Consider the following 140,365-nt stretch of genomic DNA (forward strand, 5'->3'; position numbering starts at 1 on the left):
GCTTTTCCAGCAACACATTTTCAACTCTGATCTCCAGCATCTGCAGTCCTCACTTTCTCCTCAAGGAGTCAAATGGCCTATTCCTATTCCAGTTACTGATGATGTTATTTACTTACTTCACCACTTATTTACTTCACTAGACATTTTCTGAACATTTTGCTTTCACAGAACAAATATTAGATTTAGATGAAGAGATTTAAAATTTGAAACAGGCAAGGCATATAATTGATATTTAAATATCAAGATATATGTTTGTGCACTGCATACACCATGAGTTACGGATGGTTAAGTATTCCCAAAATTATCGGCAAAGATATTGTTGAGAAAATAATCATCCATTAGGACCCCATTTTTAACCACTTCTCCCTTGCACACACCCTGCCCCCTCCCACACAGACATATACTGAAGTACTCAACCTCAATACAGAAATAAATCCAAGTGTCTCCATGACAACCAGAACACTGAGCAGTGACTGCTAATCTCTCAACTGTTATCCAAATCTCACTAATAAGAACGAAGGCTAAGGAGGACATTAAAGCTCTTTGATCGGAAGAAGAAATCTATACATTCAGTTGAAAGGTAAAAAGATCTTATGATGTATAAACAATTGGCTGATGGATTACTAACAATGTTAACAGTGGTGTATTTAGGTCAAAGCTTCAGGGGGCACCAGATCATTGCCTCACAAAGCAATCTATTTTTCTCTGTCTCTATCCTTTTGTTTCCTCAGATTTTTCTTCCTATGTATTCATTTGAATTCCTTTCACTTTGTTTTGTTTCTTTTTGACTTGTTCCTCTTTAGTCACGCTTTCTCTTTCTAACCTGGGTTTATTGAGTTTCTCTACTTCTTGCTTGTTTTCCTAACACTTTTGCAGTCCCTCTACAGACTAGATTCAGTGCACTACCTGAAATAAGAGTAAATGCAAATCAACAATAAACTCGCGAATGCTACTTGCTTGTTCTTTAAAAGAAATGACAGTTGCTCCCTGACTTCGAATTTGGAGCAGCCCTCACGGCAAATTGTGCATGGCTGTGCCGAGACATCCACAACTGCAACGCACAAGAACAAAAAAGATTATGCCACAAGAAAAGGGGACAGATGAGCCAGGAAATGAGCAAAAATGTGCAAAGTAAAAAGACTCCTTTGCATTGTCCCTCCTCAGGAGTTTGACCAAAAGTTCCACGCAGTACCCCACATCAAGCAATAAATATGAACATTTTATCAACTGCTGGGAAAGTTTGCCCTCAATACAAAAGTAAATACACCAGCAATAAAAAAACTTTCCAACTGTATTATTTAGTGTTTGTTGACAATCAGATATGACCTGAGTTACACACAGAGATTGTAATCTGATTTGTTCCAATTTGAATACTTAGACTGTAATGTCTACTAATATGTAGTGCTAATAAATACATGAAAAAGTTTTCATCCAGCCAATGAAACAAAAATTAAATCAATAACTTTACGTAATATGATTCAACATAAGCCAATTTAATTTAAGAATATGAAACATCACTACTATTTCTTCAATATTTGCTAAATGTAACCTTTATACTGGAGAATGAGATATCAGATGTTATCAGTTAAAATCAAAAAGCATGGCACTGGAAAAGCACAGGAAATCAGGCAGCGTCTAAGGAGCAGGAGAGTCGATGTTTCAGGCATAAGCTCTTCAATCAGAAATGTGAAGGAGCAAGGGGGTTGAGAGATAAATAGCAGGGTGGAGGTGGGGCTGGGAGGAAAGTTGGGTGGCATGGTGATAGGTGGATGCAGGTAGGAGGTGATTGTGAGAGGTCGGAGGGGAGGGCGAAGCTGATAGGTGGGAAGAAAGATGGACAGGTGTGACAGGTCAAGAGAGTGGTGCCGAGTTGGAGAACTGGATCTGGGATGAGGTGGGGGGAGATTTGGATACTGGTGAAATCAATGATGATGCCATGTGGTTGGAGGGTCCTGAGGCTGAAGATGAGGCATTCTTCCTCCAGTTGTTGGGTGGTTTTGATTGGGCAGTGGAGGAGGCCCAGGACTTGTATGTCCATGGGGGAGTGGGAGGGGGAGTTGAAGTGATTGGTCACAGGACGGTGAAGTTGTTTGTTGCATGTGTGCCAAAGATGTTCCCTGAACCATTCCGTGAGTTGGCATCCTGTCTCCCCGCTGTAGAGAAGACCACATCGAGAGCAACGTACACAGTAAATGAGGTGGGTGGATGTGCAGGAGAATCTCCGCTGGATATGAAATGATCCTTTAGGGCCTTGGACAGAGATGGTGGGGGAGGTGTGGGAGCAGGTTTCAGAACTCCTGCAATGGCAAGGAAAGGTAATGGATGTGGAGGGTGGGTTGGTGGGGAATCTAACAAAGGAGTCATAGAGGGAATGGCCTCTGCGGAAAGCAGAAAGGATTGGTAAGGGAAATGTATTTCTGGTGGTGGGGTCTGATTGTAGGTGGCAGAGGATAATGTGGTGTATCTGGAGATTAGTGAGGTGGAAGGTGAGAACAGTGGGGGGGGGTTCTGTGTTTGTTGTGGTTGGAGAGGTGGGTTCAAGGGCGAAGGTGCGAGATGTTGGAGGACGTTGTTGATCATGTGGGCGGGAAAATTACGATCATAAAAGTAACAGGCTACCTGGGATGTCCTGGAGCGGACTTGATGCTCCTGGATGAGGTACAGTGAAGGGCGAAGGAATTGGGAGTAAGGAATCATATTTTTACAGGGGTGGGGGGGGGGTGTAGTCAAGGTAGTGTAGGAGTTGGTGGGTTTGAAGGAGATGTCTGTGTTGAGTTGGTCACCGGAGAGATCCAGGAAAGGGAGGGAGGTAGGTGTCCGTGATGGTCCAGGTGAACATAAAGTCAGGGTGGACGGTGTTGGTGAAGTTGATGAACTATTCAACCTCCTCATGGGAGCACAAGGTAGTGCCAATACAGACATCAATGTAGTGGATGAAAAGATTGGGGATGGTGCCAGTGTAGCTGCAGAAGATGGACTGTTCTATATACCTGACGAATTGGCAGGCATGGCTGGAGCCTTGTGGGTGCCCATGACCTCTCTTTTGGTCCAAAGGAAGTGGGAGGATTTGAAGGAGAAATTGTTGAAGGTGAGGATCAGTTCCACCAATTGAACGAGAGTGTCGGTGGAAGGGAAATGGATGGGACAGGAAGAAATCGAGGATTTTTAGGCTTTTGTCAGAATGGAATCAAGATCCCATCTACAGCCTCCAATCTCTTAGTTCCACAACCCCACACCGTTCGGTTCTAGCTCTTACCCAAATTCCACAAACCTGACTGCTCCGTTCAACCTATTATCTCCACATGCTCCTGCCCCACTGAACTCATTTCCTGTATCTCGACTCTGTCCTGTCCTTCTTGGTCCAGGAGCTCCCCACATACATTTCGGAGACCACCCATGCCCTCTATGACTTTCGTTTTACCGGCCTCAAACTCCTCATCTTCACCATGCATGTCTAGTCCCTGTACATGTCCATCCACCATGACAAAGGCCTAAAATTCCTCCATTTCTTCCTCTCACACTGACCCAACAAGTGCCCCTCCAATGACACTCTCATTCGATTGGTGGAACTGGTCCTCATGCTCAAAAATTTCTCCTTCAAATTCTCCCACTTCCATCAGACAAAAGTACCAATCGATGAGCACCTGCATGGGCCCCAGCTATGCCTGTCTCTTTGTAGGGAATATGGAACAGTCCATCTTTTTTTTCCTTAGTCACACTGGCACCATTCCCCATCTTTTCCTCCATTACAATGATGACTGTTTTGGCACTACCTTGTGCTCCCACAAGGTGGTTGAACAGTTCATCTACTTCACCAACACCTTCCACCCTGACCTTATGTTCACCTGGACCATCTCAGACACCTCCCTCCCCTTCCTGGACCTGTCCATCTCTGTCTCTGGCAACCAACTCAACACAGGCATCTACTTCAAACCCACCAACTCCCACAGCTACCTTGACTACACCTCCTCCCACCTCCAACCCCCCCCCCCACCCCGTAAAAATGAGATTCTTCACTCCCAATTCCTCTACCCTTCACTGTATCTGCTCCCAGGAGCAGTAATTCCACTCCTATTTCGAGGACTGCAATTTTCCCTTCCACAAGATCAATAATGCCCTCCATCGTATCTCCTCTACTTCCATCACTTCCACCCTCAAACCCCATCCCCACAACCATTAAAAAGATAGAACCCCTGGTCCTCACATTCCACGCCATCAAATCACCCAAATCCAGCACATTATCCACTGCTATTTCCATCATCTAAAGTCAGACCCACCACCAAGGATTCCTCAGAGACCATTCCCTCTGTGACGCTCTTATTAGGTCCATGCCCCCCCACCAACCCACCCTTCACCTTCCCCTGCCACTACAGGTGTAAAACCCGCTCCCACATCTACCCCCTCACCTCCATCCAAGGCCCCAAGGGATCTTTTCACATCTGGCAGAGATTTTCCTGCACATCCACCCACCTCATCAACTGTGTCCATTGTTTTCGATGTGGTCTCCTCTACATTGGGGAGACAGGATGCCAATTATGGAGTGTTTCAGAGAAGATCTCTGGTGTGCACGCACCAACCAATCCCACCATTCTGTGGCCAACCACTTCAACTGCCACTCTCACTCACCAAGGACGTTCAAGTCCTGGGCCTCCTCCACTTCCAAATTAAATTATCCCAGAAACTGGAGGAAAAAGCTTCATTGTCCACCTTGGAACTCTACAATGACACAGCATCAACATTGACTTCACCAGTATCCAAGCGTCCCCTCCCCCACCTCACCCCAGATCCAACCCTCCAATCGGGACCACCCTTTTGAACTGTCATACCTGTCCATCTGCCTTCCCACCTATCCGCTCCACCCTCCACACCAACCTATCACAATCACCGCCTACCTGCATCTACCTATCGCAATCCCACCTACCTTTCCCCCAGCCCCAACCCTATCCAACTTATTTATCTCTCAGCTCCCATGCTGCGACACCCCCCCCCCTCCAAAAAAAACCCACCATTCCTGATGAAGGCCTTATGCCCAAAACGTCAACTCTCCTGCTCCTCGGATGCTGCCTGACCTACTGCACTTTCCAGTGCCACACGTTTTGACTCTGACTCTCCAGCGTCTGCAGTCTTCCCTTTCTCCTGTATCAGTTAAAAATCTTGCATAAAGAGTAAACACCCTTAAAACATGTATAGATTGAAAAGTATGGAGCAAGTGAAACATGTTCTGTTGAGGAATACGAATGTATAAAACAGCAGTGGATCAAATTGGTGAGCAGCAGTTTGGCCATTAAACTTGTTACACTTCATTTCAGCTCTTGTTTAGCTGGCTTAAAATGAAAGTCTTTTCTTCCTCTAGGTTTGAGAACTGCATGAGGAGAAGGATAAATTGGGAAGAGAAGTAAGAAGAGAGAAAGGAAAAATATGTTGTTTTGGAATTTACCTTTCAGTGTTTGGATGGTCTATGCTAGTATAGTGAGCATTTACATCATCACAGGACAGACCAAGGAGTACAATCAGACTGACGGTCATGCGAATGAATACCTGAGTGAATTGCTGCATCATTTGTCTCCAAATGATCAAGTTACATTTTCCAATAATCAGACAAGCTTTCTGATTCAAACAGTATGGGATCGAGTCCAGTGCTCAGAAAGAATAGCGAGCACAAAAGAGCAATGTGATAAGGTACGTTTATATCTTAAGCTTTAATGGCTTTCTCAAGAAGAATTAGTCCCTGCAAATTATTGTGTGATTTCACAGAACCAGCTGAAAGGTGTCTCAGCTGAGCTGAATGGCAGCCCTTCTCCTGCTAAATTCACAAACTGGTGTTTGTTGACCCCATTGAGATAATCTGGGATTGTTGCTGAGCCCCGCAATGCGTGCACAAGGAAATCTTTCTTTTAACTTTATCTGTTGTCTTGCTGACTGCTGCTCCAAGGTAGGAGCATGAAGTGTTAAAGGGGAAAGGTAGGGAGGGAGTTATCCACTGATATATTGTAGAGTCTGGGAGTGCTTCTGCTCCTCATTCCACAGGAATGCTTCTTTTAGAACAAAAGGTACTCAGTAATTTTTGCTGTGTATATTTACACCAATGAATCCACAGGGGAGCAGTCCCTAGCTCCTAATTTCCCACTAGTACATAAGACACATACATTTCCTGCCCTGGGTGCAAACCACATATCACCCAAAACTTTCACTTCAGCACAATATTGAGGAAGACTGTCATTGCTTGGGCCATAAATCCTTTTTTTTCAAAAAGAGATTTAATGAATTTAGGGTATCCTGTTGAAGAACAGCAGATTGTTTTCCTGATGCTCCAACCAACTCTGATCAAATTGCATAGAATATTCCAGAAATGTGTTGGCTAAAAGCAAAGTTTCTCACATTCACATTTGTGAACCAGTTATGCAAGAACAAGATGTCAGTATTTCCCCACAGAACCAGCAGGAGAGAACATTGCTATAGATATTTCAAACATGCAATGAGTTCAGTAGTAGCCAGTAGCCAGCACATGAATGAATACAGCCAGTGAACTGACATGGGAAGGTCTTGTTGCACAAAATCTCTAATGATACTGAAATGAGTTCAAATGAATTAAAGCTTATCACACATATTGACAGTAATGGAACTGTTCAGTGCTTTTCCTGTTTTGATTTGGAGATGTGTCCTCCACAACCACCTGATGAAGGAACAGCGCTCTGAAAGCTAGTGCTTCCAATTAAACCTGTTGGTCTATAACCTGGTGTTGTGTGATTTTTAACTTTTCTGTTTTGATGTACCTTACAACTGCCTCGGGTCAGTTTGCTTTAGTTTAGAACAAACAAAACTTCTTTTCAGCACAGATAAAGAATGACAGTCATAACTTTATTGACTGAATGACTGGATATTACGTTGAGAGCACATTATGTTCCCAAACATATGTCCATTGCATGTGAGACTGTAGTGTTGCACCTTATTGAGTTCAGCCACTATTAGAACTCAGTATTTATAGTGTTTGAGAACAAGATTCAGTACACTGCGGTCCAATAGGTGAGATTTTAGTATAGATGGGTTACTCTCTATCAGATGTTCCAGTGTGCATCCATCCAGTACTCATGGTGTTCAAGTGTAAGCAGTGTCTCTGTACTTGAGATGCCAGACACAAAAATTTTGGTTCCATGTAAGGTGATCTTTTGGTTAAAGTGGCGATCAGTGTTTGGGATGTTTTGGTGCCTGTGGTGTTCCATTGTTTATAGTGTTCCAGAGTTTGAATCTCCAATATTCTTTTTCAAAGGCATGTTTTTATTTCTAACTTACACTCTACCCAGCACACAATGTGGTAGTTTTCTATCTGCTTGCTTATCATGTACCTGTTTCCGTTCCCTCTGTCTTTGAAGATAAATGTCATGTGTCTCAGAAGGGGGAGATAAGTGGTTGCTGGGTAAGGTCTTCTGAGCATTAGTTGTGCTGGGGATGATCCTCCCTTCTCTATTGGTGTTGCACAACAATGTAGCACTGCAATGCAAAAACATTGCTTTGTTGCTTGATAATTATCAATGATTAGATAATGCATACCATAATTCCTGCTGAACCATTTCATAGTTGGGTGGTGATATGATAAGGGTCTGCACAAAGTTTGTGAGTCTTGAAAATACTTTGCCAATGTGTCGATGTCTGTCAAGAATAAATTTTTGCCACCCTCCATAAATTCCATCTTTTAACAAATTCCAACCTTCAACAATTTACCTACAACCAAAGTTAGACTCACAAGTGTATAGTTCCCTGACTACTCCTTCCAACCTTTCTTAAACAAAGGCACCCTAGTCATCAGGCAACTCACCCATGGTTATAGATGATGCAAGTATTTCTGCAAGGGGTCTCATAATTTCCTCCATTACTTCCCACAACATTCTGGGATAGAAGTGCCAGGAAAATCATGTCTCACAAACCTGATTGAGTTTTTTTGAGGAAGTTAACAAAAAGATTGATGATTGGATTTAAGTAAAGCCTTTGACAAAGTTTCACATGGTTAACTAATTAGGAAAGCTAGGTCAGAGCAAGCTTGCCAGTTGGATATATAATTGCTTAAGGGCAGGAGACAGAGTAATGATGGAGGGTTGCTTTTCAGAATGGAGGCATATGACGAGCACTGTTCCACAGGGATCAGTTTTGGGTCCACTGTTGTTGTTATTTATATAAATGATTTGGATGAGAATGCAGAAGGGCGTGGTTAGTAAGTTTGCAGAAGACACCAAAATAAGTTATGTTGCAGTTATACAAGACGTTGGTGAGGCCACGCTTGAAATATTGTGTCCAGTTTTGGTCACCCTGTTATAGGAAGAATGTTATTAAACTGGAAAAAGTGCAGAAGAAGTTTACAAGGATGTTGCCAGGACTCAAGAGACTGAGTTATAGGGAGAAGTTGGACAAGCTGGGGCTTTTTGTTTACAACGTAGAAGACTGAGGGAGAACTGTATAGATGTGTATAAGATCATGAGAGGCATGGATAGGGTGAATGCACTCAGTCTTTTTCCCAGAGTTGGGGAATTGGGGACGAGAGGACATCAGTTTAAGGTTAGAGGGGAAAGTATAAAAGGGAACCTGAGGAGCAATTTTTTTACCCAGAGGGTGGTACGCATTTGGAATGAGCTGCTAATAGAATTGGTTGAGGCAGGTACATTAACAAAGTTTAAAAGGCATTTGGACATATACACGGATAGGAAAGGTTTAGAAGGATATGGGCCATGTGCAGGGAAATGGCAGTAGTGTGGATGGACATTTTGGTTGGCGTGGACCAGTTGGGCCAAAGGGCCTGTCTCCATGCTGTGGGAATGTATGACACGACGTCTATGACTGTATGGTGACATAGTAGATGGTGAAGAAGGTTTTCTAAGATTACAAAGGTATCTTGATCAAATGGGTCAATGGGCTGAAAAATGGCAGGTGGATTTCAATCTGGATAAATGAGAGGTATTGCATTTTGTTAAAACACAGGATAGGTCTTATAAATTAATGGTAGGGCCTTGGGTAGTGTTGTAGAACAGAGGGATTTTAAAGTTTGCATCACATAGAGACAGGGTGGTTAAAATGACATTTAGCATGCTTTCCTTCATAGCTCAGTCCTTTGAGTATAGGAGTTGGGATGTTGTGTTGAGATTGTACAGGACGTTGGTGAGGTCTCTTTGGGATTACTGTGTCCAGTTCTGGTCACCCAGTTATAGGAAGGATATTATTAAGCTGGAGCAGGTTCAGAAGAGATTTACCAGGACTTTGCTAGGTATGGAAGATTTGAGTTAGAAAGAAATGCTGGATAGGCTGGGACTCTTTTCACTGGAGCGTAGGAGGTTGAGAAATGACCTGAAAGAAGTTTATAAAATAATGAGAGGTATAAATAGAGTTGGCTTTCCTAAGATGGGGAATTTCAAGACTAGGGGGAACATTTTTAAGGTGAGAGGAGAGAGATTTTAAAAAGACATAGGGGTCAGTGTTGGGGCCACTGTTGTTTGTAATATACATAAATGATCTGGAAGAGGGCACTGTTGGTATGATCAGCAAGTTTGCAGATGACATGAAGATTGGTGGAGTAGCAGAAAGCATAAGGGACTGTCAGAGAATACAGGAGGATATACATAGACTGGAGAGTTGGGCGGAAAAGTGGCAGATGGATTTCAAGTCTGACAAATGTGAGGTGATGCATTTAGGCAAGACTAATTCTAGAGTGAATTAGTCAATTCTAGTCAATGAACAGAAGAGCCTTGGGAAAAGTTGATGAGCAGAGAGATCTGGGAGTGCAGGTCCATTGTACCCTGAATGTTGCTGCACAGGTGGATAGAGTGGTCAAGAAGGCTTTTAGTATGCTTGCCTTCATTGGATGGGGTATTGAGTATAAGAGCTGGCAAGTCATGTTAACATTGTACAAGACATTGGTTCGGCCACATTTTGAATATGGTGTACAATTCTAGGCACCATATTACCAAAAGGATGTGTACGCTTTGGAGAGGGTGCAGAGAAGGTTTATGAGGATGTTGCCTGTTATGGAAGGTGTTAGCTATGAAGAAAGGTTGAGTAGGTTAGGTTTATTTTCATTAGAAAAAAGGAGATTGAGGGGGGACCTGATTGAGGTTTACAAAATCATGAAGGGTATAGACAGGGTGGATAGAGACAAGCTTTTTTCCAGGGTGAAGGATTCAATAACGAGAGGTCATGCTTTCAAGGTTAGAGGTGGAAAGTTTAAGGGGGATGCACGCGGCAAGTACTTCACACAGAGGATGGTGGGCGTTTGGAACGCGTTGCCCGCAGAGGTGATAGAGGCAGGCATGGTAGATTCATTTAAGATGCGTCTGGATAGATGCATGAGTAGGAGAGGAGCAGAGGGATACAGATGCTTAGGAATTGACCAACAGGTTTAGAGAGTACATTTGGATGGGCTCAGGCTTGGAGGGCCGATGGGCCTGTTCCTGAGCTATAATTTTTCTTTGTTCTTTGTTCTAAGAGGCAAATCTTTTACATAGAGGATCATTCAAGTGTGGAATGAACTTCCTGAGGAAGTGATGGATGCAGGCCCAGCTACAGCATTTAAAAGACATTTGGATGAATATACGAATAGGAAAGATTTGCAGGGATATGAGCTAGGATCAGGCAGATGGGATTAGTTTATTTTGGGAATATGTTTGGCATAGACTGGTCGGGCCAAAGGGTCTGTTTCCATGCTGTGATGACTATGATACACTAATCAATCTGGGACACCGAATAAACTGAAAATAGCATTGACTGTGTCAGCGGCAACTGAGCTTATTGTGTTGATAAATTGGCAAAGAAAGAGAAATTTAGAGAAGTGATCGACTACAAGAATATAATTTTCTCCATCTACTTGAATAGGTGTTGTGTTACTTTTTTCCAATGCATGGATGGTACATTGTGTAAATGTAGATGCTCCCTCCATGGTCGGGTTGATCCATTTGGCAGAGTGCAGATGTATTCATGAGCCACTGAATATCCCAATCCATGTACTAATTGTCTTTTGCATTCATAACCATTTGGACTAACATAATATGGACGAGATATCTTGGCAAAATTGTCTTGGGATTAGGCTTTGTTTGTCTTTGAAAATGACTTCCCATGATACACCAAAATGATCTCCATATGGCCAAAATGAACAGATATTCTCAGGTATTTCTTCAATAATTCTGACCATCCCTGAATGATGATCGTTTGAAATTCTTGTAGTTGCTTATCTTTGACAGTTGCCAATTTCATCTGCTCACATTGCCTCTGATCAAAGGTCAACTCTAAAAATATTTCAAATTCCATAATTTAGACCATCAACATACAGATCCAGAGGAAAGTTTGGTCAATTTATGGGTTGGATAATATGCTGTGTGCAAGACATAATCATTCTAGCACCTAGCTAGTATTTCACATCAAAGACACATCCTTGCATTTGACAATTTGATGTTGAAATGTGGCAGTGCAGCTGTTAACTGTTTGCAGCAGGAAATTTTCAATGACTTATGATCTGTTTCAATAATCTCTTGCCAAATAAGTCCATGTAAAGCAGTATGTAGCCTCATACTTGAGTTAGTACCTTGTGCTCTATATTGGGATAGCTTGCTTGCTCAGATGACAGTGTTTTGAACCAATAGCAATAAATGTTTTGCCTTGTTGCTGATATGTGGCTGGGAGTTTCCGCTCTGTATGAACAAGGAAAATCCTGATTTTACTGGGGTTGTAGTATTGAATGGTAGAAAATCGTAGAATTTTCACTGGCAGAACCTGATTGAAAGGATTGGAGAAATATTGATGGTTATCTTGCCATATATTGGAGATGTACTTCTTGAATAAGTCTCTCCTGACAGCAAAGTTGTGAATGTCTGGAGAGAAGCAATTAAAGAAATCTCATCAACCATACAGATCCTCTTTATTCTGCTAGGTCAGCATTTGTTTAACAACCTTGCTTTCCCTGGATTGGATGGACTCTAGGAATGGAGTAAATGGACTTGCTGAAATTTACCTGCCCCATGTTGACTTGGCTCTTTGTGCTGTTAAATACCAGTCCTCACCGTCATGCTACTATTGTCAATAGGTGAAGATTGTGGGCGGCACGGTGGCACAGTGGTTAGCACTGCTGCCTCACAGCGCCTGAGACCCGGGTTCAATTCCCACCTCAGGCGACTGACTGTGTGGAGTTTGCACGTTCTCCCCGTGTCTGCGTGGGTTTCCTCCGGGTGCTCCGGTTTCCTCCCACAGTCCAAAGATGTGCAGGCCAGGTGAATTGGCCATGCTAAATTGCCCATAGTGTTAGGTAAGGGGTAAATGTAGATGTAGGGGTATGGGTGGGTTACGCTTCGGCGGGGCGGTGTGGACTTGTTGGGCTGAAGGGCCTGTTTCCACACTGTAAGTAATCTAATCTAATCTAATCTAATCTAATTAAGGTTGTGTTCTACCTTTGTCTTACCAAGGACTGAGATAGCATCAGCAATGCAAATGCAACCAGGTATATTCCCAATTGGAGAAAGTGAGGACTGAGCTGAAAATGTGTTGCTGGAAAAGCGCAGCAGGTCAGGCAGCATCCAACGAGCAGTAGAATCGACGTTTCGGGCATGAGCCCTTCTTCAGGAATGAGAAAAGTGTGCCAAGCAGGGTAAGATAAAAGGTAGGGAGGAGGGACTTGGGGGAGGGGTGTTGGAAATGCGATAGGTGGTAGGAGGTTAAGGTGAAGTGATAGGCCGGAGTGGGGGTGGGGTCGGAGAGGTCAGGTAGAAGATTGCAGGTTAGGAAGGTGGTGCTGAGTTCGAGGGTTGGGACTGAGACAAGGTGGGGGGAGGGGAAATGAGAAAACTGGAGAAATCTGAGTTCATCCCTTGTGGTTACGAGGGAGTGGTAGAGTCAGATTCATTGGCGACCTTTAAGCGGCATTTGGATCGGTACATGGATGGGTGCTTAATCTAGGATAGAAGTTCGGCACAACATCGTGGGCCGAAGGGCCTGTTCTGTGCTGTATTGTTCTATGTTCTATGTTCTATGTTCCTAGGCGGAAGATGAAGCGCTCTTCCTTCAGCCGTCATGTTGCTATGGTCTGGCGATGGAGGAGTCCAAGGACCTGCATGTCCTTGGTGGAGTGGGAGGGGGAGTTGAAATGTTGAGCCACGGGGTGGTTGGGTTGGTTGGTCTGGGTGTGCCAGAGGTGTTCTCTGAAACATTCTGCAAGTAGGCGGCCTGTCTCCCCAATATAGAGGAGGCCACATCGGGTGCAGCAGATGCAGTAAATGATGTGGACAGGCCGTTTTACTTCATCTCATTCAGTTTTGCTTAACTCTTCACCTGGTTGTTACATTGGATTTCATTGGCAATCGGTAAATGGAGTTGCATTAGTCTTGCATTAAATTTTCCAAACATGTCAAATTCATTTGGGTACAGAAATCATTTGTTGATTTGACTGTCTCATGTGCTCTGCCAGTGGTAATTATTTGAATCTTGTGAATTGTAACTCCACTGAGATCTGTGCATCTTGATAGTTCTGCCCCTACTTAACTGTTGGAATCAACCAGGTAGAAGATCTCAGGAAGCCAAGATGAGCTTGAGTATTGACACTTCTCTGCGATTCTGCCAATGATTGGAATCAGTGTTTTGTTATACATAGTTTGGCAGTATCTCGTAAGTTGCAACATTTGTTCAGCTACATGTCTTTAAAGCTGCACCTAAAACAGGTTTTTATTGATCACCTGCCACTTTGGCTTCATCCATCCTCAAGGAAAGTCCTTTTTGGGATAATCTGTCAGCCAGATCATTCCCATGACACATTGATCATATCACCAAGGATCAACCAGTTTATCTTTGTATGACAAGTGAGATCGCAACTTTGTTTTCCAGTTATGGAATGTGGGTATCTCTGGCTGTGCCACCATGTATTGCCCATTCCTACGTGCCCTTGAGAAGATGCTAGTCAGCTGCTTCATTGAATTGCTCAGACCATTTGGTGTAGATGCACACACAGTGCCATGAGGAAGGGAGTTCCAGGAGCTCTACGTGCATCATACGAACCTGCATCAGTGCATGATACCAGCACAAAAGAATAAAAAATGTCAAATCAACATGAACCAAAACAAATTTCTTTGCAAGAGCAAAATGACATACAAAGATAGCTCAGGTACTTTAATGTTTTTTCCCTGTATCTTTCAAATTTTGGAACAAAGATATCTCAGTTGGCAGATGCAAGCAGCAGCAACACCAGGAAGAGTTGAATGCAGCTCCACCACAGTCCGTGGTCTCCTGGCAAGCGTGAAGCAGGTCCCAACCTGGATCCCCCAGCACGGACACACAGGCTCAGCCAAGGCACCAGGTCCACAGCTAGGCCCGGATGGTGAAAGAGAGGCACTTTCGGCCGAGTGGATGGCAGAGGACCATTGCGATCGAGGTGTGGTGGCATTGTCTGGAAGAGCATCGGTTGGGCTCCAGATGAATGAGAATTGACCCACCACTCCAGCTCAGACACAGCAGTTGTAGTAGTGGCAGCAGTGGAGGCCTATAACCAATACCCAGAGTCTGTTACACAGATCCTAGCAGATGTTAAGCAGAGGAGAAACAAGAAGGGGAGAGAAAGATAAACTCTACTTCAGTAATATTTTTTAACATATTCAATCATTCAAAATGATACTGATGTGTATTGACACTTAACACTTTTCACTGATTTTTAAAAATATATGTGACAATAAATCATTCAACTCCATTAAATTCTTTTTCCAAACCTTCCCTTTAAAAATACATAATATACATGGCAGGAAGATCACCAGCGTTTCAATCTCTTAAAAACTACTCTGTTTTCCACGAAGTGTTTACTTCAATGTTATGAAATTTGTGCATCTTAGAAAGGCCTGAGAGCAGGTCTACTAAAGGATAAACGACATTTTGTGCTTATTTCTAACAACCTTACAACAACTCAAGCTTTAGACTTCAATGTTCAAAGAGAGATTCTGGTTCTAAATTTCATGATGCAACAGTTTCATGTACCTCTATTTGGCAAGCTGTTCATTATCAGCACCAACCCCCAATTTAAAAGTACAATACCAGCCAGTTTCCCAAATGATCATTTCTAATGGTCTGAGCCAAACACCAAATCCTAAGAATGTATATATTCCTATAGTTTTAGTGAATATTAATAAATCTGAACTGGAAGATACTTTTAACAATAATCTCGTGTGTTTGGTCACAGCCAAACAGGGCAAATAAAATACTTTAGATGATGAAGAGCTGTAACAGCTCAAGAAGGTCATTATCAACAAGTAGCAGCAATGCATGTGACACATCTCTAGGACATATATTCCACTCAATCAGAGATAAAATTGGATAAATAAATAGTTACATAAATAAAGTTTTCACAAATGTAACCTTCCAAGATAAAATGTTAAAATTCCACAAGCTCAAAACTGAAGGGCAGCTGGGGAGGGGTAGTAAATGCTGGTCCAGCCCAACCTGGTGCATACTTGAAGTCTTTATCCCAGGGTAGAAAAATGAAATACTAGTGGGCAAAGGTTTAAGGTGAGAGAGGGAACTTTTAATGGAGATGTGCGAAGAAAGCTTCTTACTCAGAGGGGGTTGGTGCTTGGAATGGTAGAAGCAGATACCACAGCAACATTTATCAGGCATTTAGTGGAGTATGGAAGAGACATGTGTAGGCAGATGAGTTTAGTTTAGAATGCATCATGGTTGGCACAGACATGGTAGGCTGAAGGCCCTATTCCTATGAGGAATTATTTTATGTTCTATGTTTAGATCTCAACATGGAGGTCAGACTGAGTGTCTGCCGACTTCAACTTGTCACTGGCTGTGACCAGACTCCATGTTGTTCACCACCAAACAACATCTCAGGGCTTAAACCACAAGTGGCACCAGCCACAAGTACTCTTCACCCAGCATTTTCCAACGCCTCACAGACATCAGGGCACCTCTCTGTTCCACTTGAAGGCCACTTAGGAAGCACAGGTTTACAATGCAGGATGCACCAGCAACTGGCATTGAAAGGCTGCTGCTTGGACACTTTGCAGGCAAGCACAGGCACTCAGCTCACGGATTGGGCCAGGCTGCACCTCAGGGATTCTTGCTTGCTCTCTTAGCGCCTGCCTGTCATGTGTATCAATAGGATGTGTCTGAGACTGAAGGGGTTGGGACAGTGGATTAAGGGTTTGGGAGGGTGGGGACTGTGGGGGAAACCTAGAGTATGTGCCAGCTGCATGTGTAGTACACTCACTGCATGTTCATGCAATCAAATGGCCACGTCAGAAAATGGTGGGGTCTAGTCCTCATTTCAATCGGTGGTGGAAGGGGATCCTCTGTCAGGTCCAGGGCTCGGTACTGTCCGTCACGAGCACAGTCCGCATGCAGCACAGGGGTTTAGCCAAATTGAGTTTTTCAGCTTGGTGCATTCACTGTCAGGAGATTAGAGGATCTATCTGAATGCCGTGCAAGGAGTGGGCTACAATTTGTTTTGTACGTCCAGCACTAGCATAGAATCATAGAGTCATAGAGATGTACAGCATGGAAACAGACCCTTTGGTCCAACTGTCCATGCCGAGAGATATCCCAATCCAATCTAGTCCCACCTACCAGCACCCAGCCCATATCCCTTCAAATCCTTCCTACTCATATACCCATCCAAATGCCTTTTAAATGTTGCGATTGTACCAGCATCTACCATTTCCTCTGACAGCTCATTCCATACACGTACCACCCTCTGCATGAAAATGTTGCCCCTTAGGTCTCTTTTATAGCTTTCCCCTCTCACTTAAACCCAAGCTCTCTATTTCTGGACTCTCCAACCCCAGGGATACAATCTTGTCTATTTATGCTATTCATGCCCCTCATAATTTTGTAAACCTCTATAAGGTCGCCCCTCAGCCTCCGACGCTCCAGGCAAAACAGCCCCAGCCTGTTCAGCCCCTCCCTATAGATCAAATCCTCCAACCCTGGCAACATCCTTGTTAATCCTTTCTGAACTCTTTCAAGTTTCACAACATCTTTCCAATAGGATGGAGACCAGAATTGCATGCAAAATTCTAACAGTGGCCTAACCAATGTCCTGTACAGCTGCAACATGACCTCCCAACTCCTGTACTCAATACTCTGACCAATAAAGGAAAGCATACCAAACGCCTTCTTCACTATCCTATCTACCTGTGACTCCACTTTCAAGGAGCTATGAACCTGCACTCCAAGGTCTCTTTGTTCAGCAACACTCCCTAGGACCTTACCATTAAGTGTATAAGTCCTGCTAAGATTTACTTTCCCAAAATGCAGTACCTCGCATTTATCTGAATTAAACTCCATCTGCCACTTCTCAGCCCATTGGCCCATCTGGTCAAGAATCCCTGTTGTAATCTGAGGTAACCTTCTTCGCTGTCCACTACACCTCCAATTTTGGTGTCATCTGCAAACTTACTAACTGTACCCCTTATGCTTGCATCCAAATCATTTATATAAATTATAAAAAGTAGAGGGCCCAGCACCAATCCTAGTGGCACTCCACTGGTCACAGGCCTCCAGTCTGAAAAACAACCCTCCACCACCACCCTCTGTCTTCTTTCTTTGAACCAGTTCTGTATCCAAATGGCTAGTTCTCCCTGTATTCCGTGAGATCTAACCTTGCTCACCAGTCAAGCTGATGTTTCGAATCTAACTGACCCTTTGTCAAAGCTAAAAAAAGGGTAGAAATAGGTATTTATACGAGGCTGAGAGAAGGTGAGTCATGGCTCCAGAAGCAAAGGTAGCAATAAAGAGGTGATAATGACAGTGCATAGAAAGATTATAGGGAGATTAGGAGCTGTGAATGACCAAGGCTGATGCCAGTGCTATGTGACAAAATATGTGGGGGATGGGGGGGATGGGTGAAGCAGAGGCAAAATGGAAAACAGGGAGAAGGGTAGCAAAGGGGGAAAAGGAGAGAAAAAGGTGATGAGAGTGTGGAGAGCGAGAGAAAGAGAGCCAATCAAGAAATAAGAGGTACAGAACAGTGAAAAAAAAAATGAAATAAAATTATCTGAAGTTGTTGAATTCAATGTTGAGTTGAGAAGTGTGGTGCTGGAAAAACACAGCAGGCCAGGCAGCATCCGAGGAGCAGGAGAATCAATGTTTCGGGCACAAGCCCTTCTTCAGGACTGCATCTGCAGTCCTCACTTTCTGTGAATTTAATGTTGAGACTGGCAGGCTGTTAACGTGCCTAATCGGAAGAAAACTTGCTGTTCCTCCAGTTTACGTTGAGATTCACTGGAATGTTGCAGCCAGCCAAGGACAGACATGTGGGCATGGGAGCAGGGTTGTGTGTTGAAGTGGCAAGCCACAGGAAGGTCTGGGACCTGATTGCATACAGATCAGTGATGCTGGGTTAGGAAAAGCACTGAGAAGTCCGATGTAGGAAAACAGGGTAAGCTAGTGAATTTTGTTGGAGTAGTAATGGAAAGCACAATGGAGGCTAAAAAGCTGCACCAGAATATACAACCTGGTTGGAGGTTGGTTAAGGAAGAATTGCCAGATCTTCTTAAACCATATACCTGTGAAGGTCAAGTTTATTCGTATAGGACAGGAGCAGCAGGCAAAGAGGTTACAATACCCCATGTCAATCTTTGACATTGAGAGATGAGGAGATATGTAACTCAGAAGGATTACTGCCAGAAAAAGGGCTAGCACATTAAATTCATGAAGAGACAAGAAGTGCTCATTTAGGCTGAGTGAGGTTAGAGTGTCGGATGAAAACTGGAGAAGTGGTGGTCAGAGTACTGGAAGAACTCTCACCTTCTGGAATACAATTTGTCCTTGCTAGTAGTATAGCTGGGTCACAGGTAGGAGAGCTGCCAACTGAAATTGAAAGGCCAATGGAAAATCAGGCAGCTGAGGTATTATGGGAAGCATATCCTGGGATTTTTCTTAACTGTGTAGTAACAAGGACACAAAGTCACTAGTTGAAATTGGAGGAAAAAAATCAAAGAATACAGATAAGAAAGTTAAAGTAGAATTATCAGAGACCAAATTTGATCAAATGGTTGAGACAAAACAGGAACAGATGGAGGACAACTTGGATATCTTTAGCTCAAAGAATTGCCACAGAAAGATGAAAAACTGAAGTAATTGTATCAAAAAGCATACACGTAAGAAGAAACTGAGAGTATCCCTGAGTACTACTATCTTAAAAATGATTTTTTAATGGGGAAATGGAAACCATCACATCTCCAGGTATGTGAGAAATGGCAGAAGTTCATCAAGTTGTATAACCATTAGGTGATATAAAGCAGGTCTTGTGGGTAGCGCATGAACTCCCAGTAGGAGGTTTTTTAGGGGTAAGAAAAACTCAAGCTAAAATACAAAAGCAATCTTACTGCCCTGGACTGCATAAGGATGTAGTTGAATTTTGCCAGACATATCATACATGTCATGTAATTGGAAAACTGCAGGCAATAATAAAACTCGTATCTTTAGAACCCATTCCTGAATTTCAGAAGCCTTTTACAAGAGTTTTAATTGATTGCATAGGACCCCTACCTAAAACAAAAAGTGGGATCCGTATTTGTTAACAATAATGGATGTGCCCATTAGAATTCCAGGGGCCATTCCATTACGCAATATCACAGCTAAAAGGATTGTAGAAGAGTTACTCAAATTTTTCACCAGATATGGACTACCCAAAGAGATACCATGAGATCAAGGGTCAAACCTTACATCAAAATTATTCAAAGTAATTATGGACAGCTTAGGAATAAAACAATTCATATCCATTGCGTCCCATCCAGATTCGCAAGGAGCACTAGTGAGGTGGCATCAGACATTAAATACCTTATTGAGGGCTTATAGTCAAGACTATCCAGGTGATTAGGACAAAGGAATTTGGTTTGTACTTTTTGCAATCAGAGATGTACCAAATGAATCAATTAAATTCAGTCCATTCGAAGTAGTTTATGGACATGAAGCGAGAAAACAATTAAAATTAATTAAGGAGGAAGTAGTGAGTGAGAATTCAGAAACCACATATTTGGACTATGTGTAAAATTTTAGGGAACAGTTAAATAGGGTGGGGGAGTGAGTGAGTGAACTATTTGATAAGGACTTACTGGATTAGTGGTGCTGGAAGAGCACAGCAGTTCAGGCAGCATCCAACGAGCAGCGAACTGCTGTGCTCTTCCAGCACCACTAATCCAGTATTTGCTTTCCAGCATCTGCAGTCATTGTTTTTACCTATTTGATAAGGACTCCAGGCAGAGAGAAAGCTCACAGAGTGTATCATGTGAATCTGCTCAAAAGGTATTTTGATAGGGAAGGAAAGCAAAAGGAGAATGCGTTACTGGTTACAACACAGCGGGAAGAACCAAGTTAGAGGCTTCTGAATTGGACATTCCTCAAATTAATTTGGACAATGAGGAAGTTGTCAAAAATTGGGATAAATTATTAAGTTACCTTTCAGAGGAAAGTCAAAATGATGTGAGAGTTATTGCCACCACATGGGAAGATATGCCTGAAACGTCGATTCTTCTGCTCCTTGGATGCTGCCTGACCTGCTGCACTTTTCCAGCAACACATTTTCAGCCATAAGCTGGGATATACTCATCTAATTATGTGTGATGTAGAATTAGGAAATGCTGTTCCAATTAAACAGCATCCTTATAGACTTACCTCTCTAAGGTTGGCACAGGTTCGAAAAGAGATTGAACGCATGTTCCAAGACAATATAACCAAGGTGAATTACAGTGACTGGAGTTTACCCATTTTGGTGCCAAAACCAAATGCACCCAACGGTCATATGTAGATTATCACAAAGTCAATGTACTTTTAAAGTCTGATTCATATCAGATTGTATTGAAAACTGTATTGAAAAGATTGGACAAGCAAGTTATATTTCTAAGTTGGACTTAAGCAGAGGATACTGGCAGGTACCTTTATCCAAAATAACAAAGAAAATTTTGGCTTTTGTAACACTAAATGGACTGTATCAATTTAAAGTCATACCATTTGGTCTGAAAAATGCACCTGCCACATTTAAAAGACTAACCAATAAAGTCATTTCTGGATTATCCAATTGCGTGGTATGTATAAACAACCTGATGATTTTTAGACATACATAGAACATAGAACATAGAACATAGAACAATACAGCACAGAACAGGCCCTTCGGCCCACGATGTTGTGCCGAACTTCTATCCTAGATTAAGCACCCATCCATGTACCTATCCAAATGCCGCTTAAAGGTCACCAATGAATCTGACTCTACCACTCCCTCGGGCAGCGCATTCCATGCCCCCACCACTCTCTGGGTAAAGAACCCACCCCTGACATCTCCCCTATACCTTCCACCCTTCACCTTAAATTTATGTCCCCTTGTAACACTCTGTTGTACCCGGGGAAAAAGTTTCTGACTGTCTACTCTATCTATTCCTCTGATCATCTTATAAACCTCTATCAAATCACCCCTCATCCTTCGCCGTTCCAACGAGAAAAGGCCGAGAACTCTCAACCTATCCTCGTACGACCTACTCTCCATTCCAGGCAACATCCTGGTAAGTCTTCTCTGCACCCTCTCCAAAGCTTCCACATCTTTCCTAAAGTGAGGCGACCAGAACTGCACACAGTACTCCAAATGTGGCCTAACCAAAGTCCTGTACAGCTGCAACATCACCTCACGACTCTTGAATTCGATCCCTCTGCTAATGAACGATAATACTCCATAGGCCTTCTTACAATCTCTATCCACCTGAGTGGCAACCTTCAAAGATCTATGTACATAGACCCCAAGATCCCTCTGTTCCTCCACCTGACCAAGAACCCTACCATTAACCCTGTATTCCGCATTCTTATTTGTTCTTCCAAAATGGACAACCTCACACTTGGCAGGGTTGAACTCCATCTGCCACTCCTCAGCCCAGCTCTGCATCATATCTAAGTCCCTCTGCAGCCGACAACAGCCCTCCTCACTGTCCACAACTCCACCTATCTTTGTATCATCTGCAAATTTACTGACCCACCCTTCGACTCCCTCATCTAAGTCATTAATAAAAATTACAAACAGCAGAGGACCCAGAACTGATCCCTGCGGAACTCCACTTGTAACTGGACTCCATGCTGAATATTTACCATCTACCACCACTCTCTGACTTCGACCGGTTAGCCAGTTTTCTATCCAATTGGCCAAATTTCCCTCTATCCCATGCCTCCTGACTTTCCGCATAAGCCTACCATGGGGAACCTTATCAAATGCCTTACTAAAATCCATGTACACTACATCCACTGCTCTACCCTCATCCACATGCTTGGTCACCTCCTCGAAGAATTCAATAAGACTTGTAAGGCAAGACCTACCCTTCACAAATCCGTGCTGGCTGTCCCTAATCAAGCAGTGTCTTTCCAGATACTCGTAAATCCTATCCCTCAGTACCCTTTCCATTACTTTGCCTACCACAGAAGTAAGACTAACTGGCCTGTAATTCCCGGGGTTATCCCTATTCCCTTTTTTGAACAGGGGCACAACATTCGCTACTCTCCAGTCCCCTGGTACCACCCCAGTTGCCAGTGAAGACGAGAAGATCATTGCCAACGGTACTGCAATTTCCTCTCTTGCTTCCCACATACATGGAAGAAAAATTTGCAGAATTATTCTATTGAGTTTGAGAGACAGGCTTGGTGATAAGCCTGGCTAAAAGTGAATTTGCCAAAGCCCAAATCACCTTCTTGGGGCCTGTCATTGTACATGGACAAATGGCCCCACATAAAAGTTATTGGGGAGTTTCCCATACTATCAATGAAGAGACCAGTACTATGATTACTGGGATTGAGTGGCTTTGATCAGAATTTCATATCGAATTTTAGCAGTTTGGCTGCTCCACCCACTGAATTACTAAAGAAAAACAGGAAGTTTTAATGGACAGCAAACTGTCAAAGGGCATTTGACAGCCTGAAAGCTGTGTTAACCAGTGCCCCAATATTAGCCATACCTAATTAAGCAAAGCCATCCATGATGGCTATTGATATAAGTGATGTTTATTGGTGCTATACCCTTACAAGAAGACAATGAGAAGATAGAAAGACCTACTGGGTATTTCTCCAGGAAACTGAACATTCATCAGCATAAATATTCAACTGACAAGGAGACTTTGAGATTGGCGTTGGCATTCCGACATGGCAGGGTGAGAAAATGTGATACCAATATCTATTGAGACTTGGATGATAAACAGAGGCGTTTGGTGGCAGGAGTAAACAAACTGAAATAGCATGTAGTAGTGCATATTTGCACACTTATAGTTAACGTATCTGTATTGTAATGTTCTAACAGGATAAACTAAGGGATTTCAATATGAAGCCATCTTTGCAATATTGATAGTTCATTTTTTAAGCGGGGGGAGGTGTGATGATGCTGCCCCTTTAACAAGGTTTATTTTGTCCTTGTCTTTTCAAGAGGGGATGTAAAGGCAGAGTTGTCGACAGTACAGCAGGTCAGGCAGCATTCGAGGAGTAGGAGAATCGATATTTCGGGTATAAACCCTTCATCAGGAACCCATATACAGAAACCCATCTCACCTTCAGTCACTGTCTGTATCATGGAGCCAGTCAGCCAAACATGTGATATCTATTGTAATGTCAGCAAGCACAGGACCTAAATAATGCACACAAGCCTGTGATATTGTAGCCTTATAAATAGCTAATGTTGTTAATAATCTTCAAGACATCTGTCTCAACAAGAGCTTGACACTGCATTGAATATGATAGTTGAAGAGTGTGATGCTGGAAAAGCACAGATAGTCAGGCAGCGTCCAAGGAGCAGGAGAATCATTGTTTCGGGCATAAGCCCTTCATTGGGAATGTAGAAAGTACCATGTGCCATGTACCATGACATATTTTTTAGCAGAAACTGGTGCTAGCATTTTATCTGTGTGATCTAGATAACTACCAAATGACATCTTGGCTCAGTTAGTTACATTGTCAACTCCAGACCAGGAAGTCATGTTTTCAGGAAACAAATATTGAAGATTCAATTCAATATCCACATCGTTGTTAAAACAAGCCTTACAAAAAAAAATTAGTGAAAGATTTACCAATATTTGGAGGAGCAGCTGACGAATAAATGATGTGTAATGAACGGTTTAAAAACGATTTGAAAATTACTTTGTCTCCAGAAGAAATTGCATTCAATATTTGCTTAATCATAATTTTAACCAAAAAGTTCTTTTTTATCAATTATTATTTACACAACTTTAATATTTCCTCAATCTATAATCATAATATTAAAATTCTTGTTAGAATCTTAATTATTTTGTGCCCAATGCAATTTGCCTAAAATTGGTCAATCAACGTAACAGATTAGGAATAGCAAGCACAATTTGCCTTTAATTTGATTTTATTTATTTTAGTCACATGTATCCAAGTGTAGTGAAAAGCTTGGTTTTGTGAGCGGTATAGGCAAATCATAACAAGGAAGGACTCAAAGATCAAAGGGTGCTTAGACAGAGTGAAGCATACAGGCTACACTGTAACAGGAAGTAGAACATAGAAAATAACAGGGCAGTACAGACTGTTTGGCCCTTGATGTTGCGCCAACCTGTGGAATCAGTCTGAAGCCCATCTAATCTACACTATTCCATTCTCATCCATATGCCTATACTATGACAATTTAAATGCCTTTAAAGTTGGTAAGTCTACTACTGTTGCAGGCAGTACATTCCATGCCTCTACTACACGCTGAATAAAGAAACTACCTCTGATATCTGACCTATATCTATTACCCCTCAATTTAAAGCTATATCCCTACGTGCCAACCATCGCCATCCAAGGAAAAAGGCTCTCACTGTCCAACCTATCTAACCCTCTGATTATCTTATATGCCTCAATTAAGTCACCTCCAACCTTCTTCTCTCTAATGAAAACAGCCTCAAGTCTCTCAGCCTTTCCTCATAAGACCTTCCCTCCATTCCAGGCAACATCTAGTAAAGCTCCTCTGAACCCTTTCCAAACTTTCCGCGTCCTTCCTATGATGCGGTAACCAGAACTGTAAGCAATACTCCAAGTGTGGCCGCACCAGAGTTTTGTACAGCTGCAACATGATCTCATGGATCTGAACCTCAATCCCTCTACCAAATAAAGCTGACATGCCTTATGCCTTCTTAACAACCCTATCAACCTGGGTGGCAACTTTCTAGGATCTAAGTACCTCAGCACCGAGATCTCTCTGCTCATCTACACTACCAAGAATCTTACCATTAGCCCAGTACTCTGCATTCCTTTACTCCTTCCAAAGTGAATAACCTTACACTTTTCTGCATTAAACTCCATCTGCTACCTCTCAGCCCAGCTCTGCAGCTTATCTACGACTCTCGTTAACCTAAAACATTCTTCACCACTATCCACAACTCCACCGACCTTAGTGTCATCCGCAAATTTACGAACCCATTCTTCTATGCTCTCATTCAGGTCATTTATATAAATGACAAGCAACAGTGGACCCAAAACACATCCTTGCTGTACGCCACCAGTAATTGAACTCCAGGATGAATTTTGCCCACCAACCACTAGCTTCTTTCAGCTAGCCAATTTTTGATCCAAACCATTAGATTACCCTCAATCCTATGTCTCCATGTTTTGTGCAATAGCCTTCTGTGGGGAACCTTATCAAATGCCTTACTGAAGTCCATATAAACCACATTAACCACTTTACCTTCATCCACTTGTTTGGTCACCTTCTCAAAGGACTCAATAAAGTTTGTGAGGCACGACCTGCCCTTCACAAAATCATGTTGACTATCCTTAATCAACTTATTCCTCTCTAGATGATCCTATTTCTTATAACCCTTTCCAATACTTCACCCACAACCGAAGTAAGGCTCACAGGTCAATAAGTTTCAGGGTTGTCCCTACTCCCCTTCTTGAACAAGGGAGCAACATTTGCTATTCGCCAGTCTTCTAACGCTATTCCTGTAGACAATGATGACATAAAGATCAAAGCCAAAAGCTCTGCATTCTCCTCCCTGGCTTCCCAAAGTATCCTAAGGTAAATCCCATTTGGCCTCAGGGACTTATCTATTTTTACACTTTCCAGAATTGCTAACACTTCCTCCTTATGCACCTCAATCCCATTTGATCTAGTAGCCTGCATCTCGGTAGCCTCCTTGACCACATTGTCTTTTTCTCGTGTGAATACTGATGAAAAGTATTAATTTAGCGCTTCCCCTATCTCCTCTGACTGCAGGCACAACTTCCCACTACTATCCTTGATTGGCCCTAATCTTACTCTAGTCATTCTTTTATTCCTGATATAGCAATTGAAAGCTTTAGGGTTTTCCTTGATCCTGTGTGCAAAGTAAGATCAACATTAACATGATCAACCATATTTGAAGTTAGAGAGTCATTCATCAGCTTAATAACAGCAGGGAAGAAACTGTTCTTAAACTGTTTGTGTGTGCATGGGTGTGTGTGTGTGTGCGCGTGTGCGCGTGTGCGTGTGCACGTTCAAACTTTTGTATCTTCTGCCTGATGGAAGAGGTTGTAGGAGAACATTACTAAATTTCCACAACTTCTAACGGGTCACCCCTATCTGAAAAGGGAGGGAGGCAAATATCAGGTAACTATTGGCCAATTAACTTTGCATCTATTGTTGGAAGTGTATCAGAATCAAATTATTAAGGAAGTAATAGCAGAACATTTGGAAAATCATAATGTAACCAAGACGAGTCAGCATGGATCATTAAAAAGAAATTGTGTCTGACTAATTTATTAGAGTTTTTCGGGGAGGTCTCAACCAGTGTGGATAGAGGTGAACCAGTCAGTGTGTTGTATTTGGACTTCCAGAGGGCATTCGACAAAATACCTCACAAAATATTAAATCATAGGAAAGGAGCCCATGTATTGAAGGTACTATTTTGGCAAGGTTAGAGAATTGACTCATGGCCAGCAAACAGCGAGTTGGGATAAGGGGTTCTTTTTCATGTTGATGCCCTGCAGCCAGCAGAGTACCACAGGGATCCAGGACTGCAATTGTTTACAATATATCTTAATCCATTCAAAGAAGGAATTTAATGAACTCTTGCTAAATTTGCAGACAACACAAAAACATGTGGAAAAACAGGTTATGAAAGGGATACACTTCACAGAGAGATATTGATAGGTTTAGTAAGTGGACAAAAAGTTGATAAATGGAGTATAATGTGGGGAAATGTGAAGTTGTTCATTTTGGAAGGGAAAACAAAAGAATAAGAGTCTTTCTTAAATGGAGAAAAACTGCAGAAAGCTGCAACACAATAGACTTGCGACTTCTGCAAGAAACAGAATGGTAGCACACAACTGCACCGGAAAATCAGGAAGGTTAACAGAATGTTGACTCTTACTTCAAGGAACTTGGATTTTGAGAATAGGAAAGTCTTACTGCAACTGTACAAGATCCTGGTGAGATCACATCTGGAGTACTGTGAGCAGTTTTGGTCCCTTATTTAAGAAAGTATATCATTTCATTGGATGCAGTTCAGTAAAGGTTAATTAGGATGATCCCTGGTATGGAGACACTGCCTCATGAGCAAAGGCTGATCAGGTTGGGACTCGACTTATTGGAATTTATAAGAATGAGAGGTGATCTCATTGAAATATGTAGGATTCTTAAGGGACTTGACATGGTAAATGCTGAGAGGATGTTTCCCCTCATGGGAGATTCTCAGACCATTCTTGGCCTACTCTTGTTCATGTTTCTCATGATCTTATGGCCTGCCAAAAAAAACACTAGGCACTCACCTGAACTGGTTTAACTGTGATGAGCTTTGATTCATTAAACACATTTATGGTCCCATGAGAAGATTCTTAATTTTAAACTGATTTATAACAGGCACTTTCTGAAAAGTTTTACATATTTTAAACATTTAGTTTACTAAGGAACTGACTTACACACCAATGAAACCTATAAGTAGTTCTGCAGATTTTTAAAGTCACTTATTGCATCATTCGCAGCTTATGGACTAGACACAGATTTCTTTTTTCTGATAAATCTATTTTTGGATGCACTAAGAAAAAGAAGAGACAATATAAAATAGTTGCCCAATTGCAAACGTTAATGGAAATGTTTGCATTTTATGATGTGCTAACGTGCTCCTTGGATGCTACCTGACCTGCTGTGCTTTTCCAGCACCACTCTAATCAAGACTCTGATTTCCAGCATCTGGAGTCTTCACTTTTGCATAATTGGAACCTTGTTTGCTGATTATGCCTGTACTGGAGATAGCTCGACAGATGTATATCTGTGATGAAGTAGTCTCCTTGGACATCCTGACTGAACCATGTCAGTCATCTTGTATAATTAATTATTTACCAAAATCAACTTAAGTTGACAGCCAGAGGAAAAGAAGCTGCCATATTTGAATCACCATTTGCCTTCTGCCCAAACTCTCCATCCAAACTCTATCATGACCTGACGATAGAACCCGTGAGGTCTGTCTATAAAAACTGGTTCAAAATTAGTCTTCATTTTGCAACTTGACCCACTGATCGTATGCCATGTCGCATTATTTATATCCACATGTAAAATGAGATTTTATGAATTTGCATTTGCAAATGGAAACATCTGGAGAGCTAGTTTGGGGAATTACACAAAAAATAATATTATAAAATGACCTTATATTTTATACATTTTGTTTTTTCTATCATACACAGTTCAAGAGAACATATTGGTTCATATTGTACATATTGGTTATTTGGGTCAATTTTACAGTGCTTACAATTTAAGATATATTTTTAAACTTACATTGGACCTACTTTGTTTTAAATGCAAGTATAATTGGATATTTAATAACAATTAAGTTATTTTGTCTTGCAACCATCAGGAGAATTATCAAAATAGAGGAAAAACAACATTTATCCTGCATTAGAGGAGAGTGCTGATTGGTTATCAAGTGGACTTTGATTGGTGGTGATGTCATGGAGAATGCCAATTTACTGCTAAGTTTTGTTGAAATTTTAGAAAGGGACAGGTTGACTCTAATTAATCAAGGCCTGTGACATGAACCAGTGAATGACTGTTACCTATTTCATGATGTTAAAGCAAATTACCAGATTTGTACATGTTCTTTCTGTCTGCAAAAAACAGGGCTGTGTAACTTCTAGAACAAAGAGCCATAGACAGTTAACAACATGGAAATAGACTCTTCTGCCCAGCATGTCCATGCTGCCCAGTTTTCACAAAAATTGAGTCCCATTTGTCTGCATTTTGTTCATATCCCTCAATATTTATCACATCCATGTATGTGTCCAAATGTTTCTTAAATGACAAAATTGTACTTGCCTGCACCACTAATTCTGGTAGCCCATTCCAAACACTCTACAGCCACTGTGAAAAAAATTGCCCCTCTAAACCCTTTTGTATCTCTCCCTTCTCATCTTAAACTTATGCCCTTTTGTTTTAGACTCCCCTACAAAAGATGTTGGCTATCTACATTACCTATGTCTGTCATGATTTTATAGATCTCAATAAGGTCACCCCTCAGTCTCCTATGCACCAGGGAAAAACGTCCCATCCTATTCATCCTCTCCCTATAACTGAAACCTTCCAGTTCAGGCAGCAACCTAGTAAATCTTTTCTGAACTCTTTTAGTTAATAATATCCTTTCTGTAGTAGGGCAACCAGAACCACACACAATACGTCAAATGTGGCCGTACCAATGTCTTGTACAGCTGCAAAAAGACATACCAATTCCTATACTCAATGCCCTAACCAGTGAAATCAAACATGCCAAAAGCCTTCTTCACCACCCTATCTACCTGTGCCTCCATTTTCAATTAGCTATTAAACCCGTACCCCTAGATCTCTTTGTTTTATAACACTCCCCAGAAGCCAACAGTTGACTGTGTAAGGCCTGCCCTGGTTTGACCCACCAAAATATATGTTGGTACACAACACTGTGAGCCCAATGGCAATCATATATTCCTTCTCAGCATAATTCTTCATACACTCAGGATTATGTAACAAATATTATCTAGCTATGGAATCACATCTGTTTCAATTAATATTAACATCTCTGGTTCATTTGAAACTCACCTCCTACCTCTCCAGTGCCTGTCCACAATCTACAAGACACAATATCATGCTCTCCACTTGCCTGAATGGGTGCACCTTCATCAACTCTGAAGAAGCTTGACACCATCAATATAAAGCAACCTGCTTTACTTGTTTCAACTGCTCCATCTACTGTTTTCAATATTCAGTCCCTTCACCAATGACAAATAGTGACATTTACAAAATGCTACAACGATTCTCTGACAGCATCTTCCAACCCACACCATCTTCCACCTAGAAAGACAAGGGCAGCAGATGCATGGGAAAGCCACCACCTGCAAGATTCCCTTTAAGACACACATTATCTTAAGTTGAATATATTATTGTTCCTTCACTGTTGTTGGGTCAATATGCTGGAACTTCCTTCTTCATGGCACTGTGAATGTGCATACACCCCAGGGGATGCAGTACCTCAAGATGTCAGCTTATCACCACTTTCACAAGGAGTGGAGGAATTGGCAATGAATGCTGGCTGATTTAGCAATACCCACATCCCATGACACATTTTTTTAAAAATTGCTTTAAATTCACCAAAGGCCCAATGTGAATTCTTTGGGCCCATTTGCATTATGTCTAGCAATGAATACCAGTGTGTAATTACATTAATTAATGGCATGAAGGTATAGAATTATTCAAATCCCATTATGTTTTAATTATAGTGCCTTTTGTCAAATGAAACCTTTTCAATTGTAGAGGAGGATAATGAGGAACACTATCTACATAAGAATGCCTTTCACAGACTTTCGATTCTTCTTCTGTATTATATCATTCATATGAAAGATATCTGCACTTCAAATATTCATCCAAAAGTTGAGGACTACAGATTCTATCTCACTAAGATTTTAAGTTTAAAACCACATCAAGATTTAAATCATCTTTCCCATGATGAAATTGAAAAACTTTTGGAAATCATTCAAGAGCATTACACAGTTTCCTCCTGGAGTCAGGTGAGTGAGTCATTTTTTTTTAGCGAAGTCAATATTGCTTTCATCAAGGTGTGACATGTGATGTTGGAAAATGGAATTACAGAGGAACCTTGATTATCTGGCATTCTGATTATCAGAATCTTGGATTATCCGGCAAGGTTGCAAGGTCCTGATGCTTGGCTAAACTATATTATCCAGCATTCGATTATCCCGAATTCAATTAACCGAACGAAATACTGCCCACCCGTGGCCTTCGGATAATCAAGGTACCTCTGTATCGTCACCTTGCGTATTGGGTATGAAAAATTAATCTTCAAGAGATACAAAAAACAGTCAATGGCGAATTGGTTGAGTGTCTGACTTTCTGGTCGTATTGAGGTCAATGTAAGTGTAAAATGGCTGCCAATTTGTTACTGCCATGACTAAAGCCAATTTTACTTCCCAAAGTTTCAGGATGACATCTGCCTGTGTCAGGTATGAATGCATCTCAGGACAAAGTTCTCTGTTCAATAATGAGACATTTTTCAATTCACATGAGACTTGAGTCAATTTCACATTCAATTCACATGAGCACTGAGATTTCCAATTTGTTGTCAGTTCCAGTTTGGGCCTATACCCACTAGGAAATGGATTGAAAAATTCCACATTGCATGACATAGAATCCCTACAGTGTGGAAACAGGCCCTTCAGCCCAACAAATCCACACCAACCCTCTTAAGAGTAACCCACCCAGACCCCTACTGCTCTACATTTACCCCAGACTAATACACTTAACCTACACATCCCTGAACACTATGGGCAATTTTAACATAGCCAATTCACCTAACCTGCACATCTTTGGATTGTGGAATGAACCGAGAGTACCCAGAGGAAACCCACACAGACACGGGGGTGATGTACAAACTCCACACAGACAATCACCCAAGGTGGGAATCGAACCCCGGTCCCTGGCGCTGTGAAGCAACAGTGCTAACCACTGAGCCACTGTGCCACCCCAAATGAAATTTGGTCAAAGAAATTTGGTCAAATTAGATTTTCATCATATTTTATTTGAATCTCATTCTCAGATTTCCTTACTTAACTGAATCGTTAATAGACATTCTTTTTCCAGTTTGCAAATTATTTGTTTCTGGAACTATTGCACTAGTAAGTGGAGACCTTGTGGTGCAATTGTCGAATCATGGGCGGCACGGTGGCACAGTGGTTAGCACTGCTGCCTCGCAGCGCCGGAGACCCGGGTTCAATTCCCGCCTCAGGCGACCGACTGTGTGGAGTTTGCACGTTCTCCCCGTGTCTGCGTGGGTTTCCTCCGGGTGCTCCGGTTTCCTCCCACAGTCCAAAGATGTGCAGGTCAGGTGAATTGGCCATGCTAAATTGCCCGTAGTGTTAGGTAAGGGGTAGATGTAGATGTAGATGTAGGGGCATGGGTGGGTTACGCTTCGGCGGGGCGGTGTGGACTTGTTGGGCCGGAGGGCCTGTTTCCACACTGTAAGTAATCTAATTTTCTCTGAGCCAGAAGGACCGGGTCAAGTCCAGCTCCAGGACTTGATGGCCAAGGAAGGTGTGTTAATGACATGGCCAAATAGGTTGAGCATCAACTTTAAATCATTACAATATCCGTCAATGGCAAATCGTAAGATTGGGAGAGATTCTTGGTCATGGAAAGAAATCAAAACCTCTACCATTGCCAATCTTAACTCCAAATTAGAATAACAATGTAAAAGTGTATGGTACCACAACAACTAAACATTTTGAGGGGTCAGATTGCAGGATCAGATTGGATCTAATGGCAAGTAGTTTTCTGTTCTGTCTGGGTGGATATGGGCTGGTGTTTCTGCCCCAACTGTGATGGAGATTGCAGCACGATTGGTCAGACCTGCCTTGGGTAGAGAACTCAGAAAGAATAAATACTACTAAAATGTATATTTTTAAAGTTGCAGTACATGAGTCTTTTTCAATGATGAAGGCCTAACAAAAAACATGTTTTGTTTATTTTCTAGTGTATTGATGCCAACTGGCTGAAGGAAAAAGCTGGCATAGTGGGCCCCCAGGGTGCTGATGAAAATACTGTCCCCCGATTGGCTAGTGCAATCATTACCTCCATTCTTCAAGGACTTTGTATTAGAAGCTTAAGTTTACCCAACCCAGACTTTTTCACTGAATTTATTTTCAGATCACTGAACAGTACAAGTACCATAACTATTTCAGGTATGTCAATTAAACAAAAGAACGCTGGTGATAATCTTACCTAATTAAAGGAAAATTATTGCCATGCAAATGAGAAAACTTATGGTAATGGAAGTTATGTGAATCTGTCACAATTTTTATAATAATTGCAATAATGAAGGGATTTGAAAATATACTAATTACCATCGTATTAGATGTGTTCCCCAATTATTATGTGCTTTTATTAGCCCAAAGTTCTTCCAGTAAATTTGTTTCCATGACCACTTCTCCAGCTCACAATTATAAAATTCAATTCTATAAATTGCTGTAATGAGATTGTGAAAACTTAAAATTTAAAATAATTGTACTATAGCCATTAAAATAACATATCTAAGGCACTGCCTCTGCCTTGAATAATGACAAGATAAAGGACAACAATATGGGTGCCATTTTGTCTGCCATTCCCTGATGATAAGGGACATAAAAGTGGGCCCAACAGCCTGAATGACTCATTAATAAAAACTTACAAAATAGACGGAGGAGTAGGCCATTTGGCTCCTCCAAACTGCCCTATTCAACAAGGTCATAGTTGATCGGTTCCAGGCATCAACTCATCTTTTTGCAAGTTCAGCATAGCTGTCAACTCCATGATATTTCAAAATCTATCTAACTACTCTTTAAACACTTCCAGTGATTCAATCTCTGCAATCTTGGAGAGAGAATGTCAGAATTTCACGTGACTCCTTCACATCTCAGTTTTACTGAGTGGATGTTTATTCTATAACTATGTGTTCTAGCTCCCCTCTCCCCCAAACTGGGGCCCTGTGCTGTAATTCAAACACAATTACTATTTTTGATCAGAACAAGTTGGAGCCTTTGCAGTTCAAGGCCAACTGAAATAATCTGGACCATAGACAGCCAAGAAGATTCACCATTGCTGATGGCACAACCATAGGCCACAATAAAAACTCCACGGTTTTTGTCCTGCAGCTCATCCATCAGATTTAAATTGTAGCAACCTTCCCGCCACATGATGGAGCAGCCAATTTGAATGCGACAGATGGTTGCATGTTTAAAAATTTAAAATAAATCCTATCTTTTTATAGATTTTCTCTGCTTGAAAATGTGAAACGGGCAAGTTGTAGTTGCTGCTAGGCAAACTGTGCATGGTTTGTGGCATAAATGACTTATGTACATTCTCTTCCCTCTCTTTTCATGAAGACCTGAACCGCCTACTTAATCATCTGGGGTTGGGGAGATACTTCGAACCGCAGTCACATGGACATGTAAATGATAGAAGTACTGTGAAGCCAGTCAAAGGCTCTGGCCTTTTACTGTTTGAAGTAGAGCATAGCCAAGATCATCATGAGTGCAATCATATACGTGAGGATGATAGATTCACATGGGCAAAGGTAAAAGTAATGTAATTAATGAACTTAATTGATTTTCCTTTCACTAAGTTGCATCATTCTAAGTTTTTAATTCTCATGATTTTCTGTTATTAATTATAATATTTTATTAAAATGACAGTTGACCATAGTTTGTACCAAAATGCAGTGGAGCATTGGAACTTATACAACTGGTGATGTTTATGCAGGTCAAAGTTCCAAAAATCTCAATGGGACAATCATCCACTCATTCAAATATCAGTTCAATTCTTCCTTCAAGTTTTTCTTATTGATCTTAATTTCATCAGTAGGCCATTTGTTCTCTATGTTATCATTTTCGAGTAAAGTTATTTAAACAATGGTGGCCTTTATATTGTAATCTTCAGCCTATATCGTTTGGTCCTAATAGTTTTGGCAATCTTGAACACATTAAATTAATCTATTCTCTTAAGAATACTGAATGTTTGAATAATATCTCCTGTGAGCCATCATTTCTCCAGAGTAAACAATCCCAGGCTCTTCAACCTTTTATTCATAGTTCAAATGCCATAAGCTGCACATTAGTTTGGCTGCCCTTTCTGCATTAACTTTAAAGCCTGGATTTCCTCACTCTAGCACAGTGTTGAGACTTGTACACATTCTGAATTTGTGCAACATATTTATAAATGTAAACCTTCCTTTTTTATTAGACCTAATATCATTTCCTGAAGATTATATTCACCTCTGGCTATATATCAGACAAATAATTTTGTTTTTTTTATTCCTGCTCATATTATGTGTTTTAATTAATACACCAGGCTCCTCTCTTGCATTCCATGAAGTTACTGCCTATAGTTATACAGAAGATGCTATTGTGAAGTAGTTCAGAAAGTGAAAAGGGACCTGAATATTAGCCACCAGATGTAAACAGAATAGGGTAGGGAACCTGGATGGACAGCATTGAAGGGAAAGATGAAAGTATGAGATAAATATAGAATGGACAATAGTGAAAAAGAAAAAAAAGTTTAAATGACCGAAAGAAAAACATTGCTGCTAGGCAAACTGTACATGGTTTGTGGCATAAATGACCTATTTACTTTCTCTTCCTTGCTCTTTCATTTAGACCTGAACTGCCTACTTAATCATCTGGGAATGGGGAGATACTTTGAACCGCAGTCACATGAACACGTACATGACAGAACTACTATCATTTACGTGTTAACGTGACATCAAACCCTTGCCTTTTACTGTTTGAAATAGAGCATAGCCAACGGATAGCAGTAAAATGAAGTTGGATATTATGTGAAAATGGAGGGCAGGGAAAGGGCGGGAAATGAATGACAATGAAACTATGTTGAATTTGATGGAGTAGTGTCTCTGCAATCTTGCTTCAAATGGATAAAAATGCCTTGTTGTATCTATATTAAATTATCATCAAAACCTATAGTGGAGGTGAGTTTGATGTGGCACAATGATTATTGAGTTATGTTTTTGGCTAAGTGACAGGTTATTACATCGCGAAAGTCTTAAGTATAACTTTTGTTTGTTCAGCCCTTTAAGATTAAAGTCATATTAACTCTGAAGCATGAAATGGCTAAAATTAACAAAAATGGCATTACTTTATAGTAAGAAAGTAACTTTTTTGTGTCTCTTCAACATTTGGATTCCCTCTTCATTTTTTTTTTGTTTCTCTTTTTTTTGTTTTTCATATGAAAGTGAAGAACAGTTATATATACCAAGTGCTTCACTTAGAAACCCCCTGTAACAAATCATTTTCAAGCGATGGGTGATTCGTAAATTGCCAGCTTTTCGAAAGCCTCAGGTCAACTTTTACCAGTTTTATGAGCTGGCCTGTTGCACAAGTACTTTGAATGCCATTACAATTTATGCCTCTGCTTAACACACAACAGCAAAATTGAGATCAACACCTTAGCGGAATGGTTGATCATTCCTCACTGTTTTGATTCCTGAAGAAGGGCTTATGCCCGAAACGTCGATTCTCTTGCTCCTCGGATGCTGCCTGGCCTGCTGTGTTTTTCTAGCACCACATTTTTCAACTCTGGTCTCCAGCATCTGCAGTCCTCACTTTCTCCCCATTTCTCACTGTTCCATAGCATTGTACAGTGGGGGCTGCAAACAAGCTGCAGCATGGCTTGATGGAGTAGTGTTTCTGCAGTCTTGCTTCAATCAGCACTGCTCAGTGGAAACAGTATCAATAAGATACATTTTTCCATGGAAATTATTTTTAGAGGCAATAATATTTGTTTTCTGCTAATGGTGCCACCTATATTTATTCACCTCGATAGCCAAAAGGGTATACACCTAACACTGTTAAATTTAATAGGAAAAGTAAAAAAAAAGAAATTAGTCACCAGATTGTTTTCATGAGGGTGATATCATATCTTTGCATAAAGATGGATGTATTTAGGATGATTTCTCCTCAACACTCTATCCCCAATTCCCAAGGCCTAACCTAGGTAAAAATGAGTCAAAATGCATTCAATGTGTTCTGCCTGACCTGATCAAAGATTTCACTAAAATGGTTGAAAATGGGATCGTGGATAACCACTGACATTTTAATTGCCTATACATTGCTTTTTATCAGGTTATTAAAAGTTCTCCTTTTACAGGCCAGACATTAAGGTTTAATATCTGTGGCTTATCTATGTTATCTACCTTTTCTGATTACCTCTTTGTGATTTAAGGTTATTGGTCTCTGCAGAATGGACCTGCAACAAAAACAATTTTAGACATGTTATATGTATAGGTTGTCAATTTTTCACGTACCTCATTAAAATGTGTGGCTTGTATATGTCTTTTCTAGGTTTATAAAAGCTTCAACTACAGATAAATTGACTGTCATATCCCCTCAACTAGGTTTGCTTTTCCGCTGAACAACTAATGGGAATCTTTGTAAATGGCAGTGATTTTGCAATTTCAAAAGAACACTTCAACCAGATCAGCCCAGCAATTATTCAACAGCTGCTTAGTGGAGCTTGTCAACACAGTGGACAGGAATATGCACAGTCTGTTGTCCTGCCAACTAACACTGAGAGTAAGTCATACTAAATAACATGGTTTTGTAATTGGCGTCTCTACAATGGCAAAAGCAATACTTACACACACATATCCCATTATGTGATCCGTAGGGTTGTGCATTTTGTTGCAATTAAGCTCTCTGCCAGTCTTCCACAGATTCATTGGAAATATTTTCCCACACATCTTTCATTGAAATACATAGTATGTCTTAGAGATCTGGGAATACAGGGCCCCATCCCTTATAGTGAATTTCTTGTGTTTTCTCAGCAAGGGCATCACTATGACCTGACCATTATAAACTAAATGTTCACATGATCCAAGCATGCATCAGCCTATTACATTTAGTGACGGTTGAACCTGTTCTAAGTTGCAGTCTGCTTGCTGCAATATTTGACTCAGAACCAACCTCTCAAGCGCAACTTACAATACCTTTAGTACATCTGCTAAAGTACTGTGTTTGGCAATGACTTCTTCTTTGATGATTTCAGCAATATATTTGGAAGATGGAATGTACTGCCTGGGAATTGGTGGAGGTTGGGTCTATTTGTTGAGCATGGGATGATTGTTTGGGCAGAAATTGTGTAAGGCATATGAGATAAAGGCAAGAGATTGGCACTAGATAATAGAGTCAGTGCAGGCGTGATGAGCTGAATGGCCCCTTCTTCTGCCCCGTAGTCATGATGTGATTCTGAGATTTTTCATTTGAAATAATTGTCTACAAGAGCTGGGTAAAGTCTTTTGGAAGTGACATAAAGCTCAGCTGGTGTCTGGAGAGTCAGTAAGGCACCTGAACAGCTTCTTTTCATGAGGGCCTGCTGCATTTTGTGTCACTCAGGCACCTGTCAGGCCAACAGTGAGCATTAGCCCAGGATCAAGGGCCTTGGAGGTACAAGTCCCATCACTGAGAGCTGTTAGCCAATCCTGAAGAAGGGTTATATCTGAAATGTCAACTTCTCTACCTTCTGATTCTGCCTGGCCTTCTGTGTTCTTCCAGCCTCCTGCTTGTCTAATCAGGAAGCCAACAGGTATTCTGTATTTGGTGATGTCACTGAAGAAGGCTTTGGCTGTTTTGGTTACTATTCCAACACACACCAGACTTTGGATTGAGGTAGTTCAGATGACAAGTGTACAATGGCATGAAGGTATAGAGTTTGTGGTGGGGTGAGTGAGCAGCAAGAGCAGGTGGTGGTACCTGCACTTATTCAAAGAGGTCCGTCGTTGATATTGATATAGCATCACCCCAGCCCCTCCCTTACTGGGATCGAGGGTTTGCTTGTTGTGCTTCCAACATGAAATGATTGCTCTTGGATTAATATCTTGAGTGGCCAAATGCTTTTTTTTTATTCATTCACGGGATGTGGGCATCACTGACAAGGCCACCATGTATTGCCCTCTTTGGGCAATTAGGAGTCAACCACATCGTTACAGGACTGTAAGCAAGACCTGGTAAGGATGGGAGATTTTGTTCTCTGGAACACATGAGTGAACCAGATAGATTTTACCGACAATCAACACTGGTTTCACAGTCATCATTAAACACTTAAATTCCAAATATTTAAGTGAATCTTGTGCCAGTAAGACACTGAGCATACAATGATGCATTGAAATTGGTATTGATTGCCTCATAAAGATTGCAACAGCAGTGAGGTGGGGAAGACATGGAAAGGCTTTCTCATGATGAACTTACTTAGAGTAGAGTGTCCTTATCCACAGTGCTTCTACTGCTTAAGTTCACCCCTGCCCCCAAACCCAACAAGTGGAAAAGCCCAAGATTCTGCCCAATGAATAAAAGCCATTGTGTAGCAGCCATGGAAACAAATGCAATGTTGAAAGTAAAATGGTGCTGAACAGTCAGACATTTAATAAATTGTTAGAGTTCTGATCTGTCTTCTTAATAAAGTAGGAAGTTTGAGTAGAATTGACCATTTTTCCAAATGTTTCTGCAGCCCCAATTCATGAGAAAGATCTGGCACATCCTGTACGGTCAATAACTCATTTCTGTGTAAATATGTCAATGTGCAAATGTAAAATAGGGTCCTTGAGAGGTGATTTAATGAATAGTACATTGGATTGATATAGGCATAAAACACATTAAATTCAAATCCTTAACTCTGTTTTGAGGGAACTTGGGAAAAAGAAGCAACTTGATGTAAGCACTCAATATAAATAATTACACCAAAAAAATCACATGATGGAAAGGGAGCATTTCAGAGCAAAGATGAAATCTCAGAAAATACAACTTTGTTTAATCAACTCCTACCCAGCATTGCAGACTGGTAGAGGTGGCAAATACCACAAAGTAGCAGCACAATCATCTGGGAATATACCACATAACTGCAGTGATGTAGAAGTGACCATGATCATGAGAAGAAGAAATCCAGAAGACCCAGAAGACAAAAATCTATTCAAGCAAGTCAGTTTATTGCATTAAGACCATCATCACTGTAGGAATTCAGTCAGCAGCCATGAAGCAGCAAACAGGCAATCTCAGCATTCCAAAGCACAACTTCATTCAGAAACTTGTAAGAAACACAGAGATTAAAAAAAAGATTGGCTTGGAAAAGAGAGATGAGTCAGCTATATATAGAAAACACAGAGATCTTAGCAAAGGAGAATAAAGTCCAGGAGATCAAGTGCCCTCCAGACAAGGTAACAGAATGACAAGCTCTGCAATGACTGATGTCCTCTGTGAGGATATCTGAGAGATAGAGTATCCTCCTGCTGAGAAATAGTCCACAGATTAAATCCAGGGTCAGCAGTACTGGAAGGAAAGTCTTACCATTCTTCCAAGCCTAAAGATAATGCTTTCTGAAGGAATTTGTCCTGAATGCCTACATTTGTTAGTGACTTGGGGAAAATGAAGCAATGGTAAATGTAATATAGTTACATACATGATTGTATAATTAATTAACAATGGGAAAAATGTTTTTGTGGAGATGCTGTACAAGCTCATGGTTCTGATGGGACTAATGTTGATAGTACATTGGCCCCACCCATGCTACTAGGGTCACATAAGGTGACAAGAAGCTGTACTCCACTTTTCAGAATGTGCTAGCATTTCTGTCCCAGCTCGCTAATAATTATATCTTACCAAATATAGTTGTACTTATTGTTTTCTTATACTAAGCCGTCTTGTTATCTGTGAACAAAGCCCCATTGCTGGGGTCCACATTCAGCCTTCTGGAACAAGCATGCCTCACTTCACCAGGTGTACAGCCACCATGTCCGTGATGGAGAAATCCTGCCGAGGATATTCCCGTTTTATTGACCGTTAGAAAGGAAACTTAAAAGTTGGCCCATTACATTTCACTAAATCAGTGCTGGAAATGCTGCAAATCTGTTTGCTTTATACAGAACACTAGGGTAGTCCTGAGTAATTTCAAGGCTTGTAATTTTTAATGAAGACTGAACTCAAAATTTCATGTCAGAGAAAACATTAAACCAGAATTGAGAATTATCCTATTGTTTAAAGACTGTATGTAAGTCCTTTGCAAGGCTTAAATGATAAAGTACAAGTCATTGATCACACAGCCCAATGGGATTCTGCAGCTGAAAGAAAATTATTTGTTATTAAGAAAAAAATGTGAATTTCATGAACCTTTCCAATATGCCCATTCTAAATGATGAGACACTTAACAAACTATCCAGGTCTTCTTCAATATATAATTTCAGTTACATCACACTGTGGGCTTTTGCTACAAATTCTGCATCCTGTGATCTTAACCTCCACAATCACCTGAAGGAGCAGCACTCTGAAAGCTATTGCTTCCAAATAAACCTGTTGGACTATAACCTGGTGTTGAGTGATCTTTAACTTTGTACTCCCCAGTCCAACACCGGCACCTCCAAATCATGGACCTTTCCAATTGCATAAAATAATTTTGTCAACGGGCAGTCACATACAAATAATTTGACCTGGTGACATGAAAGCCACTGACAACACAAACTGTCAGGGTGATAATAGATAGCAACTGAAAAATTCTCTATCTCTATAGTTGGTGCCACCATTATGCAATCCACTACTCACTGGGCCACCAATGGCCATTCCACTTCTAACAATTAATTATGGCACCTAATATAGTTCATTTAAATTCCAGCTAGATTTCATTATACAGTATTTGCTATGGAATTTAATATTTCACTTTAGAAAGGATTTCCCTCTCTGTTTTCTATAATTTGGTTATGGCTTTTGACTAGAACATCCTATTTCTTTTGTTTTGCATTTGGGTATTTGCATTTTCAACATATTTCTATGCACATCAGAAATGCTAATTGTGGTCTTTTTTTTCTTAGAGTATGGATATAGCACAGTGGCTGTTTTGGTAATTACTGTGAGCTCCATGTGCGGCATCACCCTATTTATTTTCAACTCATGCCAACAGACATACCAACTTATTCTGCAGCTGTTTGTGGGTCTTGCTGTTGGAACAATGTCAGGTGATGCATTGATGCATCTTTTGCCACAGGTATGTTATGCAGAAAGTGACATGATTTGGTTGGCAAGACATGCTAGGTTATAGAGAGAGCAAGTTTATAAAATTCCTGACATCAAAGATCAAGGCTTCAAGAAAAAAATACTCAGTGGCTTGATAGGCTGTGTTGTTGCAAGGTAATTTGGAATTATAGCATAGTTTTCCTGAGGATGCACAACTAGCAAACTAGTTCTTGGTAGTAACATGTACTTTGAAAATATAATCCTGTGTTAAACCTGACTGAGTGGCAGCAGCGAATATGGACAGCAGCAGTGCACATTTATAAAATACAGCAATAGCACCATCACTGCTGTTCAATGCTTACAATGGAGTCATGATTTGGAGAGCTCAGTCTGAGCTCAAAAACTGCATGAATTTATGTAAAACTCCATTATCTCACTTTTTAGATTAGAATCAATCTAAACATCATGGCATAGACAGAGAACACAGAGGGCCAACACCTTCAACGTATTGTCTAGCTATCACCATTGTTAACAGCTAACCCGAGAATGCAACTTTTAAAAAAAAGGTTTTGTGATTTACACATGAAAGAAGTGAAACTATCACTGTATTCTAACAGATGAAAGGCTTAACAGACAATCAATTTTTCAATGTATAATTTCAGTTACATCACACTGTAAATTTGTGCTATAAATTCTGTATTACGATCGAGCCCTCCACTATCACCTGATGAAGGAGCGTCGCTCCGAAAGCTAGTGTGCTTCCAATTAAACCTGTTGGACTATAACCTGGTGTTGTGTGATTTTTAACTTTGTACAATGGAGTCAATAGCCTAGCTATGGTCGACATCATGCCAGAATTGCTGGTATAGAATGCACATAAAATAACACAAATGGGGATGAGCTACATGCTTAGTCTTTCCAACATATTGTCAAAAACACAAGATCTTAAAAAGACTTGCTTTTAACCAATCTCAAGATGTCATAAATGCTTCACAACCAATTTAAGTATTTTTTAAAGTACTTTCTGTATGTGAAGTAAGGGATGTTTACCCTTTAGATTGCCCTTCCCTGATCTTGATCATCTCAGCTCCCTAGCACCATCCTCTCTCCAACTCTATCCAGGTTATACGGGAGATCCACTGCCAGCTAATTGTCAGTCAAAGTAAAATTTCTCATTCAGCTGCTTCAAAACATCCTGCATGGTTCTGTCTCATTGAAGGCCCAAGGCTTACTTATTTCATTGTAAGGATTGTCACCTGAATAGAATAGTCTTAATTCCATTTTATAAGCCTCTATTTGGATAAACGTGGCAATGTTAAAAATTATGCCCTAATGTGCATTCTAAGAGGTAATAAATGCAATGAAGCCGTGAATCCAACTAATCACCCATTTTTGTTCATCCCTCTTGTGCTAAGGTTCTTGGTCTACATACGCATGATCAAAAATATACTGAGCATTCTTCTCACGACAAAGAGTACATTTGGAAAATGCTTACTGTACTTGGTGGAATATATGCGTTTTTCCTAATTGAAAAGCTGTTCACACTCATATTGTCATTAAGAGGTCAGGTAAGTCAAAAGATAAACATCTCTGAAAAATTTTCAACAACGTGCCTCAAGAGTTCTTTTGTCAAAAGAGATTTCACTCAATATTTGTTCTTATCCAAAGTAATCCTCCGATTGCTAATTACCATCAAGTGAAAACAATTGGCATTTTGTTTGTGCAATGGCAGTCTTGAAAAAGAATCAATCTTGGATTGGGATTTGCACTGGGGTTGAGAAGCTAATGTTGCAACCATTTCCTGGTTGGGGGCTCGGAATTTCACCGTCAATGTGTAGCAGTTGGAACCAGGTTGACCTCGTTGACTACAAGGTCATTGTTTGACCCAGGTTACCAATCCCAATCAGGAAAGCCCTGACTGATATAACCAGGAGATGAGATCTCCTCAGTCAAGTGACTAACTCTGAGCTGGCTGGTCATAGTCAGTATGTTACTGTTATTCTTTTTTGATAACTGACTTTGGTCTCCAGAGAAAACAAAGTATATAAACAGGAGATAAGAATCTCCTCAATTCAGATGACTGACTCTGACCCGGCTGGCCATAGCCAGTATGTTACTATTATTCTTTTTTGATAACTGATTTCTGAGCTGGCCAGCCAGTGTACACTGTTATATTTCAGTTCTCATTAGGGAACTGTTGTTTATTTTTTATTTTACTGGTTGATTGTAGCCTGTATGTTACTCTTAAAAAGGGATAATCAGGAGATTATATCTCCTCAGTCATGTGACTGACTCCAAGCTGGCTGGCCACAGCCAGTGTACTGTGCACAAGTAAATAAAGGATGACCTGGTGATGGGATACTGGCCTCAGTGCTGATATTTCACAATGATTATTGGGAAAAGGAACAGCTAATTGGCTGTAGAGAATGGGGTTGAACGACTGAAGTGTGGAAGACATAAAGGCATTGTGGCAGATATTTTTGTGGCTGCCATTTCCAGAGAAAATGGAAGTACTGGGATTCAAGGATGAGAGACAGAGTTGGCACTCAGGACAGGACAATTCCTAGATTTTTCCAACATTGTCCTTGATGTCCTTCATGAGGCTATGAGGATGAGAAAGGAAAATCTCTTCTTGAGGGAGTGGAAAGAGGTGGTCAGTTAACCAAACAAAACTCGTATGGAGTCATGTGGGGAAAAGGTGATTGGCTGAAATGAGATCCCAAGAAATCAGGTCCAGTGCCATAAAATGTTGATGGCCTTTCTGCGTTCTGGTATGATGAATGCAACATGGGACTCTAAGGACAGGCTTTTGAATGTTCAATCTCATGCAGATGTTCCAGCTGTGGTATGTATGTGTGAAGTGTTTACTGAGCCCTCGGTAAGATTAAGAGCCACAGTGCTGCTGAGGACTTACTGATATATGCTGTTAGCGATGGTTGGAGAAGCCAATGGTAACTAACCAAATATCTCCAGATAGACTGTCATTGGGACACAGACTATGTTGAGGGTATTATCTCAGTTGCCTTCCTGTCCCTTGTTCCTCTCTTCTCATGCCTACGACTCATTTATTGCTGCTGAGGACTATTACAAACTGACTAAAACCCCTTCAAATATATCAAGGAGATAGCCTAAGCCTAACTTTTATCTTATTTAAAGGCAAGTGTAAGTGCTGTGTTCCAGATGTAATTCGACTGGCTTTATGTAAAACACACTTTATTCTTACATCAAGTTAAAATACCACCAAAATAAAAAAGAATTTGTATAACTTTAACTCAATTGGAAAACTTAACAGAATAATAGGTTATTTAACTACTAAACAGCAACTGTTCCAATCTAGTGTCATCCCATAAACACACCCTTGGCAAAGGAAAATCTAGTAAAATAGATTACCTCACATGCAATGTTTCTCTAATCCAGAAGAGAAATACACCAAGAGCAAATTCTGGCAGAGAGACAAAAAACTCCAGTCTTTTGCTGTGGCTAAGAAATGTTTAACAGCTTCCACAATCAACTTCAAAACCCCAACAACTGAAAACTAAGTTAAAACCCCAGACCTGACTCCACCTTCATGCTGCTTCGATTGTTCTAGCTTAAACCCAGAGCTGCACAAGTTCTTTACTTCATTCGCTTGGATGAGACAACTCAGCACCTCTGGCTCAAAATCTCTCTTCAAAAAAACCAAGACAAAATACAGCTCTCAAAGCTAGAGTATCATCACAGGACTTTGAATCAAGATCAGAGGATAGTGCTCCAATTGCAAGCTGTTGCCTTCCTGGCCCTCACTGGGAACACATTCATACCTAAACCCCACTAATACCCAGAGGATCATGACATCCTTTAGCATTTGGTTAGAAATCTAAATAGAGAGTGACGCTAAGTTTTTTTTATTGTAGACTCCATATAATATCATAAATATCTGTATTAGTCACATTCCCATCACTAACTTGAACAGGATAGAGGAATGGATAAATTGGTGCAAGATAAATACTGTACATCCAGTTGTTACAGTACAGCGTGTGAGTTACCAGCTTGTATGGCATTCCATATAGGCTGCATCTTGATTTGCAGCAATAACAGAAGGAAGTCAAACTGTAGCACAGCAGGCAAGACGAATGCAGGATCAATGATGTCAGATTTAGTTGTTTAAGATAGAAAAGTCCATAAATGACTATCAGAAGCATCTCCAAAAGCTCCTTCTATGTTTAAACTGATAATAGCTTGTTTAAGTTTCCTTCAATTTAACTTTCTCCACTTCTCATAGTTACTGGATGAGAGTAGTTATTGACAATATCAGATTGTAGGCTGAGTGTATCTAACTTGTCTTCACTTGTATTCATGTCTGAAATTCCCATCAGTTTCAAATGGGCAGCTTTGGCAATCAGAAGGTAAGTTCACCTGAAAATCACATGCAGTCATCAATGCATTGATCAATTAATGTTCTAATTTGCTGTTTGATTTTAGCTTAATTTCTACCCGATTTCCAAGCACCACAGAACTGTGGCATGACGTACACCTGTCCCCATCCCCCAATTGCTTTTGATTCAATGAATTAAATCAAATGCTGCTGTTAAATTGTGATAGAATTTGTATTAACTTTTTTGTACTATTTTCTTCAAAACTAGCGACTTGCAGCTGGGCACTTGGCACATTCACATGATCTTCCAATGGACTCTAACTTGAATATCCATTCAGAAGGAGGCAAGTCTATTTCCACAATGCAACTGGTAAGATACTCCTTGGATCAATGCTCAGCTAATATTGTATAGTAGGTTAATGAATCACAACAAGAAAGCTCTATAAACTGGACTTTACAAGTATTCAGTATTGCCATGGAACATTAGGCAACCAAATCATGGACCAGAGGAAATAAAACTGATAAATACTGATATGTACGCATTCCTTACTGCATCTTCTTCCTTATACATCACAATGTCTAATTATAAAACTCAGAACCATATAGGGCTTTCTCAGAAGTTTCAACCAATAGCATTTGTAGTGACCAAATTACTAACATGTTTCTTCATACCGTGCAGCATCTTTTCATTGAATGTATGTTTACTAGATTTATTTTCCCACCAAAAGGTTTGTTATATATTAAGGTAGCAACTGGAATATTTCACATCCTGCTGTTTGCTAGTTTCTTTCACTTTGGATCAAAAAGGCTGCTTAACTTCAGGGTTTCCAATGGACAGTGGTTTTGAACAATGGTTTAGTGGTTATGAGCCTAGTATGCTTTAACTGCATTATTCCCCCACACCTTTTGATTTATTGGTTGATCAGCTTAAGTCTTTGTAATATGATTCATTGCAAATGGTACTTAGCAACATAGTGTGTTAACCTCTAAGGAATCTTGCAGGTTGTATTCCATAATTTTTTTAATGAACAGGAAGTGAGGACAGACTTCATTCATGAGCTGTCAAAGGAACTGATGTTCCTCTTGTAGCTTTGCAAATATTCAGCAATGTATCCTAGCCCTTAAAATACTCAAAGGCATGCAAAAGAATCATTGATTCAGATGACCTGACAGTAAAGTAAGCTAGAACTTGTAAGATCTTTTAGAGGGAAACACATTTAGGTTACCGAATACCACTCTCATGCACCATCCTTTGCTAATTTAAAGCTGTTTGCAGGATCTGAGCTTTTCCTTGTAAAAGTCTATTTGATTTCATCAAAATATTATATTGTGTAATGTTTTAATTAGGTTTGAGTTAACTATATCAATGCTATTCATCTTTGTAATGACTCTTATTTATTCCTAAATATGTTTTTAAAGTGGCTTCCTAATAGAGAATTTAGCTCCAATAAGAATTAGCTTGTTTGAAGTTTGAAATATTTCCACATTAGTTTAAAAATATTATACAACACCTTGTCCAAACACAATATGCTCTGATATTTGCTAACAACAATGAGTTAATGTTTATTTGGCAAAGATAATGATAATGACCAGGACATCTTCTGTTACCTTATGTAAGCTTATTTCCTTTTTGAAAATAGGGAAATCCAGAAGATTCAGAAAATGTTGAAATTCCTACAAACAATGCAATAAACTCTCCTGACGAAAATGCCAAGAGTAAGTACTACTTTGTGAATAAAAGCAGAAGATACAAATATTTCCAATGTCTCACCTCGTAATGCAAGTGTTTTTCACAATTATATAATCTAAATGTTTTACATAATATGCACGTGGAATTATCTTAATGTAGGTTCTAAAGCTTACCTGATACATTTAGTTATATAACATCCTGAGGTCATTAACCTACCAAGACCAACTTTAGATTGACAAATGGATCCTATTGTCCTATTATTGACAACCAATCAAAGCTAATTGGCAGAATCCGTTCATAACAATTTCTTACTTACATTGTTATGAGCCGTGATTCATAATTAATCATTCTGATGGTATAAAACTTGAATACAGTTGGAAACGAAACATTTTGCCAAAATTTTGTGTCTTGCAGTCATCAGGACAATTCAAAAGAAATACCAATATAAAGGGAAAATATTTAATCTGTATGAAAAAGTGTTGAATAGTTGATAAGTGAACTTTTGTTAGAGCCCTTGCTGATCTTTCATTATTTTTATTTTATTCTTTTATCAATTTTGGTTTGGAGCTGTGAAGTGGAAACTGTCAGCTAAAGATGACTTTGGGCTGTGGATAACAGTTTGTGTTGAAACTAAAACAGACAAACAAGCTTTTGTTTATTCATGAGGCCAGACCTAGAAGTCTGAAAGCTTGTACTTCCAAATAGACCCATTGGACTATCTGGTGTTGTGTGATTTGTAACTTTGTCCACCCCAATCAAACACCGGCACTTCCACCTTTGAACCCCAGGAATGATTTGAGTGATTGTTTTCCAAACTGCTTTAAATGCATTGATATCATTTTTCAAATAAGTCAAAAACTGTATGCAGTACTCCCAATGTGGTCTTACCAAGGCCCTATATAGCTGCAGTAGGCATCTTCTATTTCTACATTTCAATTCTCTTCCAATAAACGTTGACTGGGAATGCATGTGACACTCTATATTGCTCTATTGAAAAATCTTACATGGACTCTGCAGCTAGTGACCAAGGGTGCTTTTTGCCCCAGGAAATCAACACTACTCAAAAATATTTCATCCAATGAATTTCATTAGAGAAAGAACATGAACTTAGCACAGCCATGCATTTCGTTTTTAAAGCGATTGCCATTAAACCAGATTCTTGACATTTAATCAATCTTCATATACTTTGCTCCATATGTTTCATGCGACTTAAAGAATGACCTTCTCAAATTTAGAGAAGTTTCAGGCTGTGAATTAGAAGTATATGTTAATAGTATCGTCCAAGTTATACTGTGTATCATTACTGAAAAATGTTTTATTAATTATAAATTCCTCAATATACAAGTTATCAATGGCATTAAAGCTTATTACAGATATTCTAAAGGATATGGGATAAAGAAATGTAAACAATACTTGATTAATTAGATTTTCATCTAATATTGTATTGAGACTTGTTTATTACTTCAAGACAATTGAAATCTTCATGAAGTGTTGATTTCAATTCTTACAGAAGGAGACATTGCAGAATTAATCAAAAAGCAGATAAAAACAGATGATGCTTGCAATACACAAACAAGTCAAGCAACTCATGTGAAGAGAGAAAAAGTGTTAGTACTTCATGTTGATGACTTTTCCTCACAACTGGGAGAAGTTAGAGGTGGGATGTGTTTTGGTCATAGGTGAATGGAACACGAACAAAACAAAATCTGTGACAGGATGGAAGACAGGAGAGACTGAATCACCCAGACCTGGTTTTGAATTCCTAGGTTGGGAGTGCAGAATCAGAATACTTCTCATCTCCACTAAACGTGACCTGGGAAAACCGCCTAGAAGTTGAGATTTTCATTCTTGATGGCAGAGTTCCCTGTGACTCGTGCCAGGTGACCCTGAATGAGATCAGAGGATGCCAAAGGTGAATTGGAGCTGAGCAAAGAGCTCTGTGCACCAGCAATGTATTCAAGTTTCAAAAGAAAAGAATGAAAGCTCTCACCTCCCATATACCTCTTGTGTCCCATCCGTGCCTGTCCATGTCACATCATGCCCCCACAAATGACATGACATCTCATAGCCATGTGCTAACATGCCCCAACACTCATCCCATTAGCCCTCATACTTTGTGCCAATCCATGATCCTCATCGACCATTGTTTTCCCTACATTTACAATTCCAACACACCTACCCGATATTTGGACCCATCCAAAAATGAAATAATGTAAGTTCTAAGTACCCATTGTAGACTTCAGTAATCTATATTGGAAAACAAACACTCATTCATAAAAGCCTATTTATTACATTTGCATTCTTTCAACCACAAGGTAAAGTCACTATAGTCTTAACAGACCATAGGGCTGCTCGCTCATTAGACAGAGGGAGAACTAGTGTGGTTTAACCTGAGAATCACCGTGCCTCAGGTGAGGGGAGAGGTTGAGGAGTTTTATCCTTCATGGTAACCTTAGCTTCCCTATTCAAATATGCAATACCTTTAAAACAAATATTTCATTCAAGTACACAGTTCCTTATACCAGCAAGTATTTGAATTCATAATCCTACACCTCTGTGAAGCTGTCAGTCAAACAGTGAAATTTCAGTCAGCCTGCTGTGATGATTCATGGCTGTGAAATCAGTAATGCAGCACTAATCCAGTAATGAAAACCCAAGGCTTGTGACAACAGACCAAATAAAATAACAAGAGTTTTTTTTAAGTACATTGGATTGTTTTCAAAGATGTAATAGGCACATCTTTAAAATACTTTGACAGCTTTACAGGACTTTTTGATGAATTCTGTTGACACCTTTGACAGGTCCCTTTGACAGTTTTAAAAAATAAAATGACACCGTATGGAAACAGGTCCTTTGGCCTACTATGTGCTAACCATGATGCCATACTAAACTAATCTCATTTGCCTACAAATGGTCTGTATGCCCCTATGTTATGCCTATTCATAAATCTGTCTAAATGCCTGTTGAACTTTTCTATTGTATCTGCTTCTACCACCTCTCATGGCAGCTCATTCCAGACACCTACCATCCTCTGTATAACAAATGTGCCTTGCATATCTCCTTTAAACTTTCACCCCTCTCACTTTAGACCTATGTCACCATGTGTTTGATATTTCCACCCTGAGAAAAAAAAAATCTTTGACTATCCACCCTATTCTTGCTCATCATAATTTTATACAGTTCTCTCAGGTTGTCTCTCAATCTTTGATGATCTAGTGAAAACAATTCAAGTTTGTCCAACCTCTTCTTATAGCTAATACACACCAATCAAGGCAACATCCTGGTAAACTTCCTTTGCACCCTCTCCAAAGCCTCCACATATTTCTTTTCATGTGGTAACCAAAACTACACAAAATACTCCAAATGTAGCCCAACTAAAATTTTATCCAGCAAGACGTCTTGCCAATTTTCATATTCAATGCCCCTCCTAATGAAGCCGAGCATGTCATATGCCTTTTTATCACCTTATCCAATTATGTTGCCACTTTCAGGGAGCTATGGACGTGGAGTCCAAGATCTTTGTGTAAATCAATGCTCCTAAGGGTCCTTTCATTTAACTTCCCAAAATGCATTACCTCACACTTCTTTATATTAAATTCCATCTGCTATTTCTCCATCCAACTTTCTAACTGATCTGTATCCTACAGTCTCCTTGGACAACATTCCTCATAATCCACAACTCCCCCCATTTTCATGATGTCTGCAAACTTACTAATCAGGCCACCTATATTTTTATATAAATCATTATCATCGACCCCATATCTTAATCTTTTAGACCAGCCTATCATAAAGGACCTTGTCAAATGCTTCATGTATGCACCATCTGCTGCTTTACCTTCTGCAATCATTTTTGTCACTTCCTCAAGATCAATCATTTTTTTTTAAGGACCTTTGCTGTTTATAGGTCTTTTTAATAGTTTTGATAGATCTGTTGTCAGTTCCAATGAGCTTGACATTTAATGAGTTCATGCACTTTTATGCACAGTTGTGCCTGACCTCTCCCAAAAGGTACCTGATCTCTGCCAAAGGGCACATGACCTTCCCCCAGAAGTGCTCCAGGACCATATTCAAAGAGAAACCTTAACTCTTCAAACAGCATCCCAGCTATCCAAGGTGAAGCAATGCTTTACAATCACTTCCTTCGAGTTAGTTGACTGTATTCACTTAGAAGGCCCTATACAGCCTTCCAGACCCAACAATTTCAGATGATAAAATCTGCCTCATATTTCGTTTCCTTCACTTTGCGTGTTTCAAATTTTCTCTTGTCTTTGGTTAAAGTCAGTCACACTTTTATTCGTGTACATCTTTTGTTTCTGTTTCTTCTCTTGCCCACCACCTTCACTGAGCCCTGCACAACTTACACTTCTGTCATTAACTTTTCTGTCATTAACCCTTCCTCAGCCATCTTCTGCTCGGATTCTGTTACATCTTTGACATTTCCCAGTTCTAATGAAATGTCATCAACCTGAAACCTTTGTTTCTTCCTCCAAAGATGCTGCCAGACCTGCTGAGTATTTCCAGTGATTTCTGTTTGAACATGTGAATTAATGACAGGTGTATTCCCATTTCTTTCTCTAACATCAAGGACAATTTATTCTTTGCAGAGGAACCATTTAACCTACTTGCTGTCATGATTGTGGTGGGTGACAGCATGCACAACTTTGCTGATGGTCTCGCCATTGGTGCAGCTTTCTCATCATCAATTGAAAGTGGTATTACCACCACCATTGCTATTTTGTTTCATGAAATACCCCATGAAATGGGTGAGTTATTGGTTAACTACTCTATCTTGAAATCAAGTCTTGCAAATGTAGTCTCACAAATTGTATTGATTAACTTTGTTGCAAATGTCGTGATGGAAATGATTGAAAGTTGAGACAATTGCATTGAAACCTCTCTAAAGCGATTAAAAAGTGAACACCCTGAAATTCTTTGCTATTTTTGTCAAGTTGCTGCCTTAAAATGAATATGCCTCCAATCTGGGATGGCAGCTGCTCTCACTGTGCTACTTGCTCCACAATGGTTGAACTGTAGTTTAAAATGTGCAGCTGGAAGTACATTGCATAATTCATAATGTGAGATGGTGTTACAGTTCCCAGATCCTAAACTTTAATGTCTTTTCCAATAGATGGCACTCATACAACTGAGTACTTACTATTGACTCATTCAACTTGCTTATGAATACCTATTGTTGATCAGATGCAAAGAATTCTTAATGAATTCCAGCTTTTTTTTAAGAACTTGCTATTGCATTCATCATTGGCAATTCAGTCCTCTGAGTTTTTCAAGCTAACTCATCAAATAAACAGTTAGCTTGTGTTTTCTGTGAATATTAACTCCTTATAACATTTGAAAGAAAAGCTGTAAACTATTTACTAATTAAAGATATGCCTTTATGCAAATATTCAATGAGATTTTCATTGGATTCTTAAGGTCCACTCTCACTGCCTAGAATGATCATTGAAAGCTTTACAATATGCCCTTCTTGATGAAAGGCTTATGCTCGAAACATCAATTCTCCTGCTCCTTGGATGCTACCTGACCTGCTGAACTTTCCAGCACCATAGTCTTGACTTTGATCTCCAGCATCTGCAGTCCTCACTTTCTCCCAATATGTCCTTGGGTATAGCACACATTTGGAGCTCAGTGTTTTGTGAAATTTGCCATCCGCAAAGGCCTGGACATAGAGATTCAGAAAGCAAATGTTGGCCTTATTAGAAGGGAAGCTGGTCCTAACCTTTTTGAGGCCAAACAGAATGGAGTAGAACATCAACATAACAGTCTGTGGTCATACTGGTAGGGATCATTTTATTAATGTAACATTCTCATTTGGTCAACACAGAACTTAAAGGATAAAATCACTCAAGATGACTAATGCAGACCTTCAACATTAACTCTGATTCCCTGCATGATCCTCATATGCTCTGTGTCCTAAAACCTAGCAATCTCAGCCTAGTCCTGGACTCACCAACCAGGGCATGTCAAACAAGTTTTATACATTTCAGAAAGATCATCTTTCATACTCCTCAACAGGGAACAATATCAGCCCATTCTACTCAATCTCTCCTTGTGGGTAGATATCTCATTCTAGAAATCTAGGGAACCTTTATTGGAACTTGTCCAAGGAAAGTAGATATATCTGTAGGTCAGGAGACCAGAATTCTGCACCTTATTTTAGAAACCACCTCACCAAAGTCCTAAATCATTTAATTGCAACTTGCTTATTTTTATATTCCCTTTTAATAAGGCTAACATTTGCTTTCTGAATTACTTGTTGTTCTTGTTTTATGTGATTTGTGTACAAAAATAATCAAATATTTCTGAAAAAAGGATTAACCCATCTGTTACCTTTAAAAAATATATTGGATTGCTATTCTTCCTGTCAAACCTCCTCATGTTATGGGCCATCTACCATCTTTGTATCCAATCACAGAGCAAATCTGTTGTTTTATGGCCAATGTTCAAGGCAGACATGCGTGCACGCATAAGACTATTACATAATGTTACACAGTGTGGCACGGTGGCTCAGTGGTTAGCACTGTTGCCTCATAGTGCCAGGGACCTAGGTTCAACTTCCACCTCGGGAGACTGTGCAAATTCCACACAGACATTCTCACTGTGTCTGCGTGGCTTTCCTCTGAGTGCTCCAGTTTCCTCCCACAATCCAAAGATGCGCAAGTCAGGTGAATTGGCCATGCTAAAATTGCCTATAGTGTTAGGTACATAAGTCAGGGGTAAACGTAAGGGTTTGGGTGGATTGCTCTTTGGAGAGTCGGTGTGGACTTGTTGGGCTGAAGGGCCTGTTCCCATACTGTAGGAAATCTAACCTAATCTAATCTAAGAAAAATGTGATTTACCAATATAAGGTTCTCACCTCATCTTCAGGTACTCTGTGAGAAATGGAGCTAGTGTAATCAGTCAGTTCTGTGTGCGTAATTTAAAGTAACATAATTAAACATGGAACCCAGACTCTCTTTGAATGAGAGTCCATGTCAAAGCTACTAGAAAGATCAATGTTTGGGTCTCAGTCTTAAACAGCCTTATATCTTTTAGATTAGATTAGAACCCCTACAGTGTGGAAACAGGTCCTTCAGCCCAACAAGTCCACGCCGACACTCCGAAGAGTAACCCACCCAGACCCATTCCCTTTGACTAATGCACCTAACACTATGGGCAATCTAGCTTGGCCAATTCACCTAACCTGCACATCTTTGGACTGTGGGAGGAAATCGGAACACCCGGAGGAAACCCACGCAGATACAGGGAGAACGTGCAAACTCCACACAGTCACCTAAGGTTATAATCAAACCTGGGACCCTGGTGCTGTGAGGTAGCAGTGCTAACCACTGAGCCATCGTGCCGCCCCATTTAACTATCCTGCTAGATACAGCATGAAGAAACTGACAGAATAGACAAATATGATTTATTATAAAACTGTTGACTCCCTCTAATCAGATCATGATTTTACAAGTATCTGGTCCCACACCATGAATAAGATAATATGTTATTTTACCTAATATCAATATTAGACTGCTTGGTTGTTCCCTGTGTTCTCTCTCTCCCTTTTGTTGAACAATGAGTTGAAGCGCCTTTCAATCCATAGCGACTGATCTAGAATTTGCAGAATCCTGAAAAATCAAAGCCAATGTATCTATAATATTACTTCTCAGTGAGGCAGAAAGCTCCACAAATATCCTTATTCTCAATGAAGGAAGAGCCTAACATATCAATGCAATATATAAGGCTGAAGTATTCACAATGATCTTCAGCAGAAGTCCAAGTAGAGGATTCATTTTGACCTCTTTAGTAGTCACTAGCATTACAAATATCAGTCCTCAGCCAATTTAATTCCCTCAAAGGTAACATCAAGAAACGGAGACACTGGATATTACAAAGGTATAGGTATGGACAATGTATCAGCAATAGTACTGAAGACCAGTACTGCAGAGCTCACTACATCCTTAGGCAAACTTTTCCAGAACATTTACAACACTGGCATCCACCTAGAAGATTGCCTTGGTATTTCCTGTATAGACAAAGCAGAACAAATCCAACCTGGTCAATTACTGTCCCATCAGCCTATCTCAATCATCACTAAAGTGATGGAAGGTGTCATCAACAGTGCTATCACACTGCACTAGCTCAGTAACAACCTGCTCAGTGATACCCAGTTTGGGTTCTACCAGGGCCACTCAGCTCTTGATCTCTTTACAGCCTTGGTTAAAACATGGAAAAAAAACGGAATTCCAGAGGTGAGGTAAGAGCAACAGCCCTTGACATCAAGGTTACATTCAACCGAGTGTGGCATCAAGAAGCCCTAGCATAATGGGTGGCACGGTGGCTCAGTGGTTAGCACTGCTGCCTCATAGCATCAAGGATCCGGGTTCAATTCCAGTGTTGGACGACTGGCTTTGTGGAGTTTGCACATTCTCCCACTCGCATGGATTTCCTCTGGGTGCTCCAGTTTCTTCCTACAATCCAAAGATGTGCAGGTTAGGTAAATTGGCTATCCTAAATTGCCCATAGTGTTCAGGGATGTGTAGATTAAGTGCATTAGTCAGGGGTAAAATGTAGGGTAGGGGAATGGGTCTAGGTGGGTTAGTATATGGAGGGTAGATGTGGGTTTGTTGGGCCAAAGGGCCTGTTTCCATACTGTAAGAATTCTATTCTATAATTGGAGTCATTGGATATCAGTGAGCAAACTCTCTGCTGGTTTGGATCATATCTGATACGTATGAAGATGTTTGTGGTTGTTGGAGGCCAGTCAACTCAGCTCCAGGACATCACTGTAGGAGTTGCTGAGTGTAGAGTCCTAGGCCCAACCATCTTCAGCTGTTTCATCAATGACCTTCCCCCATCATAAGATCAGAAATGGGGATGTTTCCCGATGATTACACAATGTTCACCACCATTCACAACTCCTCAGGCACTGAAACAGTCCATTTTAAAAGCAACAAGACCTGGACAATATCTAGACTTGAACTGGGAACTGGCAAGTAACATTCACGCCACATAAATGCCAAACAATGACTATCTCCAATAAACAACAATCTAACTGTTGCCTCTTGACATTCAAAGGTGTTGCCATCGCTGAATCCCCCACTATCAACGTCCATTATCATTGACCAGAAACAGAACTGGACTCACCACATAAACACAGTGGCTGCAGGAGCAAATCAGAGTCTAGGAATAAGTAACTAATCTCCTGACTCCCCAAAGCCTGTCTATCATCTATAAGGCACGAGTCAGGACTGTGATGGAATACTCCTCACTTGCCTGGTTGGATACAGATTCCACAGCACTCAAGAAATTTGACATCATCCAGGACAAAGCAGCCTGCCTGAATGGCATCACATCCCCAAACATCCACTCCCTCCACCACCTGATGCTCAGTACAAGCACCGTGTACCATCGTTAAGATGCATTCCAGAAATTCACCAAAGATACTAGACGGTACCTTCCAAACCCACAATCGCTATCATCTAAAAGGACAAGGGCAAAACCCATGTCCAATGAGAGAATATTTTTTAAAAATCCCTTTTTTAGAACCCTAGGATTATGATTTAAGTGTAAGGATTATATTGGCTTTAATTTCTAATAAGTTGCTAATATGAATTTGTTCATGTTTCTCATTATATTACTGGTCCTTCACAACTTCTGATTATTTGTTGTGGCAGTTTCACATCACTGCCATTTTCTTATTCCCCAGTACAATTTCTGCCGTCTCCATCTTTAAAGGACACATGTATCCTTTTGCTAATCTATTAATGCTTAAAAACTGTTCAAGAAGGGGAACTATGGACAGGCAATTGATGCTAGCCAGCCAGCAATATCTGTGTCTGAGTGAATTTTTTAAAAATTATATGTCTTTGCTATTTGTTTTGCATTTCTTGCTGGCTTGTTGTCATATCTTATTTTTTCCCTGTTTAGCAATTTCTTGCACGTCATTTATGAAATTTTAAAACTCTTCAAATCCTCTAGTCACCCATTAGTTTTGGCGATGTAATAACCTTCTTCTTTAAATTTATGCTTCTTTTAACTGCTCTAGCTAGGACATGGTTATATCATTTTTTCCAGAGAAGTCTATTCCTGATATGAATATATAATTACTGAACATTATGATTTAATTCTTTAAATGTTTGTCATTGTTTATCTATCATCATACCTTTTAATCTAATTTCACAATCCTCTTCAGCCAGCAATGTCCTCATATCACGAATCTAAATTGACTTTGTTTAAATTCAAAATGATTATTTAATACTTAACCATATTATTGTGAAATGTAATATGAAATTTGTTCATTTTTTAATCACTCTTCCCCACAGGATCCTTTATTATATGATTACTAGTTATTATTCCTGCCTTTTTACACAATATTAGGTCCAAAATAACTTGTTCCCATAGTGATTCTTCAATAAATTGGTGTCATTACAAACTTATCGTAGCTAAGTTTGTATTGTCAGCGCATTCTCTAAGGGGTATGAGAAAATGGGTCTCAGGCAAAACATCCTGAAAACAAAGGTTCCTTACAAGTCTACTCCTGATACACAACACTGTCATCCCACCTATCAACATCCAAAGTGAGCCCTGAGCAAAGTGGATCATTTCCCATACCCACGGGAGCCTTCTCTCAATGTGAGTGGACATTGACGATGAAATCCAACATCAACACCAACAGCAGGGCAGAATGAATGCTTGAAGGTCAAGACCTCAAATCCAAGGTCAATAGAGTAGGGGAATGGGTCTGGGTGGGTTACTCTTCGGAGAGTCAGTGTGGACTTGTTGGGCCAAATGGCCTGTTTCCACACTGTATGGATTCTATGATGCTATGATCATTGTCTACAGAGTAGCAGTGGTCCCCACCTTCCTCTGTGTATCAGAAACAGGAACCAATGTATAATAAACACCACAGAGCCCTGAAGAGTTAGCACTAGCACTGTGTTTGAAAAATTCTGCAAAACCACTAGCAGGACAGGTGTACTAATATAAACATCCTCTTCCAGGTCAGTAAGACCAGTATTGAGGCCCTGGTCATGCTTGACTTGAACAGCTGCAATGGATGAATCACTTTCTGGACAGGAGACTCCCTAAACAAGAGCTCTACTCTGAGCTCTGCAATGGTAGGTGGTCACTAGGAGGGCAGAGGAAATGCTATAAATGCAACATTCTACTGGTACATGGGAGTTACTTACCCTAGAATGTACAGAATTGCAAAGGTACATCTGCGTAAGCACGAAAGCACTTTGAGCATTACCAAATGGCAGTACCTGGAGGCACAGCACAAGCAACTCAGAATTCCCACCCTCCTGCAAGCAAATAAATTGCTGGAAAAACTCAATGGTTTTAGCAGCATCTGGGGAGAGAAATTAGAGTTAATATTTCAGGTCCAGTGATTCTTCTTCAGAACAGAGTCTACCAGGTCTGCAGAGATTTTCTAGCAATTTATGTTTTTGTTACTTTTGTGACTTGTTTTTAGCCCATATTGTCTTAAGAGTTTCACTCACACCTTCAAATAAATTATTTAGAACTTTCAACTAATTACTGTACTGGACATCATACCATACTTCATTAACCCTCTATGACAATGAAAGTTATTATTATTGAATACATTACCTTGGAATGAGTGGCCTTTGTAAATATAATGAGTATGAGTGATTAATGTGGATTATATAAGTGCATTACCTCCTTTAATAAAACAAATACAAATGATCGTGAACCCAACCATGTTTTCTCATAATATATTTCCTCTATTTTTGAAAATATGTCATTCTTATGGGAAAAAAATGATCACTGCTAGTACCAAAATGTGATGGTAATATCTTTAAAGTCAGTGTAATAAATAATTTTTAAAGTAAATTGAAAACAAAACAGATATGTGTTCTAAAATTGGTTTCTTATTTGTCATCAGATCATTTTGTGCAACTGAAAGTTGACACTTTCATCTTTTGTTCCTATCAAGTGGTTTTTCTAAGTGCAGTTTGTGGCCCAGTATCATGAGAGGTGGCTGATTACTACTGTAGCAATAGGTGCCCCTCAGTGTAAACTAACCACAGGAGTGAACCAGTGTGGGATTTGCCTGTAAAACTTTTGCCTAAGCAGCGAGGTATGACTTCCAAGATGGGCTCAGACTTTGATGGTGAAAAATAGTTGTTTGCAATTTGCTATTGTATTGAGAAATGGCAAGCCTTCCAGTCATTTCACCATTGAACTCTTCATTTGTATCTCTAGAAATTATCTAGCGGGTCTATTGATAGCTATAAAAGTACTGGATCATTCTGAAAGAAAACAACCTGTCTCCTAGCCAGAGTCTGAAATGTAATAAACAGTGAACATATACGCAGAGCTTCCAGATAAAAGCCTGAGGGTGCGGACCAGATCAAACTCAGTTGGAGCAGCAGCGGGAGAGGAATGGAGTGGAGTGGAGTGGAGCAAACCTTCCCTGAATCCAGAGGCTGGGCTCCTGAAGTGGCATCAGGGTTCAAAAAGTAATGTGGGGCAGCTTCAGAACCAGCTTTAAGGACTGAGTGATTAGCATCGGGAGGAAAACAATGTTAAGGCTTTATTTTTATAGTTTGTAGTTTGTTAGGAATAGGGACAGAAACATTGAGAAATTTGTTTTGTAAATAGGGGTTAAGGTTGAGTAATTTCTTCTTACTTTATTGTCTGTAGTTAGCAAGGAGCACAATAGCAGGAGAACTTGTTGCTGTAGAATGCTCGTCCTGCAATATGTGGGAAATCCATGTATGTAGGAACTATGGTGATCTGAAGTTCCTGATTGACCTCTTAAAGTAGCTGGAGTTGCAAATGGACTCAGTATGGAACATCAATGATATTGAGGACATTGTGATTAGCACATTTGGCAAGCTAGTCACACTACCAGTCAGGGCCACACAGATGGAAAAGCATTGGTGACCACCAGGAAGATGAGTAAGTGTGGCAAGGGACTGCAAGAGTCCTCTGTAAACCTCTCCCTATCAAAGAGATAATGGAAATGGAAGCAACTAGAAGCTTCAGGTTATTTCTGTGGACAGAGCAGCTTTTCTTTGTCCCTAGCTTGCTATTGCCACATTACTAAATTTATTCAATGTTATATCTCACCAACTATCAGAATTTCTGGGCCACTGATTGTGTGCAGTAAGTACCTGCATTTATATTGCCTGCATTTTCCAATCATGATGCTTTTTATTTTTATGCAGGGGACTTTGCTGTACTTCTGAATTCTGGATTATCCATTAAGCTAGCCATGCTGATGAATTTATTAAGTGCACTAACTGCTTTTGTTGGACTCTACATTGGTCTGTCTCTGTCAGCTGATCTCAATATTCAACAGTGGATTTTTACCGTGACAGCAGGCATGTTCCTTTACCTTTCGCTGGTGGAAATGGTGAGTAGAAGACATCCAATATCTATTACCAACTTCATTAAAACTTTGAGAGATGCATTGTATTTTAGCACCCTATTTAGGACCAACAATAAATTGTACTCTGGTAGATTTAACCTGAAACAAAATTCCAAGACATTTCCTAACTGGTGAAGGAGTGAATATTTGCAGCTATCAAAAGTTTGCCTCTAGAGATGAGCTTTTGGATGATTTTTACAGGAGGCAAAAGTAATTCCTTGAAGAAATATCTGTTGAGAGCCTAGAGAGGTTTCAGAATGTTTGGCCCTAGATGTTTCTAGTATTTCTTTTGTTTGTGTTCTATTTCAGTCAAAAGGAGCATGGGTGGAGTCAAACATTATCATATGTTACATAACAATGACATCAGGACCTCCTTCTTAATAGATTAAGCTGGATATACTGGGTTTTACAGTTAAAGTACAGAGGAGAAGATTTCAAGAAAGTGGGCATAAATGAGAAAAGATGAGCAAGCAAGTCATGTACAGCAAGAGATGCTGCCATGAAGATTATGCTTACTTTGTAAATATATATCAATCATATGCAGCATGATTCAGCAACACTTCAATTCAGGCCAATAAGTAGCAAGTAACATTTGTGCTACACAAGTAGGTACAAACCTTCTCCAGTGTGAAAGAATATCTCCAAGTCACTTTGACATTCAATGGCAATACCACTGATACCCCACGGAAAACATTCCAGTAGTTGCCATTGACCAGAAACTGAATTGGACCAGCTATATAAATATTGAGACTAGAATTGCTATAACTCTAGTACATCGGATGGATCAGTTTTTGTCCAATGTGTACAGTATGTCGAATGGCCGACAAGAGGGGAGACCACACTGGATCTGGTGCTTGGCAATGAACCAGGCCAGGTGTATGATTTAGTTGTAGGTGAGCACTTTGGAGAGAGTGACCATAATTCAGTTACATTTAGTTTAGTGATGGAAAGGGATAGGTACATACCACAGGTCAAGAGTTATCGATGGGGCAAGGGATAATGCGATTAGGCAAGAATTAGAATGCATAGAATGGGGTAGCAAAATGCAGGAGATGCAGACAATGGAAATGTGGAGCTGGTCTAAGGAACAGATATTGCATGTCCTTAATACGTATGTCCCTGTCAGACAGGGAAGAAGTGATAAAGGTAAGGAAACCGTGGTTTACTACAGAAATTGCATCTCTTGTTAAGCGGAAGAAGGAGGCTTGTGTGTTAATGAGACAAGATGGTTCAGATGAGGCGATGGAGAGTTACAGATCAGCTAGGAAGGATTTAAAGAGAGAGTTAAGAAGACCAAAGAGAGGACATGAGCAAACTTCAGCAAATAGAATAAAGGAGAACACTAAAGCCTTCTATAGGTATGTGAGGAATAAAAGAATGACTAGGGTAAGAATAGGGCCAGTCAAAGACAGATTTGGGAAGTTGAGCGTGGACCCTGTGGAGATTGGAGACGTGCTAAATGAACATTTCTCATTGGTTTTCACTCAGGAAAAGGAGAACATTGTAGAGGAGAAGAATGAGATATGAAATATTAGACTAGAAAGGATCGAGGTTAGTTACGAAGAGGTGTAACCAATTCTAGAAGGAGTGAAAGTAGACAAGTGCCCTGGGCTGGATGGGATTTATCCTAGGATTCTCTGGGAAGCTAGGGAGGAGATAGCAGAGCCTTTGGCTTTGATATTTGAGTCATCATTGTCTACATGTTTAGTACTAGTGAACTGGAGGATTGTAAATGTTGTGCCTTGTTCAAGAAGGGCAGTAGAGCTGAACCAGATAGTTATAGACCAGTGAGACTTAATTCTGTTTTAGGAAAGGTTTTGGAAAGGATTAAAACAGATAGGATTTATAATCATCTAGCAAGCAACAATTTGATTTCAGATAGTTAGCATGGTTTCATCAAGGGCAGGTCATGTCTCACAAACCTCATTGAGTTTTTTGAGAAGGTGACCAAGCATGTAGATGAGGGCAGGGCAGTTGACGTAGTATACATGGACTTCAGTAAAGCCTTTGATAAGGTTCCACATGCTAGGCTGATGGAGAAAATGCAGAAGCATGGGATTGAGGGTGATTTAGCAGTTTGGATTAGAAACTGGCTTTCTGAAAGAAGGCAGCGAGTGATGGTTGAGGAAAATACTCAGCCTGAAGTCCGGTTACTAGTGGTGTGCCACAAGGATTTGTTTTGGGACCACTGTTGTTTGTCATTTTTATAAACTACTTAGACGCAGGCATAAGTGGATGGATTAGTAAATTTGCAGATGACACTAAAGTCGGTGGAGTAGTGGACAGTTTGGAAGAATGGTACAGGTTGCAGAAGGACTTGGATTAGCTAAAGAATTGGACTGAGAGGTGGTAAATGGAGTTCAATGCAGCTAAATGTGAGGTGATGCACTTTGGGAAGAATAACAAGAAGGCAGAATACTGGGTCAATGGAAAGATTCTTGGTAGTGTGGATGTGCAGAGGGATCTTGGAGCCCATGTACATAGATCCCTGAAATTTTCCACCCAGGTTGATAGTGTTGTTAAGACGGTATATAGGGTATTAGGTTTCATTGGTAGAGGGATTGAGTTCCGGAGCCGCAATATCATGCTACAATTATACAAAATGCAAGTGCAGCCACACTTGGAATATTGTGTCCAGTTCTGGTTGCCATATTTTGGGAAGGATGTGGAAGCATTGGAAAAGGTGCAGTGAAGATTTACCAGGATGTTGCCTGGTGTGGAGGGAAGGTCTTATGAGGGACAGCTCAGAGATTTGGGTCTGTTCTCGTTGGAAAGAAGGAGGCTACAAGATGACATACAAGATAGAGACATACAAGATGATCAGAGGATTAGGTAGGGTATACAGTGGAAGTCTTTTTCCTAGGATGATGACGTCAGCTTGTACAAAGGGGCATAACTACAAATTGAGGGGTAATAGATTTAAGACAGATGTCCGAGGTAGGTTCTTTACACAGAGAGTGGTAAGGGCGTAGAATGCCCAACCTGCCAATGTAGTTAACTCAGCCACATTAGGGAGATTTAAACAATCCTTGGATAAGCATATGAATGATGATGGGCTAGTGGAGGGGATGAGCTGAGAATAATTCACAGGTTGGCGCAATATTGAGGGCCGAAGGGCCTGTTCTGTGCTGTATTGTTCTATGTTCTATAATGAGTCAGAGGCTGGGAATTCCATTGCAAGTAATTCACTTCCTGACTCTCCAAAGTCTATCTACTATCTAAAATGCACAAGTCAGTGTTATGATGGAATATTCCCCACTTGTATAGAAGAGAGCAACTTCAAGGAACTCAAGATGTTTGATACCACCTGGGATGAAATGGCCTGCTTGATTGGTACCACATCACCATCTTTCATTCCTTCACCATCAAGGCATAGTCGCAGCAGTGTGTAGTATTTATGCTATCTATATATACTTTATAAAAAGCCCTTTGACAGCACCTTGCAAACACACAATCTCTGCCACCGAATAGGCAGGTTCAGCAGAAACATGGATACACCACTATCTGCATGTTCCCCTCCAAACCACTCACCATCTTGACTTGAAAGTACACCAGCGGTCCTTCACTGTCACTGGATTGAAGTCCTGAAAGTCCCTTCCTAACAGCACCACTTTGACTGCGGCAGTTCAAGGAGGAAGCTCACTACCACCTTCTCAAAGGGATGTGCAATAAACACTGACCGAGCCAGCAACACCCACATCCCATGAATGAATAAACCAAACACAAAGATGATTCATATTGCAGTGACAGGATTTTGTTGTTTCATCGCACACTGCTTTTGAAAACACTGACACAGGTCACTTAACCACACTCCCTCCCACAAACGTACTTTAATTACTTGTTTTGAATGACATTTTATATATTGCAAAAATAAAAGGGGATGAATTGGATAGTGCCTGAAAACAGGCATGGGAGTTATGATGTATGATTAACTTCTGCCTATTGACTGCACTGCAGGCTTCAAGTCGCTCATTTGAATGATCTCTGAATCCAGCTGGCACTAACCATGCTATTCATTGGCTGGATGCATTAGCTGCTTGGTGCTTTTGGTTGAGGACATGGAGAGGAGGGACAACATCCTCTATTCTGAGGGGTGACAGAGATCTTTTCAGATACAAACTCTACATTGTCGGATGCAAGGGCAGCAAATAGTTATGGGTGTTCAAACCACGAATCAAGCCCCACGGACTTGGATGGAGTGCTGCAAGAAGGATCGTAACCTCATACGACTAGTCAAGATCAGTGAAGGCATCATATGGCATTCGGGGATGCAAACGGGACCATTGTGCTCATTTACTGTTCAATTCAGCACACCCTCATCAATCACTATCAACAATCACTGTCAATCAAACCTCATGCTAAACAACTTCAATCATCCAGCACTTTTAATAAACATCACATTATCATGTCACAAAATATTCCCACCAACTGCTATACATACATGGCAACTGCACAAGCCAAGCAGTTGGTACAAAGCCCACTAACACACTTCCTGTGTCTTCCAGAACAGGATGATGCACAACTGGTGACAGCTGGAGCTAACCGGAGGGGGAGATGGAGCAAATATAGAGGCATAGAGTCAGAGATGTACAGCACGGAAACAAACCCTTTGGTCCAACTCGTCAATGCCGACCAGGTATCCCAACCCAATCTAGTCCCACTTGTCAGCACTCAGTTCATATCCCTCCAAACGCTTCCTATTCATATATCCATCCAAATGCCTTTTAAATGTTGCAATTGTACCAGCCTCTACCACTTCCTCTGGCAGCTCATCCCATACACGTACCACTCTCTGTGTGAAAGAGTTGCCCCTTAGATCTCTTTTATATCTTTCCCCTCTCACCCTAAACCTATGCCCTCTAGTTCTGGACTCCCCGACCCCAGGGAAAAGACTTTGTCTATTTATCCTATCCATGCCCCTCATAATTTTGTAAACCTCTATAAGGTCACCCCTCAGCCTCCCACGCTCCAGGGAAAACAGCCCCAGCCTGTTCAGCCTCTCCGTATAGCTCAAATCCTCCAACCCTGGCAACATCCTTGTTAATCCTTTCTGAACCCTTTCAAGTTTCACAACATCCTTCCAACAGGAAGGAGACCAGACCACATAATACTCCAACAGTGGCCTAACCAATGTCCTGGACAGTCGCAACATGACTGCCCAACTCCTGTACTCAATACTCTGACCAATAAAGGAAAGCATACCAAATGCTTTCTTCACTATCCTATCTATCTGTGACTCTAATTTCAAGGAGCTATGAACCTGCACTCCAAGGTCTCTTTGTTCAGCAACATTCCCTAGGACCTTACCATTAAGTGTATAAGTCCTGCTAAGATTTGCTTTCCCAAAATTCAGCACCTCGCATTATCCGAATTAAACTTCACCTGCCACTTCTTAGCCCATTGACCCATCTGATCAAGTTCCTGTTGTAATCTGAGGTAACCTTCTTCGATGTCCACTACACCTCCAATTTTGGTGTCATCTGCAAACTTACTAACTGTACCTCTTATGCTCGCATCTAAATCATTTATGTAAATGACAAAAAGCAGAGTCCCAACAATCACTTCTCTAGCTTCCCACAGAGTTCTAAGGTGCACCTGATCAGGTCCTGGGGATGTATCCACCTTTATGCATTTCAAAACATCCAGCACTTCCTCCTGTACCAAATCTTCCTTTTCACATTTCACCACATCCATGCCAAACGTTCTTCTGCAGATCATGTACCTATTTGCATTTGAATTAAACCTGTATGTCCTCACCACAATGGAGAAGATGCTGGTCTTTATTGGCATTCCCATTGCTGTGGCTGTGGAGATGAAACCATCAAAGATGATGGCACCATTGTACCTAATCTTCCTTCTCACATTTCACCACATCCATGACAAATCTTCTGCAGATCATGCACCTATTTGCACCTTTTGTTCATTCACTCCCCAGGCTATAAATTCACCCTTGGATCTTTCTTACTTCAGATGCCCAAGAGGTGCAACCTGGTCAGGCAGAAGAACAATAAAATCAATGTGAGAATTCATGCTGGGAGCATCATTCAATTTTACACCCCTAGTAATCAGCTCAGATACTGACACTGCATCTAATGTGGACATGAGCAAAAAAATACCAAGATCTGCATATGTTAAGACAATGTGCACAAGTGGCTTGCAACCAGACCAATGCAAATGAATGGTATAGGTGCCAGTTCTATTGATGAGGTTAATGGGTTAACCTAAAAGTGAAGTAGCCCATTTGATTGGCACCACATTTACCACCTTAAACTTTCACTCCATCCACCACTGATGCACAGTGGCCGTAGTGTATACCATCTACAAGATGTATGTCAGCAACTCACCAATGTTCCTTCGACAGATCCTAAGAAATCCATGATGATACCTATTAGATAGAAGGTAAAGGGTAGCAGATACATGGGACCTTAACCAAATGTCAGTTCCAAGTCAAACACCATTCTGACTTGGAAATATGTTACTCTTCCTTTACTGTAACTGAGTGAATATCCTAGAATGCCTTTCGAACAGCACCACATAGGCTGCAACAGTTATAAGGGTGACATATCATTACCTTTCTTGTTCTGTGCTGAGGAAAGAGTGTCACAAGCTGTAATGTATCCACATCTCACTGAGGAGCTGAGAGCACATACAAGAGAAATTTTAAAAGGCTTTGGAGATATGCATCAAAGTCAATTTTCATGTTGATTATATATGGTCTAGTGTTCAACATCAGTGCCCAGTGGGAATGGGAGATTGTCAGTTACTATTTGTTAGAGCTGATAAATCTAATTGAATCCTGTGAGCTTGGATAACTGACCAGAGAAAAGATTTTCTTTGACATGAAATCCTGCCATGAGAACACATCTATCAACAAAGCAAAAACTTACTCTCAAAAACACTATCAACATGTGCAGAAACTGAGGTTGTCAATCATCAGCTAGGGTGTATTAATGAGAGACCAAATAAGGTTTTGCAATAAGCTAACATTCTGCCTTTCAGACTGAATGATAACAACCTGGAGAAAAAAAAACATTTTGCAGAAAAGCCATCAGAGAGTTAAAGCAAAGCTGGAGGACAGCATGTGAATATAGTGGAACGTACCCCACAAACGAACTTGTAGAATATTCAGCATGGTGAAAGCTATGCTCTAACTGCAAGAATTTGAATCGCTTTGATTGCAAGCATTTAACTGGAAAGAAAGCAAGCCTATAAAGGTGACAGCTGGAAAGATGTCAGCCATTGATTCATACAAGTCACTCTTTCCAGTGTCACCTTTATAGGCTTGCTTTGTTTCTTTCAAGTTAAACATATAAGGAGGTCATTTGGCCTAATGTATCTCCACCAGTTCTTAAATGAGCATTAGTCACCACTTCTACTACTTCCAAGTTTTATACCATCTACACACTTTGAAAATTCCCTCTGTGCATCAAGTTCCAGATCGTGAATATAAATCTAGAAAAGCAGGGGTTCCAATACCAATCCCTGGCACCTCCACTACAAACCTTCTTCCAGCCCAAAAGATCATCCAGCTGTTAACCAATTTGTTTCCTGTCACTCAGCCATCTTTGTCTCCATGTTGCTGCTATTCCATTTATCCATGAATGATACATTTTCTCTCCAGTTCTTTTTTTTAATTTCAGGTCAGAATCAAGTTACACGTAATTGGCAGTAGCGCCATTGCTATTCTTGTCAGACAAGACATCACAATAGAAACGAAAATGTGTTGCTGGAAAAGCGCAGCAGGTCAGGCAGCATCCAAGGAACAGGAGAATCGACGTTTCGGGCATCAGCCCTTCTTCGGATGCCCGAAATGTCGATTCTCCTATTCCTTGGATGCTGCCTGACCTGCTGCGCTTTTCCAGCAACACATTTTCAGCTCTGATCTCCAGCATCTGCAGTCCTCACTTTCTCCTCCATCACAATAGAAACTGCAATGTATCACAACGTCTGGTGACAATTGTCCCTTTGTAATAATGTAAAATGTACAATTCTGGGTCAACAGCAGCAGACTTTGTTCAACATAACCATGTACTAGGATGAAAAGAGAGGACATCTTACCTACAGCTCTACAGATCCAAGTCCCATGTGATCACTCCTCACTTAGTCCTAAAAGATCTGTTGAGCTGCATTCAACAGCATTCAAATATGTCTTAACTGTCTTCTTCACAATTCTAATTGGCTTCCCATTATGCTGATGTGAATATGTTGCTTTGCTGTTTTTACCAGCTGTTTCACTTGGCCATCAGTTTTCATCACGAGGATTCTGACTCATCTCTCCTACGCGATTGCATGGTCTCTCCCACCATGTGTCCTGTATTGAAGGCTTGTGTTAAATCTGCCCGAAGTCTGCATTCAATGGCATCCTGTACCAAGTGGGATCCTACAGTTCTAGTGAAGCAGTATACTCACTCTGCCAGCTGGTCACTGACAAGAGAGAATAAAATGAGCTTTCATTGAATATGTCTCAGTGACCTCTCCTAATATACCAGTGGATGGTAAATTTTGTGACAGTAGCTCCAGCCTGAAAATAGCGAGATGCATTAAAAAAAATCATTGCAATAGCCACCTTCACAACTACAAAGTGATTCCTGTCTCTCTCCGAGATCAATGTTTTGTCAGGAGAAGGTAGATTTCAGAGGGGACATCTTTACTGAAAAGCAAACATCTCACAGGTTGTTCCTGACTGAGGTTCACATAGTAGAATAGCTCTCTGAATACCCCGAGTGGATATGCCATTCTTCTTCCCTAATATTTACAGTTTGTCCTGTCCTCTGTGACCTCTATTCAAGCCAAAGAGAAGTGGCTATGAGAGCTGCCTCATTTGGGAACAACTGAAGTCTTGAAATCATCAACCTCCACAACACTCCCTATAGATTAGCGCAACTTGAAACAACTGTAACAAAGCACCAAAACACCTTTACAATCAAAGTTACAGACAAATGAAATCAACCAGGAACTAACCTGAATGCAGATGATGATCCTTTTGTAAAGTATATGGGTGTGTATGGCTTAGCGAAGGCGCTGGATGAACTACTTAGCTCAAAAATGTCAAAACTGGCTTCAAACTAACGTTGCATGCTGACTGATGAATGTTCTGCCTGGTCTGTGGCCATCTGCTGTACATATGCCAACCCTTACATCAGCAAAGCATCTGCCATGATATCACCCATAAGTACTCGTGCAAGGCGCCAATGGCATTTTGAAAGACTAAATGCTCATGTGAGGCCCACAAAATAGAGTGATTGAGCCAAATTTCTCAATTGCAATCTTTTACTTTTGACTATTGACTTGAAGTGGCAATAATTGCTTTTAATCAAAGTAAAAATGGAATTCAAATATAGAGTCATACAGCACAGAAACAGACTCTTCAGTCCAACTATGCCGAATATAATCCCTAACTGAGTTAGTGTCACCTACTTGCGCTTGGCCCAATTCCTTCCGAACATTTCTTATTCATGTACTTATCCAGATGTCTTTTAAACATTGCAACTGTACCTGCATCCATCACTTTCTCTGGAAGTTCAATCCACACACGAACCACTCTCTGTCTAAAAACATTGGCTCTCATGACTTAGATTTAAATCTTTCTCCTCTCACTTTAAAAAATATGGCCTAGTTTTGAAATGTAAGGAATTTCAAGGGAAAAGTCTTGCTATTCACCTTATCTATCCCATCCTGATTTTATAAGCCTCTATAAAGTCACTCCTCAACCTCCTATGCTCCAGTGAAAGAAGTCCCAGTTAATCCAACCTCTCCTCATAACTCAAATCCTCATTCCCAGTAACATCCTGGTAAATCTCTTCTGAACCCTTTCCAGCTTAATACTACCGCTCCTACAACAGGGTGACCAGAACTGGATACAGTACTTCAGAAGAGGCCTCATCAACATCCTGGCTGAAAATGTGTTGAAAGCGCAGCAGGTCAGGCAGCATCCAAGGAACAGGAGAATCGATGTTTCAGGCATCAGCCCTTCCTCAGTATCTATACATGATGCAAACTACACAACAGCACGGTGGCACAGTGGTTAGCACTGCTGCCTCACAGGGCCAGAGACTCGGGTTCAATTCCCTCCTCAGGTGACTGACTGTGTGGAGTTTGCACATTTTCCCCGTGTCTGCGTGGGTTTCCTCCTGGTGCTCCGGTTTCCTCCCACAGTCTAAAGATGTGCAGGCCAGGTGAATTGGCCATGCTAAATTGCCCGTAGTATTAGGTAAGGGGTAAATGTAGGGGTATGGGTGGGTTGCGGGTCGGTGTGGACTTGTTGGGCTGAAGGGCCTGTTTCCACACTGTAAGTAATCGCTATCTTTAATTGTATAAGTCCTGCCCTTGTTTGTTTTACCTTGCATTTATCCAAATTAAACTCCAACATGAAATAAATTCAAATGTACATTGTCACATTTTGTGACCCTCATTAAACTAATAGCCAGTTTAAATGGGAAATGGAATTTCAAGACAATAAAACAAGGTCAGTTTTATTATTCCAGGTTTAATCCAGCAACAATTCCTTGCTGCAAATCATCGCACAAAAAGTCATTTATAGTGTAGTTATATTGCTAGGCAATTGATCTGAAAGTCTTAAATCAAACTTACATCTTAAAATATTTAGATTGATATACTTATTATGTTCACAAGAAAGTACGCTTAATCTTACAAATATTGGTACATTATTTCAGTAACAGTAATTTTTATAATCTAAAATAATATTTTGATACATTATTAGCCACAAGAATCCCTATTGAATTTTATGGAATGTACCTGGGTAATTAAGATAATCTGATAATCTGTTACAAAGGCATTTTTCAGGTAAAACTGTTTATAAAATAACCATGATGAAAAGAAGTCTTTGAATAAAAATGGGAAAAAAATTGAACTGAGAATTTCCACTAACGCTTTATCACAGCTAGCTAATTTACCTGCATAATGTTCCACTGAATGGTAAAAGTGGAGAATGCAACTTCTCCACATGAACATTTTGCCTCAGCAGCACTTTCAAAGTAAAACACAAGATGGAGGTTTGTGTCTGGTATTTCAGTTTGATGTATATCCCAATAAGCATTTGGCAGCTTGCTTTCGTTAGTCAGTGCATAGAGTATAGGAGCTGGATGTCATGTTATGGCTGTACAGGGCATTGTTGAGGCCACTTTTGGAATATTGTGTTCAGTTCTGGTCTCCCTCCTATTGGAAGGATGTTCTTCAACATGAAAGAGTTCAGAAGAGATTTACAAGGATGTTGCCGGAATTGTAGGGATTGAGCTATAGGGAAAGGCTGAATAGACTGGGGCTATTTTCCCTGAAGCGTGGGAGGCTGAGGGGTGACCTTCTGGATGTTTATAAAGTCATTAGGGGGCATGGATAGGATGAATAGCCAAAGTCTTTTTTCCACAGTAGGCAAATCCAAAACTAGAGGACATAGGTTTAAGGTGAGGGTGGCAAGATTTAAAAGAGGCCTAAGGGACAACCTTTCATGCAAAGGGTAGTGTGCATATTGAATGAGCTGCCAGTGGAAGTGGTGGAGACTGGTACAATTACAACATTTAAAAGGTGTCTAGAAGGGTACATAAATAGGAAGAGTTTAGGGCAATGTGAGCCAAATATTGGCAAATGCAACTGGATCAATTTAGGAGATCTGGTTGGCATAAATGAGTTGGACTGAAGGGTCTGTTTCCATGCTGTATATCTCTATGACTTGATGTCACCTACAATAATTTAATTTGTTACATGTAAGTTCTAGTCTTGTACTCATGTCACTCAGATTGCACAATATGTCAATTAAAAATTATATACATAACTAACTGCATCATATCAGTAATATTACCCTGCAGTATGCCCTAATAAACACATTTTCCAATTACACAAATGTTGAGCAGTGCAAGTATATTGTGGAAACACTATTGCCAAATTGGATGGAGCAAAGTAAAGCTTATTTTTCATATAATGGCCAAATTCAATTTGATTAGGCTTCTAGAAAACTAAAGCCTGCAGTAACCTTGGTTGTTGGTTGAAAAATTAGATACAGCTCCCCACTAAATGTGAAGGCTGCAGGCTGTCTCACTTTGACAATATAATCTTCACTGAGAAAGAGTGAAGCTAGCATTATAAAAGCTGCGCTGATTTGCAAATTATATCCAGGATAGCAAATGGTAGAATGTGGAAGAGTTCAGAAATCACATTCTATTTTTGACAAAATGGACATATTGAAAACATATTTCACTTTGAAATATCTTGACTTCAAATTTTAAAATGACCTCCACTCTTTGGTGTATTATTTATGAAGGAGAATAAGTTTGTATTCAAAGCTTTAAAAAAGATCACAAGCAATCTGTCATTTGGTTACATTATTTCTGAATAAAAGATTAAAAACATGAATTCAGTTTATTTGAAAATAATCATCTAACGGCTCAGCCTATAGGCTACACTAATTAATCACATGGTTTCAGCTTGGTCCTCAGCTCATCAGCATATTTGTAAATACATTCACATGAGATGGGTGTTGCAGACTATTCCAGCATTTATTATTAACAGCACTTGAGAAGATGATGATTAGTTGCCTTCTTGAACAGCTACATACCCACCTCTTAGAACGTCATAGGTCTTAAGCAAAAACACTATACTCTCTTTTTGCAAGATATACTCATGGCACACAAACATAAAAGTGACTTTTGTGTTATCAAATACTAGAGGAAGTGGTAAGAGTAATTGGATTGCATTTGTGATAGACTTATGCAATTGGTTTGTCATTTTTATATGATGCATGCTCTAGGTGTTCAACACTATATGAAGCAAGGTTCCGCTGCTGTGCATATCTGAGTGATTGAACATGTGTTGATGATCCTCTTGCCTTACATATGGTATGTCTTTCCTTAACAATTCACTTAAGCTTTTTCAGAGAGGTTTGGTATGAGTGGTGCTGGGAAGTTAAAAAAGATCCAAAACATCTCTGCAAGTTGTCCTTGTCTTGGTGTATAGGCATAACATGAATAGATAGAGTTGAAAACATTGATCTGACTTACATTCACCTGGCACTTTATGTTTTTGCTGATGAGTTCTTCATGATGAACAGCAGCCATGAGTCAATGTAGACTTCAGTTGTGCTCTTCTTTAATTTTGCACATCACCACATTATCAGCAGCATATATATACATCCAAGAATATTTTCTGTATTTCTGTCAATATGATGTTGTAACAGATTCTGACTAACACATAGACCAAAACATTATCTCTGAAGTTGACACATCCCAAATGATCTGAAAGTAATGATATCTTGAGATTCCCTTGCCAAGTTCATAAGGTATAGGAGTAGATTTAGGCCATTTGGCCCATTGAGTCTGCTCCGCCATTCAATTGTGGCTGATGTGCTGCCTCACCCCCATTTTCCTGCCTTCTCCCCATAATCCTTCAACTGATAACCAATTAAAAATTTGTCTTATTCCTCCTTAAATTTACTCACTGTCCCAGCATCCACTGCACTTTGGGGTAGCAAATTCTATAGATTCACAGCCCTTTGGGAGAAGTAGTTCCTCCTCAACTCTGTTTTAAATTTGCTAGCCCTTATCCTAAGTGAACTGACTATGTTTAGCATTCAGCTTGAAGAAGAACTTTGCTCCTGTGAACTTGGTATTCATTCTCTAATGTTTTAGTTTAGTGTGGGTATGTCTTAAGAGAAAGGTTTAAAGTTTTAGAGTCCAAACATACACCGATTGTGCCACCTTTCTTGAGCTTGCATAATGTAACTACAGTGAATTTTGTCATTATGTTCTACATTGTCCCATTCACTCTTCGATTTCTCTTGTATGTGAATATTGCACTTGCTGGGACATTCGATTCATGGAATTGCATATTATCTGAAGTATAATACAGCAGCAAATTTAAAGCTTCCTCTGGCTCTGAATCTGATGATGATGATGATTTATTGTCATATGTACCAAAGTATAGCGAAAAACTTTGTTTCCAAGCGGTACGTGCAGATCATAATAAGCAAGGACATACAGATCTAAGGATGAAAAAACTTGGACTGAATGAGGCATGCAGGTTACACTGCATAGGACGTGTGCGAGGCAAGAGCAACATTAGCAAGATCAGCATTGTTTGAAGTTAGACAGTCCATCCATCAATCTAATAGCAGCAGGGAAGAAGGTGTTGTTGTACCTGATGGTGCATATGTTCAAGCTTCTGAATTTTCTGCCTGACGGGAACGGTTGTAGGAGAGCATTACTAGGATGCAATGGGTCTTTGATTTTGGCAGCCTGTCTTCAACTACGAGGGTAAATGGAGTCCATGAATGGAAGGGTGGCTTCCGTGATAGTCTGGGCCGTACATACCACCAACTGTAATTTCTCATGGTCCTGGGCAGAGCAGTTGCCATACCAAGCCATTATGCAGATAGATGGTATGCTTTCTATGGTGCATCTGTTAAATTTGGTGAGGATCCTTTTGAACATGCCGAATATTCTGAGCCACCTGAGGAAAAAGTGGCATTGTTGTGCCATCTTGGCCATCACACCTACATGGGAAGTCCAGGACAGGTTGTTGATTATCGTCACTCCCAGAAACTTGACCCTCTCAGTCCTCTTAACCTTCACTCTGTTGATGTAGATGTGTTCGTATTCTCCTCCTTTCTTTCTGAAATTAATGATCAGTTCTTTTGTTTTGCCACCATTGACAGAGAGGTTGGTATCTTTGCACCATATTACCAAGCTCTCTATCTCCTTTCTGTATTCTGACTCATCACTGTTTGATATCTGATCTACCACGGTGGTGTCATCAGCAAACTTGTAGATGACCCAGACTGGTTTATCTAATTATTCATAACTTAACTTTCAGCCAACAATAACTGTTTATGCAACTTCCTCCATCATGCCTCTGCTGCATTGCACAAGCTGCTTGGTCATATGGTGGTCCTTGGCTCATTAGTATACCAATTCTGAAGAACATAAAAACAAAAGAACTAGGAGCAGGCATAGGCAGTTCAGCCTCACAAACTTACTCAACCTTTAATACTATCATGACTGATCTCATCATAGCCTCGATTAATTCTCCTGCCCTTTCCTCATAATCTTCAACCTCTTATTAAATAAAAATCTGTCTACCTTCTCTTTAAAGTTACTCAATCCACTCCTCAATAGGGTAAAGAATTCCACAGATTCACAGCCCCTTAAGGTAAGTAATTTCTTCTCATCTCAAATTTAAATGTGCTACAGTGCCCCACAAGGGGAAACATTCTTTCTATGTCTGCCTCTTTAACATCTTATATCAATTAGATCTCTTCTTGTTCTTCTCAACTCTAGGGAGTATAGGCCTAAACTGGTCAATCTCTCTTCATAAGACACACCCCTCATCTCTGGAATCAATTTAGTGAACGTCCTCTGAACTCCTTCCAATATAATTCCATCCATCCTCAAATAATTCTGTACACTGTATGCATTACTCCAAGTGTGATTTCATTAAAGCCTTGTACAGTTGGTGCAACACTTTGCTACTTTCATTGCATTAGCAATGAACGCCAAAATTCTATTTGACTTCTTTATTACTTGATGTACCTGCATACCAACTTTCTGACATTCATGCATAAGGACATCCAAATCCCTCTGCACCGAGACACTCTGATGTTTCCCTCCATTAAAGTAATAAGTCTGCCTTCTATTCTTCTGACCAAAATGGATAACCTCACACTTATCCACTGTAAACTCCATCTGCCAAAATTTGCCCAGAGTGCAAAGGTGCCTCAACATATGAGAGAAGGGTCTTCAAAGCCAGTTGATGGGAGGATCTACAAAAGGCAGCAATATTTCACACAGATCTCTATATCATACACTGTCATGGAAACACCCCACTGGATATTACCTCATTATATGTGATGCATCTCCCACCTCAAACACTGTTGAACATTTTATGCAAGACCAACACCATTGTCCAGTGAAGCCTATGATGCAATAACAATGTATGTCCACCTGCCCAGTTACCCAAGTCCCTTGTAAATGCAAGTAGACCTTGCCTGCATATGGGGCAGCAAATTGTTAAGTCAGACATTGGTCCATGGTACATCATGTATGGAACAGGATGTTTGCCCTCTTTGCATGACAGTTACAGTAAGGGTTACGCAGAGCTCAAGCAGACAGACAATTGGGAACAATGCATAAGTACTTACAAATATACAATGCAGTGTCACCCATGCTACCAATGTGTCCTCAAGAGACTTTCTTTTTTTCTTTCCCTCTCACTGTGTTTCAGTATAGTTCTGTTTTCAGCAGTTGAGGTGGAAGAAGCCTGCCCTACAGTGAAGCTTGTTTAGTCGAGTTTGGCCAAGTGACTCTGGGGACATTTGTGTCTATAAGAGGCAGACATGCCAGAGGCAGGTGTACCCTCCCATGCCTGATGGTGCTAGGTAACCTGAAGGTGGAGGGCCTTGCCAACTTTTGAATATCCTAACAGTACACTTCTGAGGGTCCTCTGAGTAGTTCCTCTTCTGACTGAGTCCTCAAAGGCACTGCCCTGTCTATTTGTGAGGAACAAGAACCTGGAGTGAGTTCTAATTCCTCCTGTCCCTGTCACCTTGCTGCTGATACTTGATATCAATAACTACGGTAAAGGAGTGCTGCTTTAGGCATTTATCCAGCAGACCCTGAGCTGATTTCGTTTGATTCTCCATAACAACTCTCATCCTGTCCATGGAAATAGCAAGATAATCACATACTTAAGGCAGCAGAGTCCCCATAATGTTGCTGCAATTCTGCAGCCTCTGCGCTATGAGGGCTACTGTATTCCACCTAACATAACCCTATCACCTAGTGCCTCTGTGTCTCCTTGTTCATGGAAATGAAGTCCCTGATTGCAGGCAGCACAGAATCCTTTCCTGCCAGGGACTGAGCATGTGCCTGATCTCTGACAGTATTCCAAATGCCAGCAACCTGGAGTGTTTCTTGCTCAGCCATTTGTGGGGACTTCCCTGTGATGTGCTTACCTGCTGGAGTTCCCAATTCTAGCTCAGGTTCCTATTGATGTATTGGAACTTGAGTTGGGGTTTGGGGTGCAGCTTTGTTGGCTTCCTAAGGAACTGCTGAACTCTCCTCCTCAGGGATCCTGGGGGAATCCTCTTGTGGAGTGGGCCACTTCCCTGACAACAGGGTGGACTCCAGATTTGGTACATGCGATGCACAAAAGACATGGTGGCCATGATTTTGAAGTTGTGTACCATGACTAACATTGACAACAGGGTTAACATGAGAGTTCAAGTGGAATAGGGAATGGGTACTTACTCATTTGGTAGGACAAGCATATCTCAACACCTCATCCCTATGTGCAAATGCCAAAATCCTCTTTCTAGCTCTTTCTGCCCTATTATAGACTGTTTAGATTTGTAATGAGACATGGCGAGGAATTGAGTCTGATGGAAGTGGAGGCACTGCTGCTATAACTGGTGCTGGTGATAAAGTTATTCTGAATGGCTGAGTAGGTAATGTAGAAACAAGGCAGTATTGGTTTTGCTGGTGGAACTGATTGGATAAGGAGGAATGAGGAAGGATATTACATGTAACAGTGAGAATGGTAGAGCATGAGCCTTGGCGGGAGGTGTGTGCAGTAGAAGAGAGTGTGAGTGTGAGATAGGAGACAGCAGAGGCTTGCACTTACCCTGGTGGAGCAGAGAAGCTTATTGATCTTCTTCCTGCACTGCTCTGTATTCTTCCAGGCTGTGCAGGCAGCACTGACTCAGGTAATGTCCTCAGACCAGGCTGGCAGGGTCTCATGTCATGACCTCCTCTGTTGTTTCTGGGGAAATAGTCAGCCATCATCTGCACCACCCATTCACGAGCACCTCTGAACAGGTTCCTGTGGGAGGGTCACAGCACCATTTCCACATTGTCAGAGCTCACTGGGAAAGATATCAGACACCATGCAAGGCCACTCCAGAATGTCAATGCTCAACCACTTGTATAGCAGCCTTTTTAATATGGCACTAGTACCAGAGTTGCCAGTGTACCTGAGATACCCAAGTGATAGTGAGAACTTTAAGCTTTGGCAAGCAGGAAAATTGGGTTAGCATCAGACATGAGGGCCACCACAGGGACAGGGTTAGCAGTTTGTGAGTAAGTTTGGACAAAACAGAAGAAAAATTCAATTCTTTCAGCAGAGTTGCAATGTTATGCTTGCTTCCAATTAGGTCCTTATCAGTTCCTAATAACATAGTAGAGGAATACAATATTAGCACCACCTAATGGTATCCCTTAGTTATGGTAATATTGTCATGAAGACCTTCCAGGACTGCAGCCCATGTCCCCAAATAATCATCAAAATATTGAGGGACAAAACTTGACAACTAATTAAGAAAAAATTTGCGCTGTAACTTTTTAAGAAACATTTTGTTACTGTGAGCTGTTATGTTGTGATATGCAACCATAATATATAAAGAATATGTGTGATTAAATTGTTAACATTTCATTAGAATTTTTAAAAAATCTAGAGTCACCTCTACTTTCTTGCCACCACACAACTGAAAATGCTCACTTTTGCCTTTCCCAAACTCATCAGTTTTGAGCCAATTTTTTTTTTGCATTAGACAAGCTAGAATGTATTGTTGTATGTAAGTGACAAGGGTGGAAACAACAGTGGCATTTGTGGAGGCTGAAGAACTGTTAAGAACTCCAGATTACCTTTAGGGAAGGCCCGTATTCCAGCACTCAACAGGTCAATGTCATGAAAGTGCCTAGGATCAAAATCCTGAGGAAGATCTCCTGCCTGCTGGATATGCTGGCATTGGTATAGATACACACAAACATAGCAAATAGCAGCCACTCAGCCCTTCAGACCTGCTTTACTATTCAATATGACTTTGGCTGATCATCCAACCCAATGCTCAGTTCCCACTTTCTCACCATACCCTTTGATCCCTTTAGTGTTAAGAATTAGAATTAGAATTAGAATTAGAATTGGGGTGACACGGTGGCTGAGTGGTTAGCATCGCTGCCTCACAGTGCCAAGGTCCCAGATTCAATTCCAGCCTCGGGGCGACTGACTGTGTGGAGTTTGCACGTTCTCCCCGTGTCTGCGTGGGTTTCCTCCGGATGCTCCGGTTTCCTCCCACAGTCCAAAGATGTGCAGGTCAGGTGAATTGTTAAATTGCCCATAGTATTAGGTACATTAGTCAGAGGGAAATGGGTCTGGGTGGGTTACTCTTCGGAGGGTTGGTGTGGACTTGTTGGGCCGAAGGGCCTGCTTCCATGCTGCAGAGAATCTAATCTGAGAAAAATGGATAAATCCCCAGGACCTGATCAGGTGTACTCTAGAACTCTGTGGGAAGCTAGGGAAGTGATTGCTGGGCCTCTTGTTGAGATATTTAGATCATCGAGAGCCACAGGTGAGGTGCCGGAAGACTGGAGGTTGGCTAATGTGGTGCCACTGTTTAAGAAAGGCGATAAGGACAAGTCAGGGAACTATAGACCAGTGAGCCTGACTTCAGTGGTGGGCAAGTTGTTGGAGGGAATCCTGAGGGACAGGATGTACATGTATTTGGAAAGGCAAGGACTGATTAGGGATAGTCAACATGGCTTTGTGCATGGGAAATCATGTCTCACAAACTTGACTGAGTTTTTTGAAGAAGTAACAAAGAAGATTGATGAGGGCAAAATGGTGGACGTGATCTATGTGGACTTCAGTAAGGCATTTGATAAGGATCCCCATGGGAGACTGGTTAGCAAGGTTAGATGGAATACAGGGAGAACTAGCCATTTGGATATAGAACTGCCTCAAAGGTAGAAGACAGAGGGTGGTGGTGGAGGGTTGTTGTTCAGACTGGAGGCCGGTGACCACTGGAGTGCGACAAGGATCGGTGCTGGGTCCTCAACTTTTTGTTATTTACATAAATGATTTGAATGCAACCATAAGAGGTATAGTTAGTAAGTTTGCAGATGACACTAAAATTGGAAGTGTAGTGGACAATGAAGAAGGTTACTTCAGACTATAATGGGATCTTGATCAGATGGGAGAAAGTGAGGACTGCAGATGCTGGAGATCAGAGGTTAAAAATGTGTTGCTGGCTTATGCCCAAAACATCGATTCTCCTGTTCCTTTGATGCTGCCTGACCTGCTGCGCTTTTCCAGCAATACATTTTTAAGCTTTTGATCAGATGGGCCAATGGGCTGAGAAGTGGCAAATGGAGTTTAATTTAAATAAATACAAGGTGCTGCATTTTAGGAAAGCAAATCTTAGCAGGACTTATACACTTAATGGTAAGGTCCTAGGGAGTGTTGCTGAACAAAGAGACCTTGGAGTGCAGGTTCATAGCTCCTTGAAAGTGGAGTCACAGGTAGATAGGATAGTGAAGAAGGCATTTGGTATGCTTTTCTTTATTGGTCAGAGTACTGAGTACAGGAGTTGGGAGGTCATGTTGCGGCTGTACAGGACATTGGTTAGGCCACTGTTGGAATATTACATGCAATTCTGGTCTCCTTCCTATTGGAAGGATGTTGTGAAACTTGAAAGGGTTCAGAAAAGATTTACAAGGATGTTGCCAGTGCTGGAGAATCTGAGATACAAGGAGAGGTTGAATAGGCTGGGGCTGTTTTCCCTGGAGCGTCAGAGGCTGACGGGTGACCTTGTAGAGGTTTATAAAATTATGAGGGGCATGAATAGGATAAATAGACAAAGTCTTTTCCCAGGCATGGGGGAGTCCAGAACTAGAGGGCATAATTTTAGGGTGAGAGGGGAAGAATATAAAAGAGACCCAAGGGGCAACTTCCTCATGCAGAGGGTGGTACCTATATAAAACAAGCTGCCAGAGGAAGTGGTGGAGGCTAGTACAGTTGCAACATTTAAAAGGCAACTGGATGGGTATATGAATAGGGAGGGTTTGGAGGGATATGGGCCATGTGCTGGCAAGTGGGACTAGATTGGGTTGGGATATCTGGTCGGCATGGAAAAGTTGGACCCAAGTGTCTCTTTCTGTGCTGTACATCTCTATGACTCTCATTATAACTAACTTCTTTTTGGAAAAGTTCAATGTTTTGGTATCAACTATTTTCTGTGGGAGAGGATTCCAGAGGCTCATCGCTCTGAGTGAAGAAATGTCTCCTCGTCTCTACCCTAAATGAGCTACCCACATCCTTAAATTCAGATCCCTGGTTCTGGTCTCCCCAGTCATTGGGAACATCCATCCTGAATTTATCCAGTCTCTTCATATTTTATAGTTTTTTGTGAGATCCACCACATTCCTCTAAACTCCAGTAAATTCATCCTAACCAATTCAGTCATATTTCAGCCTTGCCAACCCAGGAGTCAATCTGGTAGATCTTTATTGCATTCCCTCCATAGCCAAAACATCCTCCTTCAGATAAGGAGACCAAAACTACACACAATACTCCAAGTGTGGTCTCACTAATGCTCTATAAAATTGTAGCAAGATATCCTGCTCCTGTCTGCGAAGCTTTCCATTATGAAGACCATTTGGCACTTCACTGCCTGCTGCATCTCTACATGTTTACTTTCAGTGACTGATGTACAAGCAACATCCAGTTTTCATTGCATTTCCTCCTCTCCCAATCTGTCACCATTCAGATATTTATCTGCCTTCCTGCTTTCACTACCGACACGGACAACCTCAAATTTATCCACATTGTATTGCATTAGCCCACTCACCTAATCTAAATATAGGTCCCGTGCATTTAGAAACTGGGTAAGTAATAACGGGGAACTGAGAGATGGTAGACTAATTAAATAAATCCTTCACAAAGGAAGACAATTCATCTCACGCTGAAGCATTCCTGCATCCTCCCAACAGTTTAGCCTTCCACTCAGCTTTGTGTCAGCTGCAAACCTGAGGTATATTAAATTAAATACCCACTCCTAAATCATTAATATATACCTGTGGTCCAAGCACTGATCCCCATGATATCCCACTAATCACTGCCTGCCACTCCAATAAAGACTTATTTGTTCCTACTCTTTTTTTTCTCTCTGCCAACCAGTTGACTATCCAAGTCCATACACTACCCCCTATACCATGTGTTTGATTTTTCCATATTAATCTCTTAATTGGGATGTTATTAAAAAGCCTTCTGAATGTTCAGGTAAATCTGCTGCACCCTTGATCAACTTTATTCGGTACATCCTCAAAAATTTCCAGTGGACTTGATAGGCAGGATTCCAATTCACAGATTGGACTCTGTCCAGTCCTGCCACTGTTTTCCAAATGCTCTACTATTATATCCTTTATAATGATTTGGAGATGCCGGTGTTGGACTGGGGGGTACAAAGTTAAATCACACAATTCCAAGTTATAGTCCAACAGGTTTATTTGGAAGCACTAGCTTTCGGAGCGCTGTTCCTTCATCAGGTGGTTGTGGATCATAAGATTGTAAGACACAGAATTTATAGCAAAAGCCCACAGTGTGATGTAACTGATTGTTTGTTAAGTCTCTCATCTTTTAGAATGACCATGTTGGTATCAGTTCTTTCATATGTAAATCCTCAGATCAATTTTTTAAAAGTTACATTCTCAAGTGAACTTTAACAATACGTGTCAGGTCAGCTCACATAATGCATTGAAGGTGTGAGGTGCCATGTGTGAGGCTGTCTGCGCCCCAATGTTTAGATTGATTATATTTCTAAAAAAGGGATTTACAGAATCTAACATGGATTCATGACCACAAATGCATCCAGTATTCCTAGGTTCACTTCCTTAAAGACTCTGGTATGTAGATTTATCGGCCTTTAATTCCATCAATATTCTCAACCCCATTTCTTAACTAATACTAATTTCTTTCAGTTCCTCCTTCTCACCAGACAATGTGCTCCCCAATACTTCTAGAATGTTATTTTTGTCTTCCTTTGTGAAGGATTTATTTAATTAGTCTACCATCTCTCAGTTCCCCATTATTACTTACCCTGTTTCTAAATGCACGGGACCCATATTTAGATTACATTAGATTAGATTCCATTCCCTACAGTGTGGAAACAGGCCCTTCGGCCCAACAAGTCCAAACAACAACCCACCCAGACCCATTTCCCTTTAACTAATGCACCAAAAACTATGGGCAATTTAGCATGGCCAATTGACTTGATCTGCACATCTTTTTGGACTGTGGGAGAAAACTGGAGCACCCGGAGGAAACACAAAGACACGGGGAGAATATGTAAACTCCACACAGACAGTTGCCCGAGGCCGGATTCGAACCACTAATCTTATTCTCACCTATTTATAGAACCTTTTACAATCAGTTTGTATGTTCCCTGGAAGCTTACTCTCATGCTCTATTTTTTCTTTGTCTTCCTTTGCTAAAATTTAAACTGCTCCTAATTCTCAGGTCAGCATGTCTTTTTTCTTGGCCAGTTTGTATGCCCCCTCCTGAGATCTTATACACTATCCCTAATATCATTTGTTATCCATGATCAGGCCATCTTTCCCATTTTGTTTTTATGTCAGATAGGAATGAACAAAGTGAACCATGAATGTTGGCATACTGGCAAATCAAAGGCCAGCAACTGTATTGCACAATAGCACCACAGGGTTGGAAGTGGTGCTGCTGATACAACAATCACCTGAGGCTAAGGATCATCATTGGATCCCATGTAAATCCTCAGAACATTTTGATTGCATGAATGATGGAAGGAGTTTGTAGTCTATTGTTGCAGAACAAACTACTTCCATTTAATAATTAGGGTGAATTACTGCCATTAGTTCTCCTTTCGATACAGCTGTAAGGACCTGTTCAGTAGCAATGATAGAAAATATGAACTCCCAGTAATGCTCAACAAGAACTTACTTGTCTTAATAAGAAAACATCATACATTGCATGATAGCAATAGTTGGTCCCTTACTTTGTCTGTATATTGACTGGGCCTTATTTCTAGACATCCTACATGCAATGAAACTGGGAGTCTCCTCCGGCCTTTGCTCTTTCTTTTTCTTCTAAGCATTTGATGTCAATGGGTTATCATCATGAAAATACCTTCCTGCATTCCAAGCTCTCAGAGTGGCCAGCAACCTGCCTCATCTCTTTTGGTGACAAGCTCCTGCCTCCCCAGGAGCTACCCACAAACCACTCACCACAAACTTTTTATGGGATGGAGCTGCTTCCCACTCATTACTCTTCTCTGTAAATGCCAACAGCTTTCACCAAACCCATGTAGGGTGTGAGTGCAAGATCCTCCCCAAGTTTGGTGCTGTCCGGAGTAATTCTAGACAATTTTTTCAAAGAATGGTGACAAACCATTGGAAGACAATTAATCTTTAACTGTTCCATCTCACTAGCTGAGAAATGATACATGGTATGAGGGAGACAGCTTTTAACCGAGCTTAATAAGAGCCTAATCTCATCTTTTTTTCTCTTTATAACAGCTTCCTGAAATGGCACATGTGAAAACAACAAAGCCCTGGTTAATGTTCACCTTTCAGAACATTGGACTGCTTCTGGGTTGGTCTTTCCTAGTGCTTCTTGCCCTATTTGAACACAAGCTTACAATATAAAATGTACTCCAGTCCTATCCCCAGCAAGACGCGAAAGCTGCCTGCACAGAAAATTGACTACAATTTCACATATTGCACTGAACATTTGAAAATAAAAATTGCTCTCAGAGGCACTGGGAAGCTCAGATCAAGAAAGACGTACAAATCATTACTAATATTTAATATTACTTTGCAGTGTTTATTCATGTTTTTAACCACTCAAATCTGAAGCATTTTTACTGGAAAATATCTTTTGGTCGATGTGATTATTAAAATTCATTGTAAGAACAAGAGAAAAATCATAATTGAACAAATAATTTACTTACTGTTTTTAAGAATTAATTTGCTTCCAAAAATAACAGAGTAGCATTTTGACATCTGTCAGTAATATATTTTTAAATTCAAGTTCACATCAACTTCTATTCCATTAGTTACCAAATGGATTTGGACTAATCATGTAATGTTAAGAAATGTTATTAAAATTTAAATCTTACTTTTGCTATTAGATTGCAATCAAGTGTATTTGTCTCAGTTGAGTTTTTGCACCCTCTTGGAAACAAAAAGGAACACACTTCTTTACACCAACAAACAGGATTTAATTTTCCGAAATGCATTGGCAGTGAAGAACCTTGCTGATTGCCAATGCACATCAGAAAACTACAAGCAATGCCATTTGCCACTTTTGAGATTTGCTGGCACCAGGCAAGATGACTGCAAGTGCTTAGAAATTCATCTAGTGAATTTATCGTCACATTAAATTAGAAATCTTGTGGAAATTTCAACAATTAGAAACAGGAAGTAAGGTCAGTTAAACTGAGGTGGGAATATTGCTTTCTTTCCAAAGCTGTTGTAAAAGGCCATTACAAAGATTTCAAATGGAATGTGCAATAAAATTCGACTTTTCTCCATATAACATGTTCCACACTGTAAGATGCATCAAAACAATTGCAGCAGTCTTGATAGTGATAATAATATCAAGTCCATGGTGGAAGGATGAAAGTTTTCAAATTGAATATTGGCAAAAAATAATAGAATTCAACTTTTATTTTTCCATGCAGCACATTTCAGTTTGAGGTATCTCAGTACAAGTTTAATACTGTTGATGTTCACATAACACTCCTTGTCAGGCAAACAGTTTAAGAGGTTTCAAGTTTACACATTTTCTAACCATTTAGTGTTGTTACAGCTGAAAGGCCTTTCCCTATGCCCCTCTGTTGTAAGGCCCCAAGCTTTATTGGAACCCTGAGCATAGAGTCCTGGACCTGGAATGTGCCAGTCTGCAGAACTCTTTGCAGTGGAAGAACAGCAAGTTTCAGCCAAACCAAAAACGTTCTTTCTGAATTGCTGATCGTTTAATACCTGGGTTGGACCCTGGGAACAGCCCATTAAGCAGAGTGTAATATGTCAAGGGCTGCTCCATGTGAAGATAAACCTTGAAAAGAAACACTCAGCCTCCATCCAGACCTTCATTGCAAATACACATTCCAGAAAGAGGTAATTAATGGCCTCTTGCTCACCATAACAACCTCATGGTCAATACGCAAAAGGGTGAGACTCTCGATTTGCAAAAAGGTCTGATGAGGTTTTTTTTCTCACCACCAGCTCAGCTATGTCTTGGTGCCTGTTTAAAAATTCTGCTGCTGATACATTCTGTAAAATCATTTTGACAGTCAGGGAGTCATCTAACAAGGATCTCCTCACTCTGAGGCCCACTCCTCAGCCTCCATCCTGATTGGTGCCTTTTTGTGTGGCTGTATCAAACTGTGCACAGACCATCAATGCACAAACACCAAGTGTCATTCAGTGCTGAGGCTCTCTCAGCACCCAATGTTGCAAAGGATGGGTCTGGCCACATTACCACGAGACGCTCCAAGCAGTTGGATTGTGCTGTACCACCTAACACTCTTGCAAAAGTCTGTCCAGAAAGGTGTGCATGTAACGTCTTTAGGTAGTGGTCTGCATGTAGCATCAATCAGGATGGAGGCTGATGCTGAGTATATTTCTCCCTCTTTATCTCAAAAATCTGTGCATCATGTACTTGTGAACAAAATCCATGAGCAGGCAAATGACTATTTCCCTCTTTACTTGGCTAAGTGTAATTTTAACTTATACACAGAAAGGGATTCCATCCCAAGTCAGCTGGGCCCCCTCTTGAAATGTCTGTGATATTGTTGGTATCCACTCTATTATTCAAACCTAAAGCCTGCACACTGGTTTCCCTGCCAGGCCAACACTGCCAGGAACAGCATCCAGGGCCAGCAAGAAATCAAGTAAGTCGTGGCCTCGAGTCATAACCACCCAGCTGTCCAATCTACCAGTCAAAAGAAATCAGCAAGAGGTGGTTACCTCCCATTAAAACTGTTGAACAAGTCAATCGGCCTGAAAAGGTTAACTCAAGTTTTGGAACAGATCCGTCCACAATTATATAAATGTGGCCTCTTGGGGGAGCTAGTCAGTTTTCCTGTTAATTTGTCATCAGTCATCATTACTGTCATTTGTCATCATTACTGTCAACATTCATATAACACCGATCTAGCTACTATCTTTTCAGTGGCAACAGTGAGTTAAATAATGCACTTTTTTGGCTAAGTGCGAGTTGCATTTTTAGAGAGATTCTCTCTACAAGGCTCCTACATCTGATTCTAGCCCTGTTGTACCACATGCCCTTCCCAGTACAAGTCACCACTCACTGGATATTAGCTGAAAGACCAGCATCCCTGGTGTCTGCACCATATTTAAAAGGCACTGTTCACCTGAATAAGAGCTGACATTGTTCAGCTACTCTACTTGGATTCAGACAGAAGATAGCACTGTGATTCTCCAACAGCCTCGTCATGGAGAGTGTGGTGGATGGGGTGGCACATAGAATGGGTGCTTCTTCCTAGAAGACTGGCAGAGGAGGCTATGTTGCCAGGCCCTGGCAGCCACTGACCTGTTCCAAGGTCACCATCAGGTCAGTGCCACCTCAACAGTCTGGAGGTTCGCCCAGCCATGCTATAGGAAGATCAATGACCTTCTCTGCTTCTCCAAGGTAAATGCCACACTCCTTTCCTCTTCTACCCCGTACACATTCTATATCTACTCCTGCACTGATATCCCACCATGTCCTATGCTCTTTCACTCTCCTTATTGCTCACTCTCCACACTCTCGACTGCTATAATCTCGCAGGCCACTAGACTGGCATAGTCTCTACACCACTTACTCATTCATTTGGGCCACCTTTGATGATGCTGCTCCTTTAACAAGGTTATGTCATCCTTGGTTTGTTTTTCAGAGAGGTCATAAAAGGCATAAACTCCAAAAAAAGTCTAAGTTAAAGGGCTTTAGGGCCAATTTGAGCATTGCTAGCAATTACTGCCTCAGGCAGAAGGGGAGTAGCCAGTTCTCCCAGCTTAGCCTATCTCTGGTTTGGTTTGGTTTTAGCACAGGAGAGTTGAAAAAGCTGCTGGACCCCGAAAGAGCAGATCCAGGCTGATCCTCCTCTCTCTCTGGCTTCTCTTCTGTAAGACCCTGGGTTTGCTTTTACCTTTTGTGCCAAGGGGTGTTTATGGGGATTGTAGCAGATATTTGGATGTTTGACTTTCGGAGAGGTTAAGTTATGTTGCATTCTGTTCTCTTTTGTTTGTTTCTCATTCGGTAATCTTGTAAATAAATTCTGTTTTGTTTAAAACTAAGTGGTTTGACCAGCTATATCACTCCTGGAATGTCTGTGTTACACCTGCTTAAGTAGGGGAAAGTGAGGACAGCAGATGCTGGAGACCAGAGTTGAAAAGTGTGGTGCTGGAAAAGCGCAGCAGGCCAGGCAGCATCCGAGGAGCAGGAGAATCGACGTTTCGGGCATAAGCCCTTCTTCAGGAATGAGGCTGGTGTGCCAAGCGGGCTGAGATAAAAGGTGGTGGTGGGGGGGAGGGGGAAGTATTTGGGGGAGGGGCGCTGGGAATACAATAGGTGGAAGGAGGTGAGGGTGAGGGTGATAGGCCAGAGAGGGGTGGGGGCGGAGAGGTCGGGAAGAAGATTGCAGGTCAAGAGGGCGGTGCTGAATCCAGGGGTTGGGACTGAGATAAGGTGGGGGGAGGGGAAATGAGGAAGCTGGAGAAATCTACGTTCATCCCATGTGGTTGGAGGGTTCCTAGGCAGAAGATGAGGCGCTCTTCCTCCAGGTGTCGTGTGGCCAGGGTCTGGCGATGGAGGAGGCCAAGGACCTGCAAGTCCCTGGTGGAATGGGAGTGGGAGTTAAAGTGTTCAGCCACGGGGCGGTTGGGTTGGTTGGTGCGGGTGTCCCAGAGGTGTTCCCTGAAATGTTCCGCATGTAGGCAGCCTGTCTCCCCAATGTAGAGGAGACCACATCGGGTGTGGCAGATACAGTAAATGATGTGTGTGGAGGTGCAGGTGAATTTGCGATGGATATGGAAGGATCCATTGGGGCCTTGGAGGGAGGTGAGGGGGGAGGTGTGGGCGCAAGTTTTGCACTTCTTGTGGTTGCAGGGGAAGATGCCGGGAGTGGAGGTTGGGTTGGTGGGGGGGAGGGGGGTGATGTGGACCTGATGAGAAAATCACAGAGGGAGTGGTCTCTCCAGAACGCTGATAGTGGTGGGGAGGGAAATATATCCCTGGTGGTGGTGGGGTCTGTTTGGAGGTGGCGGAAATGACGAAGGATGATACGATGTATCCGGAGGTTGGTGGGGTGGTAGGTAAGGACCAGTGGGGTTCTGTCCTGGTGGCGATTGGAGGGGCAGGGTTCAAGGGCGGAGGTGCGGGAAGTGGAGGAGGTGCGGTGAAGAGCATTGTCGACCACGTCGGAGGGGAAATTGCAGTCTTTGAAAAAGGAGGCCATCTGGGATGTTCGGTATTGGAATTGGTCCTCCTGGGAGCAGATGCAGCGGAGGCAAAGGAATTGGAAATATGGGAGGGTGTTTTTACAGGGGGCAGGGTGGGAGGAGGTGTCGTCTCGGTAACGGTGGGAGTCGGTCAGTTTGTAGTAAATGCCTGTGTTTAGTCAGTTGCCCGAGATAGAAATGGAGAGGTCTAGGAAGGGGAGGGAGGAGTCTGAGATGGTCCAGGTAAATTGGAGGGTGGGGTGGAAGGTGTTAGTAAAGTGGACGAACTGTTCAACCTCCTCGTGGGAGCACAAGGTAGCGCCAATACAGTCATCGATGTAATGGAGGGAAAGGTGGGGGATGGTGCCAGTATAGCCTGGATCTGCCCTTTTGGGGTCCAGCAACCTTTCCATCTTCCGCAGCTACACTGTGGTTGAAAAGCAAATGGAAACCCAGGCAACTGAACTATTGGGGGACAAGTATTCTGGAATTTTTCCATTCACCCAGTCACCAGTTGAGACAGGAAAAGTCAAGGAGTACAGATGAGAGAGTTGAAGTGGAATTAGCAGCAACCCTGTTTGATCAAATGGTTGACACAAAGCAGGAGCAGATAGGTGACATAGCAGACATCTTTAGCTCTGATAAATTAACCGAGTTACAGCAGAAAGATGAAAATTGTATAAAAAGGCATACATAGAAAAAGAATCCCTGAATACACAGAATGTATTCCTGAATGTTATTATCTTAAAAAATGATATCTTAATGCAGAAATGGAGACCATCACCAATTCAAGCAGAAGAGAAATGAGCAGAAGTTCATCAAGTCATATTACCAGTCAGTTATAGAAAGGAGGTGTTGCAAGTGGTGCATGAACTACCACTAGATGGTCATTTCGGAGTGAGAAGAACTCAAGCTAAAATACAAAAACATCTTTACTGGCCTGGACTGCATAAATATACAGTTGAATTTTGCCAGACACATCATACATGTCAGGTAAATGGAAAACCACAGGCAGTAATAAAACATGCACCTTTAATACCTATTCCTGCATTTGAGGAACCTTTTACAAGAGTCTTAATTGATTATGCAGGACCCTATCTAAAGCAAAAAGTGGGAATCAGTATTTGTTAACAATAATGGATGTGACCACCAGATTTCCAAAGTCTATCCCATTATGCAATATCATAGCTGAAAGGATTGTAGAGGAGTGGCTCCTTATCAAAGGCCTTTTCGAAGTCTAGATAGACCACATCCACTGGGTTTCCCTGGTCTAAACCTACTTGTCACCTCTTCAAAGAATTCCAACAGGTTTGTCAGGCACGACCTCCCCTTACTAAATCCATGTTTACTTGTTCTAATCCGACTCTGCTCTTCTAAGAATTTAGAAACCTCATCCTTAATGATGGATTCTAGAATTTTACCAACAACAGAGGTTAGGTTAATTGGCCTATAATTTTCCATCTTTTGTCTTGATCCTTTCTTGAACAAGGGGGTTACAACAGCGATCTTCCAATCATCTGGGACTTTCCCTGACTCCAGTGACTCTTGAAAGATCTCAACCAACGCCTCTGCTATTTCCTCAGCCACCTCCCGCTCAGAACTCTAGCATGTATCCTAGTACAAGATAATACATGGCTTGGAAAGGGTGGACGCTAGGAAATTGTTTCCATTAGGTGAGGAGACTAGGACTCGTGGACACAGCCTTAGAATTAGAGGGGGTAAATTCAGAACAGAAATGCGGAGACATTTCTTCAGCCAGAGAGTGGTGGGCCTGTGGAATTCATTGCCGCAGAGTGCAGTGGAGGCCTGGACGCTAAATGTCTTCAAGGCAGAGATTGATAGATTCTTGTTGTCTTGGGGAATTAAGGGCTACGGGGAGAATGCGGGTAAGTGGAGTTGAAATGCCCATCAGCCATGATTGAATGGTGGAGTGGACTCGATGGGCCGAATGGCCATACTTCCGCTCCTATATCTTATGGTCTTATGGTCTTATCCCATCGGGGCCAGGATATTTATCAATTTTAAGACCTTTTAGCTTTTCTAGCACTTTCTCTTTTGTGATGGCAACCATACTCAACTCAGCCCCCTGACTCCCTTTAATTGTTGGGATATTACTCATGTCTTCCACTGTGAAGACTGATGCAAAGTACTTGTTAAGTTCTGCTATTTCCTTATCTCCCAGCACTAGGCTTCCAGCATCAGTTTGAAGTGGCCCAATGTCTACTTTTGCCCGTCATTTGTTTCCTATGTATTGAAAGAAACTTTTACTATCATTTCTAATATTACTGGCTAGCCTACCTTCATATTTGATCCTCTCCTTCCTTATTTCTCTCTTTGTTATCCTCTGTTTGTTTTTGTAGCCTTCCCAATCTTCTGATTTCCCACTGCTCTTGGCCACTTTATAGGATCTCTCTTTTTCTTTGATACATTTCCTGACTTCCTTTGTCAGCCATGGCTGTCTAATCCCTCCCCGGATAATCTTTCTTTTCTTGGGGATGAGCGTCTGTACAGTGTCCTCAATTATACCCACAAACTCCTGCCATATTTGCTCTACTGTCTTCCCCGCTAGGCTCTTCATCCAGTCTATTTTTGTCAGTTCCTCTCTCATGCCCTCATAATTACCTTTGTTTAACTGTAACACCATTACATCCGATTTTGCCTTCTCTCTTTCAACATCTAAGGACTTCAAACAGAAAGAGATCTCACAGAGTGTCATGTGAATATACTCAAAGTTATTTTGACAGGGATGGAAAACCAAAGGAGAATGTGTTATTGGTTACAACACAGAAGGAAGAATCATGTTCAGAGGTTTCTGATTTGGGCATTCCTCAAATTATTTTAGACAATGAGAAAGTTGTTAAAAATCGGGATAAATTGTTGAGTTACCTGCCAGAGGAAAATTGAAATTACATGAAAGAGTTATTACTATCGCATAGGGAGATATGTGGAAATAAGCTGGGAAGTACTAACCGAAATGTGCAAGATGTAGATATAAGAGATGCTGTTCTGATTAAGCAACATCCTTATCGGCATAACCCTCTAAAGTTGGCAAAGGTTCAAAAGGAGATGGATCACACGCTCCAAGATGGCATAACTGAAGTGAGTTCCAGTGAATGGAGCTCACCCATAATAATGGTGCCAAGATCAGATTGTACCCAATGGTTATGTGTGGAATATTGCATAATTACAAGGACTGATGCATATCCAATTCCGTGTTCGGATGACTGTGTTGGAAAAGTGGGACAAGCAACTTATATTTCTAAGTTGGAATTGCTCAGAGGATACTGGCAGGTACCTTTTTCAGAAAGAGTGATGGCAATTTCAGCTTTTGTAATTCCAAATGGACTGTATCAGTTTAAAGTTATGCCATATGGTATGAAAAATGCACCAGCCACCTTTCAGAGACTAACCAATAAGGTCATTTCTGGATTACTCAACTGTGTCAGATACATAGATGGCCTGGTGATTTTTAGTTACGTACGGGAGGAACATTTGCAATCGGACTTGTTCGATCGACTTCAGAATGCAGGCTTGGTGATAAACCTGGCTAATTGTGAATTTGTCAAAGGCAAAGTTACCTTCCTGGGCCATCTTTTTGGACACAATCAGATGGCCCCACAGGATGCAAAAATAAAGGTCATTGGGGAGTTTCTCATTCCATCAACAAAAAGAGCAGTGCTACAATTCCTGGAATTGAGTGGATTTATCAAAAATTCGTATCAAATGTTAACAGTGTGGCTGCTCCACTTACTGAATTGCTAAAGACAGGCAAGATGTTTCAGTGGACAGCAGACAGTCAGAAGGCATTTGACAGTCTGAAAGCTGTGTTAACCACTGCCCCAGTATTAGCTACACCTAATTATGCAAAGTCATTCATGGTGGCTATCGATGCAAGTGTTGTGGGTGTCGGTGCTGTGCTCTTGCAGGAAGACGACGAGAAAATAGAAAGATCTATTAGGTATTTCTCCAGGAAATTGAATATTCATCAGCAGAAATATTTGTACAGTTGAAAAGGAGACTTTGAGCTTAATGTTGGCATTACAATATTTCAATGTTGTTGTTACCAGTAATGGATCTGAGACAACCATATACACTGACCATAACCCAATGAAATCTGTGGAGAAATTTAAATGCAAAAATGCCTGACTGTTTAGATGGAGCTTGTTGTTACAGCCATTCAATTTGAAATTTGTGCATGTGGCAGGTCAAGAAAACATGATTGCCAATGTATTGTCAAAGTTTGAATGAGAAATGGAGGCATTCAGCGACAGGAATAAAACTGACTGAAGCAGAATGTAGTTGTGCATGTTTGCAGGTTTTTAGTTAATGTATTGTATATGTGTGTTGTAAAGTACTAACAATTTAGCATTAAAGCATTATAAAATGAAACTAACTTTGGATATTGATGGTTCTTTATTTTAAAAGGGGAGGTGTGACAATGCTGCTCCTTCAACAAGGTTATGTCGTCCTTGGTTTATTTTTCAGAGAGGTTATAAAAGACACAGACTCCAAAAAGTCTAAGTTGAAGGGTTTTAGGGCCAATTTGAGCATAGCTAGCAGACACTGTCTCAGGCAGAAGGGAGTGGCCAGTTCTCCTAGCTTCGCTGTTCTCTGTTTTGGTTTGGTTTGAGCACAGGAGAGTTGAAAAACTTGCTGGACCCCAAAAGAGCAGATCAAGGCTGATCCTCCTCTCTCTCTGGCTTTCCTTCTGTCAGACTCTGGGTTTGCTTTTACCTTTTGTGCCAAGAGGTGTTTATGGGGATTGTTGCAGATATTTGGAACAGCATCATTAAGTTGGTAGAATCTGTTGGGTTTTCGGAGAGGTTGAGTTATTCTGTATTCTGTTCTCTTTTGTTTGTGTTTCATTCAGTTGTCTTGTAAATAAATTCTGCTATGTTGAAAACGCTTGTTTAAAACTAAATGGTTTGACCAGCTGCATCCCTTCTGGAATATCTGTGTTACACCTTAAAACAACTAGCAAGGTTAGGGTTTGAGCTATCTTCTTGACATGTTTTGAGGGGGTCTGACCTCATCTGTAACACTTCTCAACACCTACTGACCATCTGCACCAGCAGAAATAGTTGCACGACCCCCTTTAACATCAGTGAATTCCTCTCTTTCCCTCATTCCAGAAGAAAATAGCCACAATGGGGCAGAACGGACTTGGATAGATGGAGGGGTGCCCAACATTCGGCTCCTCACTGCTGAGGAGGGAATCCCGGCCCTTGCAGAAAAAGACTGGAACTACCGTCGCGGTGATGGCAAGATGTCTATGTCCCATTGTATTCACTGCTACCCTCACAGTAGCCATGCTATCATTCTCAGTCATGGCACCTCTGCTGCCAATAACTAGCAGCCATGTCTTCTCTCCCTTTTGACTTACAGATACCAGTGAGATTTCCACTACACTCAGAAACCAGCTCCACAACCTCTGAGGATGAGAGTTTGGTGGCCTCAGAGCAAGAATTGGCAAGGCTGCCTCTAGAACCTTCGATCAGCTCAGTATTGCACACTTGAGTGGGAATGTTAGCATCAGAACATTTGGGAGCTCAATCTAGTAAGCACCTCACTGTGACAATCCACAACTGTCCAAGGAAGAAATACCCAGGCCACAGCCTCTCAGAGGTCTGTCAGAGATTAGACATCAACTCAGCTGCAGGCAGAAGTGGAGCCTGTAGTGGCAGCAACAAGGGAATATGTCTACATGCACAAGGAAAAACAGGAGAGGCAGACCGATGTGTAGGATACAATGGCATTCATTGCCCAGAAGCTGCAGCAGTGCAGCAAGTCATGTGACTGTCTGCCTGCCTGGCTGGACAGTTTGGAGCCTGGCACCCTCAGGGTCTGCTGGAGAGGCCCACATACCAGCACTCCATTGCCCTAGCCTGTGGTCATCAGGACTGAAGCCATGTATCGGGGCTGTGGGGAGTCTGGTGAGCACTCACAGGGAATCAGGGCGACTGCAGGAGACATCCAGTTGGAGGAGGAACCACAAAGAGAGTGTCCCTTCTCAGAACTCTCCAGAGATGCCTGTGCCCTTCACCTGCACCCTGCTGCTCCTAACTGACCTGTGGAGGTTCAAGCTTAGGAGGGTTCACTTGACTTTGACAAAGACCCTCAGAATATCAGGACTGTCCAGAAACAACCTCCCTGGAGTCACCCAATTGAACCTGCAGGGTCAATGGGCTCCATTACTAAGTAGACATTATCTACACCAGCTGTGGAACCAGGCCCAATAATAAAGGGATTTGAACAATTGCATTTTCAGAAGGGGTTTGATAAGGTACTACACATAAGGTTATTTAATAAGATAAGAGTTCAGGGTGTTGGAGGTAGTATGTGGTATTAAAAACTTCAAAACTTTAATGCATCCGTGCATTGAAAGAATCAGCAATTACTCTGTTGGGAATAAACTGTTTCTAAAGATGCAAGGAACAAGGAGAAATTGTTATAAAGGAATTAAGAGCAACATACAAATTAACCATCCCTAGGAAAAAGGAACATAAATGAGCTGTTTCCTGGGAGAGAGGAGATAACATTGCTCAATAACCTCATGACAAATGGGCAAGTAAGTCTGCCTGCAGAAGGAATGTCCTGAAGTAAAGGGGTTAATTGCAGAAAAAGCTGTGTTTCAAATAGACAGCTAATCCCGAATGTAACAAGGAATGGGGAAGCTATTTCTAATCAGAAAGCAAGCAACAGTCCTGATGCCTCCAAAAGTGTAATCAATGTTGGGGACCAACACCAGAACAATTCGGTGACAGAACTTCAAAGAACAACAGTGCACAAGGATTGAATCTTGGACGCATCCAGAGATGGACTCTATTGGTGGAATCATTGCTTACTTCCACCATTAATCGGATAATAGCCAGGTTGAGTTGTGAGGCTTAACTTGTTTACTTGGGGTGTCTTATTTTGGACCTACATGCAATAAGGTTTATATAATTGTTTCAGTATTTGTGAGATTTCTTAATAAGTAGCCAAATTAAAGATAATTTGTGGAGATTTACACACAATAATTAGTGTGGATGGAAGATTGGTTAACTAATTGAAGACAAAGTGTGAGATAAAGGGGAGTATTTTCAGGATGGTAACCTATAACTAGTGTTTAGATTAGAGTGGTGCTGGAAAAGCACAGCAGTTCAGGCAGCATCCGAGGAGCAGTAAAATCAATGTTTCGGGCAAAAGCCCTTCATCAGGAATACAGGCAGAGTGCCTGAAGGGTGGAAAGATAAATGAGAGGAGGGTGGGGGTGGGTAGAAAATAGCATAGAGTACAATAGGTGAGTGGGGAAGGGGATGAAGATGATAAGTGAGGGAGGAGGGTGGAGTGGATAGGTGGAAAGGAAGATAGGCAGGTAAGACCTCATGGGAACAGTGCTGAGCTGGAAGTTTGGAACAGGGGTGAGGTGGGGGAAGGGGACACTCTCATTCGTTTGGCCAAACTGGTCCTCACCCTTAACAATTTCTCCTTCGATTTCTCCCACTTCCTCCAGACCAAAGGGGTAGCCATGGGCACCCGCATGGGCCCCAGCTATGCCTGTCTCTTTGTTGGCTACGTAGAACAGTCCATCTTCCGTAATTACACCGGCACCACTCCCCACCTCTTCCTCCGCTACATTGATGATTGCATTGGCGCCATCTCGTGCTCCCGCGATAAGGATGAGCAATTCATCAACTTCACCAATATATTCCAGCCTGACCTTAAATTTACCAGGACCATCTCTGACATCTCACTCCCCTTCGTGGACCTCTCCATCTCCATTAATGACGAGTGACTTGACACCGACATTTCTTACAAACCCACCGACTCTCACAGCTACCTGGATTACACCTTTTCCCACCCTACCTCCTGCAAAAATGCCATCCCGTATTCCCAATTCCTCCGCCTCCACCGTATCTGCTCCCAGAAGGACCAGTTCCACCACAGAACACAGCAGATGGCCTCTTTCTTTAGAAATCACAATTTCCCTTCCCACGTGGTTAAAGATGCCCTCCAACACATCTCGTCCACATCCCACACCTCCGCCCTCAGACCCCACCCCTCCAACCGTAACAAGGACAGAACCCCCATGGTGCTCACCTTCCACCCTACCAACCTTCGCATCAACCAAATCATCCGCCAACATTTCTGCCACTTCCAAACGGACCCCACCACCAGGAATATATTTCCCTCCCCACCCCTTTCTGCCTTCCACAAAGATCATTCCCTTCGTGTCTACCTGGTCAGGTCCATGCCCCCCCAACAACCCACCCTCCCGTCCTGGCACCTTCCCCTTCCACTGCAGGAATTACAAAACCTGCGCCCACACCTCCTCCCTCACCTCCGTCCAAGGCCCTAAAGGAGTCTTCCACATCCATCAAAGTTTTACTTGCACATCCACCAATATCATTTATTGTATCCGTTGCTCCCGATGCGGTCTCCTCTACATTGGGGAGACTGGATGCCTCCTAGCAGAGCGCTTTAGGGAACATCTCTGGGACACCCGGACCAATCAACCACACTGCCCTGTGGCTCAACATTTCAACTCCCCCTCCCACTCTGCCGAGGACATGGAGATCCTGGGCCTCCTTCACCGCCGCTCCCTCACCCCACGACGCCTGGAGGAAGAACGCCTCATCTTCCGCCTTGGAACACTTCAACCCCAGGGCATCAATGTGGACTTCACCAGTTTCATCATTTCCTCTTCCCCCACCTCACCCCAACTCCAAACTTCCAGCTCAGCACTGTCCCCATGACTTGTCTTACCTGCCTATCTTCCTTTCCACCTATCCACTCCACCCTCCTCTCTGACCTATCACCTTCATCCCCTCCCCCACTCACCTATTATACTCTATGCTACTTTCTCCCCACCCCCACCCTCCTCTAGCTTATCTCTCCACCCTTCAGGCTCTCTGCTTGTATTCCTGATGAAGGGCTTTTGCCTGAAACGTTGATTTTACTGCTCCTCGGATGCTGCCTGATTGCTGTGCTTTTCCAGCACTAATCTAAACTCTGGTTTCCAGCATCTGCAGTCATTATTTTTACCTATAACTAGTGGAATGGCTCAGGATCAATCCTTGGGACCACAATTACTTACAATATACATATTAATGATCTGGTGCAGAATGTGAATATACAAGAGCCAAATTTGCAGTTGACACAAAAGTAAGTAGGAAATCAAGTGTCTAGGATAACAAAGTATCTGCAGAGGGACAGGGATATGTTAAGTGAGTGGGCAAATTCTTGGCAGATGGAATATAACATGAGAAATGATGCATTTTGGCAGGAAAAATAAAGGAGCTGTATGTTATTTACATTGAGAAAGATTGCAGAAAACTACAGAATGGAGGGATTTTGAGATCCGCATTTGTGAATCACAAAAAGACAGCATTCAAGTTCAGCAGATAATAGGAAAGGCAAATAGAATGTTAACTTTTATTTCGAAGGGAATGAAGTACAAAAGTGGGGAGGCTTTGCTAAATCTATGCAAGGCACTAGTCACACTACAGCTAAAATGCTGTGAATAATTTTGGGCATCTTATCTAGGGAAAGGTACATTAGTATTGGAGGCAGTCCAGAGAAGGTTAATTAAGTTGATACCAGGTATGGAGAGACTGTATTATGAGGTGAGGTTGAATAGGTTGAATTTGTACTTACTTGAATTTTGAAGATTGAAAGGTGGTCTTATTGAAGTATACAAGATCCTTAGTAGCAAAACCAAATTGCCTGTGAAACTCAGTTGGTCTGACATCATTTGTGCAGAGAAAGCAGAATTAATGTTTCAAGTCCAGTGACTCTTCATCAGAAGGTCCTTAGAGGCCTGAAGGGTGGATATGGAAAGTTCACTTCCCCTTGTGGGAGAATCTAGAACCAAAGCCATGGTCTCAGAAGAAGAGGTCACACATTTAAACCAGAGATGGAGAGGAATTTATTCTCTCTGAGGATAGTGAATCTGTGGAATTCTCTACCGTAAAGAACTGTTGAGGCTGGGTCATTGAGTGTATTCAAGACTGAAATAGACAGATTTTTAATCAGTAAGGTAATCAAGGGTTATGGGGAAAAGGCAGCAAAGTGGAGTTGAGGGTTATCAATGAATCATAATCTCATTCAATGGTGGAACAAGCTCAATGGACAGAATGACCTCTTTCTGTTGCTATGTCTTATGATCTTATTGTCAAAGACCAAGTGGGAGGGAGAGAAAGAAGGAAAGTTTTTGAGGGCACTTTTGTAGAATTGGACATTAATTTCACATTTATGCAAAATCATTGTTTTGTCCATATGTTCAAGTTTCTGTGTGGTCCCAAATGTACCTATGCCAATAAAGTGCCTAACGGCATGTCCATACAGGACATACCATGGATTAATGTCTGCATTGAGAACCTGCTACAGCATGTGAAAGCATGATGAACCAGGAATGTAAAGGAAAATGGGTCATGTTGAAACCGCTGTTCCACATCCTGCAAAATCCCTATTGTTTCCCTGGCCTCTGTATCCAATTGTGTTGGTATGACTAAGGTGATCAATGACATCTGGGGCAGCAAGGTGTACAGCATAGAAGGAGCCAATGCATTCAGATTGCAAAAACTTAGGGACACCACAGGGGTTAAGTCTTGTCGAGTGGATGGGTCTCTGCATATGCTGTTTCCCGTTGAAAGGTTTCACATCAATGGGTTCTGCAGGCCTTCCCACACAGACTGAGTCAGTTTACTCTACCCACTCAGAATGTCTTTGTAGCTATTTTCCTCCATATTGTGCACTTTTGATTTCCAGCATGACAGTAGGTGACACTAAGTTCTCTTCAGGCAGTAGTTGCCTGTCTTTTCTACTACGTGTAAGTAGGACCCCGAACATCCATATCTCATTCCTGACAGCACTTCCTGTGAACACCATAGCCTTTGCACCTCCCCAGGTCCCCATCCAAACTGTCTTCACCTGGTCATACTCCGTCAGCCTGGAAGTCAGGGTGCTCTTGACTGCATAGGAACCCCTCTCCTGCACAATCCCCTTCCCCTTCCCACCCATGCTTTCTCTTATCTCTTTTTTTAACAAATACTATTGTCTTCCTTTCCCATTTGTTACTCTTCCAGTTTGTTGCCCTATGACTCTATTAGGTTACCCTGCTTCCTTCTCACAGCAGCAGCTCTTGTTACCTTCCACCACCTATTCCCACTTCCCTCTTGTGGACAGACCTGATGGACTGACCATGGTCCATAGGACATTCAAGGATAGGAAATATCCAGGTCCCTCACTGATGGTTACATCATCTCCCTGAATGGATTAGCTCGACCCACTTGGACTGACTGTGACCCACACCCCAGCTTGCAGAGGCATGGACCTTCTGACTGAGAATGCCCTGAGCAGATGCCTGGCTGTGGCCAATCATTTACAGGAGTATTGGAGGTTGCCATTCACTTACTATGCCAGGATCCCCTGACTGACAGGTGATTCCGCAGACTTTAGTGAGACCTATTCCGGTAAGACAATGAGGGAAGGCTGCTTGCTTGCTGCAATGGCTGGTCTTTTTTTTATTTCAAAAATATACTTTATTCATAAAATGATTTGATGGTCTGTACATTTGATCATGCCATACATATGTCCATATTTACAAACACAGATTCGAATTTATCCTTGTCCTTTACAATCCTGTGCATTTTTCAATCTTGTACATATACATCTATTTGGCTGAGGCATCAGCAGAGCCCAAAAATACGTCCGCATGGGCCCCCTGTTCTTCTTTAGGCAGGCCGATCTTACACGGTGGTCTTTCCCCACCGCGCCTTGGCGGCAGCTGCCCCAAGCTTCAGCGCGTCCCTCAGCACGTAGTCTTGGACCTTGGAATGTGCCAGTCTGCAACACTCGGTCGGGGTCAACTCCTTCAGCTGCAATGGCTGGTCTGTTCCAGCAGCTTACAAAACAAACATGGTGTAGATGTGAGATTGTCGTAGCTCTGTGCCACACAGCAAGATGTACACCCCTTTAACTAAGGATTACTGACCAGTAAGGTAAACTGCCAGGTTGTGGGTGACTGCACTAACTGGCACTACAAGACAAGGCAGGGACACTGCAAGAAACAGATAGGCATTAAGCGTATGAGCACTAACAGAGCCAGCAAGCAGTCCTGAGATAGAGCAAGGACCAATCCATGAGCTGGGTGCCTATCCCTGAGCTTACAGAGCCCCTGCAGCAACATTCCAATGCTAATTGTTGGTACACCCTGCAACACAAGTCTCTTTTTCCCGATTAGCTTGACAATGGATTGGAGAGGTGCCTTGACAGTCATGATGTCGGGTGTCAATGTCTGTGGGCGAGAGGTGCAAGTGACTGGTGTGCTCAGATGCAGTTTGGTGCTGAGCAACATGACAGCTCCTCACAGCCAGCGGTGAGCGGAAATCACCAGGTATCCGATTAAATCTCCATGTTCAGACTTCCTGCTGACCAATTTGTTCAGCGCACTTGGTAAGATAGGAAGCTGAATATTCCTGAGTGTTTTTTTTTTATTTCAAAAATATACTTTATTCATAAATGATTTGATGGTCTGTACATTGGATCATGCCATACATATGTCCATATTTACAAACACAGATTCGACTTTATTCTTGTCCTTTACAATCCTGTGCATTTTTTCAATCTTGTATATATACATATATTTGGCTGAGGCATCAGCAGAGCCCAAAAAAACGTCTGTATGGGCCCCCTGTTCTTCTTTCGGCAGGCCGATCTTACACGGTGGTCTTTCCCCACCGCGCCTTGGCGGCAGCTGCCCCAAGCTTCAGCGCGTCCCTCAACACGTAGTCTTGGACCTTGGAATGTGCCAGTCTGCAACACCCGGTCGGGGTCAACTCCTTCAGCTGGAAGATCAACAGGTTTCGGACCGCCCAGAGAGCGTCCTTCACCGAGTTGATGATCCTCCAGGCGCAGTTAATGTTCGTCTCGGTGTGAGTCCCGGGGAACAGGCCGTAGAGCACGGAGTCCCGCGTCACGGCGCTGCTCGGGACGAACCTCGACAAGCACCACTGCATTCCTCTCCAGACTTCCTCTGCATAGGCACATTCCAGAAGGAGGTGTGTGACAGTCTCGTCCCCCCCGCAGCCACTTCGAGGGCAGCGTGCGGTGCGGCAGAGAGTCCGGGCGTGCATAAAGGATCTCACAGGCAGAGCCCTTCTCACCACCAGCCAAGCCACGTCTTGGTGCTTGTTGGAAAGTTCTGGCGATGAGGCATTCTGCCAAATGGCTTTGACAGTCTGCTCAGGGAACCGCTCAACAGGATCCGCCCTCTCCTTTTCCCGAAGGGTCTCAAGGACGCTACGTGCTGATATTCCTGAGTGTTATGGCAATAATAAGGCATATAACAAGTTATAATCCCTCTTAATTGGAAACTTGCCACTGCCCAGTAAAACACTCACCTTACACTCAGCAAATGAATAAAAGATGGAGTAAGGTGTTCCTGTTATTGAAGTCATTCTCGTTGGACTCCTGTGTACTTTTGCCACAAATCTTATAAAACATCACTTTGCCTAGACCTCTGTAAGGTTCTGCCCAAAGTCTTTACGTTCATGTTAATGTAGTTAACTAGTCTTTAACCATGACTTATTATTTTATCATTATGTAATAGACTACTCTTGTTATTCAAGTATATGCCTCTTCTACTGAAGACTTATTAACGTTTAACCCTTTGCCACTTCATATCCGTAAGCCCTGTAGGTAGGTTTTAGAAAGAGCGTTGGTGCCAGGCCTCAGTACAAGCATCAAAGCTGATCCATATATTTCTCCACTTCACCCTTGCACTGAGGTCTCACGTCTTCTAGAGATTTCAACTCTTGTTATCAAACTCCCATTTAAGGTTTTCTGTTAGGTGTACATGCTGCCAGAGCAACCGACTCTAATTCTCTGTCCACTGAGTAATTGCAGCTGACTACTCATAATTCAATTTAAACTTTAAACAACCTGGATTATCTGAGGGTGATAATTATGCTAATGCTGTCACTGATGTCAATGCCAGTGAACTATAAAGAGTAAGCATGAGGAGAAAAACAGAGATGATTGAAAGGTGTGTCATTCCTTTACGTAAAATTATCTTTGCTACTTTAAGACTGAAAAGACCTCTAAGACCTTGACCTTTTTTAAACCTACTCTTCATGTTATTTTGTATTATTAATGAGCTAGCTTTTACACAACATTTTCAGTGAATTTAACCCTGTACTAAACATTGAAATATTTCCATAACTTTAGTTTTATCTCACTTTTTGCAGAAGGTCAATCTGATATCTTCACAATTAGTTCTCTTTCTCTTAACCACTCCCTTCTCGTTTAAAGTCAGTGAACATTGGATTTACTTATGCAAATATATTCTTCCTCTGTCCTGAGTTTTCAAATTGTGGAAGGAATCTGTGCCAAGTATAGCAAATTGCAAACATAATGTGAAACTGTTTTCCCAGAGCCCCATCCAGATCCCTTCAGTGTTTAGTGACAAACCCATTTCATCTTTCCCAAACAAAAAAAAAGCAGAAAATGTGCCTGCTGAAAATCTGAAATGCAGAAAAATGCCAGAAACACTCGGCAGGTCATGTGACTTCCAAGCTGTGATGTAGGCTCATCATCCAAATGTTCATTTGCTTGTTCTTTTCTCAGACCTGTTGGAGTCTTTCCAGAATTTTCTTCTCTCACTCCACAACTTTCTTAACCCTCTTACTCTAAGTAACACTTGTAAACCTGTTGCTTATTTCCATTTTCTACCACATGGGAGGAATGACCTCAATACCTGTCCTATTTCCTGTGAATTCGGAAAACTATTTATTTTGTCACTTGCAGTTGGGTATAGCATTGTGACATATGCTTGTGCATATCCAATGATGCCAACTGTTTCAAATGTTCTGTTCAATGTATTAGTTAGGACTATTTAGAATTTTGCACAAAAGCTAGCTTTAATAAATAGATTTTTTGAGATATTTTATAAATGCAAATTCTGGCAGCTATTTGTAACCCTTTATTTACATATTGCAGTATTGAAATAAGCTTATTTTCATTAACACCTAAGTTTTTTTTGTAATATACTACATACAAGACCATTCAACAGTTCAAATAAACTCATCTTACAACTTTTGAAGAAGGTTCAATGGACTTAAAACGTTAACTCTGTTTCTCTCTCCATAGATGCTGCCAGACCTGCTGAGTTTCTCCAGCAGTTTCTGTTTTCGTTTCAACTTATAAGGTGTTTTGATTGCTTGTCAGATTCTTAATATTGGCTTCTATGTAAAGGTTCCATTTCATTTAGAACTGAGAACAGGAGAATTATTTTCACTCAAAGTGTTGTGAATGTATGGAATTATCTAAAGACCTTTAGTAATGCTTTGTTATTGATTAGATTCATGTCAGAGATCAACTGATTTTTTGGTACTAATTAATTAATTAAAAGCTGTGGGGATACTGTGAGAAAGTGGAGTTGAGGTGAATAATCAGCCATGACGTTGTTAAATGGAGGAGGAGAGTTTTGAGTTTATTTGAGTCTATCTCCTATTTCTTCAAAATTATAGAGTTGTTATGGTGCAGAAAGGGGCCATCCATTCCATTCTGCCTGGTTGTTCAAATGAGCATCGTTACCTTGTGCTAATCTCCAGCTGTTTCCTATGACATTGCAAACTATTTCTATCCTCTATCTATTGCCCTCTACAATACTTCACTTGAACCAGCCTCCATAACACTTCTAGCTAGTGTGTTCCACAGGTAAACTACTCTCTATGTATAAATATTTTTTCTCATTTGCCTCATTTGCACATCTCTTTAAATCTAGTCCGTCTTATTTTTATCCCTTTTATGAGCAGGAGAAATACCCCCACTTTACATCCAGCTCATGGTTTTGAATACCTTTACAAAATCTTCTCTCAAGATTCCTTCTCTTCAAGGAGAACAATCTCAACATTTTCAATCTTTTTAAACAACTGCATTTTCTCATTCCTCGAACTATTCTTGTAAATTGTTTCTGAACCCTCTCTAATGTATTCACATATTTCCGACAATGTGGTATCCATAACTCTGCACAAGATTCCACCTGAGGTCTAAAAAGCATTTTGTACAAGTTTAGTATCACTGTTTTGCTCGTCTACTCTATGCCCCTACTAATAAAGCCAAAAAAACCGCATGCTTTATGAAGGACTCTCTTCATCTGTCCTGGAATTTAATATAGATAAATGTGAGGTCTTTTTGCATTTTGGAAAGTCAAAGTAATGTAGGAGTTCCATGGTGAAACTTTAAAGGGTGTAGTGGGACAGAGGAACCTTGGAGTTCAGGTGTATGGTCCTCTGAAAGTGGAGTCACAGGTAGACAGGGCAGTGAAGAAGGCTTTTGGCACACGGGCCTTCAACAGTCAGGGCATAGACTATAGAAGTTGGGAACTTATGCTGCAGTTGTACAGGACGTTAGTGAGGCAATTGGAATATTATGTTCAGTTTTGGCCACCTTGCTACCGGAGGGATGTTATTAAACTGGAAAGAGTGCAAAATAAATTTACAAGGATGTCGTCAGGTCTGAGTTACAGGGAGTGGTTGGACAAACTAAGGCTTTTTCTTTAGTACACAAGAGACTGAGGAGGGGATCTTATAGAAGTGTATAAGATGATGAGAGGCATGGATAGGGTGAATACTCTCAGCCTTTTCCCCAGTGTTGGGGAATCAAAGACTAGAAGTCATCAGTTTAAGGTTACAGGGGAAAGAATAAAAGGGAGGCTGAAGAGTAACGTTTTTACACAGAGGGTGGTACGCATATGGAATGAGCTACCAACATAAGTGGTTGAGGTGGGTACATTACCAACACTTAAAAGGCATTTGGACAAATACATGGATCGGAAAGGTTTAGAAGGATATGGGCCATGTGCAGGGAAATGGGGTTAGCGTGGATGGACATTTTGGTTGACATGGGCCAGTTTAGGCTGAAGGGCCTATCTCCATGCTGTAGGACTTAATGACTCTATGACTCTATCCATCTTACAATCAAGATTTGGTCCTTTGGGTCAGTAATAATGGCCTGTTGTCTTCTGAAGTCCTGCTCTTAGCAAGTCTCGTCCACTCTCACCTCCCACCAGCTGTAGACGTGTGACTGAACAAGGCTGTTGCAAAGGAAGCCTGAGAGTAGGCCATCTATCTCAGTTCCTGTCTGCACAGTTCCTGGCCAAGTATTAAAATCAGGGCTGATATATGAGAAGTAGTGTGTCCCTGTATAGACAGAGCTCAGTTAATGTGATTTTTGAGTTAATCAATTATCAGGCCAAACAAATATTGTCTATATTATTAGTTAGGATTAATTATTATCTTATCCTGGTTTACCGTAAACCACAAATCATTAATTAATTATTCATTTTACAAAAACAAAGCATCTATTTCAATCCAATGGCTCCTAAAAGTCCTTTATTCTTATGAGCTATGGAATAATGTGTCCGTCACTAAGCAACAGCTGCTTTCTGTGCTTTGTGCACTGCTACAGTCAATCCTAATTCTTTCTGAACCTTTTAAGCTCACAGCTTCCACAACCAATTTCTGATTTGTTGGTCATTACCAACCACCAGAAAATAGCCATCTCTGTCAGAGAGAACTAATTTCCATCTTTTTCTTCTTCTGCATGAGCTTTATTTCGTTCTGTTTACAAATTGGTTAATAATTTTCTTTTAAAATTCTTTTGTGTGTTGCTTTATGGCAGTCTGAAATCACTTATTTTTAAAGAGCCAACAACTGTTTTAAGACAGCACAGAAAATACTGTCATGGAATACACATTAACTAGAGAGCTACAACAAGAGAAAATTAAGATTTATGCACACCGAGTTGTATCATTACACTTCATGTTTTCTAGGCTGTGGGGCTGCCAACAGGCTCTCAGTTATTTTGCTGATAAAGTTATCCGGCATGTTATTGCTGAGGCTGGACCTACACGGAGGTTGCATGCAGGTTATCAACAATTACGTGTGCTCTGCAGCTACAGTTCTACAGTCGCCTACAGAAAGATTGCAGACATGAAGCTAAACAACATCATGGGGATCCATTCCAACTGAGTGCTGTCCCACATTTGCCATTCACTGTGATGCTATAAAGCTCCACCAGGTAGGAGAAGGCATGAACGACATCAATCTTCACATTCATGAGATTTAATAAAACCCACCAAGAAAATGCCTAAAATTGAACCCACCATTTTGGGAGACATCAGCTACTTCAATTATTTACCAGACAGTGCTCAATCAAATGTAGTCACCTTCTCCATAAGTGAAATATGGTTGTGCAACCCCTGTCTTTGCACATTCTCTGAAGGGAAACAGATAAACTGTATCTGCTGAGGGGCTCTCATGGAAGAGTGACCCCTACCTCTGAGTCATTTCAGGACCCACCTGATTCAGAGGTGTGTGATAATACCTTGACCAGGTTGATTAGAAGATAAATATCTAAAATGTTTCTGCGATTTGGGTGATAACACATAGGGGAGTTGTTTATTGTTGACCAGGGGGCTATGTTTCCTTAATTTTCAATGTAATCACAAGTGATCACATTCCAATAAGTTTGATCTTCCTTTGACACCTTTGGGCAATTTATTGCATCGGTTCCACTCAAAATATTTGTCAGCAAAACTCATTATTTAATTGGTAGTTAGTTTGGCTCTGCACCTAACTTCTTTATCAAAAAACAACAACTTGGAATTAAACACTTAAAATGTCTGTAGTATTCTGGGAGTTCTAATCCAACCCATAGTCACAAAAGTGCCTAAAAATGCTTACAATGAGTTTGAGTGAAAGATTTTGTTAGGGAGAATTGGTATATCATCATAGGGATGTCAAAGAAATTGGTCAGTTGTTCACACAAACTTTTCCCCAAAGGGAGAAAAATTCCACTTCTCAGTTTGAAATGGAGACCACTTGTGTTCCTATAGTTTGTTTCTCTCAGGAGGGGAGACATTCTCTGAGCATCCACCTCAGAATCTTGCAGTTTCAATAAGGTCACATCTCGTTCTTCAAAACTCTAAAGTGAATTGGCTCAACCGACTCATTGTTTTCTCATAAGATAACTCTTTCATACCAGCAATCAGCCTTCTCTGAAATACTTTGTTGTATAAATATGTAAATCTCTCCTAAAGTAAGCTAACAGAAACTGTGCACAGTGGTCTCAGTAAGTGTGGTCTCACCAAGTACTATATAATTTAAAATACAAGGAAACTGGGGGTGAAGGAGTTGGGTTCAAGAGGTCAGTGAGGAGGGTAAAAGGGCAAGTGACCTTTGAACTTTTGTTTCTAATGGTCTCTGAGAGCACAGACTCCAACTCCCACCTCCACTTGCCCAATGCCTGCCTTTGCAAGTAAAGTTACCGGGATTCCTATATGTCATGCGTCCATCCCCACAGGTGGTCATTTGAGTGCTTCAGTAGGCTCAAGTGAGGCTCACCTATTCTACATAATGTTTCTAATGGATGTAAAGGATAGCATGGGAAAAAATAGGAAGTCATCCATAGGCTCCCCACAAAAATGGCCTTCACTGTCAGACAATGTGGAAATTAAGAATAGTGGAGGCATGCAAAAAGGTCATTGCAATTGTTCTGAGTAATTTTAATCTATAATATGGCTGGGCAAATCAGCAAGGGCATCTTGGATGACAAATTTGTAGTGTACATTCGAGATCGTTTCTTAGAACAATCTTTGCACAAACCTCTTTTTAGTTATTCAGTCATGAGATGAAGGCTTCACTGGCTAGGCCAGTATTTTTTGCCAATACCAGTGGGCAGTTAAGAGTCAACCATGTTGCTATGGGTATGAAGTCACATGTAGGCCAAACCAGGTAAAAGACTGCAGTTTCTTCATCTAAAGGACAGTAGTGTGAACCAGATAGGTTTTTCCAATAATCAATAACCAATTAATGGCCAGCATTAGACACTTAATTCCAGATTTCTTTTTATTGAATTAAAATTCCATCATTGAACCTAGGTTCCCAGAACATTACCTGGGTCGCTGGATTAAATGTCCAATAATAATACCACTAAAGCATCACCTCCCCTGTATAGGTACAGGCTATTTTATACCTAGTAATATATAATAAGGCAGGATTAATAAGTGATCTCAAGGTGAAAGATCATCTGGGGATAGCAATCACAACAGGGTAGAATTTCAAATTTGGTTTGAGGGAGAGCAATGTGGATCTCAAACCAGTGTTCTCAACTGAAATGAGGGTAAATACAGAGGTTTGAAGAAAGAAGTGTCGAAATCAGGCTGGCAAGGTAGACTAAGGGGAAAGTCAGTGAATGAGCAGTGGTGGACATTGAGGCAGATAGTTCATAACTCAACAAAAAAGTATCCCACTCATAAAGAAGGACTCAATGAGAAGAATGAACCACTTGTGGTTAACAAAGGTAGTCATGAAGTCTATCCAATCAAAACTCAAGGCGAACAAACTAACACAAACTGCTGTAGACCAGAGGATTGGGAATATTTTAGGAGCCAGCAGCAGATGACTAAAATACTAATAAAAATGGAGAAAATTGATTATGAAGGTGCACTGGCAAGAAATATGAAAAACAAACAGCAAGATCTTTTACTGGTGTACAAAAGGAAAGAATGTATTTGAAGTGTAGAACCTTTGGAAAGTGTGACTAGGGAACTGATAACATAGAAGAAGGAAATAGGAAGTCACTTAAACCAATTTTTTCATTGGTCTTCATGGTGTAAGACTCCAGGTTTTCTCAGACTCTTGATGCCATATTCGGCCAATGGGGCCATGATCTATGTTGGACAGTGAACAAGGTTATCTAAAATTACAAAGGTATCTTGATTAGTTGGACCAATATGTGGAGTGGCAAATGGAGTTTAATTTAGATAAATGTGAGGTATTGCCTTTTGGTAGGACAAACAAAGGCAAGACTCATACAGTTAACAGTAGGGCTTTGGGTAGTGTTGTTGAACAGAGAGAGAGAAAGACCTAACGGTTCAGGTATATAATTCTTTGAAAGTTATGTTAAACGTAGACAGAATAGTACAGAAGGCATTTGACAAGTTTGTCTTCATTGCTGAGACCAATGTTTTTAGGAGATGAGATGTTATGTTGCAGTTGTACAGGACGATTTTGGACCACTTTTGGAGTGCTGTGTACTTTTCTGATCACCCTGCTATAGGAAGGATATTATTAAATTAGAGAGGGTACAGAAAAGATTTGCAAGGTTGTTACTGGGTCCGGAAGTTTAAATTATAAGGAGAGGCTGGCTAGCCTGGGATGTTTTTCCCTGGAGCATAGGAGATTGAGTGGTGACCTTATAGAGGATTATAAAATGATGAGAGGAAGAGATAAGGTGAATAGCAAAAGTCTTTTCCCCAGGTCAGTGGAGTTCAAAACTAGAGGGCATAATTTTTAGGTGAGAGAAGAAAGATTTAAAAGGGACCTGAGGGACAACTTTTTCGCACAGAGGATAGTTCATGTATGGAACGAACTCCCAGAGGAAGGGTAGATGCAGATACAATTTCAAAATTTAAAAGACATTTGGTCAGGGACATGAATAGGAAAAGTTTAGAGAGATATGGTCCAAATGCAAGCAAATGGGATTAGTTTAATTTGGGAAATTTGGTGGGGTTGGACGAGTTGGACCTAAGGGTCTGTTTCTGTATAACTCAATGATTCAATGGCAGTCACTCTCACCTCACCTCATTTGTTACTCAAAGTGCCATCTCCTTTATCCTATGAGAAACCAAACACAGACTGGTTAACTGCTTTGGTGAACATTTCTGATCAGTCTGTAAGCTTGATTGTGAGCTTCTGATTGCTTGCCATTATAATTCACTATCTCACTTTATCCCTGACTTTCTCTGGTCACGGCCTCTTTCAGTGTTGAAGAAAGATCAACAGAGGATCAAGGAACAGCATGGAATCTTTCAGCTGGAGCGGTTACAGTCTTTCATACTCGATACTGAGACTGACAAGTTCGAACTATAATCATTTCCTGAGGTAGCAGCTGCTGATAATGACTCTAATGCTGCCACCCTCTCTAGACATATCTATTCTTTTTACTTGATCCATCATTTCCTTTGTCTTTTCATCAGGTTACTTTGCACCCAGCACAAACCTTTTCTGTTGTTCTCTGATATGTTCCTCTGCTTCTGTACTTGTTTACTATATGTTAAATCTCCATGTTATAGTTTTCCCTCCTCCATCTTCTGATTCTCTTCATGTGCTGAATATTTTTAACATTTTCCTTGATATGCAAATAATATCATTTGATTGTCTGGTGGCTCAGTGGTTAGCACTGCTGCCTCACAGTGCCAGAGACCTGGGTTCAATTCCAGACTTGGGTGACTGTCTGTGTGGGATTTGTATGTTCTCCCCATGTCTGCGTGGATTTCCTTCCACAATCCAAAGATGTGCAGGCTAGTTGAATTGGCCATACTAAATTGCCCAGAGTGTCCAGGGATGTGTAGGTTAGGTGCATTATTCAAGGGTAAATAAAGGGTAGGGGGAATTGGTCTGGGTAGGTTACTCTTTGGAGGGTCAGTGTGAACTTGTTGGGCCGAAGGGCCTGTTTCCACACTGTAGGGATTCTATGGATGACAGACATTCCTGCTATCTTAAAAGACACTATCTGACATTAATCAAATTCTCCAGATAATATTGAAGGAAAAGTTAAAAAACAAACATCACTGTCATTCTCAAGGGTGACAGTTGAACATATAGTAATTGTTTTATAAGGAGAGGCCGTCTTAAGCATATCTGAAACAATACTTAATATGCATTGACAGTATCACCGATACGAACCTGAGAGCTCTTGTCAGCTGCAGCATTTAATGCTGATTTATGTAAATTGGCCACCACAATGCATCACACGCATGGCTACTGCAATATTTTGAAATTTAAAGAGGTGAAAAAATACATTTCATTCTTTAAAAAGCATACCACAGAATCAGATTTAAGAACTCGGTTTTCATAACGATCACTAACATTCTACCTCTTATTTTTCATGTCAAAGATGGACAAGAGTGGAAAAGATCAGACAGACAGAAAGAGTAAAAAAAAATGATGAAATGCTGTAGAGAGACTGAACAAATAAAGAAATTTGTTAAATATGATTTATAAAAAGCAGAGAGACTGGGCAGTGTGAATCGTAAGAGGAAGTGGACTACTAAGAGATGTTATGAGGGAAGATGACAAGGAGAAAGGGGAAGAAGAGAACATCATTTCTGGATGGCTTGAAAATTGAATGAATTAATTGGAACATGAAAAGAATATGGGCGGCTCGGTAGCTCAGTGGTTAGCACTGCTGCCTCACAGCACCAGGGACCCAGATTTGATTCCAGTCTTGGGCAACTGTCTGTGTGGAGTTTGCATGTTCTCCCTGTGCCTGTGCGGGTTTCGTCTGAGTGCTCTGGTTTCCTCCCACAATCTAAAGATGTGTAGGCTAGGTGAATTGGCCATGCTAAATTGCTCATAGTGTTTAGGGATGTGTAGGTTAGGTGCATTAGTCAGGGGTTAAAAAAGGGCAGGGGAATAGGTCTGGGTCGCTCGGTGTGGACTTGTTGGGCTGAAGGGCCTGTTTCCACACTGTAGGGTTCTAATTATAATGGTACAGGATAAAGAGATATGGAAAGAATGCTTTCAAGAAGTGTTACACATGATGATGATACATGGACTACCTTTAAGAAGCTGCAAGATAGCATTCAGCAGTGTTAAGTTTTACCGAACTAAATTTGTCTCTCAAAATATTTTTTATTCTGTAAGTAATTGATCCAAGAGATAATGATTTTTTTAAAGTCAAGAAAAATTATTTTCATTCAGCAATAAGTAACATATCAAGTAAAATTTACCAGTAACATGTCGAACAATATCTATAGTTGAAATTCATGTCAGCACATGTTGCTACTGTGTGTCTGCTGGGTGAAGCTCCTTAAGAGAGATAGCGTCATAGTCATACGGCATGAAACAGAGTCGTCAGTCCAACTTGTCCACATCCCAATCTGATCTAGTCCCATTTATCACCATTTGGCCCATAACCCTCTAAACCCATCCTATACAGATAACCACCCAGAGACCTTTTAGATGTTGTGACTGTACCAGCCTTCACCACTTCCCCTGACAGCTCTTTCCATACATGCACCACCCTTTGTGTGAAAATGTTACCCCACAGGTCCTTTTTAAATCATTCCCCTCTCATCTTAAACCTATGACCTCTAGTTTTGGACTCCCCCACCCTAAGAAATAGACCTTGGCTATTCACCCTATCCATGTCCCTCATGATTTTATAATTTGGAGATGCCGGTGTTGGACTGGGGTGTACAAAGTTAAATATCACACAACACCAGGTTATAGTCCAACAGGTTTAATTGGAAGCACACTAGCTTTCGGAGCGACGCCCCTTCATCAGGAGCGTCGCTTCGAAGGCTAGTGTGCTTCCAATTAAACCTGTTGGACTATAACCTGGTGTTGCATGATTTTATAAATCTCTATAAGTCACTCGTCAGCTTCCATTGCTCGAGGGAAGTTAGCCCCAGGCTATTTAGCCCCTCCCTATACTCAAACTCTCCAGTCCTAGCAACATCCTTGTAAATCTTTTCTGCACTCTCTCAAGTTTAACAACATATTTTTAAGGTGATTTTTTTTCACAGAGAGTGTTGCATGTATGGAATGAACTTCCAGAAGATGTGGTGGATGCAGGTACAGTTACAACATGCACATCATGATTTTATAAACCTCTATGAGATCATCCTCAACCTCTGATGCTCCAGGGAAAAAAAACCCCAGCCTATAGTCTCTTAGGGTAGGCTTATCCAGCAGAGGTTTTGGAAAGGGTGCAGAAGAGGTTTACCGGGATGCTGCTTGGATTACAGGGTATGAGCAATAAGGAGAGGCCAGAAAAACTCGTGTTGCTTTCTCTGAAGTGGCAGAGGTTGAGGGAGACTTGATAGATGTCCATAAAATTATGAGGTGCAAAGATAGGGTTGATGGTCAGAAACTTTTGCCCAGAGTTGAAATGTCTAATACGAGGAGGCTTGCATTTAAGGTGAGAGGGGGAATGTTCAAAGGTGATGTGAGGGGCAAGTTTTACACAGAGAGTGGTAGGAGTCTGGAACATGCAGCCAGGGGTGGTGGTGGAGGCAGCTACATAAGGGGGGGGGGGGGGGGGGGGGTGGTGTGGTTGGTGCTAAGGGACTTGTAGATAAGCACACTAGTATGCAAGGAATGGAGGGATATGGACCAAGAGCAGGCAGAAGGGATTAATTTAATTTGATGTTGTGTTCGACACAATATTGTGGACCCAAGGGCCCATTGCTGAGCTGTACTCTATTATGTTCTATGTTTTATTCAGTCTCTCCCTATAGCTCAAACTGTCTAATCCCAGCAACATCCATGTAAATCTTTTCTGCTCCCTCTCAAGTTTAACAACATCCTTCCAAAAGAAGGGCAACCAGAATTGTATGACATATTCTAAAAGTGGTCTCACCCATGTCCTGTATAGTCGCAACATGACATCCTAACTCCTTTACTCAATGTACAGGACTGACCAATGAAAGCAAGCATGCCAAATACCTTCTTCACCACCCTACCTACCTGATGACAATTTGAATTGTTGTCAGTATGCTGTTAATGTTTTCATCAATATTTCTGTGTCATATTTACTGCAACCACATTGGGAAAATGCTTTATATCTTAATGTGCTATACATTGTTGAAGTTTTTAAATCAAAACTTAAGTTATGGTCAAGGTTAATAAGAAGATAGATGGGGAAGATACTGGGCATTCAGTTAGGTATTAAGGATTCACCTATCTGTTTATTACTTTATTTCGCTTAGTGATGTTATTCGAGCATAACAGATATGCATACACAGACATGGAGAAGGATTCCACCAGTTTAGGGGGAGAGACATTGCAACTCTCGGGAGAGCAAGCTGAAATTTGGAAAGGTATATCCCTGGCAGCTTTTCAATGGGTAAGCAAATTGGGTGATTTTGACTGCCAGGGCTGTTTTGGCTAAAATTGCAAAGGCAAAATGAGACAGATGATGAAAATGTGAAATAAAAACAGAAAATGCTGGGAATACTCAGCAGATCAGGCAGTTTCTGTGGAGAGAGCAATATAATTAAAACAATCAGATTGATGACCTTTGACGTTTCAATGACTCTCAGCTCCCAATGCCACTTTGGTTCTTTCTTCTCCTTCACTTCCCTCTGGCTCCATTCCTTTCTTTAATCTTCCCCTTGCCATGTATTCATAATATTCTCTGACATTCATATAAAACAGATACCTGTGGATGCTGGAAATCTGAAACAAAAAACAGGAAATGTTAGAGAAACTCTGTGTGTCTGGCAGCACCTGTGGGGAGAAAGCAGGTTTAAATTTTTCAATCCAGTGACTATTCTTTGACCTTGTTCTCTGATCTTGAATGATTTGTCCTTCAGAAAAGCATTAACTTTAGGCCCTCATCCCCTACCTCAGTAGATTTTGAGATTGGCAAGATGCTGAGCTCTTCTTCTGTTGCCTCTGGTGCTGCATTCACTTAATTGTTCTGGAGTCTTCCCCTGCATCTTTTGCCTGCCTCCAGTGGACCCTAGCCCACCATCTCAGCATCCCCTTGACACTATCCTCCCTTGATTTCTCCAGTGAGAACTGGCAGCATAACACCGGCCAGGTCACTTGCAATGCTCCCCTCGGTCAGCTTGCCCTCTGAGTTTATTGCACTTTGAAAATGTTGCTGTCGTTATCTCATGAACTGACCTTTATGTAGCAGAGGCTGAGCACTAACTCTCTGAAACTCCCTCCTCACCTCCCCGCCCTAGACCATGATCCCACCTCTGAATATCAACACACATTTTTTTCCCAATTCTAAACAGCCTACATTTTAACCTGCTTCTCAAGATCCAATCACAGGGCTGCTTGGGAAGGAGCGTTCAGTGGAATCTTCCGGCTGCAAAACTTCTGCCAGGGGAGGGAATGGCTGGCCATCTGACAGTCAGCCTATGTATGGCTGATGACTGCAGAAATTAATTTGACGGGGATCGACCGAATCTTTCACTCCTGTCATTGTCTTGAAGAGTCGAATGCCCATAACTGAAGGGTACACAGACAGCTATTCACTCCCTCCAAGCCAGGAGCATCAATATGACTGTTGGTCTGGAAGCATTGGCACTTATTCTTTACTCTGCAGGTCCCAACAACAATCAAAGCTCAGAGAAGACAGAGAGACACTGCACAGTTGCTGCAGATTTTGCTAAAGGCTGGCTAGGCAGCCCTGTTTCCCAGCAACAGTACCAAGAAGTCCTCTGAACTATCCCAAAACATCCATGGCAGATGAACTTTAATCCAGCTAAGTGTGAGGTGTTGTACTTTGAGAGATCAAATATTCAGGAAAAGTATACAGTTAATGGACTCTGAACAGTATTGATCTACAGAGGGATTTTGGCGTTTCAAATCCATAGCTCCCTGAAAGTGGCTACACAAGCAGATAATGTTGTAAAGAAGACATAGGGCATGTTTGCCTTTATTGGTCAGAGAACAGAGTACAGCAGTCAGGATATCACGTTGTAGTTTTATAAGACTTTGGTTAGGCCACACTTGTGTTCAGTTCTGGTCACCACATCACACAAAGAATGTGGAGACTTTGAAGAGGGTATAGAAGAGGTTTACCAGATGCTGCCTGCATTAGAGGGTATGAGCTATGAGGAGAGGCCAAGAAGTTTGAGTTGTTTTCTCTGGAGTGGTGAAGGCTGAGGAGAGACTTGATGGATGTCTATAAAATTATGAGATGCAAAGATAGGGTTGATGGTCAGAATTTTTTTCCCAGAGTTGAAATATCTAGTATGAGGAACATATATTTAAGGTGAGAGGGGGAAAGTTCAAAGGAGATGTGAGGGGCAAGTTTTTTACACAGATGGTGGTAGGAGGTGCTGCCAGGGGTGTGTTGGAGGCAGATCCATGAGGGGCCTTCAGATAAATGTCAAAAGGTGCGGTGCTGGAAAAGCATAGCCGGTCAGGCAGCATCCGAGGAGCAGGAGAGTTGACATTTTGAGCATAAACTCTTCATCAGGAATGTGGAGGAAGCCCAAGAGGGCTGAGAGATAAATGGTAGGTGGGTGGTGCTGAGGGGAAAGTAGCTATGAATGTGGTAGGTAGATGAAGGTGGGGGCTTTGGTAATATGCCGGAATTGAAGGTGGAGCAGATAGGTAGGAAGGACGATGAACAGGTAGGACAGTTCAAGAGGGTGGTGTGAGTTGGTGGTTGGATCTGGGAGTCTTCACAGTAGTTTCAGCAGCGGTGGTGCTTCGCAGCAATCGTGGAGGTGGTTGCCTTGACAGCAATCGCGGAAGTGGTGATCCTGGCGATGATCGCGGAAGCAGTATAGTCAGCAGTGGCTGTGGTCTGTGGGGCAGCGAGGGAGGAAATGATGTCATCGTTTGCCACGCTGGTGGTGACTGCAGCAGCTGTGTGGCTAATAGTGTCCGAGCGGTTACGGAGTCTGGGTGAAGGTTCTGGAATGATCAAAGAATTCTGATTTTGGAGGTAAGCACATGAAAGTTTGGTGGTTTGGTGTATTTACGTTCCTTTATGTCAGATAAGCTGGAGAAAAAGCATTTGTTGAGTGTATTAATTCTTCTCAGGATGAAGAACAGCAGAGATCCTTGGCAGATCTGGGAGACTGTGGCCCTGAGCTGGGGCAAGGCTGACTGCAAGGCATTTAGATAAGCACATGAATATGCAAGGAATGGAGGGATATTGGCCAAGGGCTGGCAGAAGGGATTAGTTTAATTTGGAGTCATGTTCGGCACAATATTGTGGGCTGAAGGTCCCATTCCTGCAATGCACTGTTTTATATTCTACGTTCTATCTGACATGTGGGTTGTCATGAGGATTCGTGCTTGTGGGGCCCACTCCAACACCTAGGTACAATGCAGGAAGAAAATGAGTAATCTCTTGTGCTCTGCAAGGCTAAGCGACATTGTCAGTCTCTGCAACAGTGATGGCATTAATCATCATATGTCAGAGTGCAGAGGGCTGTCAGACAGGAGGTTGAGTAGCAGGCCTCACTATCAAGTAGAACATGTCAACCAAGAGGGTCCAACCTGTTATGTTAAGGGGCTGTGTCACAATTCATTTCTCACTCATGGGCAGAGTGACCAGCTGAGCAGAAAAAAAAACTGAGATATACTTCTTCGCAGGCCTGTCTGCATAAACTGCATATCATTTTGATAGGACCTTAGGTCCAGGCTTTGAGACTGTTGGGAGGTCCACAAGATCAGAGGTGAACAGACAGGACCACAAGATGAAGGGTTGGAGAGGGTTAGCCACAGACATTAGGAGAGACTTGTAGGAGTCTGCTGAAGAGATGGTATAATTGGATATGGCTCTCTTCTTTTTCTCATCCTCCCTCTCTCTCTCTGTCTCCCCACATCATCTCTTTCCCTCCCTTTCTCACACTTCTTCCCCCTCTCTGTCCATCCTTCTCCATCCAGGAATGATTGAAGATGGGAGGACGAGTTCCAGACATAACAATCGTGACCTACTTTGAGAAGGAAGTTGCAGAGCATTGTAGGAAGGGCTCAGATTGAATTTGTACAGACAGAGAGACTGGAGCTGCACAGCAATTCAGTGAGGTTAACTCTAGCCTGGCTTTGTTCCATCCACCTCCACCTCCACCTCCACCTTGACCTTCACCTCCAGCTCTGCCTCCAGCTCTGCCTCCAGCTCCAGCTCCACCTCTGAAGATGGTGACACAGAATCCTCAGAGAATGCATTGCCATGGTATTGCCCTGCTTCCTCTCCTCGTGCAGAGGCATTCAGCTCAGGAAGTACTCATCGGTTCGGGGTCACAGTCTGAGGCCTGCAGCTGATGGACAATGTGACAACCGAGATCTCTGACACTCGGAGCACTGTTCGAAACTGGATCCTGTTGATCCCATGTAGCATGTGATCCCCTGGATTCTGCCTTAAGCTGTAGCGATGAGCGAGTGAATATCTCTCTAAGAACCACAAGAACATGCACGCACCTGAGCTAGAGATGGACGTGTCAATCCAAGTTCTGACACCTGTCATGGAACCAAGGTAGTGAATGCCTTGTGGTGCCATGTCCAGAACAACACTCAATGACAACGGGCTGTGCGTTCAGAACATCACTTCATCATGGGTGTCGTGGTTGCAGTGCAACAATAGCTGGCAAGAGGGACATGAGGAATTTCAACCTCCATCCAGCTTCCCCTTCTACTCAAGTGGTCAGAGAGATGCCATCATGCACCAATAGGTGGGAGAAGAATCAACTAGGCATCTGAAGGACTACATACCAGGCTGTTCCAAGGGTGCTCTGGCATTTCACTTCCAGTGACCTCTTGTCAGAGGGGAATATACTGGTATTGTCAATGAAGTAGTCATCTAGATACCCAGGTAAACATTTAGAGGACCCAGGATGTAGCTGTCAACAACAGATGGTGGAATTTAAATTTTTAAGGAATCTGTCGTACGATCTATTGTTGATTGTTTTAACAATCCGTCTGTTTCACAGTATGCCGTTTCAGGGAAGGAAATCTACCTTCCAAACCTGGTCTGGCCTACATCTGACTCCAGATCCACAGTGATTTGCTTGACTCTTCACTGCCCTTGAAACCCAATCAATTGTATCTCACTGACACTGACTGAGCCATTAAATACAACAATGGTAGACACAGCCCTGCTGACCTTGCAAGATCCTCCTTACTAACTTTGAGGGTCTTGTGCCAAAATTGGGAAAGCTATCTCACAGTCTAGTCAAGCAATAAACTGACATAGCCATTATAGGTTTACCTCCATTCTTTCAGCCAAGGTGGACAACCTCAAACTTATCCACATTATATTCCATTTGCTGTGTTCTAAAGTGCTCACTCAACCTGTCCCAATCCCTTGGAGCCTCTTTGCATCTTCCTCATAATACACATTCCCACCTCGTAAAAAGGAATCACAATCACAGAATTGTTATTAAGCAGGAGACCATTCAGCCCATCGTACCTATACCATCCAATGCTCTTTTGAATGCTTCAATTGAACCTGCTTCCATCACTTTTCTGGGCAGTGCATTCCATACCCTAGCTACTCACAAAGAATCATAGAAACCCTATGGTGTGGGGTTTCAGTGTCTGGAAATGTGGAGATATTACTACTTGTTCCTCAGTGATCCAAATCATTAATATAGGTTGTAAGCATCTGGGATCCAAGTATTGACACACTTCTTGGGGAATGCCTCTGGTTCAAGCGATGACCATCTTTCAGATTTGGTGCTGCTGGCATTACAGAGCAGTTTGCCAATCTCTATGGTGGCACCTCCTATCCAAAGGGCAGCAGAGGCTGTACAGAGAAAGAAGCAGTTCCTGCTCGTGAGAGGAAAAATAAGAAGATGGCATGGATTTTAATTGATGCACAAAAGAAGCAAGACAGATGTGCAAAAAACATTTTGTCACAGTGAGAAGGTATGGTAGCTCAGTGGCTAGCACTACTGCCTCACAGCAGTAGGGACCCAGGTTCAATTTCAGCCTCGGGTGACTGTCTGTGAGGAGTTTGCACATTCTCCTATGTCTGTGTGGGTTTCCTACAGGTGCACCGGCTTCCTCCCACAATCCAAAGATGTGCAGGAATTGACCATGCTAAATTGCCCATAGTGCTCAAGGATGTGTAGGTTAGGTGCATCAGTCAGGGGTAAATATAGGAGAATGGGTCTGGATGGTTTACTCTTCAGAGGGTCGGTATGGACTTGTTGGGTCTGTTTCCACACTGTAGGGTTTCTATGATTCTTTGTGAGTAGCTAGGGCACTGCCCAGAAAAATTATGGAAACATGTTCAATTGAAGCGTTTAAGAGAGCATTGGATAGCTATTTATTCAGAGATTGTGTGCAGAGAAGTAGGCAAAAGGCAGGAGATTTACTCTCGAGAATTGAACTGGTATGATGGGCCGAATGGTCTCCTGCTCCATAACAATTCTGTGATTGTGATTTCTTTTTACTTTGAGTTATCATTTCCCCTGTTATAATGTTCTTGCTTATTGTTTAGTAGTTTACCACTTTATTAAATGAAAATGAGATAGCTGGTGAAAGGTAAAGACAAGATAGCAATTCTGAAATTTAACAATTGAAATATCAAATGAATACAAATCCTGCAACTCTCAAATCATGTAATCAGTTCAATTATAGTTTCCCATGCTTTCCACCTACACATAGTTCTTCCTGAAGTGTTGTCTGATGAATGGTCTCTTGCGGAAACATTAGTCACTGATAAATCTGCTGTGCCTTTCCAGTTTCTATTTTTATTGCAAATGCCAACACATTTCAGAGGTCTAGATGTATCTGGGGACAGACAAATAATGAAATTGGGGTAATAGCATCACACCTTCCATCCCAGAATCCAGTAAAAATTGTCACCACCATTTCAACACCACAACATCAACCACCATTTGCAACTTCAGCTGACAAGGGACACACTCGCATTTTATAACCTGGTTGATGACTTCACTGAAATTGCTGACTGTGAAATATCGCTAGAACATGTTAACCAACTTGCTGGCAACAACACATGGAAATTGCTACCCAATAACAAGCAGAGCTTCTGACATCTTTATCTTCAATACTACAAAACAAGTAAGATTCCGACCAATTCAATGAGTAGCATCATGATGTCAAACAATAGGATATCTAAACTTTGCTGTCACACTTAAGAAACTATTATAAATAATTATTTGATAAGGTGAAATTGTGGTACAGTATTTCCACTTGAATTTGGTCAGAAAATAGCTGGTGATGCTCCAGTTATATTAGATTATTTAAGGATGATCAATCTGATGGGACAAACACGATATGGCGTTACCAGACGTACATGTAATTAGATCTGACGGTAAGTGACATTTACCCATTGCATCCAACAGCTGCACCACAATTTCTTCTGTAATAGTGATGCACAAAGTCACCCCTCAAACCACAAATGATTTACATAAAAGATTTTATGTCTCCATGGGTTTTGAGCTTGCAAATCAAAATGTTTTCTTTACTTAAAAAGGAAAACATTGCACGATATCAAATAAGGGACTCAAGACATGATAATATACAAGTAAATGCCCTTCAATGATCTAACTTTTAGATTTGAGAACTTTCCTACCAGCTCCTCTGTCTCGTGTTTCTTTATTGTGGAACAGGGGTAGGCCAAATAGGTAAAGACAATGACTGCAGATGCTGGAAACCAGATTCTGGATTAGTGGTGTTGGAAGAGCACAGCAGTTCAGGCAGCATCCAATCTACGTTTTGGGCAAAAGCCCTTCATCAGGAATAAAGGCAGTGAGCCTGAAGCATGGAGAGATAAGCTAGAGGAGGGTGGAGGTGGGGAGAAAGTAGCATAGAGTACAATGGATGAGTGGGGGAGGGGATGAAGGTGATAGGTCAGGGAGGAGAGGGTGGAGTGGATAGGTGGAAAAGGAGATAGGCAGGTAGGACAAGTCCGGACAAGTCATGGGGACAGTTCTGAGCTGGAAGTTTGGAACTAGGGTGAGGTGGGGAAGGGGAAATGAAGAAACTGTTGAAGTCCACATTGATGCCCTGGGGTTGAAGTGTTCTGAGGCAGAAGATGAGGCGTTCTTCCTCCAGGCGTCTGGTGGTGAGGGAGCAGCGGTGAAGGAGGCCCAGGACCTCCATGTCCTCGGCAGAGTGGGAGGGGGAGTTGAAATGTTGGGCCACGGGGCAGTGTGGTTGATTGGTGCGGGTGTCCCGGAGATGTTCCCTAAAGCGCTCTGCTAGGAGGCGCCCAGTCTCCCCAATGTAGAGGAGACTGCATCGGGAGCAATGGATACAATAAATGATATTAGTGGATGTGCAAGTAAAAATTTGATGGATGTGGAAGGCTCATTTACGGCCTTGGATGGAGGTGAGGGAGGCGGTGTGGGCTCAGATTTTGCAATTCCTACGGTGGCAGGGGAAACTGCCAGGATGGGAGGGTGGGTTGTAGGGGGGCATGGACCTGACCAGGTAGTCACGGAGGGAACGGTCTTTGTGGAAGGCGGAAAGGGGTGGGGAGGGAAATATATTCCTGGTGGTAGGGTCTGTCTGGAGGTGGTGGAAATATCGGCGGATGATTTGGTTTATGCGAAGGTTGGTAGGGTGGAAGGTGAGCACCAGGGGCGTTCTGTCCTTGTTACGGTTGGAGGGGTGGGGTCTGAGGGTGGAGGTGCGGGATGTGGACGAGATGCGTTGGAGGGCATCCTTAACCACGTGGGAAGGGAAATTGTGGTCTCTAAAGAAGGAAGCCATCTGGTGTGTTCTGTGGTGGAACTGGTCCTCCTGGGAGCAGATACAGCGGAGGCAGAGGAATTGGGAATACGGGATGGCATTTTTGCAAGAGGTAGGATGGGAAGAGGTGTAATCCAGGTAGCTGTGGGAGTCGGTGGGTTTGTAAAAAATGTCAGTGTCAAGTCGGTCATCAATAATGGAGATGGAGAGGTCAGGAAGGGGAGGGAGGTGTCAGAGATGGTCAGGTAAATTTAAGGTCAGGGTGGAATGTGTTGGTGAAGTTGATGAATTGCTCAACCTCCTCGCGGGAGCACGAGGTGGCGCCAATGCAGTCATCAATGTAGTGGAGGAAAAGGTGGGGAGTGGTGCCAGTGTAATTACGGAACATCAACTGCTCTACATAGCCAACAAAGAGACAGGCATAGCTGGGGCCTGTCGATTTTGAAGCTCCTTGAATGCTGCCTGAACTGCTGTGCTCTTCCAGCACCACTAATCCAGAGGGGTAGGCCAAATGCCTAGCCTCAAAAAAAAGCTTTTCACACAAACCATGTTTCTGGTTTAAAAAAAAAGGTTTTCGTTCCCTATCATTATATGTGAATTTGAAAATGAGTTCTCTCAATTTGTGGGTGCAACTACAGCAAAAGGTGTGCAGCTGTTCATGAGGTCAGTTCACTTCTCAAGGACAACTATAGATGGGCAATAAATGATGGCCCAGCCTGTTCCCACATCCTGCGAGTGAATGATTTCTTTAATGCAATAATGAAAGTTTGCACCTTGCTATTACTGAGAACCTTTAGACTCTTTGTATTGCAATATTGTCCCACATTCCTGATGCCGTGAAATCTGGGCTGATTATTTTGTGTGTCCTAGATTAAAGATTTGCGAACAAAATCTTTCAGGTGCATTTTGTATTTAAAAATAAAAATCACAAGGAGAAGTTACAGATGTTCCAGCAAACCAAAGGAAATCTGTCACCCAGGCATGTACCAGGAGGAGGGGATGCATTTTTCAGTTGAACTGCTGCCTGCTTCAAACAGCAGCATTTATTTTGCTGCCAGATGTGTCCTGCTTGTGGTGGCAGCAGAACACATCCCTTTCAGTGGCACCAGATGTCACCTCATTAACTTCAGAAATCTTCGTCAAGGTCAGCTTATCCATTGTGAAGTACATGAGGTATTTTGCCTTGTGGAATATGGCTGAAGGAAGTGTCATACACAGCTGGATTAAATTTAGTTGGAACAAAGGCACTAAGCTCCCTGTAAAGAGTGCAATAAAAAACTGAGAAGAAAAAGGCAGATAACGATTGGTGATGTATGAAAGCTCCCATTAAAACTACCAAATGCCTTATTTAAAAAATGCTGAACTCAGTTATGTACTCATTATTGACAACATTTTATTGTAAAAATGTCAAAGAAAGTTTGATCTTATTTTATTCATTCACAGGATATGGCCATTGTTGGTTAAGTCAGAATGTATTGGCCATCCTAATTACCCAGAAGGCAATTAAGAGGCAACCATATTGCTATGGGTCTGGAGTCACTTGTAGGCCAGACTCTCCACCCCTCAGACACTCTGCCTGTATTCCTGATGAAGGGCTTTTGCCCAAAACGTTGATTTTATTGCTCCTCGGATGCTGCCTGAACTGCTGTGCTTTTCCAGCACCATTCTAATCTAGAATCTGGTTTCCAGCATCTGCAGTCCTTGTTTTTATCCAGGTAAGGACAGCAGTTTCCTTCCCTAAAGGACTGAACCAATGAGATTTTCCAAAAAAATAGCAATGGTTTCACCGTCATCATTCGCCTCTTAATTCCCTGTTTTTAAAAATTGAATTCAGATTCCAAAATGCAGGACCTGAAACTAGGACTCGAGACCAATACCTGGGTCTCTGGATTAATGGCCTATCAATAATATCACTAGGCCATCATCTCAGTTTATTGGTACTTAGCTGCATCCCTGTCTGGGCCAGTGCTCTCTTCCGCCTCAGAACACTTCAACCCCAGGGCATCAATGTGGACTTCAACAGTTTCCTCATTTCCCCTTCCCCCACCTCACCCTAGTTCTAAACTTCCAGCTCAGTAACTGTCCCCATGACTTGTCCGGACTTGTCTTACCTGCTTATCTCCTTTTCCACCTATCCAATCCACCCTCTCCTCCCTGACCTATCACCTTCATCCCCTCCCCCACTCACCCATTGTACTCTTTGCTACTTTCTCCCCATTCCCACCCTCCTCTAGCTTATCTCTCCACGCTTCAGGCTCACTGCCTTTATTCCTGATGAAGGGCTTTTGCCCGAAATGTCGATTTCGAAGCTCCTTGGATGCTGCCTGAACTGCTGTGCTACTTTATCCCCAGTATCCATTGTAGACTTGCTTCTTATCCAATAGGGGAACATGGTGTACAAACAAGCAATTGGTCAAATCCAACCATTGACCTCTTTCCTTTTATTTATAGCCACCAAAATTTAAAACAAATAAAATAACTACATGCTGTAGTTTGCTCCCACATTGCAAACAAAATGCTGGAATAATGATCAACGACTGTGTTATATTTCACGATAGTCTGCTGCACACAGTTCTTATCAACTGGAACTGGGTGTCTAACAAATCTGGTCTCGGCTTCTACTGCTCAATACCTCTCACCTCTGTCATGGTCAAGGAGCACTTCCTCTTCACCAATGACCTCATCTTCCTCTTTGGAAGACTGTTCCCGCTCCCCCAGTTCCCCCGGAAGAAGCCTGTCAGACAGAAATTCACCGCAGCTATCACCTTCACAGCCCCCGGGGAGAGGATGCCCACACAGCCCTACAGCCCTCAGCTCCTGTTCCTGCATGTGACATTATACCATCACAGTGACCTGGGGCATGTGGAATGTGCACTAACACTAAGCCTTACATATATCCTGGAAATGGAGTTGGTAGTGAAATCTGCCAAACAAGCAGACACAACGCAACCAAAAACAATAGCCACATTACCTTACATCAAAGACATATCAGAAATGACTTCCAGACTCATCAAACCCCTTGGCATCATGGTAGCCCACAAACCTACCAGCACACCTACACAGCGACTAATGAACCTAAAGGATCCATTAGATACTACCAGCAAAACTAACGTCATTTACAAGATACCATGCAAAAACTGTAAAGAACACTACATCGGACAAACTAGCAGGAAACCAGCCACCAGGATAAATGAACACCAACTAGCTACCAAAAGTCACAACCCACAATCACTAGTTTCCATGCACACAGACAAAGATGGATACCACTTTGACTGGGATAGCACACACATCCTAGGACAGGCGAAACAAAGACACACACAAGAATTCTTAGAGGCATGGCATTCTAACCAGAACTCCATCAAAAATCACATCGACTTAGATCCCATCTACTTTTGCTTGAAAAAAAAACTGGAAATGACATCACCCACCTTAAGAAACCAAGACCTATAAATAGACGAGTGGAACGTACCATTAGCACTTCACCAGAGACCCTCACTGATGATGTTACCTAGTCAGGGTGATGAAACATCTGAAAACAAACCTTCCAAGTCAGCGAGCTAACTTACATATTTATCATTAACCTGAGCTACAAATCTTCTCAAAAATTGTTTAGTGAAATCTATGTTCCTCTCCTGAAGCTGATGCATCCCAAGGGGACCTATGGGTCTGACCTCTCCCTGAGTTGGGGTGCTCCTCAGTCTCCATGGTAATTTGCTTCTGCAAACTCAGATTCCCAGGATTGATCACTCTCCTCTCCCAGACTGTAGGTAGACATATCCCCTGATCATGATCAACCCATGCGGATGACTGACATTGACCAAGCCTGTGGACTTTGTGCAGACTGTATCCCTGACAGAGTTGACCTCCTGACCAACAGCAGCCTCCCTCTTCTCTGACTGACAAAGTGCTAGCACTCAACACTTTCCATCATGTTCTGAGACAATGGAATATGAACACAGTGATCGGAATGAGATTTAAAAATGAACATGAGAAAGTGTTATGTGAATGGAAGACAGGATGTGACAAGCAGTGTTGAGACATTGAATCCTTGATGTGGAATAAAATCTCAGAGCAGGAAAGGGCAGAGGCTGATGGACATTATTGGATCAGTCCCACCACAAATGACTGTCACTGCTTAGTCTGTCAGTTTTAATCATTTCTAGTTTTATAAATGAGATGTTGTCAGAGTCATAGAGATGTACAGCACGGAAACAGACCCTTCGGTCCAACTCATCCATGCCAACTAGATACCCTAACCTAATCTAGTCCCATTTGTCAACACTTGGCCCATATCCCTCTAAACCCTTCCTATTCAAATACCCATCCAGATGTCTTTTAAATGTTGGAATTCAAACAAGTTTAAGATATTTTAATCTGTTCTACTTCCTGCCTTCCTTTTTCCTCTTTTGCTAACTCGTAACTATTTCAATTTTAACAGCTTATAACAAATGCTATCTATTCAACAATTTATTTACCTTAAAATTGGTTTGTTTCCATTTTAAGGATTTAACATAGTTATCTTCTAGTTGTCTACTGATCTGATGTGTATTCCTGAGCTGAGACCACTAAAAACATACAATTCTGATTCACCAAATAAAACCCACCAAATTGTATTCTTTTTCTGCCAAGTCACTGTCCATTATTGGTTAACATGGTTGTGTCACTGAAGCCACCAGCTCAAACTTTCAATCTCAGTTTGAATGTGACAGCTGAAAATCCCGTTGCTGCTAAGTATATCAAGAGCCATCAAAAAAATTTCTCTTTTATAACATCTGAGGAGTTAATTCCTGTCAGATAAATTATAGAATTACAGAATGTTACAGTGCAAGAACTGGTTACTTCACCTATCTGTCTTAATGCTTCACTCTGTGTGATGTCTAGTCTCGTCTACATTTCCTCTTATATTTTAAGAAAATCATTTGTGAGACAAGATTTTCCTTGGGGTTTCAGGCTCAAAAGAGATCAGAGGACTACATAGTGTGCTACCTGTGATGCTCCCTAAGGCAGCTGAATAATAACCAAAGGGTGGATACACCTTCCAATTAAGGATGCTGGCTGGGGTCTCAAAGCTGTAGGGTCAATACTGATATAACACCAGGCTGTCATTGTCTTTCGTGAGGGCAAGCATTCCAGGATGAAGTTGCCCACTCTCCAAGTTTGTAATGTTAAAATATGAGATGCACTTCACCACAGACACCATTGAGCGGAGGGCGAAACTCCATTTTTCCACCCACCTTACTCCTGCTCACCCCTAGAGGGAGCCTATGGTTGCAGCTAGAACCAGGCAGATTAGCACGACCTCAAAGCCTGCTTGGAATGCTGTTCCTTTCTACCACCAGCCAGGCAGCTACACTATTTCCAGATGCTTATGGGAACCAGCGGGCCAACTGAATAACTGTACTCAGCGCTGAAAGTGGACCTTAATAAACAGGCTTAGTAGTTGAGGAAACGGAGGGGAAAGGGAGCCCAGTTGTTTACTCAGTCCACCACCGACTAGTGACATGGAAACTAGTGTCCACCCATCTCCATACTCATAGAGACATAGAATCATAGAGCTGCACAGCATGGAAACAGATCCTTCAGTCCAACTTGTCCATGCTGATAACTTATCCTAAATAATCTAGACCTATTTGCAGGCATCTGGCTCATATCCCTCTAAACCCTTCCTATTCAGATACCCATCAAGATGCCTTTTAAATGTTGCATTTGTACCAGCCTCTACCACTTTTTCTGGGTAGCTCATTTCCATAAATGTACCACCTTCTGCGTGAAAAAGTTGCTCCTTAGGTCCCTTTTAAATCTTTCCTCTCTCTCCTTAAACCTATGCCCGTCTAGTTTTGGACTCGCCCACCCCAGGAAAATTCACCCTATCCATGCCCCTCATGATTTTATAAACCTCTATAAGGTCACTCTCAGCCTCCAATACTCCAGAGAAGATAGTCCCAGCCTATTCAGCCTCTCCCTGTACCTCAAATTCTCCAACTTTGGCAACAGTCTTGCTAATCTTTTCTGAACCCTTTCAAGTTTCACAACAGCCTTCCTATAGCACAGAGACCAGAGCTGCACATAGCATTCTAAAAGTTGACTCGCCAATATCCTGTACTCATTAACTTCTGGCAGGATATGTGTTGGCAATGCACTTTAAGTCAACCTCTGGGTAATTGTGTTCTTGCAACATTTCTTTATTGGCGATTACCTTAAATTTTCTCACACACTAAGTCAGGGGTCAGCTAATCAGCTGAAACAATGACCAACTTTTATTATTATTATTATTATTATTTTTATTATTTTGCTCAAAATTCAGGTCTTGTTTTCTGTCTTCTCTTGGCTACCTTGGCATTGATACTTTTCATCCTTAGAAGCTGTTATTTTGCATTTTCAGCCAGTCCCATAACACCCGAAATCTAATTCCACATTAGAACTGAAGGGTGTAGCAATACACCCTGTTAGAAACAGAGAAACAGAAAAAAATAGGTGCAGGAGTAGGCCATTCGGCCCTTCAAGCCTGCACCACCATTCAATACAATCATGGCTGATCATGCAACCTCAGCATCCCATTCCCACACCCCTTGCTCCCTTTAGCTGTATGGGCCATGTCCAGTTCCCTCTTGAATATATCTAATGAAATGGCCCCAACAGCTTCCTGTGGAAAAGGATTCCACAGGTTCACAACTCTCTGAGTGAAGAAATTCATCCTCATCTCAGTCTTGAAACCTCATCTCCTTATTCTTAGACTGTGACCCTTTGTTCTGGACTTCCTGAACGTTAGGAATGTTCTTCCTGCATCTAGCCTGTTCAGTCACATCAGGATTTTATATGTTTCTATGGGATTTCCCCCTCATTCTTCCATATTCCAGCAAATGCTAGCCCAATTGATCAATCTTTTCTCTTATGTTAATCCTGCCTCACTGGGAATCAGTTTGATGAACTTTCACTGGGCTCCCTCAATAGCAAGAATGTCCTTCCTAGCCCAGGAGACCAAAGCTGCACACAATGCCCAAGGTGTGGCCTCACCAAGGCCCTGCATAACTACTGCGATACTCAAATCCTCTCACAACGAAGACCAGCATGCCAGTAGCTTTCTTCACCACCTGCTGCACCTGCAAGCCAACCTTCAGTGACTGTTCTACCATGATACCCAGGTCTCGTTGCATCCCACCTTTTCCTAAACTGCCACCATTCAGTTATTAATCTGCCTTCCTGTTTTTTGTGATCAAAGTGGATAACCTTACATTTATCCACATGACATTGCATTTACCAAGTGTTTACCCACTCAACCAGTCTGTCACCCTGTAGCCTCTTAGTATCCTCTTCACAGTACACACTGCTTCCCAGTTTAGTGTCATCTGCAAGTTTGGAGACATGGCATTCAATTCTAACCCCACAACCATCTGATGAAGGAGCAGTGCTCCGAAAGCTAGTACTTCCAAATAAAGCTGTTGGACCATAACCTGGTGTTGTGTGATTTTTAACTCTTCATCCAAATTGCTAATGTATATTGTGAACAGCTGGAGTCCCAGGACTCAACCCTGCCTGCCACTCCGAAAAGCACCCGTTTATTCCAACTCTCTGCTTCCTTTCTCTCTGTTAGGATTCAAGCGAGATATTTGAGTTGTTTGTATATTTATTTCTTAAAAATCTTAAAGTTGATGGAAATAAACAGAAGGTGAGATGAGCCCAGATATGAATCTTAAGCTGTTTCACAGCATGTGAACTTATAGAGCCAGTTATGACTTGTGGAGTTCAATCAATACAATTCGCCTTTACTTAACTTTACCATATAATGAACACACTATACTTTTCAGTCTTAATGTTTCAGCTTACTTTACTTCTGAGTCAGTACCAATTTTGCCAATCCAGCTTTCTGTTTGAAGATCTGATCTGATTGAATGTCTTGGTGTCTGTTTCTATGTCTGTGTTTGTGGGTGGAATCTTGATTGCTACCATGCCAAAGTCAAAGAAGCTAATAATTTTTGGAATCTTCAACACAAGAGTTGGTACAGATCACCAGGCGTGGGAAGTAGGTGTGTGAAAAGTCAGGGCTGGCAGTTGTAACAACAACGGTCTCTTGCTGGAGATGTGTGTGGAGGAAGACCTCTTAGTCACCAACACAGTTTTCCACCTCCAGAATCACAGCAAGGCATCTTGGATGCTCCTAGTTCTATAGTTTTATCCAATTGACTTTGCCATCTCCAGGCAGAGGGACAGGCAGAATGTATGGGCAACAAAAGCTATGTGCAGTACTGACAATTGGATTGACCACTATCTTTTTCATTTCAAAGCTCAATATCAAGATCTAACCATTTCAACACCTATGAAGGTCCACCAGTGTCTCAATGTTTCAAGGCCCAAACAGGCAGACATGAAGGAGTCTCACTTCAAAGAAGCTTGAGACAGGCATGAGTTCAGTGAAAGCGAGCACTCACTCTATTGGGGATGAATGCTGTGGAACCCCTTGACTCGAAACCTCAGAAGCATCAAGATTTGTTCAATGAGGTAATCCAAAACCACTGGAAGAAAAATATTTCCTCCACAGAGTTTACCTCAATGACATGTCATCACCATCTAAACATAATACTGCTGAAACATCCATAGAACTACCTAATGAATGCTCAGAGAGTTGGAAGGCACTTGGTTGAATGAGAAAGCAGATGAATTTCAGTCATAGAGACATAGGGTCAAAGAGTCATATAGCATGGAAACAGACTCTTCGGTCCAACTCAACTACACCGACCCAATATGATCTAGTCCCATTTGCCAGCATATGACCCATATCCTGCTAAACCTTTCCTATTCATTTACCCATCCAGATGCCTTTTAAATGTTGTAATTGTACCTGCCTCTACCACTTCCTATGACAGCTTGTTCCATACATGTACCACCCTCTCTGCAAAAAAGTTAGCCTTCAGGTCCTCTTTAAATCTATCTCCTCTGCCCTTAAACCTATGTCCTCTAGTTTTGGACTCCCCCACCTTTGGAAAAAGATCTTGGCTATTCACCCTATCCATGTTCCTCATGATTTTATAAACCTCTATAAGATCACCCCTCAGCCTCCTAAGCTCCAGGGAAAACAACCCCAGCCTATTCAACCTCACCCTATAGCTCACCCAGTGCTGGCAACATCCTTGTCAATCTTTTCTGCACTCTCTCATGTTGAACAACATATTTTTTAAGTGATCTGTTTTTACAGAGAGTCTGGCATGTGTGGAATGAACTTCTAAAGGAAGTGATAGACGCCAATACAGCTACAACATTTAAAAGACATTTAGATAAGTACATGAATAAGAAAAGCTTGGAGGAATATGGGCCAATCGCAGGCAGATGGGACTAATTTAGCTTGGGATAATGGTCAGCATGGTCTGATTGAAAGCAAATATTCATCAGGTCTAAGAGGATGGGAACTGACAAAACCCTTGAAGTATATAAGGAAAGTAGGAAGTAACTTACCCAAGAAATTAGAAGGTCTAAAAGGATTCATGAAAGGTTGTTAAAAGAGTTAAGGAGAATCTCAAGACCCTTTATACATATATAAAAACAAGAGGATAGCCAGAGAAAGGGTTGGTCCACTCAAGGACAAAGGAGGGGATCTATATGTGAAGTCAGAAGAGGTAGCAAGGTCCTAAATGAATACTTTGTGTTGGTATTAACCATATAGAAGGAATTGGTGAAGGATGATCTCAAGGGAGGGAATGTTGAATTTCGAAGTCAAGTTGCTATTAAAAGAAAGAGGTGTTGTGTGTTTTAAAAAGGCTTTCATGTAGATAAATCCTTGAGTCCTGATGAGATCTATCCCAGAATATTGAGAGAGGCAAGAGAACAAATTGTTGTAGCATTGACAGACATCTTTGTATCCTGTTTGGCCACAGGTGAGATCCCAGAGGACTGGAGAATAGTCAAGTTTGTCCCATTGTTTAAGAAGAAAAGCAGGGATAATCCAGGAAATTACATGCCTGTGGCTCTCAATTTGGTTGTGGGGACATTGGTATTGGAAAAGATTCTCAGGGACAAGGTCTGTAAGCATTTTGAAGCAAATGGACTTATTAGTGAGAAACAACATGGTTTTATGCGGGGGATGTCATGCCTCATTAACTTGATTGAGTATTTTGAGGAGGTGACGAAGATAATTGATGAGGGAAAAGTGGTTGATGTTGTCTACATGGACCTCACTAAAGCTTTTGACAAAGTTCCTCATGGAAGACTGGTACAAAAGGGATGAGCTGTCAAGATGGATACAGAACTGGTTTAGTCATAGGAAACAGATGGTAGCGGTGGAAGGATACATTTTGGAATGGAGAATTGTGATTAGTGGTGGTCCACAGTGGTCAGTGCTGGGACCTCTGCTATTCGTGGTCTACATAAATGATTTGAAGGAATACATAGTTAGTCGACTTAGTAAGTTTGCCAATGAAACAAAGATTGGTGGAGTTGCAGATAATGAGAAGAATTGTCAGAGAATATAGCAGGATATAGATTAGTTGGAGACAGGGGCAGCAAAATGGCAGATGGAGTTTAATCCAGACCAATGTGAGGTGATGCATTTTGAAAGGTCCAGTACAGATGGAAATTATATGGTGAATGGAAGAACTCCTTAGGCGCATTGATATGCAGAGGAATCTGGGTGTATAGGTCCACAGATCACCGAAGGCGGAAGCACAGGTGGATAAGGCAGTAAAAAAGGCTGAAGGCATGCTTGCCTTCATTGGAAGAGGCATTGAGTATAAGGAAAGACAAATTACGCTGCTGCTTTAAAGAACTTTAGTTCGGCCACACCTGGAATTTTGCATAAAGTTCTGGTCACCACACTACCAGAAGAATGTGGATGCTTTGGAGAGGTTTGAGAAAAGGTTCACCAAGATGTTGCCTGGCATGGGGGATTTTAGCTATGAGAAAAGGTTGGATAGACTGGGTTTGTTCACACTGGAATGCAGATGATTGAGAGGCAACCTGATATAAATTTGTAAGATTATGAATGGCATGGATAGAGTGGAAAGCATGAGGCTTTTTTTCCAGGGTGGAGGGGTGAATTACTCAAGGACACAGGTTCAAGGTGTGAGGGGGGATATTTAAAAGAGATGTGTGAGGCACGTTTTTCACACAAAGTGCCTGGAACGTGTTGCCAGAGGAGATGGTTGAAGCAGACACAATAGCAGCATTCAAGAAACACCTGGATGAATACATGAATAGGAAGGGAATAGATGGATATGGATGCTGCAACTGAAGATAGTTTTAGTATGGAAGGGCAAAATGTGTCAGTGCAGGCTTGGAGGGCCCAAGGGCCTCTTCCTGTAATGTATTGTTCTTTGTTCCCTGTTCTATACCAAGCAACCTCATAACTATCCTAACAAAATGATGTCTCTGTTCCCTATCTGTACAAGCAAAGAGGAAATTGCCAATCCCGTGACAATAGACAGGAATGCCATTCTGTCTATTGTCAACAAAATCTTCATCAGAATCGCCTGAACTACTTTGTGGGAAAATCAACTGGGATTTCCTGCCAGAAAGTCAATGCGGTTTCAGAAAAGGTGACCAGTGGAGTGCCACAAGGATCGGTGCTGGGCCCTCTACTTTTTGTCATTTACATAAATGATTTAGATGCGAACATAAGAGGTAAAGTTAGTAAGTTTGCAGATGACACCAAAATTGGAGGTGTAGTGGACAGCGAAGAAGGTTACCTCAGATTACAACAGGTACTGGACCAGATGGGCCAACGGGCTGAGAAGTGGCAGATGGAGTTTAATTCAGATAAATGCGAGGTGCTACATTTTGGGAAAGCAAATCTTAGCAGGACTTATACACTTAATGGTAAGGTCCTAGGCAGTGTTGCTGAACAAAGAGACCTTGGAGTGCAGGTTCATAGCTCCTTGGAAGTGGAGTCGCAGGTAGATAGGATAGTGAAGAAGGTGTTTGGTATGCTTTCCTTAATTGGTCAGAATATTGAGTACAGGAGTTGGGAGGTCATGTTGCAACTGTACAGGACATTGGTTAGGCCACTGTTGGAATATTGCGTGCAATTCTGGTCTCCTTCCTATTGGAAGGATGTTGTGAAACTTGAAAGGGTTCAGAAAAGATTTACAAGGATGTTGCCAGGGTTGGAGGATCTGAGCTACAGGGAGAGGCTGAACAGGCTGGGGCTGTTTTCCCTGGAGCGTCGGAGGCGGAGGGGTGACCTTATAGAGGTTTACAAAATTATGAGGGGCATGGATAGGATAAATAGGCAATGTCTTTTTCCTGGGGTCGGGGAGTTCAGAACTAGAGGGCATAGGTTTAGGATGAGAAGGGAAAGATATAAAAGAGACCTAAGAGGCAACTCTTTCACGCAGAGGGTGGTACGGGTATGGAATGAGCTGCCGGAGGATGTGGTGGAGGCTGGTACAATTGCAACATTTAAGAGGCATTTGGATGGGTATATGAATAGGAAGAGTTTGGAGGGATATGGGCCGGGTGCTGGCAGGTGGGACAAAATTGGGTTGGGATATCTGGTTGGCATGGACGGGTTGGACCGAAGGGTCTATTTCCATGCTGTACATCTCTATGACTCTATGACTCCAAAGACTGAAATGTCTTCTCAGTTACACCACTCCAGGAGAAATGAGCTGGTCATGTAAATGGAACGGCTGACTGAATTACTAGAGGACACAGGTTCAAGGTGTGAGGGGGGATATTTAAAAGAGATGTGTGAGGCACGTTTTTCACACAAAGTGCCTGGAACGTGTTGCTAGAGGAGATGGTTGAAGCAGACACAATAGCAGCATTCAAGAAACACCTGGATGAATACATGAATAGGAAGGGAATAGATGGATATGGATGCTGCAACTGAAGATAGTTTTAGTATGGAAGGGCAAAATGTGTCGGTGCAGGCTTGGAGGGCCTGAAAGGAATTGCTTACTGAAAGGAATTTTCCATAAACAGTTTAAGTCCTGGGTGTGCTCTCATTGTTGTCGAAGGAAGCATGACAAAGGATACATCTGAGAGCTTTACTTAAGAGTTTTCATGTTGAATTTGAGACCTGGGAGAAGTTCACTCATGATCCTCTGCCTGGCATGAGTTGTAAAATAAAATGCTGCATCCTCCTTTGAGAGCAAAATGTATCAGGAAATAAGAAGAAAAAATACAAGCAGAAATCTCAAGGCCACATGCAAAAGATCCAGAATCTGCAGCATTCTCTCAGCAGAGTGCTGCAAGAACATGCAAGTATAGATTGACTTGAGCAGTCCCATCCTATTCCATCAGAACGACACAAAATCGAGCTGACTGGTCATATATGTACAAGAGCTGGTCACAACCTAGAAATACTGCAGCGAGTAACTTACCTCCTGACTCTTCAAAGTCTGTCCATCATCGACAAGGCAATAGTCAGGAGTGTGATGGAATACTCCCCATTTGTCTGGATGAGTACAGCTCCAACAACACTCAAGAAACTTCACACAGTCCAGGATAAAGCAGGCCACTTGCCTGACCTGCTGCGCTTTTCCAGCAACACATTTTTCAGCACTGCATCCATATGCACCCACTCCCTCCACCACCAATGCTCAGTATCAGCAGTCTGTTCCAATGCCAACTGATGTACAGCTCTAAAAGTTGTAATGGATTGTCATTACCGTAGCATTTTGCATCCTAGTCATTTCACTCTGTACCATTTTACAGATTGTGTCATATATAACTCCTCCTCGTGCTGTCTGTCTTAAATTTGAAATAGCAGACAAACTCCCAAAATTAAATGTCTAGACAGCACAATAATCCACCAATGTTATCTAACAATGTCAGAATATCTAATAATTTTATTTTTAAGTGTTAATGCCTAACATCACCTGGCAAAATTGAGTTATTTAGTAGTAGTTGTGTACTGCATTTTCTATAGATGTTCTATTGATTACTGACTATAACTGAAACCCTGAACAAATATCATACGTAATATTAATGTCATTCGGCAGAAAAGAAATATTTCTTCAATTAGATCAAACACTGGTGAGACCATACCTGAAGCATTGTGTTGGTTCTGGTTCCTTTACGTAAAGAAGGAAATATTTCCTACTGAGTGAATATAGCAGTAGTTCAAATCACCATTGTCTGGGATATCAGGACTGTACCACAAGGACAGATTGAAGCATCTGAACCTGTATTCTCTGTAATTTTTGTTTCTTTAGAAGACTGACAGGCAATCTCATAGAACCTTGCAAAATTCTTAAAGGGGCAGACAGAGTGGATGTAAAAAGGACGATTTCTGTGGCTGAGGTCTAGACCACAGGATACAGTTTGTAAAAAGGCAATTGACTTAGGACTCAGGTGAGGAGGAGCTTCTTTATCCAGCAGGTGATGAATCTATAGCATTCTCTATTCAGAGAGTGTGGAAGCTCATTCATTAACTAAGTCCAAAACATTTCCTCCAAAACATTGGAGGATATGAGAATATTCGAAGAAAATGACTTTGAAATAGATGATCAGCCATGATCTAGTATGGTGGAACAGACTGAAGGGTTAAAATGGTGTACCCCTGCTGCTATGTGCCTATGTTGCATTCCTTTAAGTTATCTGCACTGTCCTCTGAATTCTCGAAGAAAAGTCACGATAAAGGATTGGGAGAATTTCTTAAGAAATTTAAACTGTAACTTCAAAACAAAAGTATTTATTGTGTAGATGAAGCTAACGTTTTTTTTTATTGCTACATGGCCTGACCTGCCTCTCCTGAATTAATCCAGCACAAATGATGGAATGGTGACATTTTACATAAATAAAACTATAGGTCAAATTTTCCCACAAATATAATGCGATGTTCAACATACCTGCAATTATTAAAATGGAATCAGCCCGCAGGTAAGGGAGAAGATGAATCACACCATGAGTTGGGAATCCCTGTTATTTGCTGGATGTCATAGAACCCCTCCAATGTGAAAGCAAGCCAATCAGCCCATTGATTCCATGCCAACCCTTTGAAGAGCATCCTATCCAGCACAGCCCCAACCCGGTCATGCTGCATTTCCCTGACACTGGGTCAAATCCTTGAATTCCCTCCCTTAGGGCATTGTAGGTTTTCATGCAGCACAGGGACTGTAGCAGTTCAAAAAGGCAATTCACTGACAGGCTCTCAAGGGTAACTCGGGACAGACAGTAAATATTGGCCAAGTTGGCTAAAGGTGAAAATTCATTTTTGGGGAACAAGTGGAGTGGCATTAACCGGCACATTCTCCCTGTGTCTGCGTGGGTTTCCTCCGGGTGCTCCGGCTAATCCACCTAACCTACACATCCCTGGACACTATGGGCAATTTTGCACAGCCAATCCATCTAACCTGCACATCTTTGAGCTGTGGGAAGAAACTGGAGCAACTGGAGGAAACATGGGAGATCATGCAAAATCCAGATAGTTGTCTGAGGGTGCAATCCCCCTGGTGCTGTGAGGAAGCGGTGCTAACCACTGTGCCACTAAACCACCCATGATCAATGTCACTCCACTTGTTCCCCACAAATGAATTTTCACCTTTAGCCAATTTGGTACTTTTAATAATTTATAATTTTACACTTTTT

General features: G+C 41.6%; 1 protein-coding gene across 3 annotated transcripts; it reads left to right on the top strand.

The window, feature by feature from the left end:
• Positions 1-469: 469 nt before the first annotated feature.
• On the top strand, positions 470-86,334 carry LOC140480692 (zinc transporter ZIP12-like). Of its 3 annotated transcripts, XM_072575910.1 has the most exons (13): positions 470-580; positions 5,354-5,679; positions 30,682-30,969; positions 32,949-33,156; positions 34,336-34,526; positions 37,359-37,536; positions 41,814-41,986; positions 43,371-43,523; positions 46,578-46,679; positions 47,950-48,025; positions 52,604-52,762; positions 61,196-61,383; positions 85,725-86,334. In XM_072575910.1, exons 2-13 carry the CDS (start codon positions 5,419-5,421, stop codon positions 85,851-85,853), a joined length of 2,106 nt encoding a protein of 701 aa, XP_072432011.1. In that variant the 5' UTR covers positions 470-580; positions 5,354-5,418; the 3' UTR covers positions 85,854-86,334. The 3 variants fall into 3 exon arrangements, with proteins under 3 accessions (XP_072432011.1, XP_072432012.1, XP_072432013.1); XM_072575911.1 differs by lacking the exon at positions 30,682-30,969; XM_072575912.1 differs by lacking the exon at positions 5,354-5,679 and having other exon boundaries at positions 490-580.
• The last annotated feature ends 54,031 nt before the right edge of the window (positions 86,335-140,365 follow it).

The sequence above is a fragment of the Chiloscyllium punctatum genome, chromosome 8 (assembly GCF_047496795.1).
Source record: "Chiloscyllium punctatum isolate Juve2018m chromosome 8, sChiPun1.3, whole genome shotgun sequence".
Lineage (NCBI taxonomy): Eukaryota > Metazoa > Chordata > Chondrichthyes > Orectolobiformes > Hemiscylliidae > Chiloscyllium > Chiloscyllium punctatum.

Coding starts and splice junctions, on each gene's coding strand:
- LOC140480692 (XM_072575910.1), top strand. CDS start 5,419: ATGTTGTTTTGGAATTTACCTTTCAGTGTTTGGATGGTCTATGCTAGT. Junction 41,987..43,370: donor TGATGCATCTTTTGCCACAG/GTATGTTATGCA, acceptor TCTTGTGCTAAG/GTTCTTGGTCTACATACGCA. Junction 61,384..85,724: donor ACCTTTCGCTGGTGGAAATG/GTGAGTAGAAGA, acceptor TCTTTATAACAG/CTTCCTGAAATGGCACATGT.